The sequence below is a fragment of the Colletes gigas genome, unplaced genomic scaffold (assembly GCF_013123115.1).
Source record: "Colletes gigas isolate AHSC1104 unplaced genomic scaffold, ASM1312311v1 Colletes_gigas_Sc00011, whole genome shotgun sequence".
Classification (NCBI taxonomy): domain Eukaryota; kingdom Metazoa; phylum Arthropoda; class Insecta; order Hymenoptera; family Colletidae; genus Colletes; species Colletes gigas.
In genome coordinates, this window is record NW_025106640.1 from 8,894,073 (window position 1) to 9,014,255 (window position 120,183).

Below are 120,183 nucleotides of genomic sequence, written 5' to 3' on the forward strand. Positions count from 1 at the left end.
CGACGGTACCGAGCCAATATTCCCCGTAAAATGCTCGTTTGCCACGCTCGAGATTCGACAATTTTCAACTTTTCTTCGACCAGGGTAAAGTTCAACGCTCGCGGTTCCCAATTCTTTCGCGACTTTACGCTTTCGATTTTCTGTAGGCACAAACTTTATTTTGTCAGTCGGCCGTAAAGGGTTGAAATTTGTTTCCTAAATGACAGTATCGTCGAACCAAATACCGAAACCTTAAAATATGTGTATCGGCGTTTCGGTCCCTCTGATTCCAGCGATAGTTGTTGCACGCAGTTGGGGGTAGTTAATCGCGCCTAATCCATCGGGGTCGCCAGTTCGCATCCCCGTTTGAAACGCGGGCTCTCGACATTCCATCGCGGTGATATTCAAATTTCCTCGACGAGAGTTTTAACGAAGTCGTAGGGTAACGCGGGGCGGCTTCGCTTTCGACGGAATAATGGTCGGCTTAACCGAAGCGGCTTAAACTTCGCTCCCGCCCCCGAGTGTCAGCTCCTCTTACGACTAGTCGGGAGAAGACCGCGAATTTTAATCGAGGAACCGCGCCGGGAACTTTGGTCACCGCGAACTTTCCAAGCACCTCTTCGCGAAACTTGTCCTCGTATCCTGCGAATATATTATTTTCTCGAGGCGCGTCGACTTGGCTATCGGACCGTGTGATCAGCTTCCAACCCCGCACAAACCTCCAAAATAGTCGAATTTTAACCCTTAACGCGTCGACATGATTTCTCACCGAGGAGCCAAAACAATTAACCCGCGAGATCGGTATTTAAATCTTCGAATCAAATGAAACGTTTATAAAGTCGTACGTCGTTCGCCTTAGAAAGTGGTTTTCAAGGAAGGTAACGACATTCGCATACCGGAAGTCCAACGGTGTCGTTCTCCACGGAATAGATATGGTTGTTCGATTAAAAGGTTTACGGTTTTCTTCGATCGAGCCTCGACGATTTAGACTGTAATTTCTACATCGACGTATCGAATTATCTCTGCACGGCTGGCAAGAAACGTAGCGGGATAGACTAATTATGAGTTCGAACCCGGTAGTTGTCACGGATAACTTCGACAGGAGCACGGTCTCTTGATCTTGCTCTTTGTTTCGTAAAAAGAAATTGGCGCGACGTTCGGAACGGACTTCCGGTCTCGGGGACACCGGGAAATCGAACCGTTCGCGAATAAAGTTTCGTCCAACGATCTAATCGAGCCTTTCCGCCAGTTATGTTCATCCTTCCCGCGACAATTACTTTTATAGGTTCTCTTTCTCCTTGACTTTCTTTCGCTCGACTAGTCCGCTGTTTCATGACCACCGCGAATCGTACTCCAAGGTAAACGAATCGAACTCGTTCGAGGAGAGCTCGCGAGACAATCCGGGATCGTTTCGAGCCACTTCTGGCTCTACGGTTCTCCGATACTTCTTCCGCTTTTATTTTTCTTACCGTTATAACCTTGATAACATATGTAACGTTTTCCCCGCGCCGCGACTCGATGAAAATAGTTTTCAATTGCCCTCGCTACACGCGAAATATCGTTGAACGATGAGGGGATGGCTTTCTACCTAATTTTTACCTATTCTGGAAGAATTTGTGTCGCGGAAATGTGGCAAGAATCTCCTTCCACCCCCACCAATTCTTAGAACTGCTAACCTGCCTTCGCTAACGTTAGCGAGGGATTGCTCATATATACATTGCATCTCGAAGAGTCAAATCCGTACGAACAGCATTGAAATTTGGGATTAGTTATAGGATTCGACTCGAAAGCGCGAAACAGGGATGAAAAATACATCGAACGGAGGATGTTATCGAGAGTGTCGAGCACGCGGGAGCCTGAGAGTCCCGTGCTCGGTTTCTCTCGCAAGGGCCGATATGTCGTAGTGGGGATAAGTGGAAACGCGTACGAGAGAAGCAGTAAAGTCGGATCGAGTAAGAGGCAGACAGAACTCGCAGACGGCTGCTCGTGGCCCGATGTAAACCAGCAGGCGGCATTTCGAGCTCGTTCGTTCACGCACAAGGACGGTTTTCTTCTTCTCTTCGATCGAGCTACGTCACCCGGTGCGATCTTTACGAGTTTCCTGACGCCGTATTCGCGACAACGATCGGTCAAACGCACCCAGCATGCCGTTCTTTAAGAAGCTCAGGAGATTCTCCAGACACAAAAGTGAGTCCTCCACTGATTCTGTTCTCGAATAAAATTTATTTGTCCACTCGTCGCGAAAGCTTGTCCCCGTTCACGATTTCTTCGCGGTGGATCGCGCGTATCGAACGGTCCGGGGTTTATCGTTTACGACGGGAAGCCGCAAAGCGGATAAAAAAGGGGAAGGAAAAGTCCGAGCAGTCGTGTTTATCGATGGTGAAAAACTTGAGAGGGACGGTCGCGGGTCGGGAAAAGATTTCTTCGGGCTTGTCTCGGAGTTCGAGCTCGTTTCGGGGGTAATTACATTTTCGTGAGATAGCACGTCGTTCTCGTCTGAGTTTCGCGTAATGGAATTCCAACGCCGAGGGTAGTCCCCCGGGGGAACAAGTTCTCTCTCGGTTCGATTCGACCCTCCTTCTTAACGTAGTTTCGAACTAGACGCGACGTTCTGTTTTCCCGGAGAACGAATCGCCCGTTCGTCCACCGGTCTAAGTACCCTGCGAAACGGCATCGAGGCGATACGATTTTCTTCCTTTTCCTGCGAAACTTCCTATCGAATTACCCCGGCCGTACGGGTCTTCCAGGGTCTTTATAAATAAATACGCGTTGCCTCTGTTCTCCCGGTATCGAGCGATCTAATAATAATGGAACCGATCGCTCGATTTACCAGATAGAACCACCACGGTTTCGTTAACCTCGGAATCGCCGACACTCGCGACCGCGAGGATTTCGCAGCCGATTATTAATTTAGCGACTTATCGATTCCGGCGACTTGACCTCTCATCCCGTAGCAGAGTATCAAAGACTGGTACGAACGCGACGATTAAACTCTTATCGTTTCTCCTTTATCTGGTGCAACGTACGAGAGAATAAACTTAATTTATTTTATTACGCATTAAATTACGTAAACCGACGTGGAAGCGCGTCGGGCTAATCTCTTTCGCGTCGATCGTTTCCCAGAACCTGGCAATTTTGTCGCTTTTAACGGTCAGAACCGTAATCAAGTTAATTAACTTTTCATAAAACATTCAGCGAACGAAGACGAGCGACTTTCGGCGAAAACGAGCCGTTGAATTCTCAAGAACCATCTCGACCAAGTCCCAAGTCAACTTTACGTCGTCGCTGTTCGGTTAAAGTTTGTCAGAAAATTATGGGGATGACCTAATACGAGAAACCGGGGCGTCGACAGCCATGCCTTCGCCTCTGTTGTGTTTTGCAACTGTCGGGAAAGTAATATGGCAATTTTTTTCCAACCACGTAATTCGCCTATCTTGATTATACGTTTACCCGGTTCTGTGTTCGACTTCCTTTCACTCGCGATGACTGCACGCCGTGTTTTCTATGTCGATTATTTGGCGCCAAGAGCTTTCCGGCGCGAGCGCCAATCCTCTATGCAATTTTCGATGCAGTTCGGATCGTCTGACGCAACGTTCTCTCTCTCCTCTGGATGTTCATTATTTTCACGGGAACAAATAACGCGCGATGATGTATCGCGTTTTAAATATGCTTCTCCTTACCGCGACCATTGTTTCAAAATGTCACGGGAATCCGTCGCGCAGTTTCGTTCTCGATAAAAAGAAACATTCGGCAGTAAAATCCACCAACAGATTCACGCTTTCCAAATTATGCAAAACAATTAATAAATCGCGGGTATCGAACAGATAGTGGTTATCGAGACAATTAAGAAGTTTGTTCTGCGCTGCACGGTCGATGAAACGCTTTATCTCACCGTAATGATATTAAGAAACGCTAATTTACAAAATACTCGAGTACTTTGTAATTTACGAACGATGATCGTTTCCACCGTGAAAAGAAGAGGTACCATGTATCGTTAGCCCTTCATCCTTCATCCCGGAGGCGTGTCCCTTCGAGATAAAGCGCCCTACGCTTCGAACACACTCAAATTTATATAACCCTTCCGAGAACTCTTTTTCCCGCCACCGAATCGTACGACTCTCTCCATATTTTGTCAGGAACAAACATTTCAAACAGCGGAATTTATCAGAACATTTTTCTTCGACTTAAACGCGAGAGCTTTTCGAGGGTCGCTAGACTTTTAATGCTCGTTATTAACGAGGGCATTTCATCATTTACGGAACAACGTACTTTAAGAAAATGAAAAGAATTTTTTGGAACTTCTGAACCAGCCACTTTTATAGTAACGAGTGTGTTTAGCGTGTCGTTGAAACGATCGATTTCCTAAGACGCAGTGTAACGGGAGCAAACACGCAGATTCTGACAATATCATTTCTATATTTATGCGTCGGCCGTTCTTCTCCGATAATGGTTTATTTCGAGAGTTCAAAGCGTTGCTCGATCGTGCACTTTGTATCGGTGTCACGGCGTTATGCAATTTATTTCGATGATTCGTATGCGCGGGCCGACCGCGATCGGATTGATCTTTGCTCGGTTTCGAGCGTCGACCGGATCGAACGCGCAATACCAAGCGCCGGACCTCCGACGGTTTTCCGATCGCTCGGTGTCAAGTTCAGAATATAAAGAGTCGCGTTTCAGAACCAGTTTCTTCCCGCGATTTTACATCAATGTCGTTATAAAGCCGACTACAGCCACCTTGCTCCTTAGTTTACTCTCGCAGATCGTTGTCTCGATCTCGATCCTTACGAAACAATATCCATCTTCGTCCAATTAGACCACTACAAAGTTAGCACGTTTGCTTTTTTCGATGCAACTTTCCGGTCACGTAACTAATACCAAACTATCCATCATCCTGATCACTGGTACAATGGATCCAAAAAGTTTTTGTACATCTAGGTTTTTACGGATATACAATTATTGGGTCGGGTAAAAAATAATGAAATTTTCTATAATAATGAATGTCTCCCATTGTTTTGGTGGCTATTTATTTTCCGTTACCGCGAAAATCGAGGGGAGGATGCGTTCTAAAGGCGTAGGAGGGGTGGTCTCCGCGTCGAGAAAGCAAATTTAATTCAACGCCGACACGTTCGCGGTGTCGAGTTGAAAATGCATGAACGAACGCCGTTGGCTCCGGCTTTTGAACGGAAAGAAATTGGATCGGCGCTTGGCGATGCCAATTCTTCGCGCCGTTGAGGCGAAACGGGAGTAAAGGAAGGTAGATCCCGAGTCCAACAAAAGCGCCGAAAAGTAAATCGAGCATGCTTTCGATCGATCTTCCTCTTGTCTAATTTCCTCGCCGTGTTTCCAGAACAAGAATCGGAGTAGGACGCGTGCCCAGAGTAGATGCTCGATAGTTCTACGCTTTATTACTCTGACGAGGGCTTTCCAGAAACTTGTACCATAGATTTTCATTTAGACTTCCAGGCCATCTGGCATTCTTGGCTCTATATCCGGTCAATATGGGGTGGCAAATAGAGGTTTATGCTTGTGCATCTACGGGAAAACTATATTTTTAACACGTTACTTTTCTACGTTTCCGTAATGTCCATAAATCCAGTGTTAAAGGAAACGAGTTTTGCTACTCCGTCGTTTGTCTCTACAAAATCGTTGCAAGAAAGCCAAGCTAGTTTTGCTGTACATAACAGGAACACTTGTACCTAGCTGAGCGGGTAAATACACGCGTGTGTACGAGTAAATCTTGCTCGCCATGCAGCGTTTTGGCACCAAGTTGCCGGAAGAGCAACCCCAGAGAATTTATCGCAGAAAAGCGAAAACCATCCGCGACAATGCGAACGACGAGAAACACTGTCGGCGTATTATCGAATCTTGTTTGTTCGTTCCTCGCGGATTACGTCTGCTCCCCGGACGCCTAATTTCAAGGGACGCGTCTGCAGGAGCACGGATTCGCGTCCTTCGTCCTCCGCTTTCGTCGCGTTTAATTCCGAGACGTTACCGCTGTCTCCCTTCTTTCGAGAGTTCCGACGCGCATACGTTCCTCTCTTAACTCTGTTCAACGAGCAGAGGGAAGCTCGGAGTGCCGGAACATGTTCTTGGAAATATTTTAACGCAAGTCTTGCGCGAGCGGTGTGCTTTTCAACTTCGTTCCTTCGCCCGTCTCGTCGTCCCAGACGTTCCCGATTAACTCCGCGATACGCGAAACTTAAACCTCTCCGGAGATACCGACGCGCCTAGATTCCAAATTATCTATAAATTTAATAAAATTTACGAGGCGCTTTGTCGATGTAAGCAAAGTTCGTTGACAAAACGATCCCAATACGTCTTCGTCCAGGATCCAACGAGTTCTTGCGTAATTATTCTCCGGCGAATCCAGCGCATCCGTTTCAAAGTTATTTCTCCCGGGAATCATCCGGCGCGTGGTTTAGGGCTCTCGTCGAAAATTAACTGGGTTCGTCCGTCGTCTTCGACGTCGGCGATCCTTTCGCGAAGCTTCCCGGCGTTAAAACGACGCAGAGGGTGCGAACAATCGTGATCGATGATTGCCAGTCCGTCTGTCGATGGCGGAGGAAGCGCCGGAAACTCGACCTCGTTCCCGAGCTACGGGGAAATGAACGGAACGGCCATGATTCCGTGGTCGGAATTTTAAGGGTACTAACTGTCGACGACCATGCTTGTTTCTTCCGAGGACAGTAAATAAAGAGTTTTCGTTTAGTATTTATTCGTTGTCTTTGAGTCGTAGATACACACTGACGACCATTTACCGTTCATTAAAATATTTAAAAAACTGATACTTGTTTAGCCAATTGTTTCTGTCGATTGTTCGATACTCGCAATTCCTGCGGAGTACGGATTTAACGCGAGCCCATAAATAAAGGTCAGGCGAAATTGGGTCAGGAGAGCGTGGTGGCCGAGCTATTTTTCCCCCCACGACCAATCCAAACTTGATAATGTTCGCTCAAAAAACTCTATCGCCCAGCGACCGAAAATGTGGCGGTGCTCCATCTTGCTGAAAGATTAAATTTCTTCTTATAAAAAAGCCTATAGCGAAAATTCATACACGGTTTCGTTGCTCGATCGTCCGCCATCTTTCATCGTGGCCCGCAAATTGCAGAAGCTTACGACTGGCTGCGAGTAAACAAATTCGTCGAAACGATCGAGGCGTAGCCAGGAATCAGGGAAATAATCCTGTCGACCGCACCGATGCTCCCCTGAGAAATTACGCGATTTTCATGCTTGCTTTCTCTCTTTCTTCGACTTTTCACTTCCCACCTCGGCTCGCGTACTCCGGCGTCCCTCGCGGAAGGTAGCGTTCGTGATCTTCCGCGAGATTTACGACTCTTTCGTGGCTTTTCGCGATCCGCGTCGGACGAGAAATTCCGCCCGCGAAATAAAAGAGAAACGTGGCCTTCCACGGCGGTTTCCGTCTTCTTCTGGTCGTCGGACCAACCTTTAACGAAGAGGAATGGCGGCCACGTCTACGTCGGTCAGGGAAAACGAGCCTCCGGAGTCGTACAGTGATAAACCGTCGCGCGTGTTCGACAGTCGATTACTCGCAACCAAATACCGCCTTCGAGGTACGCGAAAACACCCTTCGGAGAACTTGGAGGTAAATTTAATTTGCTCTGTATCGTCGAAACAAATGGATTATTATTTATTCCTTGGACGCGGTAGATAATATAGTAGAGCGTCGATTACCGCGAACGACAGATCATTATTTTTTCTGTTCAAGGTTATCGATGGTTTTATTAACGTCGCGTGCATCTTGAGTTTAATCGAGTTCAGTTATTTTCCGCGACCACTGCGTAATGGTTTTTGGTTATCGATCGTTTAAAACTAATCTAATCAACTCGCGTTCCTCTGCAGGAATTTTTAAGCATGCAGGCTCTATGCACAGTCCAGTTAACTCGTTCGACATATCAATTTTTTCTTTTTAATCGCATTTAATCTCGATGCTTCGCATATCGTAGCGTTTTGCGTACACTATCATCGTACTCTTTGTTCTTGTCCTCTTTAGTAATTTAGTAATTTATCACCCCACGAATATTGTATCTTGTACCATTTCTTCTTGTTAATATTGGGAACCTTCCTGCAAGTATATGAATCAAGTCGACTAGAATTTATGAACTTGCTCGAACACGAGAGTAGACGGATAAGTGTTAATACAAAAGTTGTATGGCAAACTAAGTGTATTTATGTAGCGACGAAGAAATTACGCGATCCGCAAACGTCGAGGAGAATTACGAGGATCGGTAAATCTGGAGAACTGAAAGAAACCCAGAGCGAGAGGATATTCTTTTTACTTGGTCTAGTCAAAGAAGCACAAATAAAAGAGAATAAATAGGAAAGTTTTCGAATCCCGCGGAGGTGTTTATCGAGGCGTACCATTAAACATGTAGAAAGTTCTGTAGAATCAGGAAACGAGGAACCGGCCAGCATCCTGGTAAATGGGCACACGTTCGTTTTTATCAAAATCGAGGAGGCGCCTTTTGTACTTTTAATAACCCTAATATTTAACGGGCAAATCGACAATGAATATTGCACCGATCGATTAGCAGTTTCAAAGATTTATCTACATTGTGTAGGAGAATTGCAATTTAATTCGTAAATAACAGTGCCTCGGAAGTGAAAAATTCATCCCTCGTGGATGTTGCCATTACGGAGAAGTGATCGTACGGTTTTATTATTTATGGTTGCAGGTTACATTGTGGTATATAAATATTTTATTGGGCCTCCGTTTGCCTCCGCGAAAGCACTCAACATTTTGAAGCATAGAATGCATCAACGTTTCAGTGAAACCTAATGGTCTCCTTTACATTTTTCGTCTAAAATCTTATCGTGGCTCTCCTTATTTATTATATCGTGATTCTCGCGAAATATTTTCCCAAGTTTCATCATTCGTGCGAGTATCGCTAGCTACGGTTGAATCGCGAGAGGGTTGATATTTTCCGAACCGCTGTAATTCGATGCAGGCTCCGTTTCTCCATTTCCCCGCGCCGAAGAGCACGGAATTATTATTCGATGGGCGTACAGTGAATTTTTCGAGAACAAAGATGCGTGGAAGCCGGTCGCGGAGAAAACGTATGCAGGAGCAGTCGTGCGTCGGCATCGGAGCCGTCGTTGGAACGAAAGCGTATAAGCGTCGCGGAATTGAAGAAGAACGACGTCCCGCGTGACCGAGACTCCCGTCGTCCCTTTTTTCTCCTCGTCCAAGCCACGTACCACGTATCTCCTCTCTCCCTCGCGGTTCTTTCTGTCGCGTCGGTGTTGGTTCTTTCTTCCCTGTCGATGCGATCATTTTTCTCCTTTTTCGCCGTCTGTCCGAGCCTCTCCACCTTTCTCCCATTCTTCTTTTTCCGCTCCCCTTTTCTCTTGGTCCTCGTTCCGTGCCCCGCGCCCCGATCCGGTTGTGTCCGTTCGTTTTGGTCCATTTTAGTTGTTTCGGTTATCCTCGATCCGAGCCTCGGAGTCTGCCGGAGAACCGTAGGCTCCTCCGCGCGCGGAAAAAAGTCTTTGTCGCCCACCTCGAGTCCCGAATCTCTTCAACGAATCGAACCAGACGACGCTCGACGGGGCTGTTTGCCGTAGGAATAGAAACGACTGCATCCCCGGCAGCTGTTCCACGAAATATATTCGATACGGTCCCCCGCGAAGATAATTGCAGCGATTCCGCGCGAAAACCAGACAAGATTCGAGGCTCGTTCTCGGAGAACGGCGACACCTGCGAGTACTTGCCGCGACGACAGCTGCAAACGAGACTTTTGCACCCGAAATTAAAACGCCCGAGATACTGTTTCGCCGCGCATAATTACCCCGAACGACGATCGGTTCGTTTTTGCGGCCGACCAAAATCGCGAGACCGGCGACTTTCGAAGATTTCGTAATCGATCGAAAGAGAAGAAAGAACCGAACACGAAGAAAAGAAAACGCACGACCGTTAGGTGGCTGCAGGTGGACACATCGGGAATCCAGCTACGGCTGATGCAAGTTCGATGCAGTCTCTCGCGATGGAAAGGCGCACGCAAAAGAATTCAGGGTTGAAAGTGTGTAAGTATAACGAGTCGTCGTGTCTTGTCTGGAAGGCCGATTACAGAGCCGCTGGAAAGAAGGGGAAAGACAGAGAGAGAGAGAGAGAGGGCCTGGATGAACGGAGAGACCGGTCATCGAGAGGGGAGTAATTGGGCTGAACGCGAGTACGACCTCGGCTGATGCAAGAATCGAGTCTCTGGCTGGCGTTTCCTTCTCGGAAATACGTCTCGAAAGGAAGTTGAGAAAATTATTGTTATCGTTCGGGTATACACGCGCCACTCGACTTTCGACCGCGACGTCGATCCTCTCCAATTAATCGCGTCTCTGCTTCGTCGACTCCCCCGCCTCCCACTCGTCGCTAATTATCTTCCTAAGTATGTACGAGCGCGACGACGCTGACTCGTCGACTTGAATCGGCCACGCGTCGACGCTTCGACGCACCGTACACCAAATCTTTGTACTTCGACGCGACTTTTCAGGCGGAAATCTCTCGTTATAGTTATGCACCTAATTCCTCTTAATTAGGATACTTTCCAGTTGTATGTTGGGTCCCATAACTTCGACATTCTCTAATTTATTTAACCCTGGGTTAGCACTGTAGTCATCTCATAGAGGAGAAGTGTTAGGTTATAAAGCAAATGAAGAAAATCGATTCTCTGTCTATTATTAGTATATTACATATTTGGAATTCCCTTAAGAAGGCGAAGAATTCCAGAGAAACGCGACGTTGACGCAAAGGGGGCGAATAAAGAGCAGAAATTCGCAATTTTCTAGCAGACGCGAATCTTATCGGTACTTTTCTTTCGAGAGGAGTCTTCTTTTCGTCTTCCGGTGCATTCGTCCCGAAGCTTTTCAGCCGTTTCCAAGACGCGCGGCATGTCTGTGGCACGTAGCTAGCTGCATTTCGAACGCGTAAAGGCCGGCCATTCCGCACTCGGCCGACCAACTTGGGCGCGATCGAATCTTTCGGCTCAAAGCGTCCTCCAGAAACTCCCGATCGACATGCTAACGAGATTATACGTATATCGTATCACCTGTAGAATAGGCTACGACTGCTCGGCTCGCCCGGGAGTTCTGGTAATTTCATTTCACCCCGGAAAGCGTTTCTCCGCCGTCCGTTCCCCGATTAGCGATGGAAACGAAATCAAGCCAATGCGATATTTGTCGAACCGAATGGGAAATGCTGTTAACCGGCGAACAAAAAGCTGAAAATACTGCAGAGGCATTTAGAACTGTATTACGCGGTACCATCTCGTTAGATCAAGACTAGGAACAAGTTGTTTAAATATCCAAAACATCGCAGGTGGTAGACAAAGTCTTTCGCGTATCTAGGACCTTTGGAGCGTTAAACAAACAGTGGTAGATTTCTCGAGAGGATCCTTTCAAACTCCTGTATTAGGTATACCGGAGACGCGATACAAAGAACTTTATAAATATGTAAACTACGTTAAGACGCGGGCGGGAAATATGAAGCTGACAGGGCGGTTCGCAACGACCAAATAGATATCGGAACTCTTCGTCCAAAGTATAAATATTCATCGCGAAGGCGTCGATGTATCAACGGTTCCTGTCGGGATACAAACTAGTTTTAGCTGGGATTACGTTCTATCTGGGAAGACAAGTTGCGCTGTGATTCCCCGTGTCGCGAATCCAAAGGGAGGGCGTTCCATCCGTCTCGCCGACAGGCAATTTCCCAATTTTCTCTCGCCGCGCCTCCATGGAAACCATCGGCCATTACTGTACTATTCCGTCGTTGAATCGAACATGCACGGCGCCAGAATAGTCTGACATAACTCGTACGTACAGCGATCGGGCCGTCTCCGAGCATCCTCGAGAGCAATTCCGTGGAATTCGCCGTCGAGATTGCTTTGACGCCTGTCGCGTCACCTGTGGATTCGACGTCCGACCACAGCTGTTTTAGAAAATCAAATCGCGCTGTCTCCGCGCTTATTGATCTCAAAATCAATTCGTACGATCGAAAAAGTTGCAGTCAATGGCGGAATCGAGATAGCTCGTCCATATAATTACCGATACTCGTTACAGCTTCCAACCTCGATTAATCGCTTTGCAACTTTAGCGTGCCAACGGGTTGTTATCAATAAATAAAGAGAAATACATAAATTCTCAGGCGGTCGTACCTCGAAGAGATTCTCGGATAATCTCGGTTATAAAAGCTCCGGCGAGTTTGGTGCAAAGAAACGATCGAGACTCGTTTGTACCGTTACACGATCCATCGGTCACCAGGTTACGGTGACATCGAGGCATCGATCTTCTTGCGGGCGCTGAACGTTCCCTAAGAATAATTTATCGACCTTCCCGTCGCGAAAAATACGCTGCTCGAGCATCGAGTTTAAGGGCAATTAGAACGATCGTCGCGAAACGGGTCGAACGTACGGTCGTAGATCGAGATCTCGGTTCGGCAAACCCCGAGCAAGGAACGTTCTGTTTAATTAGAAACTGGCGGGCGATGTAACGGTAATAAGCAGAGCCAGGTCGTATTAGCCTTTTCGGCTGGAATCGAACTCGTCGAGATACTGCTGTTTTCAAGTACAGTTGCAGAGAAGTTCGAAACTACATGTCGAACACGTTGTGTGCACTGTACACAACGGTGTTTAATCGCTCTCGATGGAACTCGCGAAGCGTTCTGGCGATGGTCAGTATCGAACGATTGTAGAGGGAATACGCGAATAGACTGGGCGTCACTTTCGGCCGTTTTGAAAAATGAGAGGGACACGGAACAAAGGGTCGTTGCAAAATAACACGAAATAACAGGGCGAGACCGCGGAAAAAATGAGGATCACGGTTTTCAGAATGAATTTTCCTGGCGCGGAGAATAACGCGACCGCGGAAACTGTCCGAGGGATATTTAATAACAGCTTTCTTCGTCCATCGTCCGATGACGAAGCCATATTTTATTTCAAATATGGCACTATTATCTAATAATTCTTATAAATTTGCATCCCATAAATAAACGAAGTTGTTGGACAAAGAAGTGGAAGAGCTTTCGCGGTACTTATTTATGAAGTTTTCTCCAGTGGCTGCCAGTCGGAATCGACCGCTATTATTGCTCCCACTCGAGGGTCTCGGTTTAGGTCAATTTCGTTCTGCTCCGCTACCGAGGGTAGAATATCGCCCGAAGAACCGGAAGAGGACGTCTTGGACCGCTTCGTTTTCATATCTATTGTCTCGCGGAAAGAATAATGTCCGCGAATCTTAGATTCGTTCGGAATTAAAAATGTTTTCCAACGAATCGTCGAGTCCTCGTACAACTCCGACAGTCTCGAAACGGACGAACAGAGGGCTTTCTTCGTTTCCCCTGCAAACAGTGCGAGTTCGCGATTATTTTTCAACGTTCTTCTCACGTTCTGCTTGTGCTTTAAAGGCTGCGCGTTGAACTTGATCTCTTCCTCCGGAACAATTGGAGAACGCTTCCCTCTTTGTTCCGCGTAATTATTTAAACGTCCGTTATTAAACTCTCGGAGCGTACGTTTGTGAAAAATTCATGCCCGATCGGAGGAGATAAATCGGGACGAATAAGAGGAGATAGTTACCGATGGATTTTCGCCACGCGTGCAAAAACTCGTTCCAGCTGCTGCTCGGAAAACATTATGCCGATGGTTTCTCTTGTCAATCATCTCGCGACCGTCTCCCGGTTTCTTTTCAACTTTCTTCCCTCCGCGAGGAACGAATTTTTGCCTCATCGATATTCGATACTTTCGACACAGCCGTTTTACTCCGCCTTCGCTATTGTTTCCTCTCGATGGCGCGGTAAATTTCTTCGCGAACAGGCCCCTCGGTTTTGCCCGTATTTTCTCTTCGGACTGTATCTCCTTCGATCTCCAGTCTGCTGGAAACTTCGATGGAAATATAATTTTAAACTTTCCCGTTCTACACGATTTTACGATTTACAACGGCGGTCCCGATTATTTCGAGCCCTGTGGACCGACTGGCAAAATACGGATAATATTATTAACGGAGGAAGGGTTAATAAAACAGTGGTTACACTATTTGTAGCAGAATAGACTATCAGCGACAAAAATATTTAATAAGCTGGTCTATGTTGAGTAGATGCAGCGAGTGGTGGTCAGACGCCATTACCAATTCACGCTCGATCGCACACGTAGTCCAAGAATTTAAAAAAATTATTTTGTTCGATATTTTCGATACATTCGTGAAACATGAAGCACCGCGTATTTCGCTGGAAAGAATTTTCGCAGCGAAACCTTTCCCGCATGACAACACGCCGCGTAGAAGAAAAATAGAAGCACCGAACGGTTTGCAACACACATTATATATTTTTTCTCGTAACCCGCAGCTGGACTCCCTTTGGTCTGTAAATACATGTCGCTGTTTCCACGAAGCTCTTCGTACCGTTTCGTTTGTACACGCGTGAAATTTTATTCTCCGTGTTCGAATTCGAGCGAATGCCGAGAAAGGTTCAACGACCTCGGATAATCAAGTAGTTGTTGCTTCCATTTTTCCGCCATTTATCCGCGGACTCGTTGCATCGGAATTTGTTTTACGGGCGTTACTTTTTTTTTCAGGATGTTTAAAAACACGTCCCCCGGATATTTTGTAGTTCCTTTTTAATCTCGGGCTTAATCCGGCTGCATAAAAGGGCGCAAAAATGCGGAACAACGGGAGGCGGGCAAAATTGCGTTAGAACTTCCGAGGATCGTTATCATCCACGGAGATAGGATGGAGTTTGACTCTAGGAAGTTTCGAAAGGGCATCTTCCATGAAATTAGGACCCGGAACACTATACTCTTGCCCTATTAAACGCGCACACGTCGTCCATCAATTTCTTCCCTAGAATCTTGCGGTTTGAACCGACCGCCGATCGTTGTCGAATTAGCCACTCATTGATATCTGTAAATTTATGATTTATATTTATTTATGGATAGCAAATCGTTGGTATGGAAAGTTGGGAATTCTTAGAAAATAGAAAAAATAACGACTCGATACAAAATGACGATGTTATAGATTTTTTTTAAAGAACGCGTTATTTATACGTATATTATAAAGTGCCATTGCATCCCTTTCGTGAGCCAACGAGCCGATAAGCGTGCCTTAAGGGTCAGTAGGAAATAAATGTCCCTAGCAGCTTTCCGCTTTTTCCTCGTAGCTCCGTCAATTTCACGAATTATCGAATAAAATTTAAATTCTTCATCTATTACTAAACGTAAAAAAAAAAAACGAAAATTCGATTTGCCCTGTTCCGACAAAGTGGAGACCCGCGTTTAGCATGCAAATAGGATCGAACGGCATCGCATCTGAAATTCGAGAGAAGTGCGATTCTGCAGAGTTGCAACAACCGAAACTTCCGAATGCAAATATTTATCCGCGAACGCAATCTACGGGCCACAAATCTTAGAAATGTATATTGCACTCCTTGCGGCATAAATCCATGCATTGCGTGGAAAAGTAAATAGCAAAAGCTTATTCGAAACGAGGTCTAACCTTTCATATCTGAGCTTCGTGGCGCGAATATTTCTTTGAATAATCTTTCATAACACGTATGTACCGAGGGATACGATTTTAAAATGTATATTCATTAAATTATTCCTCGTCGAGATGCACAGAGGGGAGCCGATTGCAGAAAATCAATGATACGGTCGTAATTTTGCGCATTTCGAAATATCGGTACGTTCGATTTAGGAAATACTTGGAGACAACTTTCGTTTGTCGCGCGAAGTCGTTCGTTTCGCGGGTGGGAAAAAACGCACGAAATATTGGGAGGAACGATAACGCAACGCGGACCGCGAATGCGTGAAAATAATCTTTATCCTTTCGGCGGGGATCCGGTTCGGAAGCGGAACCGGAATCCGGGAAGCGGGCTGCGGGGATGAGAACGGTAACTGGGATGGGGATGCGCATGTACGCGACAGGGGAGCGGAATAAACTCCGTGCGGACGCGCTCACATCGCGGCGCACTGTCTTCCTGGCAGCACGTTTCCGCGCGGGCTCTCTTCGTCCTTGGGGAAGCTCTCCTATTTTCCTCCTCGAGACGCGTCCCGAACTTCCACGACCGTCGTAACGAGTGTCTGATTCCATCGTTCGGCTCTGATCGCGCGTAACAAGCTTCCTGTGAAATCATCGTGCGGCATATGTCACTGAGATCGAGAATCGCGGCGCGTTTCGCGAGTGGAGACGCTTGACGCCGCGGAAATCCGCATCGAACGCCGCGAGCAAAGATCCTGATCGGCTGGAGGATTTCCGATCTGCTGCACTTCGTGCTGCGCTGGGCAGCTAGGATGTCGTTCTTCAGGGGTTTGTGGAAAAGCAGCTCCAAACACAAGAGTGAGTTCGCTGTTATAGCAGCCTTCTATAGATAATGTTTCTAATCAGCGTTCAAGTTGAGGCTTTACGGCTCTCGATAAGCGGAGGAATCGCGTGCACGTTTAATCCCTTGCTATTAAGATGCCATTTATTGGATCGGGTGAATTTGAAAGTGCACGGCAGGATGACCGTAGATCGTTCGATGAGAATCTGACGATGTTTTCGTTTTTCGGGGTGATCTCGACGCGCCGGAACTCGAAACCAATGTCACGTGTTGCCTCCTGGTAAATTTATGAGTCGAATTTTTTAACATTTCAATCCGTGAGTACACATTCTGGATAACGGTGATAAATTCAATGTTTACCATTTAATTCGAACTATTCTGCAAATATAAAAAAAGTGACATAGAATGAAATAAACAATCCACGGATAGATCCACAGGCAGAAAGTTCCAAACTCGCTCCGATGAAATTTTTGACTAGAGTTTCGGTAATTCGAGGTTAATGAATCCTCCAAGGGAGATGTAAAAGTCTGCGATGGCGTTTCAACAATTGTTGACGTTAAATTAGCAAAGGGTCAGCATTTAAGGGGTCTGGTTTTAAGGGCCCTCTGGCAAATTTATCCGACGAAGCTCGATCGATGGTGTCTCAAAGGGCAGAGTAGCGGCGTAATTGAAATTCTAGTCGGACGCGATAATTGACGAAATTGCATTTTCTTGGCCGGTAGATCGAGAAAGCTTATTCACCGCGCGTTGCTGGTTACTTGGAAGATTAACGGTAACGGCGTGCAGCTGCAAAATGTCGGGAAGCGTTAACAGAGACGTGGCAGTGGCGGCAACGCGGCAGTTAACGCGATTATTCGCAATAAGCGGCATAATAGAGAGCCGCGTTTAAGATTATGGTAATACATGCCGGATCGTATGCACAATGCGCAATGTGACCTCCTTCAAAGCACTGATTATTGATCATAAAATTTGCATAATCTCGTGGCGCAGGCCGCATCGAGACGCGACGATCAAAGAAGCGAGCCCTCGATGTCGTCTCGCGAAACTATATTTTGTTCTTTTAACGAAAAAAAAAAATAAAAAAAATGGAGTATCCTTTCGCTCGAGAAATTCTTGTTCCCGGTCGTGATCGCGCCGCGATGCAAAAATCGAAATTAACTTAGGAATCTGGTTGGAGGGTTTAATTTTTCGCGTCCCCGCGAGAGACATTGTCGAAACGGCTGGCTCCCAGCGAGACGATAAAACTAATTAACCGTCCATAAGTTAGAACGTAGCCAGAAACTGTGCCTATTTAGTCTCAACTTGGAGCTCGAGTTCGTATCGGTTCGCCTCGCCCTCGCCTCGCCCTCGCCTCGCCCTCGCCTCGCCCTCGCCACGTCTCGTTCGTTTTTCCGTCGTCGAAACTTGGAAGCGATCGTCGCTATTCCCCCGATATTTGGCGCTCGCGAATGGTTTCTCGAAATCGTCGCAGGTGCCAATTTGGATGGGCGGCCACTGGAAAGAAATTGCTCGGCCATTGTCATTGAGATTCGTCCAGGGATTTAAGTGAAACCCTGTTAGGATTGCGGCAGCTGGATCTCGAGGACTGGTGGTGCAGGGTGTCCCCGTAATTGCGAGGAGAATCTCGACTGTTCGCATTGTACTGGCAAATTTAACCGTTAACGCGAGGCAATCCCGTTCGATCGTCACCTGCGTTGCATCGAACCGTTGATGTTTCAAATTACGCGTAATCCCGTTGCCTCCAGAATTTTCTCTCCTTCGGTTACCTTGCTCCCCCGACGTGATTCAAAATTTAAACTCGAGCACAGTTTCGCGAAACCTAAGCAAACTCCCTCTCGTCGACGTTAAATATTCGCGACTAATTCGCCGTGGAATTCTTTCGTTTCGACGTCCACCGGGTCAGCCAACAGCATCCGATCGCGCTCAAAAAATAATAATAATCGCTTTGTTAACTGGTTAACGCGCAACCCTCGTGTTATACAGGACTAGATATTACCGAGAACGAAATATTCATTTATCAAAATTGTTATGCGTGTTCGTACACTGGTCGATCGTGTGTTTCCATCGAATTTAAGTGACATTTTGATCGGAAAAGAGTTGAAAATAGTCACGGGAAAAGGTTATACCGATTAGATTGGAGAGCGAACCGATGCTAATGAACTTGCTAGGACGCGAATCGCACGACGATCAACGAGAGAGTGGAATCGGTATCTCTACAGCCACTGGACAGGACCGGTTTGAGTTTTACGTCGTCCAACGACGGTAGAAAATTATCGATACTCTAGAAACACGAATAATTAAGTGTCCGTGTAATCGATCTTAGCAAGGTTGTAATTCGTTGCAACTTTTCTCGATATTGTTGCTAGAACCGGTTCACGATAAAAAGCGAAATCGACGAATAATAAGCACCTTGGACAAGAACTTTTTTTATATAATTCACGGATGACAGCCCGTGTACAGTGTACAATTAACGACGAAGGGTTCATTTCCATCGGTTATAAAATACAGTGTGTCCCACTGTAAATTATGTGAAATTATGCTTCCCCGGAGCCACTTAATTCTTGCGCGAAATATTTTTCGAAGATACTCGAACGGAGTCGACGAGGAATGCAGATTTTAGGCCGAGAGTCGTGGATTACCGAAACTGGAGTCGTTCGTTAATCGATAATGGGAAGAAAGGGAGCCGTCCGCGGAGATTTCGAAACGCGTTGGCGGCGCGTAAGCTCTGAAATTTGTACGCGATACGGTATTAGACGAGATTACCGGCATTCTCGCAGAATTCCGGTACACGAGACTGGAGGCATTCGCGCTCTGTTTACGAGTCCCGAGAATCCGTTGGAATCGGCGAAAAGCTGCACCGAGGTGGCAGGTGCTTCTCGACGCCGAACAGATATCGAGCGCAACGAATACGCGTGCACGCGCTATCCTATTCATTTCCATTCCACGGCCAGACGGAAAGAGAATCGCGGGATCGCGTTCCTACGAACGAATTTATAGCGCGGCGACCCCCCTGTAAAGCTGTACGTTTTAATTCGAAATATTTCGCCCGGTTATCGGCGCGAAATTATACACGCGAGCGTCACGGTCGACGTAACGCGTCATAAAATACAGTGGCAACCTGCACTGTCGCGACAAGGTAATATCAGAGAATTTCCAAAATCAGTTCAACGTACACGAGTTACGCGCGTCGTAATTTCTGTATATTATTGTTTGATTAGCCGAATTACCCGACGTTGTTCGGGGAAATACGGCGAACCGTTTTAGCGTTTCCTGGTACACGAAATTTCTACGAGCCTCGCCGCTACGTTTCTTTGCTATTGAAGGCGGCAGTCAGGTCGATATCTCGCTCGCCATTGATTCTATCGAAAGTTTCGTAGAAAAAAAGTTGTTGAACTTGTCGACAACTTCTGTCCTGTACATTTTTGCTGTAAAAGTAACGGTACGACATCTTCTCGCAAATCTCTCTCCTTTGGAAACAATTTTGCGACGTCGAGATTTTAATATAGATACGTTTCGAACTTTATCGTTTAAGAAACCTGCACGGTTTCGATACGTTTACCCGTCGTGACTCGGGATCTACGCCGCGTAGAGGAAACGTTCGTACAATTTATGGTCCGCGTTCCCGATTATAGATAAAATTTATTTCGCTGATGACTAACGTATGGACCGATCCAATAATTAAAATCGCGTTCCCGTCGAGATGGCTCTTGCTGAAAAAGGAGATAAAGTGCATCAATGGGTAGGAGAAGTTGCACCGTGTTTACGACGTTAGATTAATGTCCGATCCCTTCGGAATGGAGACTGTATATCGCGCTGCGCCGTGACATCAAGAAGCACTTTTTCTATTATTCGGTTGTATTTCCCAAACTTTTTTCGCTTCCAGCTCCCTCGCGAGTTTCATTTATTTCATGCGCAAATAGTATATTGGATATTGACTCTGCTCGGTCCTACGGCCATTTTTAAATCGAGAGACTTTGGTCTCCTCTTAGCGAAGACAGTGTTGGATCTTTCTTTCAACGAATACGTTTGGAAAACTATCGGGTATTGCGAGAAGAAATTTCTTGTCGCTAAATCGTCTTAACGTTTTCGAATATCGTCTGCAAGTTTCGTTCCCTTTGCTTGTTTTGTACGCGGGGCTCGTAGCTTTCAAGAGGCACGACGCGACACCGTGGTAATTTCCGTATCGCGGAGAAGTTTAATTTTCCCGGAGAGTGAAACCTGTTACTTCGTGGAACGAGGTAAGGATCGATAGGGACGAAAGACCCGATCGAAGCTACTTAAAACACCAACGTCGTGCGGCTACCAGTACACGGGAACCGTATTCGCAATCACCATTAAAGTAGATTTTCTAGCCGATATAAATATTCATAGCGTCTGGTACTAATTGAACGGATCGTCGATGCTAATGCAAATATTCCTCCGGTCGGCGACCATTAAAGGGAACGCCCACCGACAGTCAATAATTTGCCAATTGTCGAAAACCGTTATTATTATTATTCGTTTATTCGCGGGAAATGCTCTGCGGTAGAAAAAGAAATAATAAAAATTGTATCTAGGTGTTGGAAATCCAGTACTGGCTTATAGTTATTTCGGTGGACGTATTCAGATCGTGTCCGTGACATTTGGTTCCTCTCGATGTGACCATCTGGTGTTCCCCAGGGTTCCTCATCCAGGGCTCCTGCTGTTTAACTTATTTATTAACGAACCGCCTCGTCATCCTCGTTCTCCATTATTTGCAGACGATTTAAACATTCACAAGACATCACACTAACGGGGGGGATGTTTTTTTTTTTTTTGCCCGTACGATAATAAATAAAATATTCCCGTCGCGTTCGGGCGCGTTTTATCGAACCGTCGAACAATTATGTCGCAACGTTTGGCTCTCGACAAGTTTCGCGCCGTTCGTTGGACGATCGCGTCGGGGAATTATCCAGAGTCATTGAACCGAAACTGCGACGGAAAAAAAGTATCGAAAATTTGACATCTGGCCACGAGTCGAACGTTTTAAGCCGTGCATTATCCTCCATTAAATTTCGTCTGTCTCGCGAATTAATCCCCATTGGCATCATTGGCGTTCGCCTCGGTGTTAATATGGTCGTTGCGAACGCTGGTAGGGGACGAACAGACGATAATTATCGTTTTGCGTTCCGCGCGGATTCGTCGATGATTGTCGCTCCGTCGTTCGCGTAATTTCTCCAGACAGAGCTCACGGTGAACCGTCTGGCTCGCGTTTTAATCGTTCTCGAACGACGTTAAAGGCGAGCTTATCGTTTCGTAAACCGTCGCGAAAGGGCCTCTGATACGTTACCCGAGGCGAGTCGTCTGTGGCGCACGAAGTAGTATTGTGCAGGCATTACGAGGCTGTTGCAGCGCGTGCATGCAACGCAATCCGTTTGCACGATTGCCGTTCGTAACGGTGCAATAACATTCGCTGGATTGCATCGAGATAAGGATCGATCTGCTCGAACTTCCACGAAAACTGTTTTCGTGCGATGCCCTGGCCGCCTCTCGGCTCCCGAGCGAATTCCTGATAGATGTTCGAGGAATCTCCATTTATCTCGAGAATATCGATCATTTTTCTCCGGGAGCCTCATCTTCGATCGCCGAGAAAATCAAAATATAAAGGTAAAAAGAAACTCTTGAGATTGCAAAGCTCCCTCGTGGTTTTATCCCAGACAAACCGTCCACTCCGGCGCAACCCTTTGAATTAAGAAACAGGATATTGGACAAAAGAGGGGCGGGACCGGAGTCGGTAAAATTTTCGTCAGGCGTTCCGAGGAAATAAAAAGGGAGATTCCGTTCCATTTGCTCGCGGAGGAAGCCGATTTAAATACAAATTAAATGACGATCCCCAGCGTGTCGGTGCGCTATCGGTGTCCGCCGGGGGATTTCGTTGAGATTTCTAGCATGGAAATTCGATTTGCCCCGATTAACCGTGCCCCCGGGATTCGGCGATACGCGTCGACCGTTTCTTTTGTCGTAACACGGACCGAACGTAGTTTCTTGAATATTTTTTAGCAGAAATTCACGTGGTTGGATTCGCGAAAATCGTCGGAAGAATAAACGAGCGAACTCGGTAGACCGGGCACGACGGACGTAAACGGGAGAAAGGTTTATTGAAAATAGATTTCCGCGTCGCTGGGAACCGCGACGGTAGATCAAAGGGTGCTCGTTAAAACGCACGTCGAATAGACGTACTCTTCTCGTTACTCAATTCGGTTCCGTACGTCCCATTCAGTGGTGTGCTGCCGGCGTTCTTCGTATCGGTGCACGCATCGATAACAACCCCGCGCTAATAAGTGTACAGGGGTGAAAAGATTCGATTCGGGGTGGAAGAAGCGCCGTCAAAGGACAGCCGAGGCTTGTATTAACCGATGCTGGGTTGTCGAACGGGGGCTTTGGCCACTCACCAACCCTCTGGGCTGCGTTTCCTGTCGGTCCCTTACATTTCCTATGCAAACTCTGTCGCTTCTTGCGCCTCGACGCTTCCGTCGGGTAACATTTTTATCGTAAATTCGATTGTACGCCGGAGACGTCGAAAAAAGTACGGTTACGCTTCGTTTAAATAAACGATCCGTAAGCTGGAAAGAAACTAGAATATAGGTACGTTAAATATTGAACAAAATATTTGCCGGAACTTGAAAAGTTACGGCGCGCTTAATTGTTCGCGCTATCCTTTCATCGTGGCGGTTCCAATTCGAAGGCGATTTCGTTACAAACGACTCCATTACTCGCGCTTTTTCCCCCGCGAAATTACTACTTTTCTCCGTATTCTTTATCTTCGGGTAGCGGGAATGAAAAACTTCTCGCGGCGAAATGAATGTCGCTGGCTTGGAATAGGAAAATGGCGAGGAGCCTGACAGCCGGCGAAAATGAAAACTTTGAACTACGGTCGGCCGCGCGCGCGAGTTTCGATTGTTGCCTGATTTACGATCGAAATTACGATCGAGACGGGTTTAACCGCTGTCAGTGAGGCCAAACACGCCACACGTCCGTTCAGTTTCGTTAAACGAAGTTAATTCGACGGTTAAACGCGACCCGTCGCCCGCGTTTCCGAGTCATACGTTTTGTCGAGCCGCGAAAGGTCGCAAAAGTTTAACGATCCGTGGCAGTTTCGAAAAATCAATGCTCAAATCCTCGAATTTATCGCCAAAGGAGGAACTCGTGGAAAAACGCTCGTTTCTACTTACAAATGGGTTAGCAACAGATTGTTTCTCGACTCGAGAGTCTAATAAACAATCAATCGAGCATAAGGTTTCGGCGTTATTGGAGGGTTGAAACGCGGAAACCAGTTGACGCGACGAGAAGTGCGCTCGATGTTGGAGCATTAATTAAGCCAGTAACAGGGCTCATATTAGACGATAGCGGCGAGAACTGATTAATGACGTAGCAACGTCGTAACGGTGAGCAAATAGCTGAACGCGACATCGATAAAGTGCGGTATTAGGCCGCGAACAGGGTCGTTACTCACGGCCAGGAAAAGAACATTGAAAATTAATGGCGATCGTAGACGCAACGAGGATCGAGCGAATTCGTACTCGGTGGTCGAATCTCGTTAAACGTTTATATTTATCGCGGCCGTGGGAACCCGTTCCGAGCTCCTGTAAATTCCACGAACGTACAGTTTCGGGCGTTTGGGTGCGGGAAGAACGCAACCGGGAGACTGCGCGAGTCGCGGGAGGAAAGTTAGGCGAAAACCGGGACGAATAACGACCGGTATAAACGTTTTTACGAGTAGCTAGCTCGACTTAAGGGATGGTTTCCGTATCACGTTGCGGTTTTGGCATCGCCTTCCACCGCGCGAGAGTGGAAAAGCACGCTTTCCCGTAAATAGAACCTATAACTATAACCGAAAACTTCTCGGACGAAAAGGTGCTCGTTCGTTTTTACTCCGTGGCAAAAAGTTCCCGCTGGAATATCTCTGCCAAGAGACCGAACTGCACAGAAACGCCGCGTCGTTTCGACGATAGTTCGCGAATTATCTATCCCCATTAAACGGCAACACTCGACGCCAGACGTCTCGGATTAATTCAATTTCTGTCGGCGATAAAAGTTGCGGAGAAGTGCTCGAATCTATCGAACGAAAGTGTACGAAAGTATTTGAATAGATTCGCGTATATTCGAGACGGCGACGTCGCGCAATTAATTATACAAAGACTCGGGATTTTTATTCGAGCCAATAACGGGTGTACGGATGTGTAGCTTAAACTTGATCTCCGTCACGGAGTTTGTAAACAGATTAAAAAGAAGAAGGGTGGGCAAATGTCGTTATAATTTAAGTTCGAGAGTCCTCCGGTTACTCCGACAACAGGTAACTGTGACAGGAACTTTCAGTTAGAGCAGCTGGCGTCGACTGAATTCCGTTCGAAGCAAAAAGATGACTGAGAAATCCTTGGCGCCAGCTTGTAAGGAAGGAAACGTAGATATATCGCCGGGATTCCTACCTGGAAAATTACGGGACCGTCCTCTTTCTCTGGTCAGAGACTACTCTCGTGTAGGAAAACTAATTACCACTTGGCGGAATTTTGTTTCGAAAACTCCTCTTGCTCCTAGCAACAAATGAAATGAAAGTTACGGCAACCCGTTTTCAGGTTTTTGACGAAGAATTTCAAGTTTTATCGCTGAAAGCGTGTACACAGTTTCACTTTGTTTAGCAGTCACGTTGAAACCGGACGCGAATAAACTGTCGTGTTTGCGTTTAAAATTACCGTAACTCCATTTGCGCGTCTTTTCTTTCGTAACTTTTCATCCTGTAATCTCTCTTGCCTATTATTTAGCAGACATTAAGGCGAAATTAACGTTCTCGACTGACAAACTTGTTTACGAAAGTTATACATAGTATGCAGCTTATTTTAATTGGATCAAATTTAGTTGGTAAGGAGGTTTGTGGCTTTTGCAGCGAGCACAGACGCTAACGACCATACTTAATACACCGAAGTTGCGCAAATGTGGTCCAATTATCGGCAGGATGGTTTGGGCTGGGTAAATGCATTCATTGAGTACTATTCACTTGAAAAATAAACGAGTGGAAAATTTATTATTGGAATATATATTGCCTTTTAAACGTATCGATTAATCTTGGCTTTAAATCTGTATTATTCTTGCGGCAGAACCGTCGCCATAAAAATTCATACAGGCGGTCTGGGTTGGGTTTGGATTATCAAAATGTATCGATGGTACAAACGTAGTCGCTTTAAACTTAGTCTATTCGTTGTAAACAGAATCAGATAAATTCCTACAAGACGTAAACAATTACCGAGCGTAATGCCTGGTGTCCACGGGAGAGTTACGCTGACAAAAGTCGCAATCAAGAGTAAGACTAGTGTAAACATCATTGCGAGTAAGGGTTCTTTCATATAGGAACTCAACTCGACTTTCAGCATGAAAGCTCCTTCGCTCGCTCGTGTAAAAGAGATCTTATTTTTGATACCTGCTCTTAAGAGTAAACTCTCAAGTGGATCCCAGACATAAAGTTTCGTGAAGCCACCACGAAAGATGAAACGAATACGTTTTTCGTAACTTCGAATCTTCTCTTTAATAACCATAAATCGCACGGTGTTTTCTTTATTTCGATAAACGTAATATAAACGTTAAAACCAATAAAGCAGAAATTTGGATCGTTTAGATCCACGTCGGAGACGAGGAAATCCATCCTGGCGATAGAATTCAGGATAGAGAGCGTTCCTGAGCAATCCACTCGTTGTAATAGGATTCGTCACGGGCTGTTTACCTCCAACATAACCATTCCTCGCTTCCCATAGGATTAGTTTCGACGAAGTTACATAGCTACCCTAGTCCCAGGTAGCAATCTTTCTGGCGTCTGAACACGGTTAATAAGACGACATCGCGAGCGACGAAGGCCGAAGATCGAAGATTCATAGGTTACCAGGGAAACCTGGAAAATTCCGAGGGTGACTTCCCGTCGAAAAGTTCCGACGGAATCTGCAAACAGAAATTAATCGAGAGCGACGAAGTAATGCATCGGAGATTGTATCTGCTATCCGAATGTTCTATAATTAGCCCACTGCGGTAAAGCGTGTAATTAAAACTTCGGCTCTCAATTATCTCTCGCTTCGATCCGTCCGATACGGGAAACAAAACGGTGGCGATTCAAACGATAAACGCGGGAACAAGGAGATATTTTTAAGCAACTGCAATTCACTTGGTTTGGAAAAATGAATCTCGTCTTGATTTGGATTTCGAGCACTCGGTTAGCACCAGTTCGGGGCCAAATTTCGCGCACAAAGCTCTCCGGTAATCCTTGTACATTCCAAAATGAAATCATTCTACCGGACACATTCGTGAATTGAATTTTACGATGCGGGCATTCGCTCCAGTTTTCAGCCGCTGTGACAGTTGCGTTGCCACGTGCAATCCTCTTGGAATATTACCAGAGTGAAAAGACGTATCATTTTTATATATCCGGCCATACCGAAATTGCGGATCCACCGTCGACTTTTTAATACCGAGGATCTCGATTAACTTTTTTCGAGAATCGCTTTATCGTTTGGAAAAGGAAAATCGAACGGTACGAGAGAACGTTTAACCACACGCTGCCAAAAACATATTCCGTATTTACCTATTGCGTTGGTCGATTTATCGCGATCAGTAATACGCCCGTCGCACAATGTTAATCTCATTTCAAGGGGCGGCAATCGCGAACGCAGCATGTTTGCGGACAAATAAAGCGGATTAAAAACGATTCATTTACTTTGGTAATAGCGAGGGCTCCCTTAGACCAGAGTCTTTTTTATTTCGGTAAATTCCTTTTTGGTACGATTAAAATAAAACTTTTCACCAAAAATGGATCGTACGTTGAAAAGTTGAGCCTAACAACCCCCTAGGAAAATGAAACCGCGAGAGGGAACCGACGAGCCGTTTCTTCTATATTTTCATGGCGGTTCGAAACGCGATTTTGCGTCTGAACAAGTTAAAAATTCACGGTAGGAAGGTTTTAATTTGAAAGGGATGGAGGTAGCGAGTGGAGGTAGAGGTCGATAAGGCATTCTCGAGGAGAGACCGGGATAAAGTTAACCTCAAAGCCCATGGTTCGTCGTCATCCCGCACGCACGATGTTCTGCATGTAAATCTCGGTAAATGCGAGAGACCACCGAGGGGAAAAAGTCATTGCCCTCGGAAGGAGGCAACGATGATTCTGCGACGCTTCATTGGTAGTCCGTGTGGACTCGAACGAAATCGAGTCGCAGTCTGGAAGGCCGGGGGTTAACTCCATTTGAGTTAAAGCGAAGGAGGCAAGAGGAACGAGTGGTTTTCTTTTTTTTACTTCTCCGGTTGACGGGTAGAGTTCGCGGAGAAAGGGGAATAAATGTAAATAAAAATCCTCGATGATCGGGGGGACGAATTACAGAGAGAAAAGAGAGTCCTTTGCTTTATATTTCCATCCCTCTTTCAGACTGCACACGTATGACTTCATCGGGGCCTGCAACAGCTCTATTTCCGATCAGAGATTTTCTATGGATGTGGCCGACTCGTCCGACCGGTGGTTTAATTGACTTTTATCGTGCCGTCACCACTTTTTCGGATCGATTTTATTCCATCGGTAATTTGATTTCGAATGTAAATGGATTTGCGGTGAAAGAGACGCTCGCGACGACGAAAAGCCGAATGAAATTAAAATTTCAATCGATCACGTCGTACGGCGAAAATAAAACGTACAGGGCCGGATAAATATATTAAACGGGAACGCGACTGTTTGCGAAACGTTGAACTCTTTACCTTGGTTCGGAACGGAGAGCACGGAGGACGCGAGTTCGCAGATAAATCTTTTCGTTGAGATACTCTCTCAGGATTTCGAGAAAGAAGAAATTGCTTCGTGCCGGTTGGCACTGTCGCGTCGTCCATGGCTGTTCCCCGACGGTCCTTCTTTTCCACGATCCTCCGACCTTCTCGATAGAGAAGAGTAATAGACACTCTCCTCGAGACGGGCTTTTCCCGCGAAGTAAAAGAAATTTCGCCGTCGCCATCGACGCGCACCGTCATTTTTCTCCTTTTAGCTCCTTCGATATACCCTGGCCACGAAGCATCCTTATCTCTTATATACAATTGAAAATTCATTTCCTTATTCTTTACTTTGCGTTTACAAATTCCTTTGTTTTTACAATCTACAAATTAATCAGACGATACTACTTTCGAAAGAAATGTCTCGAAAGTAACGTCGTTAACGTTCACGGAAACAACGAGCGGGGAGATGGAAAGATTCCTTTATCAGTCAATTCAGTGGCGAGAGCGTTGGCGCTTCCTCGTGAAAACTCTTTCCAGTTGTTTCGCGACTGTCCAACCGTTTGGAGCGTATCTTTTAATTATTCGCGTAGCGGCGGGATTGTTTGCTAGGTTCGGACGCAATTAGTCGACTCGTTGGTAACGAGACTTTAAAAAGTTGTTGGTGCGAGTACACCGAAGCTAGCGGCTTGTCTCCTCGTAGGTCGTGCTAGCCTGGGATCCGCTGCCTTTTGTTCCGTTCGCATAATCAAGGAAAACGTACCGCCAACGCACCCTTCTTTGGAAAACCAACCCAACGGTGTATTTTTCCTCGAGCAATAACTTCGTAAAAGGACGGCGAAAAGTCGCCAGAATTATTCTGATGACGTAAGACAGAAAATGGTGCATCGATAGCCACAGCTTTTTTAGGATATTCGAGGTATCATGGTAATTGAAATGCTGTTTCAGCATCGGATAGAACGCACGGGAGAAACAAACAAGCCTCGCCGCGAGACCGGAAATTAAACATTTCTGAAATATTAAATTTTATTTTCCAACCGTAAGCAGTTTGAAGCGCGTCGGTACGGTTTGTTTCATTCGTCGCTGCCATAAATGTCATCCGCCGTTACACGGCCGGGTATCATCAACGTCGCAACGAGTACAATAACGGCGGAAGAGTAGAACCGCGTCTCGCGTTATAGTTACAAACTGTGCGGACTGGTGACTCTCTCTCTGATGGAAATAAACACCGGCTAAATAAAAATCTTAGTCCGAAAGTTCGATAAGAATTTCCGTCAGTCATTTTGAAAGCAATCGGTTCGAGACATGATTGTATCCTCGGTTCGAAACGTCTCGAGTTGATCGAACTTTTCTCCGACTTTGTCCCCTTGGCTGGCCTCGAAAAGGGCGGGCGACTAAGCCCGTTGCTTCGGCGGCTTTGCGTTCACGCCTTGATTAACCCTGAACGAGCGAACCCTGAACCCGAATCGGGGCATTCGTGCACGACGCGCTCGACGCAAAGTTAAAGCGGCTTTCATCGACTCTTTGGTCGAAACCGCATTTCGCGACAGGCGAGTTGAATTCGAAACCGCGGCCGCCGTCGAACGATAAAAGCGGGTTATTGGAAAAGTTGCGACGACACTCGGCCCGAAACACAATTACGCTTAATTTCTGCCGGAACGGGGATCAAAATTCGCGTCGTCGTCCTCCGACGGTTCCACCGATTTCGCAGTAAACAGTCAGCGTCAGGAGGCTCTCGAATCCGTTGCCTCGAGGCTTTGCGAGCAATTCTCGCGATTCGGTTTCGCCGATTGCGCTACAATGGCGGAACTGTTTGCGCTACGGCGTTTGTAGGTACACGAATTACCGTGCGGTTCGCCGTCCTTCCTGAATACCGAAACGTCGGATGCGTGGAATTTCTTGGTATCTCCGCGGACCCGAGCAAAATTCCACCGTTTTAACCCTTCGAGTATGACGCCCGTGATGTCTACCAATTTGCCTATTACGCGACTCGATCGGAAATAAACTTTCAACGACAAGCTTTATCGTATCGCTTGAGATTGAAAGTCCTTTATGAATATTTTATTTCTGCCATGTTCGTCGGTCAGGCTTTTCACCGGAAAATCAACCGGTTATTCTAGGACAAGATTAACGCGCACGCGCGAGCTCAATTCGGATAATTTAATTGTTAATTAATACGGTACGATTTAGGATTAATGCATTTAATAGCGGGAACCGTGGATATCAATGAATACGGAACGATCGTATTGAACGGAATCGGGCGCAAAAGCTATTCCCCGTGAACGCGAAATTAGTTAATTGTAACTGTTTCGTTAACAGGGCCGTGTGTTAATACGATTCAGTAATTTAATACTCTTTACGGATGAAGAGTTCTGCGTGGGGTCATCTACGGTCTCCTGATTTTAACTCGTTCGATTTTTATCGTGTAACATAAGTGAACGGTCAGTTGGTTACACGCAAATCTAAATATACATAATATACGATGATACAACCGGTGTAGGTATGATAAATATTTATGGAAAAGAGGAGAAAGAGTTCGTACTTTAATTAAAATATCTGATACGAGTAAAAAGTGACGGAGTTGTCATGGACACGAGGCAGATTGTGTTTGGTACGGAATTGCAGCAGAGGGATGAAGATGCGTTAGTTACGTGTCTGTGAGATAAAACAGGGTGGCCACCGATAGACGACACTGTCTGTGGATCTTGTTTAGCCGCAGGCGTCACGAAGGTGGCACCATTGTCTTGTCTCGCGTAAGTTTCATAGCTTTTCTTCCGAGAGCAATACAATAGATGCTCCGTCAGTATTTGATTTTTAAAGCCACGCCGGGGATTTATTAATCAATGGAGTATTGCGTTCGACTACGATTCCTGGAAGATTGAATTTCTATCGAATTTCCAGATGGGGATATTTAGACATTGCTTTGGCTCAGATTTATACATACTGTATTCGAAATTTCGAGAAGGAAATACCACCTTATTTTTCTAAATATTGTAGTCCAAAGTTGGAATTCTTCTAACGCTTTCGCAATATTTTTGTCCGGCTCGGGTCGATTTCGAAAATACTCTGAAAACGTGCGCGGGTTAGAAGAGATATCGCATTTAAAGAGGAGGAAGAATTGAACGCGCGTATGCATGCACATCGGTTCTCCTATTTCGAGCTACCGTTGAATAGAATCCTATGGTGGATCGCGATCGGGAAATACAGGAAATGAAGAGTCATTCAACACGGCGTCGCTATTATTTTTTGTTTCCTACTTTCTTTCTGCTGTTATTAAACCGCGTCCATTTATCCGAACGTTATTACGCGCGCAATGAGTGCGAAAACAGAAATTTTACGCCCCCCGAGTACTCGTTGGGAATTCAATGGCTCGAATTAGCGTTAGTAATTATTTAATAAGAATTCAGGAACACTATTTGGGCTAGTTCTGACTAGGGAATCGATTCGCGTGATTAGCTTTGTTTGCGTAATTCAAGGCACCTGCGTGGAGGCCAATTATGATCGATCGATGGTGTAACGATGATGTTCGAACGACAGAGCTTGCAGATATTAATGAATCGCAATGGTCGCCATCAAGATGGAGGAGCCATTACGCCGGGGGTGTGTATTTGCAAACTAGCTGCGGCTCCCGGCTGTTTATCGAGTACGAAATTTTGTGTCGATTAAGCCGGATTTATCGGGATGGCCGATAAATAACGTCGAATATACCGAGTTCGAACATTGCCTAAATAGTACGGTTCGGCGACGAACGTAGGCGAAATAAATTGCACCATTAATTCCCGAGAGTTTTCCGGCGAAGATCTCTCGGCGAAATTGTCTCTATTTTGGTCCGTAGCAATAAACATGTCTCGGAAGAGAGAGCAGCGAGGTTTTCTCGTTAAGTCGAAGCATCCCATTGAATGATTCAGCCAGGAAGCAAAGGGAGAAATAAATCGGGAATCGAAGTGCCGCGTGGATCTCACGGTAAAACTCTTCGACGAAGATTTAATTTGCGGTTCGCCACTCAGTGGCTGGAACGACGGAAAATCCCGATTCGCTATTTTTCACCTTTCCTTGTCGTTCGTTTTGTCCCCGCGACACTCCGTAGAAATTAGAAGTCGCGGAAACTTAATAACGACCGACCGCTAAAAAATTCGCGAGCAAAGTCTTGGTATGGACTTCTCGTTGCATAGCAAAGTCGATCGTGCCGTTCCCCGCTTGTTGTTCCGAAACTTTTTCCCACCGGCTGCCAATATGGCGGAGAGTTCGTAAGCGCGCGGTAATTTCGAGAGCGACGATTTTTCCGGCGCGGAGGAAATTAGACTCCTGCGAGCTGAAGTGTCGCGGAAGCCTCGACTCTACGAGTGGCTTACTTTTCCGCGTCAGACGACGAGTAGTAATTGCTGAAAAACATGCCGTAATTGCTTTCAATTCTTTCGTGCTCGCGACAGGGGCGAGAAAGCTCGTCGCGTTTCCAGAAGAGCTTTTACTAAAAAAAATTCCAACTGCCGCCGGCCATCAAGGAGAGTTTCTTGCTCCGTGAAACGCGGCTGCGGAGCTTTTCTGCGCCGGAAACCGATCCGAATGCTCGGAAGCGTGCAGTCTACTAAAATTCCGAAAGTCTTTTTAATTCGATATTTAAACTGGAATTTCTGTTTCGCTGTTCGCGAAGCATTTTTGTTAATTGTCCCGCAAGATGGACTTTTTCGACAAAAAGAGCACCGACCTCGACGAACGTTTCGCCCTTTGTGCAAGTCGGCAGGAACAAAAGATATCGCGGGACATCGAAACAATTGTCGAATCGTCTAATTGGATCGTGGACGCGGGAAAACCGTGCGGGGAAACTTAATTGGAGCGCTGTCTGTGCCGAAATGAAATTCGAGGGCGTAATTACCGAAAGAAGGGAAATTCAAGCGGGCAAGATACGCCGGCGAAAAGGTGGAAATTTTTCCCGGACCATGGTCAACGAGCGTCTCGACAACCTCTATTTATTCCACGAGCATCCAGGGACGTATCAAACATTTATCCAACGCGTTTTCTTCCATGGAACTCGCGATGGATAGAAGTCTCGTGCAGCTGCCCAAAGAATCGCATGGAAAATGTTCGGAATCGATTTTCCTTCGGCGCGAGATGTCAAAAGTAGCGAGAACTTGGGTCGACTTTCGCGGAAACTCTTGCAATTTCTCCAAGGAATAGTTGCTTTTGTCGTTTGCCACGCTCGTACGATAATATATCTCTTTCTTACGTAGAAACAGTTCCCGAGAACTTCGACGTTCGATATTGTTTGACCAACGTGTGCGATTCTGTGCGAAAACCTATCTCGAGAAAATTCTCGTGGATTCGCTGTTCCAAAACTATTTTCATGGAAATTCGTTTCCCTCCGTCGCACGGTAGAAGGTTCTCGTATTCTTGTTGGAGTAATTTGGCGAGACTTTTAAATATAGAATTTATATATGGGGTAAAAACCACATATCCAGACATATAATTTAATTATAAATAGTAAACCTGATGTTTTAATGGCACAAAATTCAAGTCTTGTTGTATATTCGTTAGCGTACAATTTCTGTTAACTTCATTTGTTTCTATCTTCAGTTTCCACTATCTTAGAATAGTCTAAGAACGCGTATTAAAAATAGTCAAACTTTGGACGCGTGCAGTTCCGAAACTACTAGTGTTTTATTAATTGTTAAGGCATTGTTAGCGGCAGCAAAGCTTCCCCTTTAAAGTGGTTTTTGGTTTTTGACGATCCGACTTTCCGTTTTCGAGATATCGTAATTTATGTAAAAGGTAATTTTTCTTAATTCGACTATCTCTGTCTCCGTCTAGCGCGTCGGATCTCTCGCTCGCTCGTGCGTCGTGCTGACCTACCCTACGAACGTGACTGTCGTGACCTAGTTCCGCGTAGTGTTTCCAAGAATTTACTACGCGCTACTATTTACGCGCGCGCGAGTTCATTCGTCTCAATGAAACGTAAACAAACGCTTCGGACCCTCGTATATCCGGAACTAGCCACCGCATCGACGCGAAACTAAAATCGCTATATCTCCGGAACTAATAAAGCTGTCCACTCGTACAAACGCTCATTTTAAAGGGCATTTAATCCTCTATCTTGTGAGCCTAACAACTATTATAATTTATGCTATGTTCTATGTTTATTTTAACATTTACTTTGACTCTATATATCCAAAGAAGTTTCAGTAGTTCCTACTGATCGTACGACTACTGTACGATAAAACTGGACCATACATTGTTTACTCGATTGAAAATTAATTTAAATACAGGATGTTTGCGTAATTACTAGCCAGTACTTTTTCTTAGATAATTGTTTTCTCTAGAACTAACTACGGTATCGACTTGGAACAAAATTCGTTTTCAAGGGCGTTTTATCTTCTATCCGATGGAAATTAAACAATTTTTCTATACATATAATGGAAAAATTACAAGTACGTTGCCTCGTAAAAGAGAAAAAGAAAGACTGGTCATGGTAGGGGTATACATGAAGTGTAGGTTTAGTAGGTATTCGAAATACGCTGCGCCTCCTCTACGAGCAAAATAAGAATGACTATCGTACGAATAGGCATCCATTATTAGCACACGTGCTACTCCAGACGCAACGCGGTCAAACTACCAGGTTTACGTGGTTACACGTACCAGAGCTAATGTTACATCGGTCATTCCTCATTCCGTCTGCCACGGTATATCTGTCTTTGGACAGCTGTTGCGCGTTCGCATTTCCGGTTACAGGCGCAAAAGATCGATGCACATTGCTGCTAACTATCGTCTCCGACTGTTTGTTCTTTTAAATTTTGTCCGCTTCTTGCCGTAGAATCGCACTCGAGGATCCTCCAAAAGAATATTCACGAATTTTTCTCCGGCGGGTTTGTTAACCGATGTAAAGTACAACTTGGAATTTGGCACAAGTAGAAACAGCGAATAATGGGCAGACTAATAGTGGTTCGAATAATTTCACGAGGCGTACGTACGAGTAACAAGGTGTAAAGAAATTAATTTGATTTATCGCGTGTCGACGAGAGTCGTTAGGGAGGCGAACGAACGTTGAAGGGCGAATTTCAATATGGACGACCTTAACTTGCAGAACTATGCGAGGAATGGGCTCTGGCGAATAGTCGCGAATGCGTGGAGGGTAGCGGTTCCGCAGGTACGACGCAGGAGGAATCCGAGGATGCGTCGGAAGCCCGTTTCACCCTCAAATATTTGGGCAGTACCCTCGTCGAGACGCCCTCGAGCGAAGAGGCGACGGCGGAAGCCATCAAGACCGTCATTACGATGGTACGTACACACTTTAATCCATCCTCCTTATCGCGGTCGTTTTCCCCTCCCGAGGACGCCCTATATTTTTCCTTTTATAGTTTGCGCATTCAATAGTTACCGCGGCAATGAATTCAAATTACAGGCGAACGTCTTTCCGCTGGAAAATTTATTTCCTCGCCTCGCCTAGCGCCCAGCGTAATGAAAACTCCTCTGCTTCGCGTTACGCGGTTTGTCTCTCGCGTCGCGAAAACATGGAAAAGCATAATTATTCGTTTTAATGGCCGTTGTTTCCGTTTCTCGAAAAAGCACGTGGAAACAAATTTCAATTTCGATTCGCGCTTTTTCGCGACGCGACGCCCGAGTCCGCGCGATACGTCATCGGGATCGACAAGAAGACAGAAAAGCGAACAATATTACAGGGAGAATCGCTTTACAGTTGATCGATCGTAGTATCGCGGCGTGTATCCAATTTTGCGTGTTACGAGGAAATGAAAATCGCTTCTCGGGAAAAATCGCTTTTTCACGAAGCGTGATCGAGGTGTTTCCGAAAGAAAAAAAATAAAGAAAAACAGGAGCGACGGTTGAAGTCGTGCATAAATCTCTCCGACGTATAACCCCTGTCGTAGCTGGCTCATTAATTTCTCGACGAAGTAAACTATGGTGCTGGATAAGGTCGATAAAGGTTCTCAGCCCGTTGAACGTTATTGCCAACCCCCATTGCGGTCTACAACGAATTTACCTCTCGACCCTTCTCGATATCAACCCATAATATTTCGACGTTTACTTTCCTCGCGGTCTCGACTTCTTCCGGACATAATTTAGACATCGAATAGAATTTAAACGCTAAATCGATTTCCATCAACGTTACATCGGCTCGTAAATGCAGCCAGTACAGTTCCAAAGTTAATTAATTTGACTTTACACGATGGTTAAATAGCTTCGTTAACGACGAACAAGCTTGTACTCGTATAAACTTTCCATTCCGTTATTAATCGCGACTTTCGTTGACGTTCGCCGACTAATTGCGTTCCCGTTTAGCGACGTTTCACGTAAATTGCATTTTTTACGTTTTATTAAACATGAAGAGACTCTGTAAATTCGTCGCGTTATCCTCCCTTGGACGAGACTCGTTCTACAAACGGAGCATGATCACGACCGTCTTCCAATTTCGTAGGACGTTCACGTTTAAAGCGGATTCGCGTAATCTTCGGGCAAGTTAATTCGTTAAATGCGGCATTTAGTCCGCTCGAGGCCCACTACTACGTTACCATAAAATGCCACGCCGAGTTCACTGTTACTCCGACAAGATATTTGGTTCCTGAAAACGGAATTAACCCACTTTCTTTTTATTTTCCCTAGGCATTCCTTGATAATCCAATAAACCTTTTCATTACGAAAACAATTCCTCCGCGACGACGAATAACGCCGCGTTTCGAGGAGATGGGAACACTGTTAAGAAAATTCAATCGCGAATATTACAAATGGCGGGCTGAGAGTCGGGTCAAAATTTTGGAAACTTACGCGAATGCTATTTTTCAAATCTTAAAGAAGTCGTTTGTTTGCATTCATAGTCGATGTTCCAAATTTGTTACAAATAAAGATAAACGGTTTAGAGTGGCGGCGAATGGGGTCATCTTCACCCTACGTTTCGCGATCCTCTCAACGATCGATTATATTTTATTCAACAATGAGGATTTAAAGATCTCGAAAAGGGGAATATATGTCTAGGAGCATTATGCCAACAATGTCGATGTAATGGCGGCGTTGGAACGCTTTCGATGGCGAGGAGAGTGTTGTTACACCCGGAAACGTTTCCCGTAAAGCTGCTACTTCCGTTACTTCTAAGAGCTCGAGCTTTTCGTCTCGAAAGCTTCGCTCTGACGAGACACCGTATGGAATATACGGTTACTCGTATTCGTACGGCGATTCACTATACTTTCTTACGAATTCTTTCCATTTATTTGTTTGTTTTTCTTACATCGTGCGTAATGTCTTCTTTATCCGAAAGGTCTGCTATCGGAGTATTTTACCATTCTCCTGTATAAGTAATATTTTACAACGGTTGAAAGCAACTTTGAGGATCGACGGTGTTGTTTTATTGTCGTAGGCAAAGGCGAGCGGCAAAAAGTTGCAACGAGTCTCTCTGGCTGTGAGTTTAAAGGGTATTCGAATGACAGACCTTGCTACGGAAGAAGATCAGCTTCAGGTATCCATATACAGGTACGTACGAAACGAGACAGTTTCACGAACGTATTCCAGACGCTTCCTGTTTGGCGAAACGCGCGCGTGCACGCCATGTCGCGATCGAAGTTGTAATCGGACGAAACCGGATTCGTTGCTACGGGCTTGTTGTAAATTTTCCCCTTGCGTCAGCCAACATAATATCCGATATCCAACGTACAACCTATCCAAAATCTCACGCAATGAAACCCGGCTCGCAAACGTTGCGCGATTCGATTCTGGTCACGAAATATTATTCTATCTCTGCTATACCGAAACCTCGATTTATCGAGTGGGAGTTTCAATATCTGATCCTGTATCGAAACGACAAACCATATCGTTGTTCTCCCCTGACTCTTTTTCACAGCCCCGTCCGGCTAATCGAAAAATGCATTCTCACACCAATTAACCAGCGTATTCCTCGACATTCGGAAATTGGAAAAAGTAACAAATTAATTTAATTTTTTCATTTTAAAAGGATTCTAGATTCGTAAAAAAAATAGAGTGATCTTGGCGTAAAATGCACAGGCATAGACAACGATATTACGTTTCATTATCACGCGAACGATATTTTTTTGCGAAACGAACCGTGATAAAGCGTGTTCTCTGTAAGAACAGCAATCCAAATGGGTTGGTTACACTTGAATGTGAAATCCCACGGAATACGGTGGTTTCCTATTGTTCGAGCACCGGCTTTGTTCGGTTATAATACACCCGAAAAGCGTTCAAGTGGTAACGAGAAATTTTACGGTTCGCGGTAAAAAGAAGGAAAATGGTAACCACCTCTGCTATATATTTTCTTAATCGCACAGTATCCGTGAGCTTCGCTGTGTAACACATCGACGCTATTAATGCTACCTTAATTAACCAGGCTGTAAAAGCGGTTGCAGTTTAAACGCAATTAAGGCGTGAAATTCAGTATCAAGGAACATTCTTTTGATTCAGCGCAGTTTAACCGTGTCGTGTATACGGCCTAAAAATGTATCGGGGCAAACTTAATTTCCATAAATTCCAGGGAAATTAGTGTCCTCGTTTTTTTCGTAAATAGAACGTTAACGCGCGTGGTTTCGTCCTCGGAGGAAAACCACTGAATCCAAAAGCACCGACGTACAAAGTTGGATTCGTGCTTGTTAATTTTGCACGTTTCAAGGTTTGCTCCGAGGCATCTTCTCCTACAAGTGCTTTCAGAGAAACTTCCCTTCATTGTAATCTCTCTGTTCCGTAACCAAGGGAAATTCGCGTCGCTTTCGCGAGCACGCTCTTTCTCCAAATGAAAATGATTTACATATTACACGTACACGTGTTTATGTCCGGTTATGCACTCCCCGAGTATAACTCGTGTCCGTCGTGTTTCGCTAACGCTAACATCACCGCTTTATAGAAATCATTTCGTAATTACTTTCGTGCTCGCGAGTTTGACAAAACTAATTAGTCGTAGAAATCGGTTAAATTTCTGTTTTTAGGTATTACTAGTTTTTTTCTTGACTAGATTTTGTTTCGTATCTGTCTGCCGTTGGCTGTCGATTTCTATGAATAATTCATGGGTCGCGTTCGGTACCCTGTTGTTATTGTTTCTAATTCCGGTGCTTCTAAAGTACCACCATATTCCGTCTGACTAAATCATACATTGTTTGTCGCCACCTGCATCGATGGTCGCTGATTGTTCGGTCGAAACACGTACCGCGAGGGTTGAATTTTCGGCTTCCGCCTCGTCATAGTTTCAAAGTTTGCTTCGTAGTATTCGAAACCATGATTAGCGTTTAGGGTCACATGTTTGTCGCAGCTAATATTACCGACCAATCAACGCTACATTTTGATACGTTATAATTGCACGAATATACGCAGCTTAAATGGACGGATTGTGCTCGAAAATGTTTTCAGAATTTCGTACTGCTCGGCGGATGCGACCCACGACCACGTGTTCGCGTTCATCGCGACAAACTTGAACGAAACGATGGAGTGCCACGCGTTCCTCTGCCCTAAGAGAAAAATGGCGCAGACGGTGACGCTGACGGTGGCCCAAGCCTTTAACACTGCTTACGAGGCATGGCTGTCCCAGGCCGATCCCAGGATCTATCACGCTCAAGATAAGAGTCCCTCGTTAACCGACGACAGAAGCGGTAGGTAAATTCGTCCGTTTCACGATTCTCTGACAATCGAACGACCGGTGGCGTAAAATTCCCGTCACGGGATTTTTTTAGCGTTATCGACGTTCCAACGCAAATGTCTCCTAAAAGTAAGTTTAATCCCGCGCCGCTTGATCCGCCATAAAAAGGTACACGGTCGACGCGATGCAATACCCATGTGGTCGAGCACTTAACTCGCCGAGAGTGCGGATATTGCGGAGAGCTTGGCCGAAGGTTATGAGTGCATCCCAGGAAATTGTCCGGTAATATTAAACTTCATACAGAGCCCGGGCTTGGAACATTACGGAAAAGTAGGACAATTACAGCCCGGGCCTGTTCCCTTCGTTCGCCCAGACACTGCTGACCGAGCACATTTGTTTCGGAAGGAATTACTCGCGATTACCCCTTGACGAGCAAATAATTACGTGCCAAACTGCGAGAAAACTAGGTGGAACATAATTTGGCCCGTTCGCGAGATGATTGTTAAAAGCGTTCCAAGCGACGCACGCGGCCGAAAGCAAACCCACCGATCGAACGTTCCAAATTAATTAAATAACGTCCGTCCGCGCGCGCAAAAGTCCATCGTTAAAATTAGTTTAATCGGGTAGGTTCACGGTTTTTTAAGCCCGGTAAAATATTTCGACGGGTTCTCGAACCCGAATACGCGCGTCGGGACGCGAGCTCGGCACGCCCCGGGCATTTCCCGCAAATGTTTCGGACGCGATAGGGTAAATAATCAGCGGCGCATGGGTAATTAATGAGGCGGCGCCGTTCCACTGTTCCGTGAGACGAAGCGGCTCGAAGCTACCAATTAGCGACAGGCTAGAAATCAGCGTTGCCGCGCCGAAGGTCCTGTTTCCGCATTACGGGAACTCTTCGAGATTGGTATGCATGTGGCCCCGATAATGAAAGTGTATCTAGGAAACTCTATCGCACAGCTGCCACGAGTGCTGCTTCCATTTCGCGATTTACGCAAATGGGATTCTCTGCCTCCCCTGTTTACACGCTCCCGTCGATACTCTTGCACCCCGAACCCTTTGGTCTCGAACTAGCTATTTTCTTATTAAATACACTCGCGATTGTTTGCGCAGAGAACAGCGAGAAAAAGAAGGACGACACCGTGAAGTCTGTGGGCAAAGCGAACGAGCAGAACAAACACAGCGATCAGCGATGCAACGTCAACGACGCTCAGAAGAATCTTCTAATCGATCTGTCCAACGATACCAAGCCGGCGGGTAACTCGTGGGTAAGCATCAGAGCGTAAATTGCGTAGATTTCTATCGAAGCTCGTCGCAAGCTTAAACAGTAACGGTCCCCGGGGAATGTTTGCAGGTTTGCTTCGAGGAGGAGTCGGGCCAAGACGGCAAGAAGATACAAAAGAAGAGCAGCTCTACCAGTATTCCCATGACGACTTTGAGGCACACGACGACGTCTACGTCGCACCACGTTGTGCCGAGGCCAACGACGGGATTCAAAATGCAAAACGCCTGGGGCGAGTCCAGATCGGTGGATCTGATGTGCTCGTAGCAGGCGTAGCCCTCGGCCGACAGCTTCCGCGACGTGCCATTGATCACTGGCCTCTGGAAGCACTTGTCGAACAACGGCCACCCAAAAAAGATCCACCAATAGGCTAATTGTTATCGCCGAATTCTTTCGAATCGTTCAGAGAACTTCTTGATCCGGAGATGGATCGAATCGTTGGAGGATATATTCTATTCGAAACACGCCGATTAGAGCGAACGAGCTAGTCGATCGTTTCCAATCCAGAGAACACTCCACCAGACAGACTCTGATCACGACACTTAATTCTTCTTCTTTTGTGATGAGACTTCACCGAATTACGCTTACCGATATTTTCGAATATCACGGAGTCAACGATAGAATCGTGGTGTGGTACGTAACGTACGCCTCGTGATCTTTTCGACGCTTTTACTGTGTCCTCGAGGAACGATCGAGATCGAGCGGTGCTCGAGAGGACCAACGAGTTCGGTGGAAAGAGAGAGCCAGAGGTTCGCGGCTAAGGAAGTGGGAACAATTTTCACAATGTATACCTTTTGTATAACGCGTCTATCCGTGCCAATACTTTCGCAACTCGCGCTAAAAACACACACGCACGTAAACATATCGTACACAACTTCGTATTGCTATACCATGTGCAATTCGAACTTTTACTACTTTTAACGATATACAAAGGTTTCTTTTCAAACGATTTCGCGTACGCCAAACGGATGATCAACGCGAAAGAAACGGTCGAATCGTCCGCGTAAAAATAAACAAACTCCTCGTAAATTTTAAGCGGACCCTCCTCACTGCGAAATAGCTGGGCTATTTTTTTAGTTGGGCGTTTTTAACATTCGTCTCCGCGCGGAAACAATATTCTAAGCATAGATTTACGATTAGACGTTAAACGTAGAACGTACCGATAGTACAGTTGATGTTAATATCGCTTCTTACATTGTAATTTTTAATGGAAAAAATCATGATAACGACGGCTGCTCCTTCTTTTCTTAGGACGATGAAAGTGGGTATCGATTTTATCCTTTTCGAAGTACGCTGTAGCAGGTAAGGTCCAAGTCGTGGTCTTCATAGAATCGATGAAATAGTTTGATTCGATATTAGGAAAATGTGTTGATGTACATGTCGTGATGGCGTATATCCATTTAGCTATAGTGTTTGTTCGTCATTGAGACTCTAACATTATTTAATCCGCGAAGAAGCGAGTTTCTGTTACTTGGGTCAAATATTATTGTTCGATCGTTACGGTTTATATTTGGTGCTCGAACGATCCCTTTTGTTTAATGATGTTAATTGGTAAACGACAATATCGTTTTTAATTCCCACGTTAAATCGTTTAATCGTTGTTATCGTATTATTATCGTCGCACGTAGAGTTCTTTGAACAAGTTGTTTCTTGGATGTTCGTGTGCTTTTGGATTCTCGATACACGGCGAGACGAAGCACGGGAACGTTAAAATTGAAAATTCGTCGGATTGTCTCGCTCTCTGCTTTAACGTAGTCGGCTACTTTAGCGGAAACGTTGATAGATCGTTAGACTAATGGGATACTATGAAATTATTAATGTTCGCGAACGGACGTTAACAACGTCGATCGATCGACAGGCAATTTTTGCATTTACACTTAAATTTGTTCGATTTTTTCGTCCGCCAATCGGGTTCGTAATCGAGAACCCGAACATACAGTGTTTATCGTTTAAGAACGAATATCGGAATATTTTGATCGACTTCGTTGACGAGAATCAACGATAATTTTATACGGTCATGATTCGATAGGCGGGATCCGTTATTGGAAAACAGATTTGCAATTTCGCCTACTATGCTAAGTGTTAGAACGTAAGAAGTACACGTGAAATACACGCATACATATCTAAGCTGTGTTTTACTGTCGAAGACTATTCGATTTGCATTCGATTGAATAGACTCGACTCAACCCGTGGTCTCTTGCGATTAATTGTTTACGGAATACCCTTTTATTGATCTTCCGCTCCGTAGGAACCTTTCCGTATTTCCGTGGACGTTTTAAAGATGGCGACAGACGTCAACTCTCAGAGCAAAATAACGGATTCACGGAGGTAGGAAAATTTCTCGTTCGTCGACAATTCCTCTCACAATATTCCCAGGCGATAAAAATGATTTTCAACGATCACTTTTGTTCTCTATTTATTTGTTGCTTGAACAAAATTTGCACGACGACGTAGCTCGTCGTTTCCAGGGGTTCCAACAGATGGGGACGCGTGTTCGTAGTAAATTTTTATCTCCAGATTAACCGTATCCGATGAGTTCTTTATTAATCGATCTTTGCGAAACCATTCTTCCGCGGCGAATAGATTTCCTTAAACAATTACGCGCGTCTGTTTAGCGTCAGAGTCGACGGAAGGTGTGAATTAAATTATAGTTTAAACGCTCGCGTGAAAACGCGTACCCTAGAGAAGGATTTTCGTTGAAGCAAAACTGGAGCAGGGTAAGTTGAAATATGTGTGCAAACTTAGCCTTCGTGATACGTCAATACATCCTCGGGCTATTCAAGAGCCGCCGAACAGTGGCTAGAGCCATGCAAAGCAAAGAGGAACACGTTAAAGCAGAAATGTTTCGGGGTTACTGCATAGAGGGTGAGTAAACGAGCCCGCTTCAGCCGAAGTAAGCGAGACGAGGCGGAAAATAACGGGCCCCGAAGCGGGAAAGAGAAGGAAACTGTGACGTCGACCGGAAGACAAAATAAACTACTCTTGTATGTAACCGGGTGCCTTTCGGTGTTCCTCGGATGCCCCAGATGCGATTTCTTATCTCGGCCGATTTCTTCCTCGGATGTAAAACCTCCTCGCTCGCTCCTCAATCTTTGGAAATAAATGTCCCGCGTTCGTAATTACGTACACTTCGACGGCAGTCTTTCACCCATGAATATACAGAAACGGAACGTTCCTCGACTGGTTTCTTAGTCGTAAACTAATATTATACATATTTATACCGATGGAGACTTTCTCCGACGAAGAAGCGTATTTCTTCGATGGTTTTTCCAACCGATTTCCGTCTCGTATATCTTTCGCGCGACACGCGACGTACCTTTAGCAATCAGCTCGGAAGTAATTTACTGTTCCTCTCGCGCAAGCTTCTTAAACGGAAGAAGATTGCGACGACACGAACGGCCGAATAGAAACGAGGAAATTTTCGATGATACGAACGCGGTCGAAGCTTATTTGACGAGATCGCCGGTAGAAAGGTCTTCCAGGAAATTGCGAGGGTGGAAAAAGAGGTGGGAAAAAGGAACGGCTGGAGCAAACCCTTTTCCTCCTCGGGGAGCATCGCAATAATGCCACGACCTCGACTTCTCGTCGTTTTATTTCACAAATTCGCTGAAAATTTTTATCGAACCGGGGGTCATCTTACGAAACGTTCGTTTAAGCTTTCGAACTTTAATAAAACTGAACGCATACTCGGACCGGGGATCGACCAAGTTTTTCTACGATTCCCCCCGCAAACCGCGAATTCTATGCGTGGTACGCGATGCTCTACGAGAGAATGCAAAGACCGCAAATAGAAAACGCGGCGCAATTATAAAATGAATCGGTGCTCGTTTAAGAATTGTTCTTACCGTGACGGAAATTCTCATTAATTTTATCTACGACTCGGATAACCATTGAAAATGGAAACACGAGAGCGACACAAATATTTTTCCACGGCTTTTCACCGTTCTCGTTATACCAGCCCGTCTTTCAACCGTTTCATTTTCTCGCAGATTTAAAGGTTTACTTCGTTAAAATTGAAGCTGCCTGAACGGGCGATGGAGTCTCAAAGAATTAATCTCGCCTCCGCGCCGAACGGAACGATTAAACTTTTTAGCTGAGAATTTACTCGGATCTCCCAAGTCGTTGAACAGAGATAGATACCTATCGGGGAATTGCCGAAGCAATTGAAAAGAGTGGATATCGAATTGATTCCGTAAAACTTTCAACTAGCTAGCTTCGAAGAAAGAAATTAAAGTTTCTTTCGCTGCCGGCGTCGCGCGAATTTCCAAAGGAACTTGAACTTCGTGGATCTCAATGGACGAACAGTTCTCTTTTGCAGCGATAAGGTTTCATTGTATTCTTTCATTCGAGTTATCAATGCGCATTCTTGCAACCTTTCGAGTCGAGGCAGTCGTCGAGGCAGTCGTCGAGGCTCTTTGTGCGTTCAAAACAATTCCCTTCCAGCTTTTAAGGTACAAAACAAATACCACCCTGGGGTATTTTCGTCGTACAATGTACTCGTTAACATTTTTACAAACGATATCTTGTCGCTAAAACACTGGGACTGTACGTTTCTTTATGATTCAAAGTCGGTGTTCAAAACCCTCGATTGCCTCTAAAATCGTACAATTCTCGAGAACTTGGATAATCGATAAGACTCGAAGGTTTATAAATCTAAAGAATAAGATTCGATGTTTCACGATTTAAATTATTTCAAGTTGCCGCGTAGTACCGTTGGCGCGCGATAGGTGGCGGGTCGGTGGCTAGGAGAATAAGATTCAACATGGCGTCGCGTCCGTGCCGTGGAAGTTGTCCATACCGCCGCTCGTAGGCGCTAGCAGTCGCGTGTCAGTCCGAGAACGTTTCCTCGAGGATGTTCGCGGTAAAGATCTTCCGAATCGGAGATCCGTGGCTTCCTCGGTCGTCCAAATTTCCCGCGAGATTCTGGAGTCGCTACAGCAGACAGCCGTCGAAGGACGGTGACAGTTGTTTTCCGTTCGTGTCATCTCGAGTGTTATCCAGCAAGGACAGTGTCTGTTTTACCGTGTGATCGTGCTTTCGGGAATGAGTAGAGGGAGAGCGTGCTCCTGCAAACTGTCGTGCGTGTAACAAATCGTGCGGTTCTCTCAGATGTTCAGGGTGAGATTTCTATGCGATCACATGGTTGCCTGTCGTTGTTTACCCGGCCATAATTAGCGAGAAAGCTGGAGGCTCGTCGGTCGACAAGGTGCACGACGAGACAACGCCGAAATACGCTCGTGAGGCGGAGAAACGACGAGGTACGTTACTCGTGGGACTGGAGGCTGTCGCGGCTCGCGGAAGCTGCGTATCCTCGTCGTCCGCGTCGAAAACAAGAAAAGCTCGAGAAACTTGACGCCGTTCGGTTCTTCGAACAATGGTATGTGCTTCTTCATTATGGAAACGAAACACGTTCGAACTTGTCGATCGCGTACTTCGCTTGTATTTGGTCCGGTCGTGTAGTACTCACGTGACAGCTGACGGCCAAAGGGCTGTTACGATGTTATCCAAATGACATCGTTCAAACAACGTTTCGTCCTTTCACGCGATAAAATTTATCCGCCCCAGGGTCGCCGAATACGTTCTCTCTCTCACGATTTTTTACTCGATAGTTTAAATTCCAATTAACGGTACGTAAATGGGTGTTTCCATCTTCAAAGTCGGATAAACGTCCGAATTAATGAATAATAAATGTTCGTGCAAACATTGACGTTACGTAAATTCAACGAAACTTTGAAACAGTCGTAATATTTTTAGCTTCGTACCGAACAAATTTGTCCTGACACAGTTTTTCGTATCGGCAAAAATAACGAAGATGTCCAAGGCGGTGAAAGTTGTTGGGTCATCCTGTATGAAAAATAATTCGCGCACGATGCGAGCTCTATTCAATAACAAGAAAGTTGACTCACGGACCTTGGAGTTTTGCTCGTAAAATTAAATGCTCACGACTCCGGTGCTGCACCAAATGATATACCATAATTGTATTTATCCACAGATATACATATGTATAAGTGATCTTTTAGTGTTTTTCGGATGGATAACGTACTCTAATAGCTTCTTCGATCCTGCGTATCAGTGTATTGTAAAATTACAAGTTCGAAGCGCCTCGTTATAATATTTAGCTCGTAAATCGAGAAATATGGGAGCCTGATACGCGATATTATTTTTATTACTCTGGAACGTGTGCGCACGTGGCGCCGAAGGAACGCTAATGAGCATAATCATTCGTTAGACAAATAAAGCGTTCTTTATTCAGTATCGGAGGCCGCGGTTTCAATGCGAGCATTGTTTCAACGTCGCTACTGTATTGTTTCGTCGACGCAAAACCGGGATCGTTTAACTGGATTTATTTCAGCGCGCGGGACGATGCGTTTTCGTTCGTTTAAATTGGAATGCAATTAAAGGGCAAACGACTTCGTGTTTTCGAATATGCCGCATTGTGTATTATTTGATCGGGACGGATAAATTTTGAACGAATGTAATGCGAAACGGCCAATGAATTCGTGACGGTCGACGATCGAACGGAATATCACATGTACATAATACGCGCATATCCATTCTCGGCGACGCATTACGTTAAAACAATAGAAACCGCCGGCGACCTAAATGGCCGATAGTCCGTTTTTAATCTCACGAGATGGAATCCGCGCAACGATAAACCTTCTCGAGCCGTTTTCAGTGATTTCACCCGCTTTGCAACCCGTACTAATCAAATTCTAAATGGAATGCGCGACTGTTGCGCAACACGGTCGGTCACCCTTTCCAATTGTCGCAATCGTCTAGGAAATTGATAAACGCAACAAGATACGGTTCGTTCGGCGGGCCAGTAAAAGTACATGAAAGTTGTAACGTATTCATTTTTTTCGCGATAGTCGTTTCTAAATATCATATGATAATTTCCACGATACTCCGTTTTTTACCGATTGCACAACCTTGCACCAGGTTGCATTACTCGAGGCGTCGAGCGTAACTTTTCGATGTTACGGTTTCGAAAGACGCTTGGAAACGGATTTCCAAGGAGAATTTATGCCCGGACTAATAAAGGAAGAGACTGTATCGGGAACAGACCCGATTGCAACCAAGTAACTACGCGAACGACCTCGCGCAACCAGTTACCGTCATTCGAGGCATAAAAGAGAATCCGTGCAAAGGACACTCGCGTTGCCTTGTCGCGCGTCGATTGCGTAACTCGCCGTGAAATCCAAACGGGGATTCCTAAAGCGTTCCCCAGGCCGAGTTCCTAGCCAATTTTTATCTCGAAACACCCCGTAATCGCCCAAACGGTATCCGAACGAGTACCAAATTATCGACACGCTTGTCCCCTCGACTTAATTGCAACTTCGGACGTAGGTACATACATATATCGATAAATCCATTTGTTTTTTCTCTCCTCGTTTTTGTACGTACAAGAGTAATTTCATCGAGGACGCTCTACGAAGTCCGTCGCGGTTTTTCCACCGAAGAATGCTTAATTATCGAGCCCATTCTTCATCGAGTATGCTCGAAGAGTTGGTTGTTTTTGCGGAATTGCCCGTCGGACGATGGAGTCATAACTACGGGAACCATCTTCCCTGTAGAGCACGCGGTTTACATGGAATGGAGGTTCGTTAAAAGGGTGCACTTAATCGTTCCTACGATGTAATTGCAGTACGCTCTCGACATATTTTATCCGTGACGTAGTAATTAAGGAATTTGTGTTCTCCCTCCTGTGCTCGGGGATCCCTTAACGTTTTCACTTTAAACATTTTTAACGCTCGTGAAATACGCTTTCCTTGCGGCGATAGAAACCTCTACGAAAGATAAAAAGACTTACTTTCGCGAGTATGAGCGGTGGAGTGCGGTCGAAACCGTTTGGAAGACGGATTTTCTGCCGAAAAATTGCGGTATTCGGAGCAGTGGAACTTGAAAATGTTCAACTCGGGTTTCGCGTGCTCTGTTTAAGAATTCCGGCTACTTTCTGCATTCCCTGCGCCTTTGTTAGGCGAGAGAAACATGTATCGCGCACAGGGTAAGAAATTTAATACGGATTTCCCGAACGTAATGGTATCGGACGCATTCGGCGGGAACTTGAAATGCTTTTAACCGCGAACAGGCTTCCACGTTTTCGCGATAAAAGGGGAAGAAGTTTCTCGATAGGGCGTATCGTCGATCATCCAGTTACACCACGTCGTACCTTGATTTTCCAAAACTCGGTACCGCGTAAATCTCGTTATCAATGATACGACGCCGTGATACAGTAATTTTCTCGAACAAGATCGAGACATCGAAATCGAGACAAGTTGGAGTATCTCGAATCAGCCGGGGACAAAAATTTCCGTAGATTTCAGGCATTCGGCGGCGTGTATCTCCATCAAGTTTCCATTCGCGTCGGGGGGATGACAATATAATACCTTGCGTTAAGCTCGCACGAACCTGATGTACATTGTGTCGAATCGGAAGCCGAGGGGATGGGGCAAATTCAAAGCGCGTTATAGGCTCTCGAACCACGACGTCATTGCCTTATCGACAGCGTAATTCGCGGCTAGAGTAGTTCCCAGGCCTCGCGGATAACCCATTGTTCCGTTTCCAAAGATAAATGCAAGTTGCCGCGAGGCAAGCAAAAACGACCATGCGAACGACGGTCTTTATTAATTGTCTATGCAAATAGAAACGCATACCCGCGGTACGAACGCGCAATTCAACCCGATGCACAGAGATTTCTATGGTGAAACATCATCAGCGACGAGCAACGTGGTTTCTTTGTTGGTCGACCGACAGTGACTAACCTTGTGGAGTATCGTCGCTACATTGACCTTCCAAAAGCCTTTCATTTCATTAACTCATTCGATCTTAATTTCCAAATTATAATACCGTCTCTCGTACAGTTTTTATTTCGTGTCTCTTCTCTTTGTACCAAAGGGTTTTTCCCCGCGAATAAATGAATAATAAATAAAATGCACGTGCGCAGAAACGATGGGAACAATCGCGTGGGGCGGAGTTTCGATGCAATCGCTCGAGATTGTTTATGCCCGTTGCATTTTACGAGTCGAACTGTACGGATTCGCGGCACTGTATCGGATTGCAAGGCATTTTTCTACTCGGTGATAAGGGACGAAGAAATCGGGGCTTTCGCGACAAAGGGCCTTTTTCTCGTCTTTGCCGCAAACTACTCGACGACGCGTCGGTGAAATTAACTCGCCCCGTCCTGGGTCCCTTCGTTCCCGAACTATTTGCGCACTCTACACACGACGAAAAGCGGCTTTTACATGCTTTGCCACTGTATTTCGATAGCGTTATTCGCGCGCGTCTGCTCCTCGCGATTTCCCTCGAAATCAGACTCCAGCGGTATTTGCTCCCATCTACTGCAAACAAACGCCGAAACCTTTGATCCGAAATAGTTTCGTGGCGAGTACAAGAACACGTACAATGTTCCAAGGATGATTGGTCTTTGTTTATTCCCATCAACCGGTATTTTTTCACGGGGTTATAGATGAATGTTTTTTAGACACCGTGACGATTGTTATTAGCGTTATTTCTAATCTATCGCCGAACAATGTCGACGCGACGGACAATTTGGTCGAGCAAATTGTAGGAATAAAACCGCTGTTCCCGGACGAGCCCGTTAAATTTTCCAACGGACTTCCGCGGAAATTTCTAATGAGCGGAAAACGTGATATTAAATTACTGATGCTCGAGATGGAAGTTGGGGCTCGTTGTTCATTCAGCCAGTGAAATTTCTAGAGATCCGAAGTTCGTTTGCGAACCCGTTCGTCTACGGTGTAGATGGACATACAGTATTCGCCAGAAAAGTAATTAGACGTTTATTGCGCCGGCTGGTGCACGTCGGGAAAAGTTTTCCCCTGTCGAGAGACATCAGCCCCGTCATATACATGTATCCCTTCCGGGCGCGAATTTTTCGTTCGTTTATATCGATACAACGGATTCGATTCGCCGGAGTAAACCTTGTTCGCCGCAAACTCGATTTGTTCGTTGATTTATCGATTTATCGCCGTCCGCCTTTGCGTTAGTTTCTTCGAGCCGCGACCTTTAATCATAGCGTATCGCGATACGTAGCTACATTGTATCGTGCGGTCGATCGATTATCGCATTTAAAAATTCATGGCTGCTCCCGCTGGCTCCGGTGATACAACGACGAGCCATAATTCGGTGCTATGAAACGTTAATGAAAACGGATCGATGTCTAACGGGCGGGGCTACTTTCGGAGAAAAACACGCGCGATAATTACGATAAGAAATTCCGTCGTGTTCCTCTCACCTTCCTCCCTCTTCGCGATACCGTGCTCCCCATAACTTTGTTAGACAGTTTCTGTTTTCGCGACGCTCCACATTATCTCGCGCTGTAAAGTATACCGGGCTCCCGTACAACGCGGTTAAATACGTTACGCGTTATAGGGATTCGTGTCGTACAAGAATTTTCCTCGTATAATGCGAATAATATTCCACCGTCGCCATTGCGGGGAAATATTGCATTTGGTATTAAAATTACCTGCCAACCAAATAGAACGTAGCGATAAATCTATGAATATATTTTATAATATATTAATACCTGTATGTTTATCGCTTTGTTCCTCCTATTTCCCAACGCTATAAATTTGATAGAAAATCGTGTTTCGACCCGTTAATTATCGAGTAATTTTCAATGTAGCACTAAATTCTGCTCCGTTTTGGCTTAAACTTCGTTCGCAAATTTTCATACGAATATTAAACGTACCGTGATTTAATCGCGCTGCAGCAAGTAGGTAGTAGACACCGGCGCAAAGTTCGAACCGTAATTTGGTCGTATTTTATTTTGTTATTATTTTGTCACGCTCGTAAAGGATTGCCCGACCACGGTTAAACGTCCTGTAGGTTCGACAGAAAGGAAAGATTGCACGGTGCGGGGAAGAACGCGGTAGCCTGGTCGCAAACAAGAAAGAGACCGGGGCACCGATGAGTTATGAAGCTCGTGGCTCGTTTATTATCGCAACGGCGGGGTTAATCACGCTCCGTCTAACGATTTCCTTGTTAAACCCCGCACTGCTGACGGTGCTGGGATTTGTGCTATTTCGCGGTCCGTTTCGCGAGCAAGGTGGAAAGTTATCTTCGTTTTCCTGGAGCCCGCGGAGCGAATCAGTCGCGGAAACAGGAGCACGGCCGTGCCAAAGGACGAAAACGCCGTAATACGGAGCCCTGCGTATCCAATCTTCGGCTCTATGGGAACGTTAATATCGTTGGGGAAGCCGTTTAATCGCCTTGATTAACATTTTCCTCGTGCATACAGTGTATCGCTTCCATTGTCCCCGATGCTGTGTACCGGCGTTAACGTCGCTAGATATTAACAGCTATCTAAGCTGTGAAAAATATCGCTATTTTTTCGCTCGAATCGTTTGTTTCGAGGCTCGTATATCGGTCGACGCGTTATCAGACGGTGGATGGCCAATTTTATCTCGCACAATATTTGTACAAAATAAACCGTTTTACCGGGTGTACCGATACTTTGGTTCCCAGCTGGTAGATAACAACGATGCTCGGTCCGCGCGTGCAGTTTCAGGAAGCAACTGGGATAAGTTTGTGACAGCTCGGGAGGCAGAAGTTGTGGCAACATGCGAGGCGGTACTGTATTACGTACAGCCAACTGCCGTGATTTACTATCGAAGAAAGTTCCGGGGTCTTTGATGCTTCCGTTGGTTACGTCAGCTTCTGCACGGGACGTGTTCGGAAAGGAAAATTCCTGTTTACTGTACAACATCTGCGCGGTTTCTTCGGGACGATAAATCGTCGTTTGCCTCGTCGCGTGATTTCCAAACCGATGGACCAATTTACCAATTTAATTCCCAAGCTTAAACGTTTGGAAAAATCTGTAAAATAGAATTTATCAATTCCGAAGACGTTTACGGCCGTAGATACTACATTCGATTAAGTAGTTCTTGATCCAACTATCAAAAAGAAACATTTGATGATGTCCGACTTCCTTTCAGGGAGTTGGAAAATTTCAAATATTGCCAACGTTTCGACCAAGTGTTCTAATATTTCCGACCAGCAGCGTACGTGCTTAGTTCCAGAAACAGCTTGTCTTCTCGTATATTGGCTTAAATAGCCAACGTTGATGGATGCGAAATATGTGTCGCGAATCGCCCCCGCGACTCCTGAAAATATTTTCCAACCGTGATTTCTTCGTGGCGCGTAGAATTTCCCGATCTTTCCAACGCTATATCGATTCGACAGGCAATTCAATTATCCCGGCACGATGTAAAACGTGGCCCAACAAGGTTTCAATTTCAATTTTAACGCGATGGTGATCGCGTAAACACTCGAAACACGTACAATCTCGGATCGATTAACAATCTTTTGTACGTGCATTAACGTTATTATCTTTGACCTGGGCTCCATAATAATTCGAATCCCATTGTTCCCTCGCTGTAATTACTCTTCGTCGAATCAAGCCCGATCGCCTACCGATAATTCGTTACGAGTTTACCATTAATTGAAGCTTCTCGCCTAATTAGCCAGTTATTGCTACCCGAATCCTACGTCCTAACCCGCTAATTACTCGTCCTCAAATTACTCTGCTTTTAGGAGGGATCGTTCCTCGTGAAAATTTTAAATTACAGCGCTTTAACGTCGTAGAATTTTCAGCGGACCCATTCGTAGTTCTGGTATTACTTTGGATCGTCGAGCATGCATTTTCTTTTACGTGTATCATTTTATTTTATTCGTTGAATGAGGTCGTTAAGTTGTTAGAATCGCCTCGTCTAAAGATACTCCGGTTGATCTTGATGCTACCTGGCACTTTATTTTTAGACGCGTAGAGATGTAGATAACAATAATGCCACGAGTCTGAGGAGTCCTGGGAAATTCCAGCGTCGAACAGCCACCAAAGGATTTTACGTTGCGAGACAACGAGGACCAAAGCCAAGCGCTGGAAAAAGGATATACTCTGGCTATTCTTGGGGATTAGACGACTCGAGGTTCTCGAATCCTTGATGACTCCTAATCTCGAGATCGCCTTCTCCATCGGATCGTGTCGTTACGCTGTTTCAACACCAGATTTACTAGAAATTGCGCTCGTGCTACAACGTAGTCGCTAATAACCAGAATGGTCGATGCGTCTTTAAACCGTGAAGTAAAAAACAAACGAACGGACTTACGTCTGGTGTAAAAAGCGTCGTTGAACGAATAGAAAGGAAATAATAAAACCGTTCCATGTTTCGCGCGAGGAACAAAATCCAGAGAGTAATTACGAGAGGGGAGTGAAATAAACGCGCGAAGGATTTCGCTTCTTTGCGTTAATGGCTCTGTTGGGTTTGTTGCAGCCAGCTGGCTCTCGGTGCAACGTAAATTATGAACACAGGTACGCGCCAGTAGCTGTAATGTCAGCCGATCGTTGATTCCGGAGCTTATTCCCGGTACCTCCGCGTTTGTGGTAAACGCCGATATCCCTGCTACACCCATAATCGTTGATTTTAGGTACACAATGGCGGCGTACGCTCGCGGCAAGTGGCGCTGTTTTCTCTACTAAATACGCCGCGCGTACTCTTGATACGCGTAATACGTGCACTGCTCGCAACACTACGGCATTCCGGTTCAATCCCCGAGCTTACTGCTTCCCAGCATGATGTCCCCCGACATGCACTTACAGTCGGTTACGAAAATAATCGGACTCCATTGTAGTTTTAACGTTAACCGTGTTTCTTAAGGTGCTATTCTACGATTTCAATTTTTTGGCCTTTTAAAGGATTTTTTTTTCAAGGAAAGTACAAATTTCTCAATTTCGAGCGAGAATAATTAAAACTGAGGTTCCTTTGAAAAATAGCGATACCTAACCCGGACCAGAATAAATATCGCTCGAGAAATAATTGTTATCCCGTAGCTTTTTTGTTATTCTGGTTAGAACGGTCAGGGTTCGTTGGTTCGGAGCTGCTTCCGGTATTTTTGTGGAACAGGAAACGGGAGCATGTTTCGCGAGCGTATTCGCGGTTTCTTTTGTAAACAGATTTCATGAATAAGATGTCGCTTTGTATTTCGGTCCGATCGTTCAAACAAAATGCGCCGTAGAAATATTAGATCCGCGTCGTATGTTTCCGCGATTCGTATGCGGAATGAATAAGTGGAGAGAGAGAGAGGGTTTGTGGGGAAAGCTAATAGAAAGCATCGCGGAATAAACAAAACTCGCCCGATGGCGCGGAGGCGCTTCTTTCCTCGACGGTAAATCATTCGTATTTCGAAAGGTTGCGTTCCGCAGCGGGAATAGGGATTATTTCAATTCCGTTCTTATCCTAGCGTCTGAAAGAAGACCAGGGTGTAAATTGGCCAGCCTCCAAGGTACCTCGTCAGCGCACGGAAGCTTAAGGGAATGAAAAAGGGTATAGAAGCCAAGTCAAGTGGGAATATATATTTTCCTTATCAGTTTTTGCACGGAGAGCTCGAACGATGCCTTCCGTGAGCTTTCCACGGCCGACCCCGTAGGTCGACGGCCGAATGTAAAGTCCATATTACACGGATCAACGAAATGTTTTATGCCGGACGATTGAAACGATTCCGCCGAGGGCGGTAACGAGTGCTCGCTGGACGAACGGACGAACCTGTCTCGTCGACGACCTAAAAAAATGACGATTCTATACATATAGTGGAAAAGATCATTCTCCTAAACAGAGATAAATTAGCGGTACATGCAAAGTTCGCTGCGCGACGAACAGCTTTGAAACAACAGAGTCGCTGTACGTGTCACGCACGTTGTTCCAGAGCGCAGGGAGCTAAGACGGGCCAAGTAACTTACCCTGTATCCAGGGAATATAAATTTGTAAGCATCCTCGCCCGAAGGGATTACGTATCAAGTAATTATTCGATGAAAAGGGAGAACACAGCTCAGAATGTGGATGCGTTTTGGTGGGATCCCGCGTTTGGTTAATATAGTTTGCTCGTTAAACATCCCGTAGCTTCCAGGGGTGTTCGGGGTAACGGAATATTCTACGCAACCGCTTAAGTTCGTTTCGAAATTATCGGTAGAACGGGGGGACACGGTACGTTAACCAATTACGTCCGCTGTGTGTCTAGCGGTCATTAGAGAAGTTACGGGAATGAAAATTCCGTAACGTTGAACGGGAGCGGAAGTAACCGGTGCCAGCAGCTCGATTTAAAGCGACGGGAACGCCGAATTCCATTATCTTTCATGGAAACCGAGCGGCAAGAGGCTCTCCTCTGTCTTTCCTTTTCATACTTAACACCCTGGTCATGCATAACGCAACGAGCGGACGAGCCGGACGCGAACCGACGCTCGGGTTGACATCACCCGTGAGAACAACGACCAAGACGGTTCGTGCGAACTCCGAGCATCGCTCGGAGATAACCACGAGCGTTTAGCCGCGTTAATTAAACCGGGAATATAATTGCGCGTAGAAGGAACGACGAGATTCGACTCGATACGCGAATGCAAGCCTGGGAAAAATTACACAGAGTCTTCGGAGCGTTAGATCTCACCTCTCTGGGAGAGATTTATCTCGGATACCTCGGTGTCTTCACAGAATCGCCCGGGAACGTACGCGTTTCGTTAATTACGCGACGGAATAACGAGCGATTCGACGTGGAATTCATTACGGAACGACGAAAATGCACGTTTTCACGGATCGACATTTTCCCTCGATATCTGGGATTTTTATTCGAGCTGAAATATCTAGGAGAGTTCTATAAATATTACAATTTTAGTAATGTTGACGTTGTTCGACGCATCTCTTACAATCATTAGCGATCTGCGGTGCGTCAGCGGGTCAGGAGATTTATTTACACGAGTTCAAAACGATCTAGCCAATAGCAACTATGTATATTTTCGTACTGCAACTTTGCCGCGTTACAAAATATCCGATAATGTATGGCCTGTAGAAAAGCTTGCGCAACGCGTCTAATTTGTTCGATCGTTTCAACGCGTTTCACAGTCACGCCAGTTTCTCCTGTCTAGATCCTCGACGATTTTTCGAATTATCGCCTAGCAAATACCGATATCCAGCAGCGCCACGGCGCGTTTGTTATTCCACCGTCAATTATTTAACAATTCACGTGTATCGAGCCATTCTGGCAACGATATCGATAGCAACACCGAGTATCCGTGCAAACAAAGTTTTACTCTGCATCTGGTGATCGTTATCAACGCCAATTGATCAATTTGAAACGATGAATTGGAGCGAACGAGACCTTTTACCGGCCAAGGAAACCGTCAGGCCATGCTGTTGCATGACAACGCTCGGCAACACGTTGCCCGTGCGACGAAGGTCGTCATCTTCAGCTCGAGCAACTTTTTTCCGCACGCGATCTGTTTTTTAAATTCAACTTCGTCTTATTACCACGTGTTCCCGCTGCTCCGACATTCATTGACCGACTCTTGTCGGCGACTTCGACCAGACCGTAAAACTTCTACCGCTATGAATCCCATGGAGATTTTTCGAATTTTTACTCGTCGAGAATAATTAAAAATTTTCCGCAGACTCGGTCCGCGAACAGGTCGACGGTCCCATCGACTCGCGTGCGTTTCGTTCGGCCGGACACGGCGATGTTTATCAAAATTTAGGTTTCGGGCGAGCTTCTACTTTCATTTCGTTCCCTTGCTCATTTGAATATTGCGCAGGAAATGCAATGAAATTCACCAGACCGAAGATATCGCGTGTCCCGGGCATTGTGCGCTCGTTGGACTCCAATTTCGTTTCTCTGACCAAAAACCGGGTGTCCCCCGCGAGCTCGCGCCTCGACGCCCACCGTCGCCATCTTTTTTCGCGGAACCGCGCCGACAAGATTTCACCAGAAAAAGCAAACAACCTTTCGTCGGTGGTTTGCCTCGATTTCTAGGGTTATCGCCAACAGCAACGACAGTTCGCTCCACTGGTGGTTCGACCACTCTTCCATCAATTAAGATTAGAGCAATTTCGGCTTAATCTATGTCTTTTCCCAACGAACGAACGAGAAATATTTGCGCAACGTGGCTGAGCGTATGACACAGATTTGTGTTTATATTACGCCGTTGAAACGAAGACAGATTATACAGTGTAATTATTTCACAAAAAAGGAACTTGTAGATCTAGCAAAAAGAAGTTTAAAAATAAACGACGCGATGACTAACTGAAAGTTGCATAGATCCTGTACTAGAGGAGTTTCGTTTTGCTCCGGGGAATCTACGAGCGACCTAAAATTCCTAGAATAATGATCGCATTGAACTCCATTTACCCGTAACCTTCGTTCGTAAGTGTTATCGTCGTTGCATCTGGATCGTTTAATTAAAAAGCCTATTGACTCCGGTCGCGTCGACGAGGACCAATGTAGAGAGACGGTGCTCGCGGCCCGGCCAATCACGCCTCCCGTCATTGACTCGCGAGCGACGTCGCGCTCGCGTCGACTCACGGCCGGTCACCTCTCGCCAGTCTTTGCCGAGACGCCGCGCGATACGCGTCCCTGTCCGCATCCGGTGCATCGATCCTCTCCGTTTCGTACAACAGACTCTCGATATTGTTAGCAATTTCCGGTACCGTTCGGTGCCCCGACCATTCCACGGTGAACGTCTTTCGATCCGTGTTTACCGAACAAAGAAAGAAAGAGTATCGAACGTAGGGCAGGACTCGCAGGGGTGATATCGTTGGTGAATGCAACGTGCTGCAACGGTGCGGTGAATGTCGAGTGAATGGTCACGAGTTCGCGGGGCGACAGGGAAGGCTTTCGCGAGACGTGCGCGCGAAAACCGGTTGCGTTGAGAAGGTCAGTTACTGGATCGGTGTCAGGAAACGCTCGTCCGTCCGTCTCGAAGGGCTGATCCTGTCGGCTCTCACCCTCCGTCGAAGAGGAGACGCGAAAAGTCAGTCACGTTCGCATCCCGTGCACGCACGTCCGCGTTCGAACAGGTCCCGGTTGAAACGTCAAAGGCCAAGGTTGCTGCTTTCGCGCGGCCTTTGTTCCGCCCGGAGAAGATGGAATGAGAGGAAAGAAAGCGAGAAAGAGGGGAGCCAAGTAGTATCTAGCACGTGGGCGAGCACGGAACCACCGAACGATCGACTGACTCTCCCGTTGACGGAAAGAACGGAGGGAAAGTGGAAAAGGTGAGCGTTACGCAACACCGATTTAAGGGGAACTGGCATCGGCTCTGCGCCTACCGGTTTCTTTTTTTTACCTCTTTCCTCTAGTCGAACACCTGTCGAGACCGAGTTCCACTCGTTACGCTCCATCGCTGGTTCTTCTTTCGCGCTATTGCGTACGCTATTTTTTTATTTAAACGTTGGTCTCGATTTGCACGGTACCAAACGTGGATCGTGGTGTCGCAATTTAGTCGCGGAAGAAACGTGCCTCGATAGGCATTTCCGTTGCACGATCTAACGAGTCAGAAAATTATTCTTACATTAGTACATACGCGATACTATTGAATTTAATTAGTGCGTTTGAATTATCGCTGTTCGTAGAACTGGTTAACGTCCTTCCGTGTTATACGCTACCGTACATCTGTATCGTAGACAAGGGAAGAAAAACGTAAACACGCTTGGAAATAAAATTTTGATTCAAAGTCGAGCGAATGGATTCGATGTATGAATCGAGCCTAAAATATTTACAGGAATCGAGCGTACGGGTATCTCCAGAAGAGATTCGCGTCTCGTTCGAGTCCCGTTCGTAGATAAGCTTCTAGCCAGGGCAAGCGACGTTGATTATTAGAATAGTTTGATTTATCGTAACGTTGTCATTGACTTGTCGCATTACCTCGGGTGGCAGCAGGTCGAAGTGTCGTAAATTGTCACGCCCCCAAGAAGTGTCACGGTACGACGATGTCTGTGAACGTGTGCCCTGGTCGATGCTGGCGTTCGTGGGCTGCGCGATAACGTGCCCGTGGTATTAAGAGTTCATCTCGCGAATTGTTTTTTATCATCGGGGAAACCTCACCGCGAACGACAGATACACCGACCGACGCGACGGTTCGTTAACGATTTGTCACAGTTCTGATATCGGCCGAAATACTCTGTTTGGTACGCGAAACGCAGATTTCGCTCGAATATCGCGCTCGCAACAGGCGTTCTGTTTCACGTTCGTACATTGCCCAGCGTCCATTTTTTCGATCGGCCATTCGGTCGAAAATCGAAATCGTCGTATTTTTACGAGCGTCGGATTTATCTCTAGAAATTGAAAATTGCCATGGCGGTCGACGCGTTAAATATATGTAGCTCTGTTTTCTTGCAAGTGACCAAGTTCGTCGGGTAATGGCCGGAATTAGTCACAGTCGTTCTCGTCGACTCGTAACAAGTTTTTCCATTAGTCTTTGCTCGTGAACGAACACAGTCCCTCATTATCAATGACACGTAACAATGGGTTGAATAGCAATCGTCCGAGTGATTCGATACAGCTGCTACGATCGTTGTTAATTTTCTATTTACGCGGAAAATCCCAGCACAATGTTGCTTTTGGTTATCAGTTACCGGCAATAATCGATACGTTGTTTCGTCTGGTGCTCGATCGGGTCTACTTTTGTTCGGGGCTAATTAATCACGAAATTATTCTAACTCTCCGTGGTGTTCGCGTCGCGGGAAATAAAATGCGTTTTCATTCAACTCGGTCGCGTTTCCGTTCGTTTAAATATTCGAGGACGGCCTCGTCTTTTTATTCGAGAACGTGAATTCATCCGACGGCGAGCTTTCATTTGCGTATCTACGAACGGTTTTTTTTTTTGTTATCTTTCGTCGTGTATATATCTTTCTTTTTGCGCTCGGTTCGCAGGATGTGAAACGTGTTTCAAGAATGGGAACTCTTTCAATTTCATTTTGTTAAACATTTCGCGACTCTGCTTACCAGCGATTCAACATCTTCGCGCGCGTAAATACGCGCTTTCGAGACTCGTTTCGTTGTGCGTTTCAATCCCGGTATTAAAACTCACGCTACGAATCGTGGCTCGACGCGTTTTAAATAAATTCTAAATCACGTTTACGATTAAATTCTTCGCAGTTTAAATTGCGGCTATTTCCCTCGAATATTTTGGTACGCGGAAATTTGTAAACATTCTTTCTCTGATAATTGTTTAGTTTGAATTTCAATCTCGTGCCAGCGAAACGAATGGAAAGAACGCGAACGGGTATGGGTCAACGGAAGCTTTAGGGGTTGAGAATTAATCCACCGCCCAACGAAGCCTTTGCTGTCTCGTCATTAGTCTCTTTGCGTTCTCTTTCCACGATCGCTGGCTATTTTTCTTCGCCTCGTACCGTTCGATCGGATTTATCCGACTCGATCAATTGTAATTAACGCGTGCAATAGAACGTATCTCTCGACACGTGGTATTTTCGTGAATTGATATTAATTTTACTCTTACAACGCGCTTGATCTATCCCGGTCGACCGTTTCCTGTTTCGACGTTCGAATCGTGGATATCTGGCCGAATAAAACAATTGGCCGCATTACGGATGTATCGTGTTATTCAGTGCCCGAAGGATGAACAATTTCTCTCTCGAGTTTCTGCGCGCGCTGCGGATCGCGACGGAAATATTTCTCCTCTTTGCCAAGGACAGATTTGTATCGAAACGATTCCCGATATCGGGACTTTGTTCGTTTTATTGTTCGACATAGACGGGGTAAGCATATACCCGATTGGTTTAAAGGTCGATCGATTTTCGACTTGGACTTGCTCCAAATTCGGGCTACCGTGAAATCGCTTTTACCGCCATACGTAGAATGCACTCGACTTTCGCGTATTGTAAAGTAGATTTTACTCGTTTCGAGCGGGAGCTATGCAAATTGCGTTTCCCGTATAGCAAAGATATTTCTCCCGGAAAATTGTTCCGCTCGATGCAACGACGATCCCTCAAATTCTCGTTAATTCTTCGCGGTTCGCTTTATATATTTTTAGTCTTTAAAAAATGTCCCGACAAAAATTACCGAATCTTTCGCTGAACGCGTATGCATCAGCTCGATATATCCTTCGCCCGCGAAACTTGAACCTCGTGCACGAAATTCGAAGCGAAACAGAGTTTCGTAACTTTATTACGGTTCTTTGTGGCGTCCCACGTCGTACTTTTCCCCGCCGCGAACGAGTATAAAAGGAAATTTTAAACGGAACAGAGAGACCACCGACGGAACACAGATCCTACGTGCAAAAATATCTACTAACAAATACTCTGTATCTCTTGACTTTTTTAACGTATCTTTTAAATTAAACAATTATTGTCCGTTACGATAGACGAGTATTTGGATCGGGTTCGTCGTTGCTCGCAGGGGATGCTAAATAGCGGCGTCCATCGCAGATAGAGCCGTATTTCCTACCACCATTGATATTTTTGCGGTGTTTTGTCTACCCTAGCGGCAAACGTACTTCACTTCTGGCATTATCCAGTTCATATCCGGTATATGTATTATGCTGCATATCCTGCAGCCCGCGAATTCGTATAGCGGCTAAAGAGTTGGGTGGCCTCTTTGCTTCCCCTCGTTCGCCTGTGCGTCAAGGGTCAAGTAATTATCTACACAGATTCAATGACGACCTACAAATTATGATAGTGTGGCGGCCAAGGCACCACATACGCCTTAGCCGTTCGAAGCCGCTACAATGTATGGTTGCACACGAGACGATGGTTGCACACGAGACGATGGTTGCACACGAGACGACCAGAGCCGCGTGAGCCGAAAAGCCGTTGTCGTCGTCTCTGACCGTCTTTTGTTTTTGAAGGCCTCTTGGTACGGTGGCGATGATCGTACCAGAGAGTCGAGCGTAACCCGCACCACGAGTCACGTCGTTGTACGACAGCAACAATAAAATTGTGCGGAACGGAACAGGGCGGAGTCATTACCTTCCCGATCCCACATTGGTGACCCCGACGTGATCTCGCCGCGCAAGTAAAGTTTTTTTTAAGAAAATTTGGACATTTTTTGTATACGGACAATATTAGTTAGTGTAGAGAAATAAGTGTATAGTGTTAAGAACATAAGGAAAGGACACGGTCTGACAAATAGTAGGCGCGGTGTGTGTGTGCGGTGAAATTAATCTTTTGTGACCAAGACTGGTAAAATGACTGACCCTAACGTTAACGCAGGGACATCCGCGGGTGTGCCGTTGGCAGTTGATCGCGTCGCTGTACGGATACCCGAGTTTTGTCCGGGAGACCCGGAGATGTGGTTTTCAATGGTAGAGAGAAGTTTTGAGGTATCCAATGTAACGTCGGAGACCACGAAATTCGGGTACATTCTCGGCGCGTTAAGTGCGCGACACGCCGCGGAAGTAAGAGACATTATCATGAATCCCCCGGCCGCGGATCCGTACACGACGCTAAAAAATGAGTTCATTCGCCGGCTTAGTGCGTCGCAGGAACAGAAAACGCGGCGGTTATTGGAACACGAGGAAATCGGGGACAGAAAACCGTCCCAATTTCTTCGTCACCTGCGCGGATTGGCCGGTACGGCTTTTTCGGACGGTGTATTGCGGACGCTTTGGATGGGCCGACTACCTGCTAATATGCAGGTGATTTTAGCCACGCAGCGGGACACCCCGCTGGATAAGGTGGCAGAGTTGGCAGACGCTGTCGCGGATACGATGACACCGCGGGTACACGTCACGGAGGCCGCGATTACGAGCGTATCTGCATCCTGCCAAATACCCCCGCCGGGCCCGAGCATCGAGGCCATGTTAAACATTAAGATGTCACAATTGGCTCTTTCCTTGAGGCAGGAAATTTCTGCCATCCGTGAATCCTTGGTGGACCAGGGGCAATCTTCCCGTCGCAGGTGGACCCACCGAAATCATCCAAACTCGCGCTACCGCAGACGATCTCTATCGCGATCGCGAGAGCGGCCCGCGGGAGGACAAATGGACCATCAAGGGAAATGCTGGTACCATTGGCGGTTCGGTCCGGCCGCGCAGAGGTGAATTGGGACGCCACGGATCAGGGAAACGACCTGGGGAGTCGTTGATGGCGGCCAGCGACACAAATCCAGCATCACGCCGCCTCTTCATTTTAGACAACAGCTCGAAGACGGAATTTTTAGTGGATACCGGGGCCGATTTGTGCGTTTTTCCGCGCCGCCTGCTAGGCGGATTGCGAGAAAGATCGGAGTACCAGCTGGCGGCGGCGAATGGGAGTGTAATTAACACCTACGGGACAGTGTCGTTAAACCTGCACCTCGGCCTACGACGGGATTTCGTGTGGCGATTCGTGGTTGCGGATGTTACAAAACCCATAATCGGGGTAGACTTTCTCGATCACTTCGATCTTATGGTGGACATCCGCAATCGTCGCCTCGTCGATCGGACCACGTCGTTAACGGTCCGCGGAACACGAGCCGAGGATGAAACGCCGTCGGTGAAGACAGTAGCAGGGACTACCGTTTACCACCAGCTCCTGATGCAGATGCCGGAACTTACACGGCCTAGCGGCACCCCGATGAGGACTACGCACCAAACGGTGCATTACATCGAGACAACCCCTGGACCACCCGTTTTCCAGCAAGCCGCGGCGGCTTGCACCGGACCGGCTCAGGGCTGCCCAGAAGGAGTTCGACGCGATGGTGAAGATGGGCATCGCTTGTCCTTCGAAGAGCGCGTGGTCAGCACCCCTTCATATGGTTCCGAAGAAGGGCGAAGAAGCTTGGAGGCCTTGCGGTGACTATAGAGCGTTAAACGCACGGACAATTCCCGACCGATACCCCGTGCGTCACATTGAGGATTTTGCGCAACAACTGAGTGGCAAAAAGGTATTTTCCACAATAGATCTCGTCCGAGCTTATAATCAGATTCCGGTTGCGTCGGAAGACGTCGGAAAACGGCCATTACAACGCCGTTCGGGCTTTTTGAATTCCCGTACATGTCGTTCGGGTTACGAAATGCCGCGCAAACATTTCAGCGCTTTATCGACGAAATTTTACGCGGTTTCGATTTTTGTTACGCGTATATAGACGACATTTTGGTCGCCTCAGAATCCCAAGCCGATCACCTGCGCCATTTAGAATTATTATTTAAACGATTAAAAGATTATGGCATTGTTGTTAATCCGAATAAATGCACGTTCGGACAGGAAGAAGTTAAATTTCTAGGCTATCGGGTAAATGAAAGCGGCACTCAACCTTTGCCCGGCAAGGTACAAGCCATAAAGTCATTTCCCCTTCCGAAAAACGCGAAGGATTTGAGGCAGTACTTGGGAATGCTTAATTTTTACCGCCGTTTTATCCCAGATGCCGCTCGCTTTCAAGCACCCTTGAACGACCTTCTAGCCGGCAATTTAAAGGGCAAGACCTCGATAGCCTGGACTTCGGAAGCGCGTCAGGCTTTCGAAAATACCAAAAATGGTTTAGCAAACGCAACCCTGCTTTCTCATCCTGCGGTCAACGCTCCATTGTCGGTTACCTGCGATGCTTCTGATTACACCGTAGGAGCTGTTTTACATCAGTGCGTCGGCAACGAACGACAACCATTAGCATTCTTTTCTAAGAAATTAGGATCTGCCGAAAAGAAGTATTCAGCTTACGACCGGGAACTACTTTCTATCTATTTAGCAATAAAACATTTCAAACATATGCTCGAAGGCAGACATTTCACGATTTTTACAGACCATAAACCCATAACTTTCGCTTTCAAACAGAAATTAGATAAATGCTCTCCTCGACAATTCCGATACCTAGATTACATTGCGCAATTCTCTACAGATATTCAACATATTTCCGGTAAAGACAACGTCGTTGCCGATGCACTGTCCAGAGTGGAAACGGTTAACCACTCGATTAATTTCGAAGAATTGGCAAAATCGCAAGCCCAGGATGAGGAGTTGCAGCGGTTGTTGAATAGCGAATCTAGCCTGCAATTACGCAAAGTCTCGTTGCCTGGCACGTCTTCCGAAATTTTTTGCGATATTTCGACTAAGAATGTAAGACCTTATGTCACCCCTCCTTTCCGACGTGCAGTTTTTAATATGTTACATGTATTATCACATCCAGGTATTAACGCGACGATCAAGCTCATAACGCAACGTTATGTTTGGCCGTCGATTAAAAGAGATGTTCGCACGTGGACACGTTGCTGTATACCGTGCCAAAGATCAAAAATTTCCCGTCATGTGACTGCACCATTGGCTACATTTGTTAAACCTTCTGCGCGATTCGAACACATTCATTTAGACATAGTAATTTTACCGGTGTCCGAAGGTTTCAGGTATTGTCTGACCTGTGTAGACAGATATACGCGGTGGCCGGAAGCCTTCCCCATGGTCGATCAGGAGGCCCAAACCGTAGCTCGAACCTTTTATGACGGTTGGGTAGCGCGGTTTGGTGCTCCCGTACGGATTACCACCGATCAGGGTAGGCAGTTCGAATCCAAATTATTTTTTGCGCTGAACAATTTAATTGGATCCACACGCCTTCGCACAACGGCGTATCACCCAGCGGCCAATGGGATGGTAGAGCGTTTTCACCGACAGCTCAAGTCGGCTATAAGGTGCCACGGATCCGACAGGTGGACAGAAATACTTCCGACGGTTCTACTCGGTATTCGTTCCGCCTGGAAAGAAGACCTCGGCGCTACCTCAGCGGAATTAGTTTATGGCGAGCCATTAAGATTACCGGGAGAGTTCTTGTCTTCGCATTCAGTGGAAGGCACAGAAAATGCTTCCGATTTTACTAATAGACTACGCAACCATTTTTCTAAATTGAGTCCCTCTAATGCATCACGCCATTCCGTTAATCGTACATTCGTTTTCAAAGATCTTAGCAGTTCAACACATGTTTTCATCCGAACAGATTCAGCCAAAACTATTTTACAACCCGCTTATGAAGGTCCATACGCCGTAGTGCGCCGAGGCGAAAAAACATTTACAATAAACATTAGAGGTAAGGAAATAAATATATCAATTGAAAGGCTAAAGCCTGCTTATATGCTAGCAGAAAACAGACCGGATCCCGTGAGCATAGAAAATCAGCCGGTCACACAAACAAACGTACCTGACAATGCGCCGGTTATACAGCAACGTGTCACGCGTTCAGGTAGACGCGTACGTTTTCCCGAGCGATTTCAAATTACGCGGTAGTACTTAAGGCTTGCGCATTATTATAATAAGTATCATATACCATTTATTTTTTTCCATCACTTTTATGTACTTTCATGTATTTTTAGGTATTACGTATTATATATTAAACTCCATGTAAATTCCTTTTTTTTTCAACTCTGTTCAAATACTGTAATGTAAATCTTAGTTAGGATAACGTATTTTATATAATAGAGTAAATGGTAGTGGTAATGTAGTCGGTCAATTTTTCGTAATTGTGCCAATTACTGGCAGGGGGGTAGTGTGGCGGCCAAGGCACCACATACGCCTTAGCCGTTCGAAGCCGCTACAATGTATGGTTGCACACGAGACGATGGTTGCACACGAGACGATGGTTGCACACGAGACGACCAGAGCCGCGTGAGCCGAAAAGCCGTTGTCGTCGTCTCTGACCGTCTTTTGTTTTTGAAGGCCTCTTGGTACGGTGGCGATGATCGTACCAGAGAGTCGAGCGTAACCCGCACCACGAGTCACGTCGTTGTACGACAGCAACAATAAAATTGTGCGGAACGGAACAGGGCGGAGTCATTACCTTCCCGATCCCACAATAGTTAAAGGCCTTAATTGCTCGGGGACCGCGGCACGTTTCCGGTTGCGTTTTATAAATTCCTCGATCGAGGTAAATCGAGACGTTAAAAATTACAATTCGATCGTAATTTCGCTTTGTTTTCTTCACTGTATATTTTACCTAATACAACAAATATAGGCCGTGTTGTTGTTTCGCCGAGAAGCGTAATAACGGGGCGATCAACGTTCAAGGTGCACCATCGATCGTTTGAATTTGTATCGGTTCTTGCGTTTATCGGTCGATATTCTATCCACAGGAGTGGTATTATTTTATTTTTCACGAGTAATAAAAATAATAATAAGTCCAGGCGAGGACAAGTGTTTCAACTTATCGTTACTTTATCTTCAATAGTCTATTATTTTCTTCGACCGGTTCATTATCATACATCCACCGACGCGAGAAGTTTAATGGTTGATCGATGAATCGTTCATAAATATGTATTATACCGACATAGAGAAACAGATGGAGCGACAGATAATAGTTTTTTTTTTTTTATTTTGTATTTCAGATCTAAGTGGAATATTCCATCGGCGGCGTCGTTGTATCCTCGCCGTAAGTTGCACAAAGGAATATGTATAACGCTTGTGATTCGATTCGACATGCGACTGCATCGGCACGCGACCCGTTGATTATCCGATTCCTCGATGAACCGATCCGCTCCCTAAATTGCTTTTCATTAAAAGTGAACGCCAATGTCCTTGGTGTTCCATCGAGAAGTCGTCCGTTACGGGAAAGCTGTTTAAAATTTTATCGCCCACTAATGTCGGCATAGTGGAAAAGTTCTTAGCTCGCGCGCGAGTTCGCGGCAAAGAAAGTCCGATAAGTTCATTCCCGTGGAAAAGAATTTTAGTAGTTTCCGGCGAATCCCAGTCTCTTTATTAATCCAGGATCTCGGCTTCGATGGGTACAGAATACTTCATAAAAATTTCATCCGACAAATGGCAGATGTTTTAAATATTCCATCTTTTCACCCACTTCGTCGGATACATCTAATTCATGTTACACCAGTTTTACTGAATCTCTAATAATATAATCTACAGTCGGTGGACTGTTAAGGAAAGAACGATGGCTGTTTTGTCGTTGTTTTATGTTAGTTTACACTTGGACTCGGGAGATAGCGTGTTCGCAATTACTTTTCCTTTCATCGGATCGCATTATAATCCGCGATGACACGTTACAAACACCGAACAATCAACGTCAATTTATTCCTCCCCGTTCATCTAATTTTAACTCATCACGCACGCCGTGTTTCCGGCGATGCACACGTTGATAATCTTGATTTCTTTCCGCCAACACGACGTACAGACACCTAATATTGGTTTCGATTTTATTATAGGATCCGCGATATACTCTTGTCCGCATCGTTAACGCCTGTGCAATTGTCGTGACCATACTCGCAGGATACATGCAATTTACGATAATGTCGTAGTTTCGTCGAGACCTGGCGTAACTCGAATTCTCTTCCACGATTGTTGTCGCGTCACGCTTCGGGAGTACGCGACGGAAAAACCATCCTTGCGTTCGCACGATCTGTCTTTCGTTGTGTTTTTGCTGAAAAATGAGTGGTATTTTTAAATAACCAAAGGGTCGAAAACTGGAGTTCTTATTATTCTAACGACGGTATCTGCCCGAGCGACACTCGAGAACATAATTTGTACTTAAATTTCGTTTACGCGATGAATAGCTTCCGCGACACGGAGATGTAAAATTGGTCTACGCCAGCGTGCCACTTGCTTCGGCTCTTCTCCCGTTAGACGCTCTCGGAGGACGCTTCTCGAGCCACGACTGTTCATGACTCGAACATTTATGCAAATAAGTTGACCCATATTGCTTTCTTCGTATCGGCCACACGTGCACAATTATTCCTAGTTGCCATTCAGCAGGTAATACGGTATTAAATTCTGCGCGTTAATATCTATTCGTACGAATATAACGCAATGTAACAAACAAGTTTCTTTTCATAGTGAATTTGGGTATACACCAGAAGTTGGCTAGCCTTATTAGACCGGTGCAATATCGTTGTGCAAGCATAAAAGTCGCGTTCGACGAGCAGAGTCAGATGCAAGAAGCAGATTTGTTTGCGTTTGTCTGGTCGTTTGGCGGTCTGCCCGACATCGAACCGAAATCTATCGAACCTCGTGCGAGGATTCTGCGTTTTCGTTCGCAGGCCTCGCGTGGATATGCTTAACGAGAACGGGAGAGAAGGTGAAACGGTACTCCGTTCCGAGGCTCGTGTTCTTCCCGTGCTGGAGGTTCGCGTCGCGATGCTAGAAACGCCCTCGAGGTTTCTACATACCGTGGTAACCGCGCCACGACCCTGAGAAACAAATTGCACGTCCGACCTAGCTTCGTGCCACGCTTGTGTACGCAAGTTAATCCAATCCGCGGTAACTTTATTCCCCGGAGAAACTTCGCGACCTCTTCGAACTAATTGCGAGCTGACCCTCTCGAGTCGCTGGCAAACAGAGTCAGACGGTTGTGTACGCACAGAGCACGGCCGCACTTTGAATCGCCATAATTCCCCGCGGTATTCTTACCTTCTTAAACAGTTTGAACGAGCCTCGTCTTGCCCGTATCACCCCCCTTAACTTGCCCTTATCGACCGACAAACGCGGTCAGTCCCCGCGAACTTGTAGCGACGGATCGAAGACTGTTTGAAAGACGTTGGTGGCGAACTGTTGGAAAATCCATTTCGTGGCGAGCCGCCGTTTCGCTCGGCGACAAGAAACGCCTTGCTTTATCGTGGCTGTGGTTTCACCGTTTCCGCTTCGTTACGGTTGCCCGGCCAATTCGATAAAAGTCTGCTTGTCGTAACGAGCAGAAACTCTGTTCATAATACAGTTTATTGTATTGCAAAAAGATACGCTAACTAACGGGGCAAGGTTCTCGTCCCAAGAGAACTCAAATCTTGTTGATTGTTTCCATCGGTTGGACGAAGCGTTTCGTTTAAACGCGAAAGAGAAACGTGCCATTTCTCGCGGCTAAAAGCAAATCCAGTTACTCTTGGCGGCAAACTACCAAAACTTGTACCGGTCTTCGTCCCCGTAAATGAAAATTTGCTGCTTTCAGCGAACACTCATCGACGTTGCTCGTATTACCTCGGATCGCCAGGTATAGGAGAAAAAACCCGTAAAATTTTGCGAACGGCCGCTATAGCCGTAACGTACGCAATTTCCCCTTCTTTTCGCGAAATTGCTGAAAATTTATCGGTCTGTATTTTGCCGGCAGTAGCAGCCCTAACGAGCTCGTATTTATCCCGGCGATGTTAACAGCGTTCATGCTAGAACCAGCCTTACAACATCGATCTTCTCGTTCTATCTCGTCGAGCTAAATTTTAACGCCGGTGCTTCGAAACGGTGTCCTGCGACACACGTTGTATCCGTTTCCATGAAACGAAACACGCCCCCGGTCGAAAGTCTATCTTATCGCGTTGTATCGTGTATTATTTGAGGGACTATCAAGTGTCATTAAACTGGGCGTAGCTGACAAGCCTCGTAACTTTCGGTTAATAGCCATTATTTATTACTCCGAACGTTCGTAATCGTGAATATTTTAGTTTGCCAATCCTCGATACGAGAAATTGAAGAAAAAATGGAAAAGGGAGGTCGATATTACGACACGAATGCTAGCTTTTCATGCTGGATTACACGCTAAATTGCTGCTAGTTCGTGTCAGCGAAAATAGTGTATTGTTCGGCTTGTGTGCACCGCGTTGCAAAAAAGAAAGCGCTCGTTCGTTGGTCATTTACATTGTTTGCTCGCAATTAGAGAAATCTTGGCGGTAGTTAATTGAGCCTCCCGACTGTCTGAGCCACCTGACCCAACTTTGCCGTAACTTTTCGAAAGGACCTTATTATGTCCGGCAATTCACCGACTGCTCTCGCACGCCCGCTACTCCATTTTGCCCGATCGGTCAAAGTTTCTCGAACGCGATCCAGTCGAATTTATTAGCGTTGATATTTGGTCGTTCGTATATAAATTAACTCACCCCTGTATTATTAGGCTATCTAAGAGTAGCGCTGGCTTCGTCATTTGCGTCTATATTTGAGTTCCAAGTGCAACATGTACGCAGTAGTTCCCATGCGGGTTACCTAACCGCGGGAAATTTATTAATAGTATCTTTTGATGAGATCATAAGATTTTCAGAGGTATTCTAGGTGTTCTACGAAGGTTTACGTAAACTCGATTTTTTATACGCGAGGAATCGGGTTCGCCGATATCGCGATCAGAAATTTAATAGGAGAAATCGAGTGTTCGTTGGTAAAAAATTCTTTCGATTCGCATCGCCGAGCAAGCATTGGTATTAGACTGTCCCAAAAGGCAACAGTGGTAACAAAGGTTCTGCATGTAAAGTCGTGTAAAAGGAGGGTGTACTAATAAAGGGAAAGAAACTGATAGGATCGTTCGAAAAAGGGAACATGGAAATTCTGAAAATTCGGGTCGAATCTTGGTCCGGTAACGATAAGAGAGAAATCCTGAAAGGGTTTCGAGGAGTAGGAGTCGCCGATTCATCGACCGTGGCATTGGTGGTTCCGGCGAGAGCCGGTTTAACTAATATACATGTAAATACGAGCAGCAGCCTGAAAGGGTATGAATGTCGGGAACGGTGTTTAACGCGAGCGTGGCGGAGGGAAGCCACGAGGAATCCCAATTACTCGAAAGAATGGAACGGGACAAGGTCTTTTCAGCGGGATCTCCTTTTCAGCCTGTCATTTTTCGACCTCCGACAAGAATTCGTGCGTCGGAGCTCGCAGGAAAAGGCAGCTCGAAGAAAGGGTTGCGGTTGGCTGGGGAGGGAAAAGGGGAAAAAGGGAAAAGGGGAAAAGGGATCCTACCAAGAGGAGAGACGTCGTGCATTTTAATTCGTGGGCTCTTGAATCCCCCCCTTTTCCAGCAGCATCGTTCCCGTTTCCACTCGTGGCCTCCTCGCCCTTCGTTCTATATCTTCTTTAGGTTTCCTGCCCTTCAGGAAAAGTTTACAAAACGAGTGTCGGCGTGGCTCCGGAGCACTCGACTGTCTGCAGTTTTCCTCCCCAGCAGCGAGGCCTCCATTTTTCCTTCCTCGCGCGCACCTTTGTTCTTATCCCCAGTTTCATTTCCGTTCTTGCCCCCTTTTATCTCAATATTGTTGTACCTTCTGCCTCCCCGTAATTCTCCGGTTATCAGGCTCTCTTCCCGTTAACGAGCTTAATTCACGAATCGCGAAAGCCTCTTTGCGGTTCCCCGTTCGTTTCTTTTTCCTTTCGCGCGCGTTCCCGCGGGAGACTTTCCTCCGCGTCGATGATACCGGAAACGAGAGTCGTATCGTCCCTGCTCGCGTTCGGTTTACTCGCCCTTTTACTTCTTTGTCGTCGGCCATGTAATTCCAACGAAAAATTGACCGTCCTTTCGTCCCCGAAGCACCGTCGTCCTTCATCAAGTGGACCAATTTCTTTTATCAGCGTCTCGATGTATTCACCGTCTCGTCCTCGCGGGTCGAAAGTTTCCCAGAACTTTCCGTACTTCCATTCTGAAATTCGTTAAAGCGATTCCGCCGGCTGGAGGCCCCCCCCCAGGCATATTCCGACATCTCTCGGTTTAATGATTTCTCGACTCTCCGTATTTTTCTTCCGCGCTTATAAGGACTGCATTTTTTCCAGAAAAGTTCGCGACGCCCGTCCCCTCGATTTCGGTCGACTCGCTTGACAGCAGCAACTTTTATTTCCGCGGAAGAGAAACGACGGAAACCGATACTCCGTCCGCCCGGATCCTTTTCCTCGGGTCCTTATTTCGTTGACCAAAAAAGGAAAGCTCCGACGGACGGAGAAATCGCACCAAGGAAAATAGGATTCCTTCGTTTCACCTTTCTGTCTCTCGCCCCTTCTCCCTTTTGCTCGGAGAATCCGTTAGCGATCCTGAAATTCGAGTTAAACGGTTCGAAAGTTTATGCGACCTTTTGGAAACACGAATAATTACCACCTAATGTGCTTTCTGTTTACCGATATCTAACTGTACCTCTATGCAATTGAATACGACAATCTTGACGAGCACTTTCGAAGAACATTGCTGTTTAATTCGCTAGTAACCGCAATTGTATTAAACGCGGCAGCTGTTGCCACAGGCAACTGCAAAATTCATTCACCGTTAATTCCATTTCGCGCTTCGAGAAGACGCTCCTAGAGAATTTCACCCCGACGGTGTTCTTTTCAAGCCCGAAAGATATCGCGTTAATTGGTTCCCTTTTGGCGACGGTTTCGAATTCTTTTATTCTATTTCCGTTTCTTACCGCGAGGAGCCTGTTTCGAATCGAATAGATCATTTGAAACAGACCGAGAGTAGAATCTGTTCGCAAATTGTTTCAACGAAACAAAAAGTGCGACTAAAACGCGTCGACGGGGATCGTTGCGGCGCATTCTCTTTTTCGCGTAAATTGAATCAACGTTCGGCCGAGCGTGTCTTGCGATTCGTATCTTGATGCTTTTCGCTTTTTCAATTAAGCCTGGGCTAATTGCATTTATTGGCGAAATATGCGCGATTCGGGGGTACGCGAGGCAATTCTTTTTCCCCAGCGTGGTTCGTTCGAACGAATTTAATTTCAGACGGTGCGCCGTCGCGCGCTGCAAAAGTGGTATAAATTCAAGGAAACGTCTCCCGAACGTGCGCGTTGTTTCCCATCGAGCGGGGTAAACTGCAAAGGCTGGCTGCAATTCCGCGAGATTTATGATATTCGAAGCGCCTGTACGTCGTGCATCACGCGTCCACTGTAAAGCGCGAAATTGCGAAATGTCTCTCTTTCGGGTTTCGCGATGCCCATCTTCCGGGGGGCCGACTTATTCTTCATCGAGATAAACATCAGACCTCGCGGGAAATACATGAATGTTTGTACGGGTGCGTTTTTTTTTCAACCGATAACGCCCACGCGTTCGAAACACGATCTCTCCGCACAACACGGTGGTACATTATCGTTCCTCTTGATAATATTAAAATATTCATTACGTGGACTATTAGAAAACCGTATTTGAAACGTTGACTGTCGGACAATTGGAAACTGTTTAATTGTAATCGCGACTGGAAATTTTCGCGGAAATCAATTTTCCATGCATTTTCAGGAATCGTACGTCACGACTCCGTATTCGTCGGTTCGTCGAGCGTATTTTCACGTCGAATACTTCGCGGAATCATTGTGTTTTTCGCCGCCTGCATTATTTCGATTCGCGCCGACTCGTCTCAAGAGTTATCGAATGGAATGCCTCCGTCTGGCTTATTCATTCCGATGAATTCGCGAATGAATGCGCGAATTGCACTGAAATGCCTTCGTGCCTCGGGCCCATTGCCTTGCACTTGCTTTCACGTAACGTTAGAAAGCGCCTTACCGTTGCAACGAAAAAATAAACTGTATAAATAAAATCGTAACTTCGAGGAGCCACCCACTCGTACACAACTTTCAGGGACACTGTTTGACGCTTGATATTCCGATTCCAAGTATCCAGGTTTTAAATCATTTATCGTTGACAATTATCATCCGCGTCGTATGTATTGAAATTTATCTCTTTGACCGCGTAATAGAGTTTCGCACAATTTATGTTAATTTACGTAGGAATTGCGTCAAGTATGTTAAGTTCGAAGCGAACCTTGACTGGCGCGTCGAAGAACTACTTCTCCTACAACTTTTCAGTATATGTTTAGTCTGCGACGCATGCGTTTTCCAGTACTTCCTTTTCGTCCAAGGTATTAACGCAGAAGCAATTTCCGCTCGAAAAGTGAAACGATTCGGTAGGAATTTGGAAACACGGTGGCTGGCGAACAGATCGACGATCTCGCGAATGTCTCGTAACGCGCTCCTTTTCGAAGCTCTTTTCGGTAAGTTCTTGAACTACATTCTTCTCTTCTCATGAATTTAAAGAGGTCTCGACCGCATTTGGAACGTGCTTTATGCGCGCGTGTATTTGCCTCGTGGGCGAATCGAGCGAACCAATACACTCTAGGAATTCTCCGCAACCCGTGTACGCGCACGCGACATCGTTGGTGCGGCAGCTGCGAGAAGAATCATCTTATTTTCAGAATTACTTATCGGATATTGCTCGTCGGACTTCGCGGAACCGCGTCGACGTTCGAAACGAGTTGTTCGAAACTTATCAACGGAGCGGAGTTATCGGGGAACGTTATTGGGAAGTTTTCGAGAACCCGCGCGTTATGGTTTGAAACCTCGCCGTCTGCAAACTCGAGCGTTACACTATCCGTCACCTTTGCCTCGTGGCTGCTGATGCAGAAACACTCGAGAGACTCCTCGAGGTTCCAGCCAGCTCGCGTCCATCGAGATTCTTAGTCGTGCTAATATATGTACTGTGCGTCCGCGAGAAATTGGCTAGCGGGGGAGTACTTGGCTTGCTCCACCTGTCCTCGCTTTCAGCCAATAGCGAGAAACCGGAATTAAAGAAATTCTTAGGAAATCAGAGTATGTTGAAAGCACAAAATTGAAGGCAAACCCGCCATTGACGTCACAATGTGCATAGGATAGATACTCAAGTTAGTAAACACGTCGGATGAATGAAGAAAGCGGCGATAATTTATTGTTCTCGACGAGGTAAAGATTTACTGCGTTTGCTGAAATAAGGCAACATTAGTCTCGGCAGTTATTAATAACGTTGGCGTTGCAAATATCATTCTTTCGAAAAGAGCAAATAATACCAATTATTTATAAACCGTACGAGGAAGACTTTTGGATCGATCCCGTGATCTATACGTGAGTCACGCGCCGATTAAACTGGTTAAAATTTGCATTGGCTTCGGGAAATGCTAAAAATAATTAGCCGTGCTATCATTTTGCCGTGTATGCACGGTACATTGTTTGTGCAAAATACGACGAGAGTCGAGAACGCAGGTAGCTATTTACTACCGCGGTGAATGTAATGTTGGTTTACGCGTCGAAATTTATCGTACGAGCATTAATTATTAAATTGTCTTGTACATACATAATACAATGAGCAGCAGAACGTTTCGTCGCGTTGATACGAAACGCGTCACAGTCAAAGGATTAAATCGTATTATTAATGCAATTGCTACTTCCTTAGTCTCGCTAAGTTTGCGTTCGGTGCGTCGTCCTCTCTTTGTTTATATTTGATTAATACCTCGAAATAGTATCGCCTCGGCTTCAAAGAAACTGTACCTAGAGGTGAAACCTCGATGCTCTTAGACGGCGGTGTTTCGCCAGTTTCGTCCGAATCAGTCGTCTTGTAAACTTTACAGATTTCTCGGCGCTTCGCGCATCAAAGCATCTCCGCCAAGGTGCTGTAAATTATTTCGACTACTGCAAGTTCGGTTTTGCCTGCCGAACTAACGGCCAACTGTCTGATCCATGAAACTCCGCTGCATTAATTGATATTTCAACGTACTGCCATATACATATAACAGAGGCCACGATCGAAAGGAGATATTAAACTTTGCCAGTTGCCAAAAAGTATCGAACAATTTTACAATGTAGTTCTCAACACAGACGAGGTGTACTATATTTTTATGGGGCTCTAGAGACCCATTAATACCCAGTGTTTGTATTTTGTAACATTAAAAATCATCTAACCCGTTTATGAGTCATGACGTGTTAAACATACGCATGAAATTTCAGGGGAACCAGACATGGGTGGTCAGACATTGTATTTTCGGTAAAGAATTTTTTATACTATGTATAATAATAACATTACATCTCCGATTTGGACGTATCGTTCGCCTAAATATTAAAATTAGGTAATGGAGCGTCTGCCCCTTTTTTGCGCCTTATCGTTCGCATCCTGTTCAGAAAGCCGACGAGGAAGCGACGCGTCAAATTATTCACGAGGCCCAGAATCCATTTAGCGTTCGATTCTCATACGAATTTGAAAAAGAACGGGGTTCGTTCGTAAAGAACAACGATCTATCGATAAATGTTAGAATTTTTTCTCGGTAAATTCGTCGAAGAAGAGAGAGAGTCGTTCTTCCGTTACTCTTTCCCTTTCTTGCCGCGATTGGCCCAATTCCACGGGCAAAAAAATACAGACTGTGTTTCTCCACCGATATTTACTCGAGACAGAAACATTCCAGTTGTTTGCGAAATATACCGAACGCAGTCAATATTGAAACAAAACGTGTACTTTTCAGCGGCTGTCTCCCGGGGCGACGTCATTACGAGCGATCAAGAGAAAAATATAGAGCTCTCGACTCGTATTTACAGATGTCGCGGCTTAGCGTACACACTGTGTTACACTCGTAGACATTACCGAGCGTGTTTCCAGAAATCTGTAAACCGTTGCTAAACGTCGAGCTAATTGATAAATCAACTTTCCCGAAATTGCGAAATACAGAATTGTTTCTTGCCGGTTGACGACGATTTAGATTTTTCCACGGATAAACGAAAATATCGTATCGCGAAGAACGGTAACCGAAAATGACATTTTCGTCGAGACGAGGTGCGCCGGGATCGAACGAGCTCCCCGCATATTTTTAACGGGGATTAATGAAAAAGCGAGGTTGAATTTTCAACGCGTCGTTCCGGCGGAATTGCCCGGGAACAATTTTCCGTAGTTCGACAAGCAACGCAAACGACCGTCGAAGCCTTTATTCGATTTGAAATTCCCGGGGCGGCTTGTCGACCGATCGAGTTCCTGATACGTGCATCGCCATTATCGGGGGGATTTCAGGCCGATCCAGGAATCTAGGATCCCGAGGATAGGAAAAGCCCAGTGTATCGCGAGCCCCGAAGAGAATACGAGAGAGGAAGAGTCTGCCGGGGTAAGGACTAGTTGATGCTATGGTCGCCATGACGATGGTTATCGATCCCCTCGTTTCGCAACTGCTGCATCCACCCTCTCTTTCTTCTCCTTTCCCTCCGGTTTCCCGCAATTTCCTTCGTCTCTTCTTCTAGCTCGTTCCTCGACCTATATTTGCTCGCGACGAAACGGTCGCCATATCGGTAAAAATCCGCTTTCCACACGTCCTTCTCTACAATTGCATCGGACGCGATTCTCGTTATCGTTTCAAGTACTTGCGAGAAAGGCCCAAATTGACCGTGTCCCTCTGTCGCCGAGCGCGAGAACTGCTTCTTTTTATCGTGCCACGTATGAAAATAAAAAGTTTACCGAAAATCCCCGTTAGACAACGTCGAGCGATAAAGGGACACGGTTGTAGCGTTTTCGAAAGAAACGATAGAAAGCTGGGGATTTACGAGCGACGTATAGTGATTCATATTGCCGGGATTGGCGAGAACACGAGCCGGCGGCGGTGACGGTATCTCCGTTCGGCCGTGCAAATTCGGCTTTTGGTATTTGCGAATCCTCTCCGCTCTCTGATTGGCCGTTCGTTTGATGTATTAGGCGGCGGTCGTTTGTTAAGCAGGGACGATTTCGCGTCTCGGGTCCGTTCTATTCGACAGGGCGCAACTCTGTATCGTTGGATACGGTATATCACCGGTCAAGGAATAATGTCGTTCAACGACCAACTTCCATCCAAGTTTCCCAGCACAAAGGAAACGAGGGAATCGGTCCCGTTCGTGCTTCTAATATCTAAAATTGAACCGCTCGCGCGAAATTACCGCGTCGAACGAAAATCTCGTATTAATTGCGTGCGAGTATCGAGTTACGCGAAAGCGTATGCATTTTAATTTCGATGCACTCCATATGGGAAATTAGTTTAGACCGGGGAGTATGGAAAACGATTAAAAGCAATATTCTACTTTGCGGCGGTTATTACACGATGATGTATCTATCGACGTGGCCCGGTAAAAGCAATTAACGGAAAGTTTAATTAAATAGTGGGTAAACATACCCTTTACGAGTTCACGCTCGTATCTCGTTTGTCAAAGTTAACGTGGACGCGGTGCAGGCGCCTTTTGTGTTGCGTTTGGCTCGTTTGGTTGTACTCGAGATTAACCGAAATTGTCAAAGTGCGGTGCACTCGGTCGCGATTATCGAATTTCTTGCTAGTCGCGGCTCGTTCGAAGAGAATACTTGTTAAAGGGAGTAAAAAAATATCGATCGAATCTCTGTTCCCGACAGCGACAAATTTTCTTTAAGGAAGTTGGCGCAGTTTTGTAGTCGGAATTTCTCCGATGCAACTCGCCTGTTTATATAAGCTCATGAAATATTCATAGGCGCGATACGTCGCACATGCGTGCAGCACCACGGAAGACAAATGGAAGGGAAAAGGCGTAGAAGGCACACGCGCGTAACTACGATTACGATTCTGTCAGGAAAAAGATTGGTTTCTCCGCTGTGTATAGATTTAAACAGCCCTCGGATACGAGACCGTATTTTCAACGCTGTCGTTTCGTTTTCCGTTCCCTTTCAACGGCCAACTCGAGGTTTACACTAATCTATATTAACATCCTGTTTCATCAAATTCAAATTTTTGGTTCGATGAGACGTCAGTCTCGTTGTGTCGCACGGTGGCTTTCGTTGTTTAGAAAGAGCACGTTTGCTCCAGTTTGGAGCCTGTTGGAGGCGCGAGTAACCCGTAAACCGCTACGCAAACACGCGGAACGAGCTCGCGTGTACGCGCGTGAAATTTTCAGAAGCGCGTATCCGTAGGTATCGCGAGCGGAAGCTGGAATCCTTAACCTCTTAAGGGGTCGCGTACTTTTATTTGTCCCTGCGGAGCTCGTTAGTACCTTTACGCGCGGCGCGGTAACGACGATGCGGGATTAAACAAGCTTCTGGTGGTCGGCGGTTGGCTAGCGTTGGCTCGAACATGCTTATCGCCGGACCAGGATGACTAAATTGCGGCTACTCCTCCGAGATCACTGTATTTTCCCTCCCTCCGACCATTCACCGCTGTTTCTCGCCGCTGTTAATTTATTCGGCCCCCTTTTAACTCTTCCTAAAAGGTATCGATCTCAATTTTCATCTTTGCTCCATACTCCCTCCATTTAGGACATTCGCTGTATACAGTTTATTGCCACAGACGTTCAGCGAAATGATCAAATTCGAATATTCGTGGTTTCCCAAGAAGCAGCAGCGCATACAGTTTGCAGCTTGGGCGAAAAACAAAACGTTGAAAGTTACACATCGAGGGAAGCGGTATTAATATAAATAGTGGTTAGTTACTTTTGCTGGAAATCTCACAACCATGGACTCGTTGGTAACTGTAGCTAAGCAAACCATCTACTACTTAGATGCACAAACCAGGCAAAGCGGCGCGGAAAACGAAAACAAACAGTAAACGGAGTTATTAAAAGACCTTGCTCTTGTATCTACTAAGCATCGGCCTCGTGGAACAAATATAACTCTTGGACACGAGAAGCACCTCTAATTTATGCGAAGTTTACCACTTTCGAGACAGCAGAAAATATATACGGTCACTCATAATAGGTCGAAAGATTCGTGACACTAAAAATTTAACAATTTGACGGAATATGGGGGGAAAAATGACAATGAACGTAATGGGAATCCGAAAGTATCGTGGATCGAGTAGTCGGACCTTGTAGGTTTAGGGGTTCGAAGGGCCTCGCGACGAGACAGAGTTAATAGAATTTACTTGGAGGCTGAGACTCCGAGCGGGCAACGAAGGAGAAAAAGATGGAATTTTTGTGGAATAAAGCAGGAGCTCAGGCTGCAGGAATTTATCCGCGTAGAAAGCTTCGTAAGCAGCCCTTATGATTTTATCCGGCCGGCTGCATCTTTCGAGTGGAGGCTGAAACCCTTCGAGAGGAACGCGCTTTTATCGCAAACTCGCAAGCACTAAGCCGATCTTTATTACTTTCGAAATGAAGCTGGCCGTAGTTGGCGCTGTCGCGGTCCGTTCGCAATTTGCGGACGATTCCGGCGTCGATGTCGCTAAATTTCGTTAACGAAACGGGGAACCGTTTGTTACAGCTTTTTCCGAGATCTCGAAATCGTCCCGCGCGAAATTTGCCCCCTGCGAGGCCGAGGCAAACGCTGCTTCGAATTCCACGAAATTTATCAACGCGACGGAAACGAACTTGGCTATTCGTTCTCGGTCGTTCCATTTATTGGATTCTATAAATCTCGAAATGCCCGGGCACCGTGGAAACTGCGGAACAAAGCGAGAACATTTTTAAAGGTTAAATATAATCTGATCGTATCCGCCGGTCGACGGTCTCATTTTTTACCGGTCTTTGAAGCAATTGCTCGAAACTAAAGCGAGACGCTGACATAACGCGCGATCTGCCGCACCCTCTAATCTCTTTGATAGCGTTCCCTCTTTCGCCCCCGCTCTAGTACTCGTTTATTTCAGATACAGGGTGGGCAAACTGCTTCGTACACTTAGCGTTACTCGTTTTCCATGGACAGACTTAATAGAACGCTCAAATGGAAGACTTCGTCGCTGAACTATACGTGTTTAGATTATCGTAGTCTCCAGGATATCGCGTGCACTCTTGTTAGATTTCCCTTTCATCGGTGAAACGATGCTGTAGGAAAACGTGGAAACCCTGAAAATGTCGCGCCGCTAGAATGTTTATCGTCTTATCGAGTTTGGAATGCTGTGGCTCTCCAATTATCGTTCGAGTCGGCAAGGAACAATGGGGCAGTTCGTTCGATAGACTCGTTCCATCGAGATCTGGGTCACGAACGAGCAAGTTTATCGACGAAAATTCTATCGTCGTGCAAATATTTCCCCTGCAAAGAATACCCGATCGTCCGGTTAATCGCGATCGCTAAGATTTCTGTGCGCGTTCGAACTGTAGAATTCGAGACCCGTAAACAGGAAAGCGTGATTCCGGCGCCGTTTAATAGGTTACGTGGAAACGCGTGTTCGAGAGTCGATTCCCCGCGATCGCGATCGTGGTTCTCTCGATCAACGAATAACCGTACCAGTAAAGTCAGTAGAGAATCTACGATTCCGTTTAGGTGATCGAGTATACATATATACGATACGTAATGCGTTAAAGATGCCAAGGTCGCGAAACGTCGAGCTTTCAAAGGCCTTGGACGATTCTTTGGTCCCTGAGAAGATGCTGGCAAACAAGCTGCCGCGTTCCGGTTCCTCTTTGGAGAAAATCAGGACACGTTCTTGCAACAAAGCCGTGTCTTCTGTATTGCGACGCGTTGCACCGCCACGTTCGGACACAGAATAGAAGCGAAGTTGGAGAGAACGAACCGGGGGCGACGGAAAATGTACAAGGGTTATTTTATCCCCTGCTTGATCTCAACGAGAGCGGACGCTGCCGGTGCTCGTTCGCGTACCATCCACCCCGGCAACACTGCGCCTTCCTTCAGACCTTTCTCGCTTCTGTTTGTCCAGAAACGGACCGGCTGGCGGACGAACAATGCTCGTTCAATTTTAAATTACGATTAATAATTATTTCGCGGAAAATCGTACGGTATCTCCGTTTTATACTTAGAATTCATATATGGCGAGCGTGATAAATAAAAAAGGAGCTTGTTAAGGGCTTGCAGACCTCTTAAAGTTGTCCCCCGAAACACGGTAGGAAAGTATCCTACTAAATTACGACGCCGCCGCGTCGTTCTCTCCTCTATCTTTGTTTCACCCCTACCGGTTCCTCCCCCGTCCCGCCCCCGAGTCTGTCACACGCACGTAAAATACAACGCCGTAAAGGATGAACGCGATAACACCCTATCGACGAGTCTTCTCCGGGAAGGGTTGACGCGATATTCTCTTTGAGTATTCCGGCCACGCGACGCAATCCGTGCACCGTCGGGAGGATCGATACGCGGCCGCAAGGCGGAAATTATTCAACGCGAGGGCGAAAATTCCGAATGCGTTTTCGAAAAGAATATCTCGGTGCGTCGGTGCAATCGTTTTTGCTCGCGATGCAACGCCTCTGTTACAATTTCTCGACCGAACGAACTCTCACGGTTGGACGTTCGCCGTCGGGGACCAGAGCAATTCGGACGTTTCAGAGTTTTCTTCGCCGCGTTTTATGACACTGGATGTGTACATGCAAATGAGGCGCGGCTCTCGATTTCGAGATTGCGTACGGCCGGTTATACGATCCTCCTGGACAGGCCAAGGATCATAGTCCGCGTTCGAGTAAGTACTCGGGCGTGTCAGACACCGATCGACGATACCCAAAGGTTGTTTACGACCTTTGTTACGGTATCAGAAGGGTACTTCTGTCACGCGAAACCCGTGAAATGTTTAGCGAGGTATCGGACCGATACAAGCAGAATTCGGCCCGTGAAAACGTTAAACGTGTCCGGATAAAATCTGCATTAATTCGATAGACGTAATCTAATTTGTTTGACACGCGAGGGAAAAGGGTCAGGGGAATACTTACCGGGGAACGAAACGGTATGAAATAATTGGATAGATCGTCGCAACGGCTTGATACCGCGGTGTCACGATAACCATCGTAATTGTAGATTTTACAGTAAATTGCACGAGCGCCGATGCGTTGCGTTCAACTCGCGAATGCACGCACGAGCACTCGCAAACCACCGATCGCTATCTGTCCCATGTTCGTGTTCGTGTTCGTGTTCGTGTTCGTTCTGGCATGTTGGAAATATACAGTGCCGCGGGAACAGAACCTGCCAGGATGGCATCAATCGCGCGTATGCATCGAACGAGCCGCATCTCCGGTAAAAAGGTCGGGAAACTGGGTCGGAAGAGAGCAGAGGACTCCGGCAGCGTCTCCAAATATTCTCTGAATTATGCATCGAGCTTCTTTGTTCTTCGATGACGTCAACGTCAATGGCGACTGACGAGAACTAATCCGGTTGCGTCGACACACCACTTTGTTCGATACGGTGCTTGGAAATATCTCTAGTTCCGAAGACGCCAACTATCCCAGCACGCATAGCAATGCAAGTGATCGAAATAAGAAAGATTAGAACGCGGAATAATTGCTATCGATCGCGTAGTTCCAACCGTTTGCCGATGATAAGAATGAAACGAGATTACCGTACGAGTATGTACTGTGTAGGTACAGGGTACGTAATAAATCGATTCGACAGAGACGCGTACGAGAAATCGCAGTCAGAGGAATACGATTAAACCTAACTCTTGGACGCAACTCTGACGCAAACCGGAAATTGTTGCAAGTTTCTCGATTGCAGTCGATCGTATCGGTATCATTTTTCTCTCTCGTTGCCGTTATTTACATAAAGTTTCTCTTATCGGCGACTCTAATGAACTCCGCCGGGGCAGTTTAAGAGACGCTTTACGAGCTTTGCTTGTTCTATCTCGCAGGAATATCTTAAAGCGGAAGCGGAAGAAATCGACGGTCGGGAAGATCAACGGAAAGGCGAACGGAAGGAAAAGAAAAAAAGAGAGATTTTGCGGTTGCAGCACGCGACGCGACAATCTTATCGATTTCCTCCTTCGACGGTCTTTCATAGTGTTTTTTCTTTTTTATCGATTCAATTTTCGGCAAGAATACGTCCCGAGTCGTAACGTTCTAGTTCGTTTGATATAAGTAATTAATCTTTCGTGCAGGGTGTTCTCATGTTCGTTTATTAAATTATAATTTCCAAGCACGATGAGCTCGTTCGATGAGTTGCGGACGGCACGGCACGGCACGTATGGAAGCTTTAAACAAATATCGATCAACCGATGAAATCGATCGCGTAGCAGCCACAGAAGCGTGTAATTTACATTGGTTATAGGAAACGTGGTTCGCGTAAAAGCAGGTGTAATGGGCAAGATTGCGTGCAGCAGCTGGCAGTCACGATGCTTCGAACCACGAACTGTCTGTCGACGAACGAATCCAACAGCCTGACCGATGAAAAGAATTCTAGAAGCCATCTTTCCCCTCGGTGCTCTTGATCCGCTTTTAACATCGCCTTTTTTTGCCTCTTTTCTAATCTCGGTGGAAAAATATCGTAGCAAAGCGATCGGTAGCGTTAAAAAAATAAATCATTCGCTTAGAAAGAACGCGTTCGTTTGGCTTTCGTCCGAGAATCACGCAACACGAGGTGACGTAACGCGTTCATTGCCGATAGCCTTCCGCCTCTGTCGACTGCTCTCGAGACCTTGTAAAACGGTAGTAATGGGGAAAGGCTATTACCCTGTACCTCCGTAGCTTCCGCAAACACTGCTTGCGCAAACCGTGCCTGAAACAACACGATTCAAAGTCAGGGACAACATTCGTCGAGGACTCGATTAATCGCATTAGTCAGTCTCGCGTGTTAGGCCAGTCGGTTCTTGTAGTCGAGTCGAATTTCGAACGAGGCTTTGTTGTATCGTAGTCTAGACGCGACTATCGGAGGTTCAGATACTAGCGACTTGTTTGCAGAAATACGTTACCGAGAACCGTCTGTGAAAAATGATACGTACATTGTATTTGAACAATTTATCTCAATATCCCAGTATCTATATATCAGTTCTTCAAAGAGAGACTACTATAACAAGATAATTGCTCTCGCAATCAGGGGAAACGGTGTACGGTGATCCTCGAGACTACATCATCGAAAAAGAAATTATATATTTGAAGAGTGATAACGAGCCACTTGGTGAGGCGTAGAAAAGCCGAACGATCGACAAATTAAGAACGAGTGTGCCGCAGTTGCGCGAAGTTTGCAGTCGCGGTCGGTCGTGCGTGAAAACTACGAAGGGAGAAGTGAAGGACCGTCGTCATTAATTAGGTATTATTACCGTTGAACGAGCTAGCCAGCGGTTTCTGTACGTTTGAACGAGACTAAGCGCGCGTTATCGGTCCAGCGTGATTTCTGAATTATCCGAGCATACTCCGAAATCAATCTTTCGCCGTTGCAATCGCTCGTCGACCTCTAGCGACCGGATGAACTATCTAATCTGCTCTCTGACCGTTCATTGTTACATGGAACGCGTGCGTAACCTTGCTCCGTATCTGCCACGTGATTCTTCAACGTCTCCGGCGGGCTTCCCTTCAACATCCGAGTCAATGTCGCGTTCCTTTTTCCACCAACGCGAGCTTAGTATTAGAAATTAGACCATTGGTAACTTACAAGCGTAATTAACCCCCTTGGAAGATGGACTTGGGTTACGTTTACGGGTTGAGTCCTTGGTTTTTCGAACGGGGAAATCGCGATCGATGGGACGATCGTTTAACATGGGCATTTCGCTGTCGATGGTTGGCCCCGAGCGAAGTATGTTTACCTTCGCGCGGCTGGTTAATACCTCGTTGTTTATGAAGCTGTCGCCTTTAACGGGCTCCACATTGCATGGTACGTGGCCCGTGTAATTCGTGTTCGTGTCCTACGGTAAATCGGTTTGATGATGTCGAACCAGGCACTCCCCGTGCGATCGACAACCTTCTAGCCCCTACAATCGAGATTCAGAGCTCTCAGGTTTCGCTTACTGCGGTCGAAATTCGTAGAGAATCGCGTTGTCGCGGTGTTTGCGTTAAAATGTCGGTTAAAACGAGCAACGAGGAACGGAGCGTCGCGATAACAGCGTTTGGGGTGAGCTTTCTAAGGCGGACTGGTTCTTTTTCTGTTTCTCAGGGCAGGAGGAAGGTGTCGTGGTGCTGAGAGCACTCGTGCCGGAGGGTAATGCGCTTGGTGACCGGAAGTGAGAAGCCTCGGGCGGCCTTTTCTTTCTTCGGTCCTCGGTCCTCCTCCTCCTCCTCCTCCACGGCGTTGCTCTCGTCCCGGTCGAACGGCTGGAAGGAAGGAGGCACGACGCAACCAGGTCCCCGGGGAAGCTGAGCTGCAGGTGTAGGAGAACGGGAAGAGCAACGGCAACAACGGCCAACAGGGAGCGCCTCGTCCAGGACGGCGCTCTTCTAACGCCGATAGGAGGGAGTTATGGTGTCTCGCACATGCGATGACTGCGGCCGCAGCCGTGGCACTGTGGCATCGTGCCCACCTTTACAAGGCGATCGTATGCGTCGTGCTCGCCCTCATCGCCATTCAGTATTTACTTAGCGGCGTCATCGATCGCCGATCCATAGAGACGATTTTCACCATTAACACCACCAGGTATGGTTTACAACACGCGAAACGAAAAGATCTTCGAGGTGCAACGATACACCCTGTACCTGTCACCCGAACCTCACCCTTTTCACACCAATATTAACACCCACCGTCGCGCGAAAACTGGATCGAAGCGTTACACTTTAGGACCTGTCATTCTCAAAGGTGAGTTCAACGCCGAATCGAATCGTCGATTCCGTGACGTCAGATTCTTGCTTTAGAACACTTTATTCGAATCCAGACGGTCTTCAAAGTCTTGATAGGTCTTGAAATCTTAATTGGTCTTGATGTCCTAATTGGTCTTGAAGTCCCGATCGATTTTCAAGTCTTAATCGGTCTCGAAGTCTCTGGGCTCGGTCGACTGTGAATTTTTTAAGTGCTTCGAAACTTTTAATAAGTCTCGAACGTATCGGATAAGTATTAATGGACACATAAAGCTTTGTTCGGCGATAATACGACTTTAACAGCTGAAAATACATTGTAGAAATATTTGAAAAACGTTGCTTCATTCCGATAAGTAATATAACTCGACAGTAAATTAGTCGCGCATGTCTGAAAATTGTACGTCACAAAGCAATTTAGAAATATGGTAAAAGTTAAATTATTTTACGATATTGCATTATCGCGAGTTGTAACGGCATGTAATGACATTTTATGAGGCATCATACTTAACTATAGTGTGGGTTGGGATTTTTAAAACATTTAATTTGTTAAATATGATAACGAGACATCGAAACATAGCGTTTTCTTTCGTCCGTGTAGGGGATCGAGTCATACCGGGTCAGACATTTTCCGCGCAAGTGTTCGACCAACGTCCACAATCTCCTCGCACAGAGTTTTCGCTTTGATGGTTTTTGAAAAGTTGTTAAAACTCTGTTAGCAATTTTAACCCATTTACATTGTTCCCAACTTTATTCATGAAACATCGAAACGCATGGAATATATTCACTGTTTGCTGCGCAATCAGTTACAAGATTTATTAGTTGATGCTTCAAAGTCGAGTGTTGGTAAAGAGATATTCTTCTTCTTAAATTGGATTACTGTTCCGACGTAATAATTCGTGCAATTTCATCAAAACTCCTACGCGAACAACTTTGCATAATGGCCACTTGTGCGTTCTCGGGTATTCTCGAACGCAAGAATAAACATCGATGTTATCGCTAGCAAGTCGGTAGCTTCTTACTAATGACTTCTTCCCCGTGAATTCTGCCGATGGAAGTCAAGAAGTAGATAAAGAACCGTTTGCAATTGGAACGAGTGTGCATCGCACGGCGAAGTACGCAATTACTTCTTGAAATGACCCGAAGCGTATTTAAACTCACAGGGGCCGCGTATCGACGCGTTGGTCGAAGTGTGACGCAATAAATTGGCACGGTCCGCGTCGTCGTCGCGAACTATTTCTTAAACGGTTCGATTCTCGCGGAACTCGAGAAATCTTCGGTCGTGGGGGCTAAATTCCACGGTAATGGCGCTCGAACCACTCCCGGATGCGTAGAGATCGAACAACGGGTCCCTCGGATCTCGATTATTATTCGGCTCGCCGTTCGCGTCGGCAAGTTCGCAGACCTTATTGTTCTTGCATCGTCCCGGGGAAAATTCGCGAAATCTCGGAACCGTGACTTCGTCGAAAGTTCGTTTAATTTGGAAAGTATCTCGCGCTCGTCCGGGTCCGCGTCTTTTAATTAATTTAGACACCCGTCCACCCCTGCTCGAGCCTCGTCTTCTCTGTTTACACACCGATTCGCGATCTATTGCGCAACGCTAAGTCATCTAAGCAATGACCATTAATTTATTTAATGGATAAGATCCTTTTAATACAATTCTAAAGTATATGAAACAGAAAGTAGAAGAAAGAGAAAATCATATTTTATTAATATTTGCGTTTATTTCCAATCATCGATTTTTATGACCTTTTATCGTATCCGATCGCCGTTAGAACGATATATTCGGAATAGAGTCGTGCCAGTTTCGCCGGTATATTAGCCGAAGTTACCGCAGCTAGTTGTCAGATCAGCAACTGGAGGTTACGTCGAGATCGATTCTCGTCCTTTGAGACCCGCAGACACGCGAGAAATCTTATTAGTTGGCTTATAACAAGGTAAAGTGGCTGCTTAACGGCGAGGCTGTAACATCACAGTTACCTATACATCCGTCTAACGCGGAGAAACAATTTGCGGGACCACCGATAATGGAAAATGATCGGTCGTCGGTCGTTACTAAGGTTTATTGCTTCTTTCATCGTTGTACTCGTGTCTTGTATCGAGAAACATAGTCCAACGGCAAATTTTCCCGCGGAAAACACAATCAACGTATTTATGAAAATCGTCGAGAGCTTCGTTAATGCGATCCGTTAGAAATATTACACGATACGCGAGCAGCTAATCGTCCGTGAATTATCGCGCTATATCGATGCAAATGGTCAAGCGAATAAAATAGTGGAGGATTAATGCGGTCGATTTGGGGGGGAAAAAGTTGCGCGGGTCGTTTCCGGTCGAAAATCGTGGCAAATTACCGCGATTTAACCAACGGTGGCCGTAATTCTCCTCCATCGAAGTAAATTTCCGTGAAAATTCGTCCTTCCAGCCGAGCCGGCACGTATATTCCAGAGGCGTACGTGATCTCGTTACTTCGTTAGCGGTCATTTAGATTGTCCGTTTGCGGAAACGCTCGGCTAACAATCCTTTGACCTTTGCGCCTTCCGAAACGTCCATTCCGCGTCCCGCAGTCGGCAGTGTAAAATTCATCGCGAACTTTGGCCGATTGCGTCGTCGTTCCTGCGTGAAATATTTAAAACTCCCTCGGTGGCACTCAAAGAATATTCCCACAAAACGATGCTCCGTTCTCCTGTCTCTTTTTCTAACAAGAAAGAAAAGAATCAGGAAGAAAGAGACGCGAGACGAGTCTTGCGCGTTTCTTCGTCGGGTTAAGGTCGCGACTTTGAAAGAAACGCCTGCAACAGCGGCATTGTACTCCTCGACAGTCGCGACGCTAAACCGTCATCGTTAAAGATAAAAAAAAGTCGGTTCTTCGGAAGTTTTTCCTTCTCGCCACGGAATCGAATATTTTTCGCCCTCCTTCGGAATGCGCGTCGCCGAGAAAACGGTTTAATTAAAAACCGTGGAGCGTATTTAACGAGGCGGTTTCTTTCGCTCCGGTACGATTTACGAGCAGTCGGTAACGGTTAATTTAAAATTTCACCAGCGGCGCGTGACAACAATTTGTTATTCTCGTTTATTCGGCGCCTTGGAAGTCCAGCCGCGCCGTGGACCAGTTATTCGTCGACGTTTTCGCGTTTTCGAGTCATCATCCGTGTCTCCTTATGCTTGTTCGATACGCGTAATCAGGCACTCTGCCATTATCGAAACGGGGAAACGTTGGGTGTGGTCAAGATTGATCGTTACGGGTTTGTGGAAAGCGAGCGAACGTTGGATGGCCGAAAAGACAATGTGTTTAGAAATTTAGAGATCTTCGGGAATCTCCGCGATTCGGTTAGGATCGACCTCGTTCGACCGTTTTTCCATGATTGGAAACGAACGCCGAGCATCGGAGGTTTCAGACGACGCAATCTCGTCGCGTGCAAATAGTCCAAGCACCTGGATCGATCGTCTCTAAGTTATTTCGTCGATGTATCACTAGTTAATGCCGCGCAGTTGTTTCGCAATCAGCCGCGAAGGTTGCTCTCTCGCGTCACTTTAGACGAATTCTCGACAATCGCATCAGGCTCGTTCTTCCGACGCTCTAATCGATACTAACGAGAAACTGACAGCCCCTGATAGAACGAATATCTTTACACTGGATGTGCCTCGATGCTTCCTACAGAAACCTATAAGCAGAAATTGTTCTTTAATCTTCGTTCGAAATAGCGACAGCCTTCGTTGAAACTATCTTTCGCTGTCACGTTATTTTCGATACGTCCTCGACATTTCTGTATCTTTTATTTCACGGTATTTCTCACGAGAATAGAATGCGTCCAGATACGATCCGTCATATCGCGCCTCGTAAATGTAAACAACCATCCATTAGAACAGCTACCTTGCATTTCCACGGACACACGCTTACGCGCCTAATCGCGCTGACACTCGCTATTACTGTTATTTGCGATAGAGCCCCATCGCCGCGGAGATTGTTCCCATATTTCTCCTTCGTACGTCGAGGAATGTTAATTCGGTTGCATGTTACCTGGAGGGACGCAACCATACTTCTGTTTCGCCATGCACACCGGTTATCATGCGTTATTACGCGCAGCCGTGTATCCGTCGAACGAATCGTTTCATCCCCGAGGTTTTTCTCCTCCCGTAAACGAGTACGTGTTCCAAGTAATCGATCGTAGTTTACGGAAGTCCCGGGGCAACTTCCGTCGGCCATCTCTAAATCATCGTCGAAGGAAACGCTGGTGGTTTCGTTCTCGTAAATCTGTCCTCCGGACGTGCCGTCATATTTCCCAGAAATATCATTCCTTCTAATTCTTCTATATCATCGAACGGTTATTACAAAATTTTAATCATGGTAATTAAGTCTATTACCCTAGATCGCATTGCTTCCTAAACAACAACAGATGTTCACCGCGAATATCAAAGTGGATTCAGCGAACGCATCCGCGTCGCGACGCACGATGCATCCCGATTGAAATTTCATTAGCATCGACAGTTACTTCTCGGCACTGTTCGCTCGAAACTTCGTCGGGAATAAATTTTACCGTTCAGCTTTTTTCCTAGGGAATTTCCGTACCGGAAGCAACCGGTTATATCGCGAACTCTGCCCCCCCATCGATCGCTTTACGCGTTCCGTTTTATTTTCCGCGACTCGAGCAAGAAATCCTCTTTTATTTCGAACGCGGGCCGCATCCACGTCAAATAATATCGAGGCTCGTTTAAGTCTAGCCCCGTGCGACAGATACCGGAAACGTTTTAAAGGACGAATGGGAAGTTGCTCGCTTCTCTGTCCCCTTTCCTTCGCCTCTTTCTCGCAAACACTGAACTTTCCTCCGCGTTATTACCCCTCCATCCACTCTGTGATACGAATACAGAAAACGAGAACCCGACAAACTTTTATTAGACCTTCTCTTTTGTCTAAGCGTCGATCGATGCGGAAGAAGAAGCCATGTCGATATTGGTTCGCGCTCGCTGGGAATCAATTACGCGCCCACGTCGTGTACGTATTCGTAAGAACGGTTGCACGTCGTTGCGCGTCGAGAGGATCCTGCGGGAAGGATTAAAAGTGAAATATTATTCCCTGCTCGGAGATGTCGCGGCTCGGCTAACACGTTGCGTCAGATTTATGATGCACCATCCGTGCTAGGAATACCTACGAATTCCACCGGTTCAGGACTTCCTTGTGACTTACGATGCAATTCGTTGTACACGGGGATATAACTCCATCTACATACCAAATTTACTCGTACGGGGGTTGATCCGTGCGTTTCAATCCCCGTAACTTTATTAACCGTTTGCCCCGCCGACCGATCAACGCTCCCAAATCGTCGAATTTTCCCAAGAGCGTTCGCGTTGAAATTATCTCGTGCGGCGCGATGAATTTTGAAACGACCCGACGTACGTACAAAGCGAACGATTTTTACGTTTTCGCTCGTACTTTGTCCTCCATCCTTCAAACAGATTTTACGCTCCGGTTGGGCTTTCGGATTCCCGAAGCGCGGGTGGAACGTATCGCCCGATGAACTTACAATTAAATAAATATATAATTATGTTACGGTCGAACGCGCGCCAGCTGAATTATTTAAACACGGTTAAATGCACGGGAAATGCCACATAGTTGCAGCGTCCGTACCAACTACATAATACATCCAGCCGGTGAAGTTATGCGAAGCATACCGGGCAGCTGCAGAGATTGCCTCCGGATGGAATTCGAATCGAACGATCAGAATTTTTTAAAAGGATTGCTTCGCTCTTCATTAACATTTCCAGAGGGATAATGATTATAGTTTTGTATAAAATAGTCGAGTATATTTATTAATCGGGTTCCCCGGTGAATTTCCACTGTGTAATCCGGCTCGAGGGGTTAATATTTGCCTGTCGGAGACGCGGATGGCGCGGAACCCTAGTTGGACTTGATTTTAATGGCGCGAACGGTGCGCGAGAGTTTCATTTCGAAGGTATGAAATCCATACGGGCAGCGTGTACGGAAAGGGACAAATTTCAAAGGCGATAAAGTTGGAGTTTGGCGAGGGCCACAGGTGCGCGTGCGACGGCCATGAATATTCATGGGATTGTCTGAGAGATTGGGTGCTTGGCCACTGATCTCCCCTCGATGAATGACGTTATACAACGATGGCACAATCCCCGCGGAAATTGCGACGACGAAACGACGGACCGTCGGTAAAACTCCGATAATGCACGTCGTGTCCGTCGTTCTGCCGTTGCAGCGAATTAAATTCGATTTCCGAGCGCGTTATCGAAACTCGTCACCGTTTCCACATGCGAGCCGCGTGCATCCTGTGCCGCCGCGCGTTGCATACGTACGCGTTTAATTATCCGTCGATGATTTCATACACCGGTGAAAAAGTCCGACGCGGTTCCCGATCGACAAGTGGTTTTCGAATCGGAGCTCCGGCGGAAAAGTTAAAATTTCCAAACGTAATTTGGGCTATGGAGAGTTAGTTAGCCCGAACGGAACAGAAGCAGTACGTTTTAAATACCGAAATAAATTGCCAACGTCGCTAACGAAAGAAAGCATCTTAAGCGCGATCCTGTTAATTGGTAAACGTCTCTACGGATTAGCAAACAAATAATTCAACGAGCAGTTTAGATCCGGGGGAAACGCTCGCGGGATGAATTCGCCTCCCGTTTCGAGCAACCCGGCGCGAACGTCGACGATAAAAGAAAGCGAAACGGCGTCGTAAATTCGGGAAAATTTCGCCGGCGCCCGCCGTTGAATGGAAGTCAAAGAAGAGTCCCGGCGGGATGCAATCCTTGCAATTTCGTTTTATCGATCCCCGCGAAAAAGCCCGTGGCTGAATCTCGAATCGAGCCGGATACCTTGGAAAACGGAACGGCATTAAAATGAGACGGACGAGCGCGGTGAACGTCGGCCACGAATATTTCAAAGGCCGTTCGAGTAGTCTCGAGCGAATTAGAAGGCAAAACTCCGTGGAGAGTGCATTAAGAAAGTGCTCGAGAGCCGCTTTTAAACTTCGTCGTGGGCTAGAAGGTTCCGGCACCGGTGCCAAACTCGATTTTCCGACAGGTCTCGCCGGTTAAAGAGATCCAAAATTTAACGCTCAAAAATCAAACGTCATTTTTCATTCGCTTTAAGACAAACAGTTTTATTCCTTCTTCGAAGTTATTTTAAATGGGATACATTGTGTTTCGATTCGCCACGCGACCGTCGAAGCGTCGAGGTCAGAGTTTTGGCAGCTTCGGTCGGAAGATGATGGCTGCGAACGCGTTGGCGGAAACGCTGTCGTTTGGCTGGCTTTGTCCTGGGTCAAGGTTTCCGTACGCCACGTCGTGGAAAGCGTTACATCTGTACTGGCAGGACGTGTTACCACAAAATTAGTCGGTCGATGCAAAAGCAACGTAACAGACGCCATCCTTTGAATGGCGAGACCACCAGGCGCCTTTCGATCACGTAAATGGCAGAAGGGAACCTCGAATCCAACTTTTCTCGACACGTGTCGTCGTTAATATGCATCCCGTATTTGAAGTCGATCGCTGTGGGTCAGGAAGACCGTGTAATGTGAATTTCCTCGCGCAGTGGCTCCTCAAGAGCAGTTCGAAGTATTCGTCGCGCCAATTTCTGAACGAATACCGCGTTGTCAGCTCAAGAAGCATTTGCAACGTCTCGCCGCGTCAGCTTTCGGCCATCGGGACACAGCTATTTCCCCGGAGATTCTTTAAATGAACGCGTTATCCGCGCTTCATTTGTACTTTATTAGGGTCTTCGAGATCCTCGGATCGATTCGAAACCGCGCGGTCGCCTTCGAGGATTTCTCCGGTGAAATTACTGTCACGATTAGATGGCCGATCGGTTTACTAATCGTCGTAGGACGTCATTAGCGTACGGTACGGAGTCAGCCTCGAGGTAATGCTCGCATAGCTCGTTCAACCTAGGCACAACTGGTTTGGTAATTGGTTCCCCGGCGCGCACCAGCCATTAGAAACCAATACTAATCAATATTTGATACGTGGCTATAGAATTCCATCCGTACGCGTAATGGATAATTAACGAGATTTTTCTTCGGAAACGTCGGTAATTTCCATTATCTTCGCGCCATATCCGCAGCTACGCAACCTGGAACGAAGTTGTAAAACTCTGATTTCGATTACGCATCGATCCTGCTCTTCTCGATTAACAGTTTAGCCAGATGGTAGATACTTTTTAAGACATTCCTTTTCCAGTCCAGAAACCAAATTAACGCTCTTTTCAACTCTTGACCAACACTATTTTCTTTTTACTCCCCGCGAGAAACGTCCCTCCCTTTCGTCGTGAACTCTTTGTCTTTTTGTTTCGAGGTCGTCAACGTTTCACAAACGCTGACGGTTCGCCGCTCCTAACCAAAACTTTCATCAGAATTCCTCGCAGTAAATTGCGTTGCATTTTTCCACGTAACAGGGTTTTCACGCGACCCGAGCTGCATAATGAGTAAAACTAACAATGTTTACCCCTCTGCGTGCAGGCAAAGGGGGGGATTAAGTTATCCAGCGGGCGGTTGTTTACATTGCTGCTACCAAAGAAAATTATTCTCGAGATTTTGTCGCCTCGCCTCCTAGATTGGCATCGCGGCGGATTGCATTATCGGGTCTTTCTTTGGCGCGCGTAGAAAAGAAACGGTTCGAATATCTTTCGGTGACCCCGCACCGGGCCGTCTTTAATTAGATCCCGGTTCGATAGGCCTTTAGAGACGGAAATACGGTGGCACTTTGTGGAAGGTTTGCGCCAAAACGGCCAGGAATAAATCTCGGGCACGCAACGGCTAAAAATACTCGATGATTCGATCGCACGATGAACAGACAGTATTCCTCGATTTCAGGTACGCCGATCGTACGTACAGGCACCATCCGCGGGGCCTGATCATATACGGACCCGTAACGGTGCCCAGTTTACTGAACAATGGCTCCGCGACGACCCTGCAATGGGCCGGCCGGGGTCATTCAAATTTCTCCAAGTTGGATACCATGTTCCCCACTCGGAACGCGTACGTCTTTGGGAGCTCGCAGGAAGTATCGCAGGGGAACTCGACGAACAGCACCGTGTTGCAACGATGTCCACTTCTGCCCCCAAACCTCGGTAAGTCATCGCCAATTTTGTCGAGTTGTTTCCGATAAAAAAAAAGAATTTCAATCCGTTGGAGTTTTCCTGGACGATCGTAAGCTTGTAAAGACAGAACAGGAAACAACCGCTTTGTTCCATCGGGTAAAGCAATAGGCTTTCTCGTGCAAACAGTTGATTTACGAGAGTGCTTCGACGCGACGAGTCTAACCTTGTAGTCGATGGCTACGTGTGCCGTTCGTTTATTTATCCCACGGGATTCCCTCCACGGAAGAAACGAAAAGACAAACGAACGCTCGGGAATCTCGTTCCCCGTTCTATCTGGGATTTTTTTTCGACGCTGTTCGCGTATCGCGTTCTCGTTGCAATCGACGCAACGAGCCCCATCGATCGCGATCCATCGTGCCCGGTGTTCCGGAACTTGGGAATTTCCAACGCGAAACGGTCAACAAATAATCGCTATTTCGGGGGGATAAAAAACGTAGTTGATTCGTGACTGCGTCCGCGGTGTTTTCAGTTGGACCGTTGGCTGTTACCAAATCGCCTCCCGAATTGTCGGTGATCGAGAAAGCGTTCACAGACGTGAAACCCGGTGGCAGAGGATATCCGGCGGATTGCGTCGCCAGGCATCGGGTCGCCATCATTATTCCGTTTCGCGATCGTCCTCAGCATCTTCAGGCGTTGCTCTACAATCTTCATCCGATGCTACTACGTCAGCAGATCGACTACCAGATATTCGTGATCGAGCAAAAAGGTGAGTCAATATTTGCATCGAGAGATAATTAACAATCGATAAGATCTCGACCCGCAACACCGAGCTGACCTCCGATCGTACCTGAACGCCCATAGGGCGTGTCTATTTATACAGGGCGTATTTTAAAGGTCGACCGTCGAACTTTTCACGCTATCTCGAAATTGCACTCCGTACTTTCGACGAATATACTTTGCAGGACGCCGTCGTTTGTCCGATACGATCAATCCGATATCCTCGAACGAACTTCTCCGACTGTATGTCCCTTTCATCCACTTGGAGCTCGTTCGAAACGCTAACGTGATTTTTAATTAAATTTATCCCCGTCGAATCGCCGGAGCATCGATCGGTTCACCGTCCCGTTTTTTGTTATAATAAGCAACGGGTCAGTCGATTTCCGACGAATTTCGTCGTTCTGATCTCTTTCCTTTTTACGATTCGTCTTGAAAATTTGTTGAAATAATTTTAAATCATCCAATAACTCGTAAACGAATTTCATATCGCATAATCCTGCCCGTCCTCGTTTCGAGTACGCGAGCGTAATTTAGTCGCCCCATCGAGCGAAACACATTATTGCTCTCGAAAAAGGTCAACATAATATTATCAGTGAGTGTCAGTCGAGTGCTATAGCGGTCAGAAGTATTCAGTCTACAACCTCTTTGACCCAAAGCGAGCATATTATTAATACGAACGAAATAACAGCCATTAACTTGGGACATTAATGTTTCATACGCACCGTTTAAAATATACATTTTAAATGGGACAATATTGTCGGGTACTTCCCGCAACGATGCAAATACCGTTCGGTCGGGAAATTCGAGTCCGTGTTAGGTCTGGCGGTATTTGCGTTAAACGGAAGATAGATCGCGAGTCAAAGAGTCTGCTCCAATAATTCTTATTTGCGGAATCCGTCGCGGGGCTCGCGATAAGGGATTCCAGCGGCGAGCCGTAACGAGTTTATCTCTCTTCTCTTCTCGAAACGAACCGGATGGCGGGGGCGAGCCAAGTCGAGCAAATCCCGCGGGATCCTAGCCCCGGCGAATGGGAATTATTGAAACGCGACCAATCTAATTTCCTCGTTCGCATAATGGCCGACGCGGACGAAACAAAGGCAGCGACCCCCGGCCGGGTACGTCGTCCGATAAATATTCAGGATGACAGCAATTATGTAAAAGCGATGTATTCGGTGGGTGACTTTGCTTCGACATCGTCGCGAAAAGAGAAGAGCGCCGAGCTATATACGGGGCCACGGGAGGAAGAGGAAACGCGCAAGAAGAGGGAGAATTTGAATTGCAAAGAGGCGGTAGAGCGGAACCGTGTCCGGACCATTTAAAGCAATTAAATCCGCGTTAAGGCGAGCGTCCCGGTGTCGCGTCCACGGCTAACGTTCGCGTTTAACTCGCCTGCCGGCCATCGAAATCTGCCCTCGATTTTCTCTTCGTCGAGATAAAGCGCGGCGAGGAGACGAGTGGTCAGACTGTCTCGCTAGCACAGGGTGCATCGAATCCACGCTCCCGATACCGCATTGCGGTATATGCAACAGCTATCGTTCTGCTCTTGTGTCTCCGCGATTAAATTACGCTCGAGTATCGACTTACGTAAGGGTTGCAACGTCTCCGAGACCCTGACCGTGAACCAACGATCGCCGCATCCGCAGCGAAAGATGGGTCACCGAGTTTTTTCGCCATTTTACAATGTACCTTGACATCTTGACGCTTTATCCGCAGATTCCGTTAAACGGATATCTCTGAAACTGTTCCAGCGGCTTGGTTGATTAATCATGCATCCTGATAGGCGCGAGCGACACGCAGCGCGGCTCTTCGAAAGTAGGTTTCTCGCGAAGATGACATCGATGGAATCATCCAACACCTGTTGGGTCCGAGGCGAGCCGAGAATCGCTCGAAAGTTACGAGTCACGCGGCTCGTTAAGGTGGAAGACGCGATGCAATTAGTCGCAGCTGTCGTAGATTCGCCGCGGTACCGTTAATATCGTTTGGATTCGTTTGTCGAAAGCGTCGGGGAAGTTGCCATTGCCGTAACTGTACAGGAACGTGTTCGCGCGGACCTCGTTAACGGGAATTCGCCCCCGCGCGTGATCCGCGATCGATTTCGTCGAGGATAATTCATAAAAGCACGATAGATTTATGCAGGAAAATTAATCAATTGTTATCACACGGCTTTACAGCGACGCAAAGCTGCGGAGAGGACGTTTAAATTATGTTTCCCCGTGCGCGCGCGCGAAGAAATATTACGTTACTTGTTCGTTGAGCTAATATTTGTACTTGTTAGACGACGGAAACGATGATCCCCGCGAAGGGAGAAAAGTCTTAGGTCGGTATAATTTAGGGTAAGGAGAAAAGAAGCAGCCGCGAAGAAGATTCTATATGACGCCAGCGATTTGTCGTGGTTCTTCCCCCTTTTCGGCTCTCGAGTCTCCATTCATCATCCTCTTATCCTTAAGGCGACCTATAACCGTTACTCTTTCGCGGAGAAAAAGATCGTGTTCGTTTTTTTGCCATTCCGGCTAAGTAGATGCAAGGAGAACCGTCGCCCGTTAACGCCGTCCGCGTTCTGCTCGTGGAATACGTCAAATTAGATTAATAACGAGATCTTCCGTCCGAGCCGATAATCTCGGGCCAACCCGGGATTATTGAATCAAATTGTGATCGATCGTCCGGATTCCATTAAGCGGGGACTGTCTAGCAACAAACGAGAAAATTAATCTCCTGGCCCTCGGAACGCCGGTGAATTTTCTTGGCGATAATAAACCCGCGGGCGAAGTTTGTTTGCGTTCGTCGCGGTCGAGAAGCACCAGCCTCCGGGAAATTTTAATAAAACGTCTCCATCGTCGAACGAGTGTATTTGTTTGCGCTCGCGATGCCCGCCTTGATTTGATCGAAGCGTGAAAACGCATCGAGGCAACGGTATTCGATGGCAAATGCGTGGAATCGGCTCTCTTTACCCGCGACACCTTCCATTTTCTCCCTTCTATGCGATCTCATGCGTCACGTTGTTCCTCGGTTGACCTACATGTGTGCATACGTGTGGCCACCGTGTAATATATTTAATAATAAAAAAAGAACTATTTACATCGTAAAGTACTTAGAGGTTTACGCGTATCTTTGACAACTTTGCTCGCTGATTGAAAAGCGTCGATCGATCGCAAAGCGTTTTAGGAAAAGCGTCGCGCCGTCGATGCGAAATTCTCAGCGGCTTCGCGAGCTCGATAGAAAGCACTCGAGCGCCGTTTCCTACGTTAATTCGCGCGAAGCCTGATAAAGTTCTCATTGTGTTTCAGGCAGCGAGTCCTTCAACCGCGCGATGCTCATGAACGTCGGCTACGTCGAAGCCTTGAAGGAACGGCTTTTCGACTGTTTCATTTTTCACGATGTTGACCTACTTCCGGAAGACGATAGGAACTTCTACACCTGTCCCGAGCAACCCAGGCACATGTCGGTCGCGGTCGACAAGTTCAAATACAGGTAACGCGTCGAGATAACGCGTTATTTCGGGCCGTTCGATCGCTAGCTCGGGAAATAGAACACCGAGAGAGACCCGTTTCTTTTCCGTGTTCCGCAGGCTACCGTACGCCGATCTGTTCGGCGGCGTGTCGGCGATGTCGCGCGAACAATTTCGCCTGGTGAACGGATTCAGCAACGTGTTCTGGGGCTGGGGCGGCGAGGACGACGACATGGCTAATCGGATAAAAGCGCACGGTCTTCACATCTCCCGGTATCCGGCGAACGTGGCGCGATACAAGATGCTCACGCACAAGAAGGAGAAGGCTAACCCAAAGAGGTGAGCCAACAAACCTTTATAGTTGATACAGAGGCTCGAGAAAATTTTAAAAAGGCTTGCACCTTGACGGGCCCAAAACGAGCGGTACTTGAACAAATTTTTTACAGGAAAGGTATGCGACCGATCGAAAGCGTTTCCTGATCTTTTGAGAACGATTTTTGTTTAATGTCTATGTTTATTTATAGCGGAGGAAATTTGGTAGACATATTTCCAATAAAAGTACTCGTTTTCGGCTCGTCAAGGTAGTGCAAGCCCTCGATCAGAAATTGCAGTTTCCTTGACCGGCGAATAATTTGCTCCCAACAGGTACGAGTACCTGAAAACGGGCAAGAAGAGATTCTCCACGGACGGACTGACCAATCTCCAGTACGAGCTGGTCGATAAGCAGAAGCCAAAACTATACACTTGGCTTTTGGTGAAGCTGACGCCCCCTCAGCCCAGCTGATGGCTGTCTTGGATCGGGTAGTGGAGAGGGCCCAGAGACGTCGTTCCGCGTCCAGTACCGGTAGGAGGCGACGGAGACTTGTACGGGACCGAAACTATGTTCGATCGGTGCGTGGACGACCGGTTGGAACGGTCCAACGGTCGCGAGTGATCGTAAAAAGTTTGGTTCCGGTAAAATTCGTGGAACGAATCCCGCCAGCTTTCCGACCGACGGTCCAAGATGTCCTGGAGCGGCGTGTAACGTCGACGTTGCATCCGCGCGCGATTCTCGCGGGTTGTTTCTCTCGCGGGTGGTCGGCGGCAACGAACGAGAGAAACGTTGTTACGTGATATATTTTTATTCCTCGTATTTTTTTATCGCAACGATAGGCTAGAGAGCAAGGTAGAATGTAGCGTACGAGCTAACGTGCCAAAGGAAAATGTGTGTGCGTGTGAAAGCGAGCCGTGGTGGCCGAAAACGAAGAGAGAAAAAGAGAGAAGAGCGGGTCGGTAGAAGCTCCGTTCGTCCTTTTCGGAGTGTATTGTACATATACGAGTACGCACGATCCACAGAAGTTTGAGGCTTCCTCGGTCGGGTTACGCGAAATGCCAGTAGCCCGAGTTTCCGGTTGACCGCCGCGTATCTAGGACAGTTTCGTGGCGAACTCGGCTTCCATCGAGCTCCCGCGAACCTGCATGCGTTGCTTTTTGCAACCGTGATCCCTATTTCGCATGGAAGCGAATACGCGAGCGGCGAACCAATCCGAATCTCCGTTGTAATTTTTAACGCTAGATCTACGGAACCCGTCGATCTCACGGGTTTTAGATTCCGTATTTCGAGTCACGGAACTCGGAAATATTATCTGTTAGCAATTTATATTGAATTTTATATCCTGATTAAAAGAAAAACCGCATTAATGTCCGTAAATCTAGCGTTAATGCACTGGTACCACCCGTCTATTTGTTCCACGGATCCGTGTACACTGGTCGAAATGTCCGTAGAGCCGGACTTTTCGACGTTGTACTTATGGTAAGTTAGCATTTTATATGATTTTGGGATTAATCGAACGAAACGAGCATGTGGTTGTATTAATAAACGAGCCATCGGGTGGAGAGAAGGGCCTGTACGTCAAAGTGCCATTTCGTGTACGGCTCTAAATATCATTTGCAATTTCTTTTCTTGTCATACTATGCGTGTACATGGATCCTTAATTCCTTGATACACGGTGCGCGTGTATTTTACAGGTTTTGCTATTCATACTTTCGTTTCAACGGACATTTTCTACCGCCATATTCTCCGACGACGAACCTTAAAAAAAACTAACCGTAGATTTCAGCCAGAAATTGAAGCTACCGCCGGCGCGGTCGACCTAGAAATCCGCGCCTTTGCCTTTACGATTTATACGCCTCTTCTCGAACTACCGATAAAGGGTCCCCCGTTATCGGGAAGACCCGTACTCGACGCGTTGGCATAGAACAGACGATAGAAATCGCGTTTTTCTCAACGCGAACTACTTTCCATAGCTTCCGGCGGAACGATGAACGTTTCGCGTTTTTATCGCGAGCAACCATAAACGTTCCGTGGGTCGGGACAGCGTGAGAAATCGTCGCTCGGGAACGACGGAAGCTTTTGGTCGTTCGAAGTCCGCGGGCACGGTGCTCTCGAGCGGAACGAAAGGAAGCCTATTTTTTTGTTTAGGATTCGCGTAGTCATCGATCAATAAGTCTCGTTAATTGCGTCGCGAAAAGTTTATTTCTGTACTTGACGTGATCTTGTACAGACGGACGTATAATGGAAACGGTACTTAAGCGTCTAACGTGAACAAAATGGCGGAACTCTGCGTATTCGAGGACGCTCATCGTTTAGCATTTTATACGTATTTCCTTGAAAACTACACACACACACACACACACACCTACACACGACACATGCATGCACACGCTTCGTTCGAAAACTGTGATTCGCTGGTGAATTGAACTCGATACTCGGTTTTTCAAGGTTTCGAGCCGTGGAATCTGTAGACGGAAGGCGGTGAAAGTTTCGATCGAGGTCAGAACACAAAACACTAACATATCACGCGTATCATAAAGCACGTGGTTACGCGCGCCACGTTGGTCGTTTGGAATCAATACTTAAATCGTTAAGGGTGAGAGTACGGGCTGTGAATAATGCACCTTCTTTACGGCGACAGAAGTCTCGCGAAAGACGTGGAAGAGCGCGCTAAGGTCGAACCAATTTCCTTTATGCGAGCATCTACGTGCGAACGGATCGCCAATAATCCTCGCCTCGTCTTCGATAACGAGGGAACAGTCTTCGAATTACTGCGAACGTTACTCCGGATCGTAAATCTTCGAGAAATGCACGCGTTTACCCCTATCTCCGCTCGTCTGCTGGGAGTCTTTTGCTCGAATCATAAGTGGAAGATTGGGTTGTAAGAATACGGGGAATCGAAGACTACTAGTTTTGATTTTACGCCATCGTAAACTACATAAGCTAACATTCACAAATCCTATCCAAATTCATTTTTCTGTCAAAGTGTCGAGGGTCTTTTGTAATCCAATGACACCAACTAACGCTTAAGTTTAACACTAAACTTACCACGACCGGTCATCCGACCGGTTGAATGATTTATATTTGAACTGGATAAAATTTGGTACCAAATACTGGTTAGAGAAGAGAGAATTTTCAGTTTCCACTGTCTTAAAACAGTCTAACAACGCGTATTAAAAATAGTTAAACTTCTGACGCGTACAGTTTCGAAACTAATAATGTCTAAATTTATAAATGAGCCTTCGTTGGAAGCGGCAAAGCCTCCCCTTTAAAATGGCTTTTGAATTTTGTCGATCGGACTTTTCGTTTCCGAGATATCGTAATTTATGTAAAAGGTAATTTTTCTAATTCGCGTATCGCTGTGTTCGTCTAACGCGTCGCGTCGGACCTCCTTGTCGCACGTTGACCCACTGACCGAGTGACCGAGTGACGTCACGTTTACTATTCACTACGAGCACGTGCGGTCAATGACCCTGACAAGGCCGTAGTAAGAATGTAAACAAACGCTTCGAACCCTTATATCTCCGGAACTAATAGAGCTATCGACTCGCACAAACGCTCGTTTTAAAGGGCATTTCATCCCCTATCCGTTGACCATATTAACTATCATAATTTATGCTGTCTTCTATGTTTATTGTGACATTTACTTTGACGCTACATACCCAAAGTAGTTTCAGCACTTCCTATTGATCGTACGATTGATGTGGGATAAAACTAGACTATAAATTGTTTATTCAATTGAAAATGAATTTAAATTTGATTTGCAAGAGGTTTATTGACAATTTTCCAGTAGAAATATGTCGTCCAATATATCCAGGTATCCGAAACGAGTTAATATCTGAAAGTTGTGAAACTATCGAGCATCGGTGTACTTTGCGATGGTATAAAAATGGGAATTCGCAGCGATTCGAAGCCCCGAAAAATATCGAGCTTCGAGCGACGAGAACAGCGACATCGATGCCTTTTGCACGTTGTTCCGTGTTTGTAACGGAATCCTCTGCGCGCTCCCTTAATCGTCCGCTCCTACCGATCGGATTATCAAACAGCGTTACCCGAGAACCGATCGATGTTGCTCGTTTTTCGCAACGATCGGGTGTCGGGCGCTGTTCTTGCACGTCGATATCGAAAGGAGGTTAAAACTTGAAGAAGAACGACGCGGTTTGAAACGATTTCAATCTACTTTAAGGACACTGTACCATATAATTATCGTTATCGAATAATATCGATATTATAGATAATCGAGATAAGGGAGAGACGTCGGGAAACGTCGAGACGTGTGATCGACGTGTATCAAACGCGAATATCTTTTCCGTTGTTGATTGAAAATTGCATCCGGGAAATCCTCCCGCGATGGGCTTAGATTTAATTTCATTTCTCCGATAAAAAGACGTCGAAATTGATATTTTCGCGAACGATGCGTTCGGATTTGTTTGAATAGAGATCTTTTATTTTTGTTAGTAAATTCTGGTGTCCATCGGACGGGGCATATTCATTTCGTTGATTTTTCGTTCGCGCTCGTTCCGGAATTACCGAAACTTGATCGACAAAGACGACATAGTGATCGAAACGAAAATGCATAGAGTAAGGAGATCGTAAGTATTTATATATGATGGTAATCGATAGTCTGATACGTACGCGCGAGCGCGTAAACGCGATGCATAATAATACGTACGATTATTATTATTATAATCCGTCGCTTATGTCGAGGCATTAAGGTATTCGCGAACGAATGAAACGGACACGAGGACTATTTGATACGAAAGCAACGACATTTTATAATCTCTGCGTTGGTACTCTGAAAGAGCAGACCGACACCGAAGAAAATTGCGAACCGTAGGGCAAAGAGACATAAAACGCAAAAAAGAATGAAAAAAAATGCATCCTCGTGTACGTAAAACATGATATCTCCTCAATTTACCTGGAAGATTACAGGTTTTCACAGGTTACACTCGTGATGTATCGAAACAATAAATCTTGTTAAGGCTTATCCTCTTGATCCCGTGTATCTTTATTGCATTCGTTCTTTTTCCTCTCGGACAAGTACGCGTGGATTAATCTGTGTGTCTACTCTCTACAGTAATGGTTTATAAATAAAACGATCACAAAATCGGACACCAGTGGATATTTATTCGCAATTTTGCTGACAGTTACAGTCTTTTATAAGCATTGTCTTCATTCTTACAAGTCATTTGAAGAATCATTACTGTATCACGGACAATCGAATCGCGAATTAACCGAGTTTTGCGTCCTCCCTCGTTCGTAAAATCTCCCGAATCATGTTTCCCATATTCTTGGCGGTGAAGTTGCTGGTGCTGTTCAGCAATCGTGTCATAAACTCGTGATTGAGAAGTCGATGCGCAAGAACTACGTTCTCGTTGTCGGTCAGATCGTCGTCCCTCAGCTGATGGTACACGAAAGTTAAGCTGTCGCGAAGACTCGGGAGACACGGTTCGAAAATCTCTGGTTTCAAGACGTGCCACGGTAACGCTGCAGCCAGCACCGTCTAAAAAATAGAATATTTTATATCTCGAAGCTCACGAATTCGCGGTAAAGATTCTTACGAGACAAACGTCCAACGACAGCCAATAAATGACAGCTTCTTGTTCCGTGAAACAACATTCGAAGTCGCCCTCGCCGAATATCGAGGAACTGATTATCGAAATTCTACCGTGTTCCATCCCTTCGTCGTAGTCGTGAACCGAGATCCTCTGATCAAAGTCTTCCAGCGATTGCTTTCCTCTTGTCCATCCGATACTCTCGTCGACTTTGTGCATCAAGCGACGAACGATCCGCTCGATTATCTGAAACGTATCGTTTCAGACGGAATTGCTTTACCACGGGTAAATCTTCTAATTCGTCGTACCCTTTTAGTTTCGCGACGAGAAGCTTCGCGCGACGTTTGCACCCGTCGAGCAACACGTCGTTGCTCGTAGAGTTTCTCCACGTATCTCTCGCCCTCGTCCACGTCGGTGCAGACTCTGGCCCCTAGCGCCAACGCGAGCGCCTTGGCGAACCCTTCGCGAGGATCCTCGTCCTTGCAAAAGGCCAACAGCAACGCGGTGTAATTGACCGTCCGTTGATCGATCATGTACATCCGGCAGAGCAGGTCCTTGGCCAGGATCAACCTCAGCATTTCCTCGGGATTCGAGCAGCAGGTATCCAGGATCGAGATCGAGCTCGCTCTCGCCCTCAGCGACGATCCCCTGCCGTATTCGTCGCGAGAGAAATGATAGAGCTCCTCGTCGTACAGCTCCTCGCGATTCCTTTGGTAATCGTCGCTGAGTAGCTGCCAGACGTCGACGTCCGTCCCGGTGCACTCGAGGAACCATAACGGCGTCCAGAGATACTGAGCGACGGTCACCAGCTCGTTCAAGTCCTGATCCTGGATCCTGAAGCGGTCCCTCGCGAGCAGAATGTCCCGGTGAGATGGCAACGGAAGGTCCAACGCGTACACGACGAATTCCCGCCAGTCGACATAGTCCGCGGACTCGAACAGTCGATCGACGAGACGCGAAACGTCCGTGGATCGTAATCGATACCAGCAGCAGGGCAACGATATCCGTTCGCCCTCCTCCATCCCGTGACTGACCAGGTCCTGAAGCATGTAAACGAACGCTCGCTCGGACATGGTCCCGTGCGGCGCCACTCTTCGAAGCACCTCCATCAATCGTGCCAGCTGACCGACGCGGAATCGCGTGTCCGACGCTACTTCCTTCACGGTCGTACGCTTTTCCGCCGGCAATTCCATCACGAACACGTTCGATCGTATTACGAAACGGTCGTCCTCCAGCAGCATCTCCCTCTCGAGGAATCTGGCCTCCTCGATCGCGAAGCAGAACACGTTCGCCATTTCGTTCACGCTCTTCATTTCGCGCCAGTACCTGCGCGATCGATCGCGAATTACCGAAACCTGTGCACGTTCGCGAATAATGGTAATCGATACTAAAAGGAGAAAATTATTTAAGTGCCGTTAAAGCACGCGAAATTGAAAGCTCTTCTGCCTGAAATGATCTTTTATGTCTCTAAAAATAAACGCGTTATCCAGCTGACCTGCCTTAAATGCTCCGCTCCGTACGTGTCATCGAGCATTCGCTTACTATACTACATACAGGGTGTTGACCCACTCGGTGGCATATATTTTAGGGGCTTATTCTACATCGAGGGTGAAATAATTTCCATCGAGAACTTTTAATTTTTACTTACGAGGGAGGTATTCTGATCGAAAACAAATTGAATTGCATCTTATATAGATTTTAAGCTATTAACCTGTCCACGATGGAATCGTAAAACTGATGGAAAGTCTTGTGCATCGTTTCCAGCAAGAAGACGACATCCGTTCGGGCCGCGGCGGCTATCGCGTCGAGTTTCGCGCGAATTCGATCTATCTCGAACGTCGTGGCATACCGCCATTCCAACAGGACATCCTGTCCTCTGGACGCTGTTCTCACGGCTACGGAATCCGACGAATCGATCGAGAGATCTTTGCTCTTGGACGTTGCGGCTGTCTCTCTCTTGAGGATGTCGTTGGTCCTCGCTGAAACAGCATCCACGATGTTCCTCGCGTAACGAATGTTTTCCATAATGGTCTTGAAAATGCTCGCGTTCTCTCCACCGTCAAAAGGTTTCTTTCTATCTACCAACAAGTCGTAAATCTCTTTTCGCAGGTGAGAATATTCGACCGCGGGCGGAGAAGAGGAAACAGCGATCGATTTTGGAGAACCAGCCTTAGCCTTGGACCGTTTGGTCTCTTTCCGGTCGGTCAGCTTCTCCGCGGGCTTCGAGGATTCCGGTTGTTCCTGAAAGCTCACAGGCTCGTCGTGTCCCACTTGCATTCTGTTAAGAACAACCTTCGAGAAACGCGTCTCTTGCAGCGGTCTCTTCAACGTGGTCAAATAGTAATCTTGTATCAGGTGTATCGTGTCGATGAATCGGTCCAACTCCGCTTGAACGATCCCTACGTAAACGTTGAACAAAATGGTCGCGTCATGTACGATCCACTCTTTGTCGACGAACCGTATCCGTTCCTCTTCCGCCTCCAGTCTCCTCCGGTCGCATATGTCCCACAATTGGGTCTGAAAGTCGGCCACCCGACGGTGCAGCTCGCACTTGACGTCGGCGTCGTGTCTGGCGTCCTCGTCGATGTCGTTGAACATCAAATGAAACTCGTGCAACAGATCCTGCTTGTTGCACGGTCTCTTTATGAACTCTGCCGCGTTCCTCGCGATGCAGTCCTTGTACGGGATCACTCCCGACGCGTGTACGCTCTTCAGGAACAACAGTTCCTTAAGATTTGCCGTGTACATCTTCTCCAAGTCGTCCCAAAGGTTCGCCAGGTACTCGACGAGAGCAAAGGGTAAAGGAACTTCGATCCATTCCCAGTTCGCCTCGCCTGGTCTTGGTTGTCGAGGGTCGAAGTCCATTTGGAAGTCATCGTACTCATCCTCCTGGCTCTGTTCCGTTTCCTCGTCGATATCGGACGGCGGCAATGTGCGTTTGATCACCGGCGCCCTGGAGCCCGTGCTCCTCTCTTTGCTTCGCTCGTGACTCTTTGGAGCGTCCCCGAACAATTCCTCGGACGGTTTTCCTTCCGCGTTCTTCCCGATCACCAGCCGAGCCAACGCCCTTAACGTCGTCGAATCCAAGCTGGTGTAATAGAACAGATAACCGACTCTCTGAAAAGCATAGAACTTGTCGATCGACGGCGCGTCCTCCTTCAATGTTTCGTACGATCGATCCTCCGGCTCGAAGTTCTTCGGCTTCTGCGCGACTCTGACGAACAGCCTGGCGAACGTGGGTGATTGTATGTCCTCGATCCGCTTGATAGGGTCCGGCACGAGCCTCGACTGTCTGTAAAATCAACGCGGGACGTTACGTACGCGATTCAAGAACGATCAGCTTCGTTTTATTTGCCTGTACAACGGGATGGGGTTGATATCGTCCTCGTAGATGATTCTCGGCTCGATGGACTCGACGTCCTCGATGCTGACGTCTTCGAACTCGAGGACCTCGGGGTTCGGGGGTATTTTGGAACCCGTCAGGGCTGCTTCCAACAGAGACATTTGTTCGTACGTGTTTGGATAGTCGATTACGGCCCAACTCTTGACGCCATCGAGACTCTTGAGGTATTCGATCAGAATCTTGGTGGTGAGCTCGTTGGTGATCGGTTCGCCCAGCACGAGATATTCGTAGGCCCACTTACCTACGAGAAACGCGAACGTTCTGTACGAGTCTTCCGTATTAGAAGCACCGAAGAACCTACCAATGTACGCGGAATCGGTCAACGTGGCGTCCAGATCGTCGTAGGGCAAGTTCCTCGGAGTCTGAGTCTGTTTGTCCCGCGTCTTCGACTTCTCCTCCGCTTTCGTGTCCGTCTCGTTGGTCCCTTGACGCTTCAACGACCTGCTTCGACGCGACGACGCGTCTTCCTCGGACTTTAACCGTGCGCTGGACAATCTCCTCAGAGAACCCATTCCACGCTTGCCTCTTTTAAGCTCGTTAACGATCTCGTTGGTCGCCGCGATCACGTTCGCGTCGATCGAGTCCACGTCCAACGTCTCGTTCTTGTACCGTTCCAAGCAATAATTGATAGCGTCCTCCATCCTCACCAATCGAATCTCGTTGCTCTCCAACAACTTTCCAAGCGACTCGTGTACCGTGGGACTCGCTACGCCAACGATGATCGCGGCGTTCTTCGCTTTCGGCAACGATATTCGCGATCTATCGATCCGATCGGAGTGAGCGTAGTTCAGGAGACGATGGACGATGTACCCAAGCACCACGCGACCCAACTCGAACATCTCGAGTTCATCCTCCGCGAGCAACGGCGCGTAAGCGTTCCAAGGCGGATTCGTCAGCACGTAGTCGTCGAAGAGCGCGTCCTGCAACACCTCGGTCTTCTCGATCTTAATCCGCGATACTTCCTCGAGCACGCGTTCCTCGTCCACTTCGACGTCGATATCGATGATACACGTGATGTTCTCGTCGAAGAGCGGTTGACATCGAACGAACATCGTCTTCCATTCGCGCAGTATCGATTCCGGAACGCAGCCGTCGTTCGCCCTTTGATAGTCCTCGATCTTCAGAGCCAGGTTAACCACGTCTTGTACCGTCTCGCGACAAAGTGCCCGGTGCTTCTCCTGCAGCTTTCGTATCTTCTCCTCGTGCAGCCTCCGCCGTAGCTCGCACATCCTCTGACACTCGATCTCCACGTCCCTCTGCCTCTTGCAAGCCAAATCCTTCTCCCGCTCGAAGCTCATACGATACTCTGTCTCGTTCGTCTCCGCAGCCATCTTTTCGAGGATCATCTGGTTCTCCACCATGATGTTCTTCTGGTCGCGCACCTCGCACAACTTCGACACGATCTGCTTCTCGTAGGTAGACTGGTCCAGCACCCGGGAGGCGATCGCCTCGTCGAAAGCTCTCTCTTGTTGTTCCTCCAGTCGTTCCCAAACCCTCGACAGCAACTCCTTCTGCATCTTCGTCTTCACGGCGGCCATGGTCGCCGCGCGTTTCCTGCGACACTTGAGCCAGTCAATGTACGCCTTCGCCATCAGCGGATCCTCCGCGACCGCTTCGAACTCCTTCTCGAATCTCTCGTCGTACTCCATGAATTTGTAGGCTTTAGGACGGTGCCTCCGAGCGAACCGATCCAAATCTTCGCTCTCTTCCTTCAGTCTATCCGGTTCCGATTTCTAGGAGAGGATCGAGGTGGTAGGTTTGTTAAATGGATGGGGCTCGAAGGAGCTTGCGTTGCGTTTGTAGGCGGAAAAATATACAGTATGGTTTTGAATTTAATGGCCTGAGAAAGACTCTTTCACAAGTACTCGATAAATCGGTGGAGAAATTTTTTGGTGGTCCATTACAATCATTTTTGGTGAATAGACATATCCTACGAAATCCTAAGCAGTCTCGAGTTCAAAGCATCATAACTTCTGAACGAGTTGGAGGATTTTAATCTTTCAAGATGCAAACGATGTATAAGAGTAGTTGGGCGGTGGAGTACTTGTGAGAGGGACAGGCCATTTAATCGAAGCCTGTGTATGTCAGGTACTTTGAGTCTATCTTTCGCTAACCTCGTAGATACCTCGACAACGCAATGCTCGACCGGCTGCCCGATCGAATATGGATCACAGATCTCTAGTATCATCTGTTCTTTGTCCCGTTTGAGTTTCGAAAGGATAGCCTGGAATTTGGAACCGTACCAGTCGACGGTCTCCTTTCCCTCGACGAGTTTCCTCGACAAAGGATGCTCCTGGGGTTGATACGGCGGAGGATCCTCGTTGACGGTGGTCACCTCGAATTTCTTCGACGTGGGGACGAACTTTTCTCGTTCCTTTTGCAGCGTGATGAAGTGCAGTCTGTCCTTGGTCTCCAGACACAGGTAGACCTTGTAGAAGAGACGCAAGGACGTGGTACCTTTGCCGCAGGAGATCTCCACGATGCTCTCATCGTCGCAGTCGATGCCCAGAAAGCGTAGCCAGATTCTCAGATGCCTTAAATTTACTCTGCACAGGGCGGGATCGTCCGTGTCGATGATAGTGTCTAACTGATCGCGGGATATCACATCGTAACTGTAGAGAATCTTTGCTAGTAGTCTGCCGTCCTTCGTATAATGGCCGAACACGTCTGGGGATAGATCGACCATAAGTCCCAGCCTCGCTTGCATCCAGGATTGCATGATTTCACCCATGATGATTTTGGTTTTTCGAGAATCTCGGCACCAACTACTCGATCTTTCGTTAGGTTATTTCTTGTCGTCGATTTCACCTGACGTTGCAGCTCGATGAATCGACCTTACGGAAAAACAATTTGCAACTCGAACATAGCCGCTATGATCGACGTTCTATCGTTAGACAATATAGATTCTCGTACGATACGACACATAATCATCCTCAGACTGAAGCTTGAAATTAAACCACAACTTTTACAACTCGTTCGTTTTTGTAAATTATGTCTTACAGATCTAGCGACCCATGCCTTTATTCCGTACGTCTCGATCTGCACTCACCACCACAGGGTCGACCATTGGCTCCAACCGACATGCCTCTGCTGGCTTCTGCTGGCCCCTGCGACCGCTGCTGACCACTCCTGACACTTCCGACGACGTATAACGATTACTATGTGTTACTGCTTGCTCCTGCTGATCTCTACATGCCTCTACATTCCTCTGCTGGCCTCTGCTGACCGCTGCTAACCACCACTCCTGTTACTTCTGACAACGTATAACGACTACTACGGGCTACTGCTTGTTCCTGCTGGTCTCTACATGCCTCTACATGCCCCTACATCCCTCTGCTGACCCCTGCTGACCCCTACTGACCCCTGCTGACCCCTGCTGCCCCCCTGACCTTTATTGCCAACTTCTGCCATGATATATATGTATTAAAACTTTGTATAATGTAAATCTATGACAATAAATGTTATAATTTCAAAGAATTCTATGTCTTCTCGTCATTTTTACCTTTCTTTACCTCTCCAAAGCATTCCCATAGTTATAAGATACGTGCCACCTCTTCCCTTATCATGTCCTCCTAATAACAAAGTCTAAAAATTTTTGCCCCAAAAATTTCTAAGTTCCTCGAAAAAATTTTGGAATTCCTGAAACAATTGGAAAGTCCTGAAACAATTGGAAAGTCCTGAAACAGCTGGAAAAGCCTGAAACAACTTTTGAAATGTCCTGAAACAACTTTGGAAAGTCCTGAAACAGCTGGGAAGCCCTGGAACAACTTTGGAAAGTCCTGAAACAGCTGGAAAGTCCTGAAACAACTTTTCGAAAGTCCTGAAACAACTTTGGAAAGCCCTGAAACAGCTGGAAACCCTGAAACAACTTTGGAAAGTCCTGAAACAGCTGGAAACTCCTGAAACAACTTTGGAAAGCCCTAAAACAGCTGGAAACCCCTGAAACAACTTTTCGAAAGTCCTGAAACCGCTGGAAAAGCCTGAAACGACTTAGGTTTCAGGACTTTTTCGTTGTTTCAGGACTTTCCAGCTGTTTCAGGACTTTCCAAAGTTGTTTCAGGCCTGTCCAGCTGTTTCAGGACTTCAGAAAATTTCCGGGCGCTTTGGAAATGTTCATTTCCTTGAGTTCACTTTGGGATCTTTGGAAATCGGGTTTAGACAGCTTCAAACAGTTTATTTATATTTTTTTTTTTGTTTTTTACGTGGGGAAATCCTCATGGACACCCACAGGCCCTCCCTTCATCCTTTGGGCGGCCAAAGGGTGAAGGGAGAGCCGGTGGGTAGTGCCGGACTCTTACCGGCTAAAACCCCACGGTGACCATTCACAGACGACTGGCGGGGGACTCTAGTGAGCCATCACAGAGTCCCCCATAGTATGAATGCACTGGGAGGAGTACCACCCACCGGAAGAGGCCAGAAAAGGCAAAGCATGGCGGAGGACCTTAGCGAGCCATCACAGTGATCGATTCTGTGATGGCTCAGTAAAGTCCTCCGCCTTGCCTTGCCTTTTCAGGCCTCTCTCGATGGGTGGTACTCCTCCCAGCACATTCACACTCAGCCGTAGGCGCCTGGTCACTGGCGTCAGCGATCCTGGGACATGGGACGAAGCCCAAGTATCCCATGGCCCAGGCTCACTCACATACGTACCGGTGAACGGTACCGAGAAAATGTCACGATGACATTTGTCGTTTCCTGACGATTAGAATGGCGATGACCAGGTCTGCCTTCGACAGATGTAAGCGACGTCAGCGATGCAGGAGCGAGAATGAAAGTACACGCATGGTGTGCGAAAGTGGAATGAGTTCTTGGAGCCACCGATGCGCGGTCTGGTAACACCGACTTTTAGCCGAGTTACTTTTTAAATAGACGATGTATTACAATTTAAAATAGAAAACAGAGATTATTGGGGTGTACGTATCAATGAGATGCATCCTTAGGTACTTTAATAATCTTGAAATCTTTGATATCCAACGATGGACCGTACTCGCGTTTATTTCTAAAGCCGTTGATAACGTTGCGAGTGAAATGGTAACGGGGCTCTAAAGCCCCAGAAAAATGGACCGAGAAAATACATCGAGCGGAAGGTCTACTCGTATACCTCGTCTGTGGTATCAGATCGCGATAATTTAATTTGAGATTCTATATGTAGATGTATATAATAATTGTATTATCGATTGCATCGTGATCAGCGAACAAAACGCCCAGGAATCTATTTCCTCGACAGACTTGGGCGTTCTGTTCGTAGATGGGGATGCAATTTGTTTTATTATAACAATAAGGTAAGTTTATTAAATGGACCGACGTATAGAATCTCAAGTCGACGTATATTACGCATAATGCGATGTGAAACTATTTTCACGCACAACTCTTGCACTCTTTGTTGGATAAATAATTCTAGGCAGCATAGATCTCGTAAGGGTAAGTGTAAAAAGAGTTTCGAACGATGTCCATTACGCCAAAGACTTTCTGTGGCTGAACCACGTGAACCAACAATATAATTTTTCGCGAGAATAGAACGTACTGGTTCGTATCGGGTGCTTATGTCGTTTGCGATCAAGTGAAATCAAAAGTTAAAAAAGCCATGCATAGAAAAAGTGTGTACTCTTTATTCCCTTTATACTCCACTGCACATACACGACGTTACAGGCCTATAGGTACAAGACGGGTAAAGAAAATGGTGGTTTCTCAGCTTTTCTTTTATTCACTTTAAACCAACAGCATCGCTTGAGCATTGGTTCGGATCTGCCAATAAATAACGATAGGATGATCGTTTACGCCTAGAAACGTGGCTTCGAACTTTGATCAAGTCCTTGATTATAAGCGCGCGCGCGCGCGTGCGTGCGACGAAAATCCTTTCGCACGACGTCCCTTTCGAAAACGGGTGAACGTTCGCGGTCGCTCGCGTTTATCGTTCTAAGCGCTAGTGTACGGGAATAAAAAGGGGGGGTCCCTACGGACGAAAAGAAAATCGGAAAATGGCTCGCTACGCTCGAGGATGCCTCGACGCGTCGTTGGTTGTATTCGCAGAAGGCTAGGAAGCTGACGATCCGCCACGAGGACGCTCCTGGACGGTCCGTCTGCTCGAAAGATCCTTTCGTTTTCGTTTCTTAATAACGCCGAGCGTGTCTCGTGCTTCTTACGTGGACGGAACCAATATGGCGAATACGAACGAGCTGCGATGGTCTTTCGTTGCTGGATGAAAAAGTGTTATCAGTCTGTAGATCAGCTTCATTCTGTTTTTAGATGCATAGCTTGATCGCATCGAGCGTCCTTTGGTGTAATTTCGATAATAAAGACCGTATTTTAAGACTTTCGAACGGCCCGCGGGTTGAAAAATTCGTTGTAACAGCAAAGGTACTAGCCACGAACGAAAAGTCTGTACAATAGTGTCCGCGATAACTCGCTATACGTCCGTAAGTGCGTTTGTAGTAAAATATTTGTGAAGAGTGACCGAAAGTTGAGAGAAAATAAGTTAAATAGCCTTGGCGATATAGCGAGGTCGGAAGTTTCTTCGGACATCGAAACGGTATCGGTAAAACAAGCTGATATAATCAGACGGAGGAAAGAGCAGCCGTGGTTAGGACTTTCTAAAGTAATCTTTTTGATATCCGAAGAAGTTTGCTCGTTACATCGCGAAGGATACGTCGATCACGTTGAAAGTAGATCGCCACATTTGTTCCAGCCACGTGACCCCTTTTGGGATGTTGGAAACCTTTCGAGTGTCCGACGAATCGTCCTGTCGACTCGTCGAGTCCCTCGCCGAGGGTCGTAAGGACATCCGTGAACCATCATTAAGAAGATTTAGGAACCCCTTGCTCAGTCTAGACCTAAGATTCGTCCTTGCGCGCGTCCCAGGACGCTCGGACATTTAGCGGTGGTTTTCGACAGGTATGCGGTTTTTGTTCTCGTCCTTAGACGTGGTGACACCCCCATTCTCGCGAACGATCCGCTCTGCTCGGAGCGATACTCCTCGCCGTACCTCTCATTCCGCGTCTCACACTCATCGTTTACTAATAATAATAATAATAATCGCACGGCTCGTCGGATAAGAAATTGCAATGATAATAATAGTAATAATAATTAGCAATAATAAAAATCACTGTTCGTCACCGCTGTCGTGATCCACGTCGTAACCGTATGTATTTATAATATTTATACCGTTTGGTGCGGCGACGCGACGACCGTGTCGTCGTCGTGCCGCCGCGACAATTATAACTACATTACTCGTTCGTGCTCGTTATCCCGCGCAAAACTAAATCGCTCGTGAATCGTCGTCGCAGAAAACAATACGCAATTCAACGTTTCTCGCCGCTTGCCGTTAAACGTACGCGTCGTACGACAATCATCGATCGTTATTGTTTTGCTGTTTAACTGTATGTACAGAAGAGGTATATATAATCGATAATATTAATGCATTAATATTTATAATAATTTACGTGTACGCATCGCGTGACTACAATGGGCACGGTATTCTGTAGGAGTGTGTGTGTGTGTGTGTGTGTGTGTGTGTGTGTGTGTGTGTGTGTGTGTGTGTCTGTGTGTGTTCGTCTCTGCAAACCACGTTCATCTTCGTCGCGTCGATCCCGTGCGTTCCGTCGGTTTAACTCCGCCGCTCCGACAACACTTTCTCTCGTCTCGTTTCGCGCCTCTCTCTCTCTCCTCTCTCTCCGTGTGTGTGTTGCCCGCGGGAGAGATCGACGACAAAAGGATCGCCCTCTAAATGTACAAAATGAATAACTGTCGGGTGTCGCCCCCGGCGGCTCCTCGTCGACGCTGGTCCGGTCGCGTCGCGACGCGGTCGATTGGAATCCAGAGGTCCCGACGATGTGGAAAAACGTTTTATTGCTGATCGGGGGGTGGTTGGTGGGCGTTTTTTCGCGAGCACTCGCGAACGGAGTCTTAGAACAGGAAGGAGAACGCGCGGAAAAGCGTCGACGAGCGGGAGCCGGCGCGGCGCGGCGCGGGCGGTTCGTCCCGGTCTGTCTGGGAAACAATATGGTCGCGGTTGGAGCGAACGGTTTCCGCGATCTGGTCGCTAGGTAACGTTTGTCCACGTGTCTCGTTTCGAGGCGTCGGGCATCTCTAGGGCTACCAAATATCTAATACGAAGGAACGGGCTCGATAACTCCATCTAAAAATCTATATTCTAACGTTTTAATCTACCTCTATTATGCGTCGCGCGTGTATGTGTGTTTACGCGTGTGTCCGTCGCAAGGTTTTCCTGTCACTCGCTCTCTTTCTCTCGTCGCGTGTTACGGCGCGTAGTGTGCATTCGCGAGAAGCTGGCCGGTCGAAGGAACGCGGGTCCGATCGGACCCAAAGTGCCGTCCCGCTGACCAACTTATCGCGTACGACACGATACGCGCCTGTACGTGTGCGTGCGATGCTTCTCCGTGAGCGCGAATCGATGGAAGAAGGAACGATCGGTCCTGGCAAATCCCAAGACCCGTATCCTTCGATCTTTCATCCTCGCGCGCTGGTTTCTTCCTATTTAGTTTGTCTCCTGTCGGTTTCGCTATTCTTTCTCTCCCTCTCACACACACTCTTTCGCTCTCTCTCTGCCACGCTCCCTTGGTTATCTCTCTCGTGTTAAGGACTAAGTGTTTTAAACTAAGACGTCGCTATACGCAAAACTACCTCACCGCTAATATTTAACAACATGGACATTATTATTATTATTTCAAATTTTTCTTACCCCGGCCCCGTCCCCACTGCTCGTCGGAACCGAGTCGCTCAAAATATTTCCTCGCTTTTCTATCCGCCATTTTTTTTGCCGCGCTAAGAAAAAGGATTCGTTCGCTCGTTACACGTCGACTCTATTCTTTCGTTACGATCCTCGATCCCTCGCGCGCCCCTCGGCGTTTCTCTATAATCCGATCTCTCCGTTTCCATCTACCCCTCGTCTGTTATACTCTAAGCTTCAGCGCAATATCGGAAACGCAACGTCGATCGCAAGGCTTTCGCGCGACGTACGACGACCGAATCGTCGATCGTTTAATTATTTTCTCTCCCCTTGGAGAACGCGCAATACGGACACGGAAGCGTCTGTCTGTCACCGCGAGCAAATCGAAGGCCAACGACGAACCGATCGTCTCGCTTCGAAGAGTCTCAAAGGCACGTCACTTTGAAGGTACCCGGTTATTTTATGCTTCGTTTTTTTCCCTTCACGACAGACATCGACACGATTATTATTATTATTATTACTATTTCTCATTAATTTTTAACATAATTAGTAGTGTTAGTAGTATCGTTAGCGTTAGTATTATCGATAGTATTAATATTAACATTAGTATTATCGTTAATTATATTTATTATTATCGTTAGTATTATTTATCATTATTATTATTATTATTATTATTATTATTACAATTTTCCTTTGTCGGCTGTGTTACTTTAGTTCGACTTTGTTCGTACCGGTTGTCTCGATGCACCGATATTGCGCGTTCGAAGGGTGTGTCTCGCCAAAGATCGTTCTCCAGGCGATCCGCGCGGAAATAAGTCGCGTCTCTACCGATTTACTCGCAATTTTTTTTTTTTTATTTTTTTTCATTGTCCGAGGAAAGGGCTCCCACCGATCGTCTCTTCTACGGCTGTGCAACAAACAATCGTTACCGGTGTGTATTCTCGTTAATTCGCTGGCGCTACTAAATCGTTACATCTATTGCTATTGCTATCGTTATTATCGTTAATTGTTACCACGTTATTATTAGTTTTGTTTACGGCTACGATTCGTTCTCGGTCTACGATCAAATAAGAAAACGCGACGCGCGTTTCCCTTGCATTTTCTACAACCGCGGAAAAACGGCACCCGCGACCGCGTTGTCCTCGTGGAGGATCGCGACGCGAGGAAGACGCCGTACGGCCGAAGCCTGGCGATCTCGTTCCCGTTCCACTATAACATATATGTATATCTACGCGTTACAATAAGTATATCACTTCGTCCTCGTATCTCCGAGCGTATACCCAAAAATCTTTAGAAATTCCGACCGCGTCAGGGATCCGCGAACGATCCGCGCGCGTTTCCCGTTGTCTCTCGAAATGATCTTTCTACAGGGCCCGTGTTCGCGTGTCCTCCCGTTACACGCAGAAATAGGAGAATTCGACGAGAAGAAGGAAAGCATTGCTCGCTACCCGATATCCCGGTGTCCCGAAAAGCGTCGGGAAAATTGTGCTTTTGGCTCGAGGAGCTGGACGAAATTACAAAGGAATCACGGT

The 120,183-nt window shown here is 46.5% G+C and overlaps 4 protein-coding genes across 9 annotated transcripts; 2 read left to right on the forward strand and 2 right to left on the reverse strand.

The window, feature by feature from the left end:
• The first annotated feature begins 1,949 nt into the window (after nt 1–1,949).
• LOC122398252 (low density lipoprotein receptor adapter protein 1-B-like) lies at nt 1,950–42,961 on the forward strand. 2 transcript variants are annotated; one of them, XM_043397963.1, is made up of 6 exons: nt 1,950–2,166; nt 35,100–35,293; nt 37,383–37,495; nt 39,377–39,615; nt 40,713–40,867; nt 40,954–42,961. In XM_043397963.1, exons 1-6 carry the CDS (start codon nt 2,124–2,126, stop codon nt 41,146–41,148), a joined length of 939 nt encoding a protein of 312 aa, XP_043253898.1. In that variant the 5' UTR covers nt 1,950–2,123; the 3' UTR covers nt 41,149–42,961. The 2 variants fall into 2 exon arrangements, with proteins under 2 accessions (XP_043253898.1, XP_043253896.1); XM_043397961.1 differs by lacking the exon at nt 1,950–2,166 and adding an exon at nt 16,052–16,302.
• Nucleotides 42,962–45,737: 2,776 nt separating this feature from the next.
• On the forward strand, nt 45,738–104,259 carry LOC122398244 (beta-1,4-N-acetylgalactosaminyltransferase bre-4-like). Of its 5 annotated transcripts, XM_043397950.1 has the most exons (8): nt 58,200–58,928; nt 67,952–67,995; nt 86,792–87,268; nt 96,249–96,505; nt 97,005–97,241; nt 100,537–100,720; nt 100,818–101,036; nt 101,343–104,259. In XM_043397950.1, the coding sequence occupies exons 3-8, from the start codon at nt 87,114–87,116 to the stop codon at nt 101,479–101,481; spliced, it is 1,191 nt and encodes a 396-aa protein (XP_043253885.1). In that variant the 5' UTR covers nt 58,200–58,928; nt 67,952–67,995; nt 86,792–87,113; the 3' UTR covers nt 101,482–104,259. The 5 variants fall into 5 exon arrangements, with proteins under 5 accessions (XP_043253887.1, XP_043253885.1, XP_043253884.1 ...); XM_043397952.1 differs by lacking the exons at nt 58,200–58,928; nt 67,952–67,995 and adding an exon at nt 45,738–46,258; XM_043397949.1 differs by lacking the exon at nt 67,952–67,995.
• Nucleotides 104,260–104,569: 310 nt separating this feature from the next.
• LOC122398261 (sperm flagellar protein 2-like) lies at nt 104,570–111,683 on the reverse strand. Its single transcript, XM_043397972.1, has 6 exons — nt 110,270–111,683; nt 109,921–110,209; nt 108,277–109,857; nt 106,874–107,891; nt 106,572–106,811; nt 104,570–106,513 (listed from the first exon to the last, which is right to left on the reverse strand). Exons 1-6 carry the CDS (start codon nt 111,615–111,617, stop codon nt 106,241–106,243), a joined length of 4,749 nt encoding a protein of 1,582 aa, XP_043253907.1. The 5' UTR covers nt 111,618–111,683; the 3' UTR covers nt 104,570–106,240.
• Nucleotides 111,684–111,898: 215 nt separating this feature from the next.
• LOC122398455 lies at nt 111,899–113,061 on the reverse strand. Its single transcript, XM_043398299.1, has one exon. It carries the CDS (start codon nt 112,697–112,699, stop codon nt 111,899–111,901), a length of 801 nt encoding a protein of 266 aa, XP_043254234.1. The 5' UTR covers nt 112,700–113,061.
• Between the last annotated feature and the right edge of the window lie 7,122 nt (nt 113,062–120,183).

Bases quoted from the DNA above. Each gene is read 5' to 3' on its own strand.
- LOC122398455 (XM_043398299.1), bottom strand. From the start codon at position 112,699: ATGGGTGAAATCATGCAATCCTGGATGCAAGCGAGGCTGGGACTTATG.
- LOC122398252 (XM_043397961.1), top strand. From the start codon at position 16,257: ATGTCGTTCTTCAGGGGTTTGTGGAAAAGCAGCTCCAAACACAAGA. The intron at 39,616-40,712 runs GTAGGTAAATTC...TTGTTTGCGCAG, and splicing joins GTTAACCGACGACAGAAGCG to AGAACAGCGAGAAAAAGAAG. The intron at 40,868-40,953 runs GTAAGCATCAGA...GAATGTTTGCAG, and splicing joins AGCCGGCGGGTAACTCGTGG to GTTTGCTTCGAGGAGGAGTC.
- LOC122398261 (XM_043397972.1), bottom strand. From the start codon at position 111,617: ATGGAGTACGACGAGAGATTCGAGAAGGAGTTCGAAGCGGTCGCGGAG. The intron at 109,858-109,920 runs GCAAATAAAACG...TTGATTTTACAG, and splicing joins AACCCCATCCCGTTGTACAG to ACAGTCGAGGCTCGTGCCGG. The intron at 106,812-106,873 runs GTACGACGAATT...GATACGTTTCAG, and splicing joins CTCGTCGCGAAACTAAAAGG to ATAATCGAGCGGATCGTTCG.
- LOC122398244 (XM_043397952.1), top strand. From the start codon at position 87,114: ATGACTGCGGCCGCAGCCGTGGCACTGTGGCATCGTGCCCACCTTTAC. The intron at 100,721-100,817 runs GTAACGCGTCGA...CGTGTTCCGCAG, and splicing joins GTCGACAAGTTCAAATACAG to GCTACCGTACGCCGATCTGT. The intron at 101,037-101,342 runs GTGAGCCAACAA...TGCTCCCAACAG, and splicing joins GAGAAGGCTAACCCAAAGAG to GTACGAGTACCTGAAAACGG.